The sequence below is a fragment of the Ochotona curzoniae genome, unplaced genomic scaffold (assembly GCF_017591425.1).
Source record: "Ochotona curzoniae isolate NIBS_2020 unplaced genomic scaffold, NIBS_Ocur_1.0 contig_3498, whole genome shotgun sequence".
In the NCBI taxonomy this organism is placed as follows: Eukaryota; Metazoa; Chordata; class Mammalia; order Lagomorpha; family Ochotonidae; genus Ochotona; species Ochotona curzoniae.
In genome coordinates, this window is record NW_024465885.1 from 29,059,277 (window position 1) to 29,203,455 (window position 144,179).

The window sequence follows — 144,179 nt, forward strand, 5'->3', positions numbered from 1 at the left end:
AAACAGATTGCTTGCTGTGGTTCATCTGTGAAAAAACACAGAGGAGTTTTTTAATACAATCATGGATAGATGATTATCCCTCCCTCTCCATGTCATTCTCTTTTTCTCCAGAAGCATTATCAATGAATATAAAATGTTCTGGAGAAGCTTCTAGGAAATCTAGGAAGTTTCAGAGAGAACGGAATGTGGAAATCTGAGCTGTACATTTGAGAGCAATATCTTGCTGTGGAAAGTATGGAAAGTATATGCCTGGTTCCAAGGGTCCTGCTGTTGGCTCCTGTAGATGAGCTTGAATAACCCAGTAGGGGACTGCAGCAAGTCTTGCTCCCTGCTTGCTGGGATGCTGACACAAAAGAGATGAGAATAAAAGGAGGGTGGACTTCCACGGAAAGTGGTTTCTCTTAGCAAGGAAAAGTTTCTCTGAATGCACTAGTAAAAGATTATGTAGTTGCCCTTTCTTGGCACTGCTCATCCATAAAGGATTTGTATAACACAGGTTGTGGTAAACTTTGGAGGAGAAAACTATCTATTCATCCTGAGAAATCAACGAATCGAAATGAACCGTACCAAAATTGTCTTCTGTGTTTAAGTTTGCTTGAGGATGTATTTAGGTTTCAATGGAATATTCCATTGTGGAAAGAGAAACAAAACCTTAATCATCTAAACAAACGAAAACAATGAAATCAATAAATGTATATGGCCATAAAATTATATGACATCTGAGTGCATATCCCTCTGTTGTTATACTGGAAACAAAGAACTCATGCTCATTCATTTCTAGTCCTATACTATTAAACTCAGTCACTCATTAGACTGAAACCCATCTTTCTTCCAGTAACCATATAGAGTTTATCTCACAACCTGAGACTTCAGTAAATATTGTTAAAGTCTGTGAGGCTAGTTAATTTCAGTCTATGGTCTGAAAAGAGAAAGCAAACAGCGAAATATAATCAAATTCACTGTAGTGATCAAAAGATTGTGGTTCTATGCCCCTGGTTGCTACAATTAGTTCATTCTTCATTGTCATAATGAAATATCGCAAGCATGGGGAATATACAGGAAGATTCATTTAACTCCCAATTTTGGAGGCTGAAAGTCCAGGACCAGGTGTCTCCACTGCTTCTGCCTCTGGTCTGGGTCTCAGCGCAAATGACATCAAGACAGGTGCAGGTGTGGGAGCAGAGGAGCACATCAGCTGACAGGCAGTCAGAGTGAGATTCAAAGATTCGACTCTGGTTCTGACAACAGCTTCTTTTAGGTCTCAGAGGATAACTCCCTCAATGAAAGGTGGATCTGCCATTAGGCCCCTGCTCTTCTGGGTCCTGCTGCCTTTCACATTACCACACGGGAGACCAAGTCTTCTTTCTCTGTGTTGATCAATGTTGGAATACACTGCAGCCACCAGAGAGCATGGTCATTTTCCTTGGTATTTCAGTCTTCTCCAAGATACAGGATCACATTCATTTCCCATTTTTGTGACTTTTAGAAAATCAGAACACTGTCTTGTAAAACAGAAAGCTTAGGTCCTATGAAAGTGGGTGCCCAATTCACCACTTGTTTATTCCTGGGCTATTGTAAAGGTAGATATTTCCAGATAGTGGAGTTCCTCCATTCTAAACCACAGACAGATGATGTGATGGAACAAATCCTTTGACAGCTCAAGATGGACAGCTGTCACAAACATCAAACAAAGCTTTCTTTCTTGGTCAGCGATGGTGTGAGTTGGTGCTTTTGCCTGTAAGGAAACACTTCAGGCAGCTGACTTACAAAGAGAAAGGGGATGATAACTCGCGGAGACTGGACATCCAAATGGTCTAGCACCGTCTTTGACACTGGCAAAGGGCTGGTGGAGACTTACGGGGTGCAGACCGAGGAAGGACCATCTGGTGAACCAAGAAGCAAAAAGTTGCTGGGCCTTGTCTCTGATTTTTAAAATAACCCTTTAATGAGTATTTCCTTTTGAGTTTATTTCCTCAACAGCCTAAAACCTCTCACTACATCCCACCTCCCAAAAGTTCCACTTTTCTACAATGCCACCTCCCAGGGGACCCAGTCTTCAAAACATTCAACAGCCAGACAACAGCATTGTGTGACATTGTAGCAGAGTCTAGCTGATGGTGACTGACTCATCCAATGAATCTGATGTATTTGGAATCAATTGTCAAGTGCCTCTGGAGTACAGAACAATGGGAATTTTAAGTTCCTAGCATGTAAGTCTCTGTTTTCTGAAGGTATATATCAAAACAAATGATAGGAGATGTAGAATCATGTGAAAAAAAAAAACATGAGCACTAATGTTTATAGCAGCTTTGTTCCCATTTGTAAAATCTTAGAAGCAAATGAAATGTCCTGCAATAGGTAAACAGATAAACTGTGGCACATCCTATGCAATGCAACATTATTCAGCGATTTAAAAAGTAAGCTATAAAGCCACAAAAGACAAAGGGAGAAACTTAAATGCCTTTTCTTAAGTGCGAGCAGCAACTCTGAAAAAAATAATCCTTTGTAATTCCAAACACAATATTATAAGGCATTCTGGAAAGTGCAAAAAGTATGATCATGGCTGAGGGTGATGGGTGACTGGCTAAGGCATAGGATACAGATGAGTACATGGGCATGAAAGCACAGGGCAATGTTAGGGAAAGGACAAAATTCTATACGATGCTATAAGAGTGGGGACATGTCATTACATTTTGGTTGAAACCCATGGAATGGACAGTATTAGTTGACTCCAAAGCAAACTATGAACTTCTGATGATAATAACAATGTATCAATATCTGCTTATCAATTGAAAATAGTGAACCATACCTATCAAGATGTTAATGTAAAGGAAATTGGAAGGAAATACATATGGGAAAGGTTTGTTCTTCCTATTCAGTTTTTCTGTAAATATTAAACTTCTAAAACTATTAAATAAAGAAACAACATTTTTCCTGAGCTAAAAAGCAAAGAACTAAATATCATCTACATTATTACAGTGTGAATATGTAAGTATGGCAGTATGCGGTATTGAGTTTTGCATGGTGGAATCAATTCTGGAATATTTGATAGCAACACAGTTATAAAGATGAACATTATTCAGAGGAAATTTTGAAAACAATGAATGAAATTCTTCCCCAAACATTGAAGATTCAAGTAAAATCATGATTATGCAAACGAAGTATAATGTTTCAAAGCAGCATGTCACTGAGTCGTCAACAGCAGAAAGAGACCATCCTAGGCTCAAATAAGCTGCACTCTGATGCCACTGACTCAGGTGACCCAGGAGGAATGCGGCTTTGAGTTACATTTTTTAGATGATTAGAGAAAAGATAAGTAGGAGAGATCTACTCTGTGCTGTCCATGTCAACAGCTCTAGAACTTGCTCTGAACAAAAACAAAACTGGTAAATATTTTGTTTAAATCCTTGGAAACACATATGAGGCAATACTTGAGAGTCTCTGTCGTTCAAGCTATGGCCTATCCCCTCCCTTTCCATACTCTAGGGGTGGAAGCTTCACTCCAATCAAGTGTGGCTGAGGTTCTTTTGCCCCAAACTCCAGCTATGTACCGTACGATCTCCTGGGATTGGCTGGCCTTCCAACTTTGGTATTTCAGACTTGATTTCAGCAGATCTCCATTTCAGGAGCTCTGTTCTTCTCCCCTGCCTGCATTCACGGGATAGTTCACCCTGAGTAGAACACTTGAGTCATGCTGAATTAACCACAGCTCACTCAGAGTCAAGAGTTTTCCTACTAGGAGAAACAAAGCCAGAAGATTAGAGACTATAGCCTATATCAAGCTGGTTTAGCAGGGGAGCCACTCTGATGCTGTCTCCTCCAGACATGCAGCATTGTTTCCAAAACCTTTCTTGGGAGAAGGGGCAGGTCATGCAATATGCATGATGTTTTGGTGGTATGACAGTCAGGTGTAGCTGGTAAGAATTCTTCCCTATTTGGTATATGGATTCACTTCCCAACTTCACAAGTCTACACCTTATCCAAGAGAGAAAATAAATATGCTGGGGAAGAAAAAAAAGCACAGAATGACAACCATATCACAAGTCTGAGAACGGTTGCCATCTATACAGTAGAAATTAAAAGCTTTCTTCGTTTGTACAGTTTGGAAAGGAACTTATAAGCACGGCTAGTCCACTCTTCCCGAGTGAAGCTCCAGATATTGTACTTCAAGCATATTTGCCCTTCTCCTACAAACAGCTAGGTATATTTGTGGACCCTCTGTGACATAAATAACAACTTGAAAATGTCCTCTTTATTTGGAAAAACACCTTTAAGGATAGGGGTTTCCATTGCCTTACAATTACACACATTTATCACTACTCTTTGGCTAGGGAAAGAGAGTTATTCCAATCCACTGTAAAACAATATTCTCATTCTGATAATGTTCTCTACTTAAAACTTTCAGATTCATTTATAAGTATCTTATAAAATCAAAATCTTTTCCACTTTGGGACTAGCAATAGGAAATGAGATTTCTCTGGGTAAGTAAAACACACTAGTTAAAAAGTAAAATGATGGGGCCATCATTATGGCACAGAAAAAGAAGAACCACTTACACCATCTTCATTTCATCTTAGAGTGCTAATGTGTCTGGGAAAACAGGAGAGGACCATTCAAGTATCTAGGTCCCTGACAGTTATGTGGGGCTTCTGGCTTTGACCTTGATCAACTCTAAAAGTTTCTGCGATTTGAAAGTATGAACTGGAATAAAGGATGGAAAGTCTCTCTCTTCCCACACGCCTTTCAAAGAAATAATTAATTAACAGTTTATTAGACTTAAGTTACATTGCCTACTGAATCAAAACGCATGGCTCATATTCATGAACCAACTGTCAGCAGTGACCAGGAATTCAGATTTCAGCTCCCTCCAAGCAGAGGTCTTGGAAGAGTTGATAGCTTCCTTGCAAAGGACCAAGTTTCTAAGACATTAATGCCATTGCTGGAAGTTCTGCAGATTTGAGAAGGCCAAAGGGAAAATGCTTCTACTGACCCAGTTCATCAAACCTCGATGAGAAGAGTCCAGGGAGGTGTGCGTTCGACTCAGGGAGCTGACTGCTTCCCTGCCTTAAAGCAAGTTTCCCTCTCAAAACAAGATGAATGAGGCAGCCTTTCTTTTTTCATTATTGAGAAGAAATTGCCTTTCCTTCATTCTCTAATTGTGCATATGTTTATGGACTAATTGCTAACATCAAGATACATGTTCATATCGAATGTAAGCACTTTTTGCTTCTAGAAAGAATGCAAAGCATGTTGATAATGCCTTCTATCTAACGAGTGTAGGGAGGTTTGCACAATGTATTATGACAGAGGGACTGCCCAGTATTCTGTCCTGCAGCAGTGGACTATGGAACAAGGTCTCCTTTGAGGGTAAGTAGTCACTGTTGTGAAGATCAATAAAAGTTCACAAGGCTGAGAGAGGAAATGGAGGGCAAAGGGGGGAAAGCGTTTTATCATACAAAATTGCATGACAAAAGGAAGCCAGAGAGAACAGTATACTCAGGAAACTGAGTTATATGTGAAGGTTTGAATATGAAATGGTTCATGACAGGCAGGATATTAGAAGCCAGGAGAATGTGTAGCAAACGTCCAAATGCAGGCCAAACCAGAAATCAAAAATTGCCCGGCCTAACCCTGGACACCAGGAATCATGTCAGTTTCATTTGGATTTTTTTGTTTGTTTTGAATTTCAATTAGAATATTGTAAGCCCTTCCAATTAAGGGAGATTCACCACTTCCCATGTTTTTCACCGGAAGCCTTGCATACCTCACTACTCCACAGACCACTTAAGACAGTGGAGTGTGCAATTCCATATGCAATAAGTTCACAGGAGAATTTTAGGCAGATTTTAGAATTTTAGGAAAATTAAATAGATTTTTCTGGCAACAGCGGATATGATGGTTTGGAAGGGGAGAGGTATGAGGAAGGCAACCCAAGTGGACACAGAGCAACAGCAGAGGCAAGGCAAGACAGAGCTCTGAGTTAAGGGGAAGGAGATGGGCTGGACTCTACAGATTAAGAAAATCTTCCCTGAACAATAGAGTTTACTGACAAACTCTGATTGTCAACAAAGAGAGAAGAAATTGAATATGTAATTGAATTCTTACTTGAGGCAAGTGAAATCAGATACTAGTAGGTTGATTTCAGTGGTAGCAAAAGGAAGACAGAATATTAGATAACTAAGAAATCGGGAATAAAGAATAGGCTGTTAAAACACAAGGGGTGACCACTGTTGCAAAAGATACATAAAGAGATTGAGTTGTGAAAGAGGAACATGAACAGTTATGGCTAAAACATCAAGAGTAGGCACAATCAGCATTAGGAAGACAATGGGCTGTGAAAATCAGCGACCATGTGTCAATGGCTTGCACCAGCCAGCACTGGAAATTTAACAGCTGTGCCTGAGTGTTTTCAAGGTAGGTGATCTGCTATCTGCAGACACAGCTGTATTCTTGTTATATACCCATCAACGTCACCCAATGCAAAATGGGTCAGAATTTCTGCCCTTAATGCATCACAGTCTCCACAACACAGGCATTTCCACAGAGGAACACAGCAGAAATTTGAGTTTTCTGTTCTTTGGCAGGTGGGCCTGACTTGGGAAGAAAGGTTATAATGTTTCCAGAATTGAAGTAATTTTAAAAGAATCGAAAAGGCTATTCATGTTTCTCATTTTGGAAAGACTATCAGAATTTTATTAGTACAGAATGAATGAGACAGTAGTACATTTGAAACTGATCATATAATGCATGGCCCCATTAAGCCCTAAATTACTCCAACCCCAGGTTAAATTGCCCCTAAAGGTCAGCATTGGAATGCCACTGAGGAGTTAAAAATCTGTGTGGTTGATGGTAAGGATCAGGAGTTTCTTTCCTATACTGCCACTGGCTTCCTTTATGAAGATAAACAAAATATAAGAGCACATGATCATACAGGTAAACACTGATTTTTATGAACACATGGAAAAGTCCCTGTCACTTTAAAGATGCGTCTTATATACTGAAGTGAAATGGGTGATGTTATAAAAGGGAAAATATTTTTTAGAACCAGGACAGCAATTAGGGGAAGGGAGGAGACCTTAGCGGAAATGGACAGCTCACTGATTGGTGGTGGTCCAGCACTGATTCCACTGGTATCACCCCTTTCAGTCTCTCCTATTCACTTTCCTCTTCTTTATCCACATTTAGATCAATCAGCACTCTACATTCACTTTCAACGGATGGGCCATGAATGGCAGAGGGAAATCACGGTTTAGGACTTAGTTAACATTGCAACTTTTAAAAAGGTTTTGTTTTGTTTGTTTTGTTGCGGTAATAGGAATTGTACACAAAATGAGAACTGACTTTGCCTCTTCATATTTATCCAAATTAAAGGTAACTCAAGATGATTTATCTAGAAGAGGAAAATGAAAGCTATATACATATGGATTGTACACCTCCTCATTGTCTACTTGAAAACTGGATTTTTTTACGAAGCTAAAGAGAGATTTCTCCTACTTATCTCTCAAGATTTACCCAAATGATTCAGTGTATTCAAAGGTATCACTGTGATAAAAATACAAACAGAAAAGATATAGGTAGAGAGGCGAAAGACCAGGGCACACTCGAAGACACGGCCAGGGTGTTTGGTATACCCAATTCAGTGCTGAGTTTCCCAGACATCCTCTTAGGACTGGTGCTCCGGGGCAGTGGGTATCCCATAAAGGGCACCAGTTTAAGCCCCAGCTGCTCCACTTTCAGTCTGACTCCCTACTATTGTACCTGAGAAAGTGGCTCTCTCCCTTGGGCGGCAGACACCCATATTGGAGACCTGGCTCTTTAGGCTCTCCCATCACTGCAGTCTTACAGGGAATGTACCAGTGGATGGAAGATTCTCGTGTCTATCTCTAGTTTTGACTTTCAAATAAATAATCTAAAAAAATTTAGAGAACTTTAGCTTGCTGATGCAAAGAATAGGTGCCAAAGTTTCCACATGTGATTAGATCTGTTTTGGACAAAAAATTATTTGTTTTAATATAAAGAAAACACTTTACTATCATTGGATCATCAAATCAATCAGCGACAAGAAAACATAATTTCAGTCAATGAATTTTATTATAGCTTGACCTTGATTGTGTAAAGGATAGGAGACTTTGTTATCAAAGTCTGGAGTACATCCTAAGGAAGTCTTGTAAAAGCGAATAGGGGAAAAATGGAACATTGTCTGGATCTGTGTGTCCATAAAATGGCTGCCGGGTTATCTGGGATGGTTCAAGATTATTTTAAAATTTAGCTAAGTTTTATATCTTTAATACTAATTACTCAGGGAGGGTATCAGAATTATAGTAGCACTTCTCTGAGACTGGAATGTGTAGCTAGGAACTTAGTAGAAATCTTTTAATTACCTAGTAAGGTAAAAAAGTGTCATAACTATTACAGTATCAACTACTTTAAGAAATGAAGTATTAAATCATACCAACAGATAAATCACTTTACCAACTCCCTCAAGGTTAAATATTTTAAATTTTATGAAACAAAACATAGTTGGGTAAGTGATGAACAAATCCTATTTTCAAGGGTCTATTTAGAGACCCAAATGGTAAAAAAAGAAACTTCAAATTTATTTGTTGATATTTCCATGAGTTTGAAATATAATCTTACATAGTGTCAGTGATTATAATCTGATGTTCAGCACTGTTCATATTAAAGTCACTGGTTCTACGTTGTAGTCAAGAATTGGTTCTCAAAATACGTATTACAAAATTCATGCTTTTACCATGCATCTTAACAAAATAATAAAACATGGTTGTATATCTTTGATGGTACCATCTAAATGACATTGTTGACTAAGGTCTCATTTTTCCACTTTTTCACAATGTAAACCTAGGATGTATTTCTAATAAAGGTATGTGATTTTAGATAATGTTCATATCTGCTAAGAGAGAAGTTTCTTGGATTATAACAGATCTATTTCAGTCCCCCGAGATGAAACTCTTCTTAGCAAAAAAAATACCTTCCTCCTAAATGGTAAATATAATTGTAATTTTTTTTTTCCAGGTAGAGAGACAGAACCTTCCATTCATTGGTTCACTCCTCAAATGGCCCAAAGCCAGAAGCTCCCTCTGGCTTGCTCATGTTGGTGCGGGGTTGAGGTACTTGCAGGACTTCCTTTCAATAAAAATCAATCTTAAAAAATACAAACAAACACTTATCTTAAAAAGTGTGTACAGGGCTGGGGTTTTGGCAGTGGTTTAATCCTTACAGAAGCAATATTTTTGCACAGTTAAAATGATTACCATGGAAATTAAACTATTAACACCAAAGTACCATGGTAATTATTGTGCAGGTTAGATTGCTGCCAGCCCTGTCAGTATCCCATGTGGAACAGCCAGTTTGAGTGCCAGCAGTTATACTTCCAATGCAGCCCCCAGCTAAGGCATGAGGAAAGCAGTGGATGTTGGCTTTCAAAGGGTGTGCGTGTGCACATACACTCAACTTTGTTTTCAAACACTGCACTAATCCAGTAAAACAATCAGCAATGATTAGTTACACACTGAGTAACAGGATAAAGGCTAAAACCCAACTTACTTCGTCTTATTTGCCATTTCCAGATGCACCAACTAGCTGTTTATCTTCTTCCATTTTCCACAAAGAGAGCAAAACATTTTGGGGGAGCCTATTTTTATTTTTATGACCTGGGTTGTCTGTTTACAGAAAGCTTAATAATAAGGAAAAGCTTACAAAATAAGTCACTTCAAAACAATGCATTTTTTTTCTCATTTATTCAAATTCACTGCAGGAAGTAAACACTAAAAGATTAAAAAACAAAACAAAAAAATCCACACTGTAGTATGTACAGTTTCATGACATCACATGAAGAAATTAAATTTCTAATAAAAATGACAAATTATATTACTGAGCACAGAGGATCAAAATCGGTTATGTAAACCCCAGAATTCTTACCATGAATGGTAATGTGCCTGTATTCCAGTATTTTTTAATACTGGAATATTCCTGTATGTTTTCAATGGGATTGAAACATTCATGAAAGTAGCTGTGTGACTCCTTTATGTTAAACAGTAGTTGAATTAATTTATTAAAAAAAAAAAAGTAAGACCATTGGATTCAAAGCACATCCTTTCACAAAGTTTAAACCACAGAAGTCACATCCAGAAATGGAATACTGTCACACTGGGATGAACATCTGATCTGACTTGTTAAGACATTTTGCCAAATGCACAGATGCACAGGGTCCCCCATGCACTTTTCATGCAGCAGATAATCACAACTTAAATAAAATGTTTATTCTATACATTTTGTCCAGACTTGCAACTGTATACATACATGCACAATTTTTTAACCTGTCTGATTCTATTTACACTTATACATGGAATATACAGGAACCAAGGAGATTAAAAGGCTTTTCTCGTTGCATTAGAACAATACAAAATATGTATTTTTCATTAAGGAAATCACTATTTACATCACCTTTAAAAACTGATTTTAACATCTTCATGTAACAAGTCAATATATATATATACAATTTATATATATATATATAAAATATATACTCTCACCAGTTTACTCTTCTGTAAGATGCAGCACTGAATAAACAGGTAATGCTACCTTACTGATGTCAATGAGAGCTGTAGTACCCTTTCACAAATGACTTAATTAGGAAGAAATTATCTAGATATCTAAAATAGTCTTGGAAAATGTGTAGCATATGTGCATCCTTGTAAATATATGTGCATAAACACAGTGAATTCGTGGATGTATGCCCTTTCTCACTGCTCTCCTAAAAAAAAAAAAAGTCAAATTGGGGACACTGTCTAATAAATCAGAACCGCATTCTTTGTGGTCACATTTATTTATGCATTAGATATTCTCAATCCTTTTCCTGTTACTAAAAAAAAAATCAACCAAATAAACAAAAACAGCAATGCTGGCCTTGATACTCTTCTCTTTGACCCACATTTCATTCACTTGTCAAAAGCCCAGGTTCTCCTAACCTAGGGAGAATAGCTGTATTTTTTTTTCCTGACATACCTGGAAGGTTCTATACCTTCCACAATGATGAAAAAAAAAACAAAAAAGATTTAAAAGCTTACTTATACAGTGTAGACAATAAGATTATCACAGTATAAACATGGGGTAGAATATATTCACTGGCCAGTGGAATTCTCATGTCAGAATAAGCGTATGCTTTCAGTAAAATTCAGTCTTGACTATTATTATACAATATATCCAGTAACTTTGTACAAACCATCCTGAGAAAAAATAATCATTTTCAAATTTTAGATCATTAGGAAATAACACCCATTTTAATACAAAATTCTTAGAAACAGCTTCAAGTAGAACTTCAAATTAATTTGATAATTAATGGTTGATAATTTGTTACTAACCTGTTTTTACCATTAAAAGCCAAAACTAGTGAATGAAGTGTGCACTGTAAAAGCTGAACTTAAAAAGACTTATCTCAAAATCAAAACACAAGTGGCTCAGAATTAAGCTTTTAAAATTCTCATCACAATGGAGTGGCTGTTATACAATTCTGTCTGATACATGTGACCTCTGTACAAGTTTGCTTAGATCTGAGATTAGTGCCTTTCTTGGGTTTGAACTAAATGTTTTAACCTTTGTCAGCATTGTTCTTAGGACAATGGTCTTAATAGAAGTTAAGGATGTAGTCAGAAGTTTCCAAATCATCCTGGAATCACCTGAGTTTGGTAAGTGGCCCTGTTATTCCATCCCTAAGGCTAATTAAGTAGATGTTACTCATTAAAATACATGAATAATCAGATTTTCCTGAGATGTTGAGCCAGATAAGAAAGTTGTCCCCTCTACCCAATTTTTTTTTTGTCATAAAAAGTATTTTGAACCCGATTTCCAAAGACATAACAGTAATACAGGAATGACAGTACTGCAAATTTTGAGTTGACGTGAGATTGCAGTGGGGAATATAGGCATCATAGTTTTTTTTTTCTTTTTACAGTCCATATACTGAGAAGTCATAAGTAATGGTCCTCAAACGTCAGTGTGCAGAAGAAACGCCAAGGGAGCGAGTTCAGGTGCAGATGGAAGAGTCCCAGATCCACTGAGCAATCAGAGACCCTTGCCATGCAGATCTGACTTGATTTGCCTACAATTCTGCATTTTAGCACAAGTGCTCCAGAGGGTTTTTTTTTTCAGGTGTCTAAGTCCAGCTTTCAGAAATCCTGGCCCTGGGACTCCCAGGGACCACGGAATGGTGAGGATTAACTTTTACAAGAGATGGTGAAAGTTGTCCAAAGAAAAGCCATTTTATTTGTTATAAACAATTTCTTAAGTTTCCAACAATTCAGGAAACCACCTGAAGGTAAATGTTAGCTTCCCTAATTCTGTAAAAGGAGGTGTATTAATTTAATAAAGTAGTTAAAATACAAAAATGGAAATCTGTCTTTTTAATAAGGATCTATCAAACTTCCCTCAAATGTAATCAATTTTTACTAAGTACTATAAGGTTTAAAGAAACATGTATTGAAAAGGGCAGACACATTGGGAATCACAAAACCCCTTCCAAGAGTTAAAAATAAATATGTATTGTAGCAAAAAGTGAAAAATGTAAGTCTATGTTTTGTCTCCTTTATTTTTGAATTTGATCATGAGAAGTGAATCAGCACTAGGTGTTTAATTTGATATTATTCCCTAAAAGGTTACTTCAGGGTTTGGGCTTTTAAAAAATGTGTAAGCCGACTTCTGAAGAGCAAAATGAAATATCCTAATAAAGGCAGAAAATGCTGTAATCCACTATGGATGGAGTTTTACATTTTAATTTATGCCTCTTATTTATGATTACAAAATAATTTCATTCGTAGGCTACTCACAGTTGTTATCTGATGCATACAGAAGTGTTAACCAATTGCTAGTTCAGTAGTTTCCTCATAACATCTAATGTTAAGCAAAAATTAGTATGCATAAACATCACCAGTAACCAATACTTCTCAAAATAGAAAAAAAAAAGTTTCGATTATACCATGCTTTTCTCAAATCATGCTCTTATTTATACAGATCTCAAGTTCATACTAATTAGTTTTAAAGTGATACAAAGCTTGAAAGGTACATTTCATTCTGACTCTTTTTTTATTGTTAGCACGTTTCCCAGCAGTCCATAAACGTCTCCATTTGCACTGTGTGGGCGAGAAGCAGTATTTCCCATATGGCTATTGTACGGGCTTCTTGAATTGACGAAAGCAGCTTTACTTTCTGCAGCAGGCAGTAACTCTTCCTTGACTGTGACCTGTGAGACACTTTCAGCAGAGGCAGGTTCCCTCCACAGGTCCTTTTCCTGTGGCTCTCGGCTGGTAACAGAACTGCCTCCTTTCTGGAGCATGTAATACAAGATGGGGTTAGTTTTGGTCAGTCTTGGACAGTCTTTTTCATACTCATTCTTATCCACATCTGTGATAACCCATTTAATGGGTCCCTTCTCACTGGGCACAGAACACCCACTCAGAAGGCCAGGATCTGGCCTAGACCCTGCACAGCTCGTGTGCTCAGGGTAAGATGGACTCACAGGAGTTTTTACCACTCCTGGGTATGAAAATGTCCTGTTATTGATGCAACTACTGGGTTGAGTGGAACCGTACATCAATCCATTTAATGAAGAAATGCTGAAATCAGGTTTGCTATTCATCATACTAGTTTTGTGTCCTTTCCTTTTACTCTCAAAAACAGAGTTACTCCTGTGGGGGGACAAATCTCGCACACAGTTTTCTGAGAGAAGCAGTTGTTTCAACACATTGAAACTTTTGCTCTCCCTGGCCCAACTCCTGTGTTCATTTTCACTGGCTGAAGCGTGACCTGCAGGATATTTAAACTCGAGGTCATTTCTGTTAAATTTCAGCTCTTCCTGGTTCATCAAGGATCCATATAGTAATTCTGGAGTACTGTGACTGTTTGCAGCATCAAGGACATTATTTTTCACCTTTTTAAAGGGATTTTCTGATGGCTCAGCATAGAGCTTCCTTTTCTTAGGGACCATGCAAAGATTCTTGGACTCCAGAAGCGTCAGTTCACTGTTTCTGTAACTCTTGTCTGGGTCATCTGCCAGGTAACTTTCTTGGTTTTGTCTCAGCAATCGACTTAACAGACCATTCTTTGAAAAAGAAAAGTCCTGAGGTGAACTAAGCTCCGATTTAAAGTCCTCGCATTCTGATAAGGCGGCTGCTCCTCTCTGCACGGCAGGAGCCACACCTAACATCGGGCCATTCTTAGCATCATGGTTCAAGTGCACATTTGTATTATGAATATGTAAGTCATCGCATGGCTCAGATTTTATTTTCACCATCAGTATCTGTTCGCTTAAAGCTTTATCTGTATGTTCCTGAGTACTTTCGTCTCTTGCAGGAGTCTTTTCCTTCTTTTCACTCTTGCTTTTGTTGGTATTCCCCAGGAGCAGCTGGAGAACAGTGCGTCTTTCAAGCAGATTTTCTATTTCAGAACCAGAAAGTCCTGGTTCAGGAGCTGTCAACTGACTAGTGAATGCCTTATTTTCTTCAGCTGCATTTGCTTTATTTGAAAGCAGAGGGCTATTTAATCTCTCAATCATACCTATAGGTTTATCTGGATTTACACTTAGCAGCTGTTTGCTGGGTCGCTGCTCTTCGAGTGACATGGAAGACTGCATTCCACACTGCGCTAGATTTTGTAACAGCTTACTGGCACTGAAAGTAGCAGAGTTTTGCACACCTTCGTTTTGGGCTGGTTTATCTCCTTGAGATTCTTTGCTTTTTGTGAGGTCCATCAGGTGGTTAGATGCAGTACTTGCTAGCTTTTCAGACTGAGTATTGCGGGAGTAGGGTGTGGAATTCCACTTGATGACCAGAGAGTGCTGAGAAAGATTGATGGGAGACTCTGCTTGGGTGGATGCTAGTAATGGCGGAGTGCTCAACGGAGTAGTCCTGTTTGTGCTGGGGCTTTCGATTACGGAAGTCCTTGCATAATTTTGGGTACTGAACTTTGTCACATCATTGTGTACTCCCTGAGAGCTGGTGTTTTTTTCTGTATTTTCATCATTCTTATGGCCAAGTAGCAATTGGAGAAGTGTTACTTTCTGGTGTGAATTTAGCTTTGAATTCTTTGAGGTATCTTGATCTTCTTTGATATCTACATCTGGGACTTTTGGATCCCAGGTGTTAAGCAACGACTGAGTTAAGTTATCTAGAGAAACTGGTTGGTCAGATTCTTTTTCGATTCGGTGTTTGCAAGACAAGTCTATGGGAACACAGTTGGAGTAAGAACTTTCATCACCACTACTATCATCTGTAAAACTAGGATTATTGTCTGAATAGTCATCAATAGTTGTAGGGGTACTACTATTCTCAAAAATGCTTCCTTTCTCATTAAGACAATGTCCATTCATAGGCTTAGGTATGGTCTGGCTTTTCAGAAGATGTAAAAGCAAACTATTATTAGCAGCTTGTTTTACATTGTTTCTTTCTAGTGAGTTCTTATAGCCTGCACTTTTGGGAGAAGAAGGAACAATGCCCACTGGATTTGGAAATGTTGCAGCATTACTTTTGCTAGTCATTAGCTTGCTTGATGATGTTCTTGCCTGACCATTAAGATGGCTTGGCATTCCTTTTGAAAGCTGGAAGCTGCCAACATCCTTCTGGCCATTTTCTTGCAATCGGGCCATAGCAGCAAGTCTTTCACTTGCCACTTGATTTGCATTTTGTGTTTTTAAAGCATGTTCCCGAGAATACTGCTGCAAATGAGCTTCACTTGAAAGCAGTAATGCCAACTGGCTACAAGCAACACTAGGTTTAGGTGAGGTGGCAGGACTAGCCCTTTTTTCCACCATGCTTGCAACAGCCTGCAATCTTGCAGCACATGACAAGGGTTCACTCATGACCTTTGCTGCACTCTGTCCAACATGATGAGGTGACTCTACAAAACTATCTCTGATGAGGTTTTTAGTTATGTCAGGAAGATTGGTATCAGGTGTTTGATCTTTAGCTTTACTTTTCTTCAACAAAGTCTTCAGGTGACTTGATGCAACACCATAGCACCTCAAATCCTTTTCTACTTTTAGAGAATCATGACTAAGGGCATATCCCTGCTCCTTGAGGCTCTGCCTAATTTGTTGTGACAGAGCAACAGTCTGCAGCCTAGAGCTGAATGACTGAAGCAAAGAAGCCAGTAATGTGCTATCCTGTTTGCCTTTAGGCACATTGTCAACCACGCCAGCCAGCAAAGCTTCCTTCTTTACGTTTAAGTTTACGATGGAATCAGACAACCGCTTCCGCTTTGCTGCATTCCAGTCCTCAGAAGACTGCAACAGCCTGGCCTTTTTGAGATGCAGCATGCCAGATCCCTGGTAAGTCTGTGTATTGAGAACTGGACCATTGCTTTGACAGGTGGGAAATGCACTGCCAGAAATGTTAAAGTTCTGATCGTCTTCATTGTGGCCAGCAGACTTGTTGTCGATGGCAGTGCCTGATCCCCCTGCTGCTTGATGCATTAGTAATCCTTCTAGGTAAGTTAAAACAATAGAATCCTGGTGCACATCAGAGCCAAGCTCTTCTCCATGAGTCATGTTCAATACAAGTGTTCACAAGGGCTTGGTTCCGATTCACTTTAAAAATGGTTTTCTCTGCGTGATTGAGATTAACTTCAATAAGGATGCATGTGTTTATCACCTTCCATAGCAATTAGATAGAACTGCACTGTTACATTCCAACCAGGGTTTTTTTTTTTTTGTTTGTTTTGTTGTTGTTGTTTTTTCTAGCAAAATATAAAAGGCAGGCAAACTCCAATGCAGTCTGGTCACACAGTTGGTCAACTTTTAAGGAAGAAGTGGAATTCCTGAACACTCGGGTCTGCAGCAGCAGCAAGCAGATATAATCCTTAGTGAATATACTGTTTTTCCATCTTCATCTTTTGCTCCCCATTAAATGCAAATATCAGTACTCTAAAAAAAATAAATAAAAACAGTTAAGGAGGTGCAGGACTAGGACTGTGCTATGATCCCTATAAGCAAAAGAATACAGCATTTGTAAGTTTAGACTTATCTATTCTACACAAGAAAACATATACCTATGTATTATACGTTATTATTAGAAAATATTTAATAAACACATACATTGTATCACTTTGTTAGTACTTCATTTTACTGTCATCCGTATTACATTAAATTCTACCAGAAATCCTATGGGTGAACCCATCTTGTTAAAATGATCAAATCGTTTAGGGGAAACAATTTATGGTGTATAGCTAGCTTTCAAACACTGCTGAGCACATTTCTGTAATTTCTGCTTTCAGTGTTATTGGTCTACAAGGGAGCCGGAATTAGCTTCCTTATGTTTCTGGACATTTAGAAAAAAACAAAGTAGACAGAGATGGTCATAAGTGTGATGTGGGGCTGAGGCCAACAGAAGTGATTTACTTAACACTCCTGTTTTCAAAGAAATGGAAGAAGTAATAAGCTTAAAGTTATTTGGTAGGCTCTGGCAAAGTAGGAAAATCTTAATCACATTTATAAACATTAAAATATGTATAATGACAAGCTTATCTATGAATAGTCTTTACCATGACTTAATAAAGACAGAAGAGAGTGACACTTCTCAGAAGTTCATGTAGGTTTATCTAAAGGCTTAATATGTCTGTTTTAAAAATCCTTATTCATATGTTCCATATAGGACTTTTGATTTGAAATCCGTTTCTTTGTAAACTAAAAAAGTAGACTATGAAGTATGAGAAACATCTTTTATTAGAATCAGCAAAATATTCCACTGATACTTACTATCAAAGATAACACCAAACAAGTTTACATCACCACCATACTGGCAACTGATGAACCCACTGCATTTCTAATTAGATACACTTTTGTTAAGACAGATTTTTGATAGAGGGCCATTACACCATTAGAAGAGCAGCTGGAATAAATTACATGAAGTTTGCTAGTGAAGCTGGCAGAATATATTGTTTAAAAAAGATCATCTTATTCAAGACTAAGTGGTAGCTTTCCAGATGAAATGATTAACCAGAAGTTAACTTTTTGGAAAGCACTACAATGATTACTGGACAAATCACTGGACTTCCTGATTAAAATTCTAAATAATTAAGGCCATGAAAAAGAACACAGAAAAGAAACAGGGACAATGAAGATATATATGATATGTAAGATGTAAGTTGAGAAGATTCTTCTTTGAAATTTCAAGCCTATCAACTTACTATGATCTCTGGGTAGACATTTGTAATAGCAGTCCAGATGCTGCTAGGGATGCCTGCATCTTCTATCATAGTAACTACATTTGTCTCACTGAAACTCTCCCAATCCGATCTTCCTGCTAATGGCTACCCTGAGAGGCAGCAGCCTACTCACTCAGATGGGAGACCGCCATTGAGTTTGCAGCTCCTGAGTTTTCAGCCCAGCCCTGACTGCTGAAAGTTTAAGACATGAACCAGTAGATGGAAAATCTTTACCTATGTCTGTCTAGTTTTCAAATAAATATTTTAAAACCAAAAGTAGGTGCACATTTTTATAGAGGATAATAACATGGAATTAAAGAAATAAGGTTTGATAATCATACTAACTTTACGCTTAAACATTTAACATGTAGTGTAAATCTACTGTATGAGTATTTCTATCTCTACCACAGGGATCCTTTCGATCCTCGACTGGACTGAGTAAAAATCAGTCAAATTCATATCAGTGACTTGATATTTGATTTTTAAGTAGCCTTATTCCACTGAAACAGAAGAATGCAATAAGACAATTGGTGCACTTTTTGTTATTATTCGTGTTATTTCTATTCCACATTTTATTACGCATAACACATCCTTCAAAGTAGCATTCAACACTATAGAAAGACTGAATTAATATGTTTTTGAAGTTACATATTTCTGAATTTACAAATCAGATCTTCAAGTTTATTTAAAAATTTTTTTTAAATTTTTATTGGAAAGGCAGATTTACAGAGAGAAGAAACAAAGATTTCCATCCACTCGTTCACTCCCCAGGATGGCCTCAATGGCCAGAACTAGGGTAATCCAAAGCTGGCAGCCAGCAGCCTCATGCCTGCTCCAGGTCTCTCAGTGTTACAGAGGTCCAAACCCCAGAGCTAGTCTCTGCTGCCTTACCAGCAGAAGCGGAGGTGGACCAGAAGTGAAGCAGCTGGGACACGAACCAGCACTCTTGTGAGATGCCAGTGCAAAGAGGTAGAGGATTAGCCTGTATGCCACCCTGCTAGCTCCTCAAGTTTATTTTAAAGGGAACAGCCATATTATTTTGCAAACGGGCTTCACTTCTGCACTTAACTACTTATCGAGCTCTCTGACCATTTATTTCTTGTCCTAACAAATACTTAATGACAGAGAATAATAATCATCATTTCTGTTTTAACATAGTAATATAAGCACATTACATTTGTTAATACCAAGAACACATAACAACATAAACAACAATTTTAATTCTTGGGTCAGAGACTTGTGCTAATTAGAATTAGTCAAGAGCAATACAATGTGACTCAACATTATAATACATGGAATTATTGAATGAACAAACTGGGACTAAGAAGAACCTTCCTTAAGATTCTGAAGTAATATTATTATAATTTTAAAAAAATATTTGAAAAAGACAGTTACAGAGAGAGAGACACTAAGCAATGTGAGTCTGTGCCTTCAGGTTTCTAGAATATTGCTGATATAATTTTTTTTCTACCCATGCCTTTACCTATGACTTTGTTAAACAGAAAGTATAAATAAATTAAAAAGCTAAATGTTTTGAAAAACCCTTTGGGATTATTTTAAGTTTTCTAAAAGAAAAATTTAGTTGAAGGAAACATGAACAAGTACTTCCAAGATCAAGACAATTATTTTTCATCCATTACTCCCAAAGAAGTCCTTTACAAAGCACCGGTTACAAGAAGCAGCAAGAGCTTCTTCTGAAACCTGCTGTCTGAGACAGGCCTCTCCTGTCAAGCCTGTGTCTCCTGGGGGGCCTGCTTCAGGTGACACACCTACCACCTGCACCCTATCAGAAAGCCAGGTGTTACACAAGCAGGAGTTTCAGTTACTCCTATCATTGAAAACACTTTAAGGAGCACAGAGAACCAACTTTGTTCAAGTAACTTTCTTTCCCACCTTTAAACAACTAAAGGAGGAAAATAAGCAGAGCACCGGCTTTCAAAGTCTTGCCTTCTCACAAGTTTGAAAACTAAGCAAGGAAAGGAGACATGATATCTGGATATAGCATACCTCAAACTTTAAAAGTACCTGATATACAGATTTCTGAAGGTTAAAAATGTCATTTCAAATTATTCTGCATGAGCCTAATATTTTTGCAAAAAATACATAAATAAATAAAGACTAGCACATCATTTTCGAGACATTCAAGCACAGTTCTCCTGCCTGCTTTTACCGACATATTTCTGAAGAATGTTGCCAGGCTGACACTGGAGTGCATTCAATTACAAATACCTCAGGGTCAACATACACTTAAGATTAGGTTTCTTAAGGGATTTTTGAACAACGTATTTAAAAACTGGAATAATTTATAAAATGCTGCAATTAGAGATTTTGCATCACTCTATTTGAAAGTGCTCAATATCTTCTTCAAAGACTACTTACATTTACTTACTACTTTACTTTCTACATTTACTTACTACTTTACTTTCTATAAAATTTTAGAATAACTTTAAAAGGTGTAAGATGCAATACCAAGATATGACTAGATCAAAATTTGCTCTTTATAATTTTAAAGAGCTCATGTTAATCCTCAGCCTATCAAGAAAAGTCATTAAAAACATGTCTGGATCTAACAAGATATACCAGATTCTTTAAATGATATAAAATGTATTTGAAGTTTTCCTTGAGTGGGGAAGAGAGGACCAGCTCTCACCTACTGGCTTGCTCCCTACAGGCTAAGGCAAAAGCTGAGAGCTGAAAAGACAGTCCACAAGAGCCCAGATGGCACCTCCTGGGATCTGCATGGCAGCAGGCTGGAGTCTGCAGCCAGAGCCAGGAATCCAGGCTGGCTGCATTACGGGAGGTAGGCCTCTCAGTAGGTGTCCTAACCACTGCAACAAACCCACCAGACCATATCTTTTCTGGAATTTTCAAAGTCCCCTGCACTTGCCTAAATGATTCAATGACTTCCAGTTGCTTATATTACCTAATTCAAATTGTGTTACTTTCAAAAACTTCAAGAACTCATAATGAGGTTGAAAATACATAATCATCTTGGTTCCACTCAGGGAATTACTTCTGTATCATCTACTTCCTTCCAATCTCCCTTATCACACAGCTATCTTACCATTTAAAGAACAGTTTCACATAATTAGGGTAGCTTAACATTACAGAAGATATAAGAACATGGCCCATACATCCTCTAACACAGGGTTAGATACTCTTGCTACAAAACATCAAGTGATGGACACTAAAATAATCAAGTACGCCCTACTGTGTAACTAACTGGGATGAAGACAGCACATTCCATTTTGTTCTTAGAAGCATTACTCTTTAACTCTATTTTTTACTTGTTGATTGTTCAGCTGAGAAAATGCACCTAGGATGCTGTGGACTAAAGGCAGAGACAAGGCCTACACCGCGCATGCCTACAGTGCTAATCGTCTCGTGTTTACTTTCATTTTCTGATTTATTCAGAAGGATTATCATTCTCTTTGATGTTCTCGACAGAGAATAAAAACTACTAAGTTCCCAATTGTGTTTAATTAAGTTAAAATGTCTACAAATTTTTTTTGCATTCTTGAAATATGATCCAGTTTAATTGGATATGCGGTAAGGAAACGGAAGACGATATACTAGTAACGACATATTTGACTACCATATCATTCTACTAATCCTCCAAACCTTTTTCATTATTTTTTGTATTATTATTTTAGTTATTTTTTAAAGCATAGCTTGGAATAAATGATGAATTAATTTGCTAGATACTAAAATGGCAAAATGCTTAATACAAGAAAAACAAAATCATGAAAATAAAAAGGTGATTATCTATGAAATAATGTGATATGTATTTAAATTATGTCTATGAAACACTTGACTTTCAATTGTTTCCACGAAATCCTGTCCAATTTCTTCTGCATTATCAAGTAAAACCAACTTGAGTGCTACATTTAAAGGAAATTCTGCAATGTTCCTTAAATGAGGATTTGTATTGGTAACTGCAGTTCCTAAAAATGTAAATAATTCAAGAACACTTGTTGCCCTCTAAGATAAGATCCTAAAAGTTCAAAAGCTGAACAGGAAACAAAAAGTTAGGTACGATTTACCAACAGGGTGTAAAATCAAACAGGTATCCAAATGAAGGTAACTTTCCAAATCAAGGGTCATTGAAAAATTAGAACACATACAACTCAATATTTAATGTACAATTAGAGAATGCAGCTAACATTGCAGATAGAAATCTTGAAACTTTATTAAAAGCAAAAACTACAGTGAATCCTCTTGTATAAGCTAAAAGAAAGCTAAATGTCTATCACTGTTGCTTCAAATGTAGTTTTGTAAAACCTTACTTGTTAGCTTTGTCAAACCTAAGATTTAAAAAGTTCTATTATTGTTTTAATGATTTGTGATTACTTTAAAATCTACAACATATGAGTGAAATGGTCATTTTCCCATTCAACTACTAGTAGAAAATCTGTTGTCTGTATTCCTACTAAATTAGGGTTTTTTGGGTTTTGACTTGGTAAACTTATTCAGTGAAGTAGTGAGCCTTTTTACCATAATGTTAATCAAAAATGTTATCTCAAAAACTAAAAATGAAGACAGAAAGGGAGGAGGGAGGAAGCTGGGAAGTAGCTGGAGCAGAAGGGAATGTCATTATGTTCTTAGACCTGTTCCTACAAATCGCACTAAATGTCAGAAATAATTAAAATTTTGAAAAACTAGGGAAAAAAAGAATTAAACATTTGAGTGTCAGAATTTTCTACTAGAGAACAGTAAGGAAGTAGTGAAACAGCAACTTGGAAATTTCACTAAAATATACTTCTAATTTTTTACAGAAATGTATTATAACTGGAATACAATTCTTGAAGGAATTTGAATTTCAAGACAGTAACTTTTTGGGTAACGTAACAGTTATCACAGATGGGTGGTTGTACAAGTTAATGGGTGCACCCTGCCCCCTTCTTGAAATGAATTTGTTTCAAAGCATTCTGCTGAACAGAGGATCTCAACATTTGTGATTACAACCTAAGTGGTTCTCGGCCGTGTCTCAAGGGTCCTCACGTGAGAACACACTGCAGAGGTGGAGACCAGGGAAGAGGCTGAGCGCCGCCTAGACTGTTCTCTACAACCTGAGGGACCTAACAGATTTTTGCCCAAGACCAAATCTGCTCCTCACTTTCAGGTCCATCAGCTTTAACTGGCCTGTCAGCTGCTTCCTTCCAAGTAAAACAGTGTCACTCACACTCTAGGCTGGTCAGGGGACTCCACTGCCTGTCCAACTCAACCGTGCAGTACAAGGACATAGGTATCTGAGGGCCTCTTCAACTCAAACACTGTATTTCTGTGATCCCGAGTAATCTGTCAAATTTTAGTAGATAAAAACGACAAGTAGTTTAAGCAAAAAGATGATGTTCTGTCATAAGCTTGTATAAATAACAAGGACTAGTATGCGTTAGTCTTTTTCTGTGAATTCTAATAGAAGGAAGTGGTTTTGAAATAGCCATATACCCTATCCACTAAATATTTCCAAAAGTTATTTATCTTCACTATTTGTTTCGCAGTAAGAGCAACAGAATTGAAAAGATCAATTTATCTAAAAGCTAAATATGAACTTAAACTGAAACTGGAACTTCTGCTGATCTCAATATGGCTACATACTGAATAAATGTAGGAACACGGGAAGGATTTAAAATCTTTAACAATGCACAAGAATGCAACAATGTGTAAAATAACTGTCCTAGACACACAAACACCCCTGGTAATGGATAAATCAAAATAAAGGACTTCTTCTAAGGCTTGTGCATGTGAGCCAGACACAATAATCCTACTATTCTTTTATTTTTAATAAAATTCTAGATACAATTTTAAAAATACAGAATCAATTACATGACAAGGCAATATTCAATAGTGGTTAATAATTATTCAATGTTTTCTAGAATATCTTCTCTTAAAAAAAACACAAAACAATCACTAACACATTATTTTGATAGCATATAAGTATAAAACAACATTTAAACGTAAAAGTAACAAAAGGTAGAGCTTCTCCTAACCTCTGTATAGCAAACTAACTGGTGATACCAGTTTTCAGAAGCATAACGTTTTCCAATTTCCACCAAAGTAAGAAATATAATGGAAAATGGATCTTGTACTCCTAAAATTGTTTGAGTGTCTATAGCTTATAAATAGGGACACCCCTTGAGATGGGAGCATAAATCCTACCACACTACACTCAGCTATGGTTTCTCCATCCCTAAAATAGATTTGACATACAGACACAAGCACAAGGTCAAGGTCACAGATCAGCAAGAAAGATTACCAACACAACTGATGTAACAGCTGGCATTTAATCAAAGTTCCTAGGATTTTTAGTGCACGTTGCAGACACTCTCCATTTACTCACAGGGTGCCCTCTGTTTTAGACAATGTTCTTCACATTGGGAAACAATTACTTCATATACTTTTTTGCTACACAGGATATTCTGGTAAAAATCTTGTCATTGGATCATAGTGAAAGGGCACATAGCCTTCACAACTGAGAATTTCCATGTATATGCATGCTTGCTTGCACATTTATTTTGGCATGTTTGTTATAGCTGATATCTTCCACATAAAAAGTTTGAAACTACTTTACAGTTCCCTGAAGGACCATGCTCCCCAAAACTTAAGATTTTAATTTCACTTGAAGCTGAAATTCAATATCCATTCTGTAATATTCTCAGGTTACTTCTCCTCCAAATAAACAGATTTCACTGTTAAGTACTGGTTCAACCAGAGAAATTCTATAATGTATAGACAGTCTTCTGTGACAATTTGTAAAATATCACATATGAGAAGAAACTGAAGAGTACAATTATACAACAGAACTACAACTATTTCAGTTTGTCCAATTAGAACCTGGATTTATCTTACATTCTGTTTATAAAACATAATTCTATGATGGATGTTTGAACAGAAAAATTCAGATCAAGAGCTCATTTTTAAGAATGCCTATCTTTGTTCAGGCAAATTTACACTGTAAGAGCTTACTTTGCTAATCTAATATCACTTGCTACTGTTTATATGCTTGGCAAATTGCTTACAGTATATGATATAGCACCTTAATGTTCTCAATTGCTAGACTCTTGTTTTGCAAAATTATCTTTGACGGGAAGGTTTGAATCAAAATACCAGGATTGTCATGCCAAAATTTTTAACTAAGGTTTCTAGTTTTTCTATACCAAAACAAAGTAAAAAGAAAACAAAAATTATCAAATTATTATAAAAAGTTTTTTTTTTACTAGGAGGTTTATCAAAATTACTACTGATTGATGCTAAGGTTCCAGTACATCTGACTTTGATCACAAAATCTATTTGACAAATTCTTTTGAAAACAAATGGAATCTATTACTAAATGTACTAATGTAATCTTTAGAGAAATCCCTTATTAATTAATGAATATTTTCTGCTTAATTTGCTACCTGTGGGGGAAAAAAAGAAACAAAAATGATGACTGGCTGTGAGGGACCAGGAACTTTGATGTTCCAGAAGTAGTAAGCACTGCAAGAGGCAGAGTCCTGCGGGTACTGGCCCATAATGCAGACATCTGGACAGCAGGTCTGAGCTAGTCGTTGGAATACACATATTCCCACAAACACAATCCAGACACAGATATGGTTATGATATTTCCAAAGGGACGCTGTCAACCAGCCTGAAAGGGTCCCATTGCATTGCATTAATGAACACAAAATATAAACAGCATATGAACATTTAATGTCTTTAAATATTAGCAGATAATTCTAGAATTTCCTTCAACTAGAAAGATGAAACCACTAAGTTTAATTTTCACTCCAGATATGGCTGTGCACATTTTCCCCTAATGTCTCTTTTGCTCATCTCTGCACATAACCATGTGCTTTAAGTAATGGTCCCAGATAATGCTATCCAAGACCTGGTTTTGCCAAAGCCCAGATCTGAGGCTTAGTCCGTTTATGCATCAGGAATAGACCAAACACGGTCCTTGCTAAAGCACCATTCCAAGGCAGCCTTCTCAGGAAGCAACAGTTATCGGTTGGGGACCGATTTTTATTTCTGTAACTTCACAACCCTCAGATTTTTTTAATCATCTTACTAAAAAAAATGTATTTTGATTTGCTAATTCTGGGCTCCTACAAGAGTGTATACTCCTTACAGGTGAGAATTCTAACCGTCTAATCCTTACAGTCCAGCATCTGGTGAGGGTAGCATGCCAGGAGAACATACAGGCAGTCAACCTCTTAGATGCTCGGTCTGTAAAATGCAGTTGGGCTGTCATTATTCTAAGGTACCATAAAATTTCAAGTGAAAACTGCAATATTTTTATAATGTTTGCTTTACAACTTAACAAATCATTGTCCCTGAATATAACATATATATATATAGTAACAGAAAGAAAGAATAAAAAAATAGTCTATTCCACAAAATGAATTTTTGTTAGTCCATAAAATACCTACTAGTTTTTGTGGAAAACATGAAATATAAACATTTAAACATTTTTATATTTTCAAAAGGTGTTAAAGTTTCTGTGAAATTATCTTTATCTTAACACTCAATTACAAAGATTTGATCATGTTCATTTAGTTGCCTTCAATTGCTGTATCCCCAGTTAAAGTTAGTAAATTCTGGTTTGCAATAATAACAAGCACAGGTGTATAGGGGATGGCATTACAGCACAATGAGGTAAGCCTGAGATGCTGGCATCCCATTTGAGCACCAGTTCAGTATCAACCTGCTCTTCTTCCAACCTAGTCCCCCATTAGTGTGCTGGAGAGGGCAGCAGAAGATATTCCGAGTGACTGAGCCCCTGCCAACCACACAGCAGAAACCACATGGAGTTTCTGGCTACTGGCTTGGGCGTAGACCAGCTTCAGCCACCGTGGTAATTTGCGGGGGTGGGGTGGGGGGTGGGGGGGGTGTTAACCAAGATGGAAGATCTCTTTCTCTGTCTCTCTCAAGTAATTAAGTTTTTAAATGAATATGTATTCAAACATACTACCATGGTTTTTTTTAAATCAAATTTCCCTTAAAATTTTCTCCCCTCCAAAGAAGAGTAATTAAAACTTATCTAAACTAACACATACTTAAAACATCTTAGATGGAGATGTTAAGAAACGAAGTTTCACAAGGAAAGATGACCTAAAACCAGACAAATCAAACTCATTCTAAGAAATAGTTACTAAAGAAACAACAAAATTAAGTCTTTTTGAACTAAATGCATTTTTTCCATGAATTGTTTCAACAATTGAGAAAGTGTTTCTCTGTGCCCATTTTAAAAATTAATTCTTCAAGTAGATACTTATGAACTGCCAAATCACTTGTGTTATAAGGATTCTGTGAAATTGGTCAAAGCTATTCTTACAAAGATCGTTTTCATTTGAAGCTCTATTAGTTGAAGAACATCAAATATGAACTTTCACCGAGTTTGGCAAAATAAAAACAGTATCTTAGAAAATATGGTTCGATTAAAACATGTAAGAGCAGCCTGGCTGAATCTGAAAGACTAAATCTGGGGGAAAAAAAAGGTCAATTCAACAACAAAAAATACTATTGAAGTTGGGCTTTGTTCAATATCGACACACAAGTCAATATGCCATTACTGAGCCTTCTCTACTTTGTAATATAGTTGCCATTAGTAGAAATATAAAACCAAGGAAAATCATTTCTTTGACCCATATTGAAGAGCTAAATCTCAAGTCTACTTGTGCTTCATATCAAGGTGTTAAACCTTGATCATGTTTCTTGTTCTGAGGATGTTAACAAGTTGCAGGAGTTCAAAAAAGATCCAACTTTGTCCTAGATGGATAAGGCTGTAAAAACCCAGCTTGCTAAAATGTAAAGTAAGACACTTTTCAACACATGAAAACAAAGTAAATTGTGCTTCAAAAGATAAACACATATATGAAGCTATTCACTATGAAGTATCAAATTTCCTTATCAACTACTATAAATTGATTTTTGGGGGAAGGCTGATGTTAGCAACTAAAACTAATGACTTCTTTTCAAAGTTAAACAGACAAACACACCGTCTTCCATTACTCTAGACACATAGATTTTTAAACATTAAATAATACTGAAAGAGCAGCTAGTTTCTATAAGCCAAAATCTGTTTTCTCTGGTGACTGTACTATCAGCTATCAATTTCTTAACATCATGGCTTATAAAATGACTTGCCACATAAGACAGAATCAGATAATCTAAAAATTACAAGAGTTGAAGGATCAACTGCCTAACCTATCATCCCGTGTGTTTAATCCCTTTATAACCTTCCTACATGCTACTGTTTATTTCTGACAACCTCCAGTTACCATGGGCTATCTATTGAACTGATATCTTTCGTAACTCTCTAGGTCTGGGCTCAATTTCTGGCTCTTTCATTTGGCAGCTGTTGCACTTTGGGTAAGCTTTATCATTCACAAAAACTAATAATACTTCACAAAAACATTATGAATAAACATGATAATGCTTAGGTTAGCCACATAACAGGTAAGTAAGATTATCCCTTATTTTGAGAACTTTTTCCATAAGTACAGAATATTTTCCTTTTAGTAGGCCACAGTTAATCTCTTTTCAGTCTGACCACTGGTTCTTCTAGGGTTAAAGAACTTGTTAATTCTTCATTTGTCTTTTAAATCAGAAATGCAGTCATTTTCTACTGACTGGCTCTTTCCTGTTGTGGAGATTCAGGTACAAAAGCTAAAATCCATTGCTGATAGGAGTCTAACAAAAGCACGTAAGTGTTTCTGGGATTCATTCTTTGATGGACGCTGCAAAGCTATCATTTTATTATTTTTACAAATTCACTGATCAAACCAGAGTATAAAATCTTCTTAGGAGATGGCATTTGGCCTAGTTGAGAATATGCCAATTAGGCCGTGGTGCTCACTTGGGGAGTGAATCATCGGACGGAAGATCTTCCTCTCTGTCTCTCCTCTCTGTATATCCGCCTTTCCAATAAAAAATAATAAAAATAAATGTTTTTAAAAAAATAAATAAAAATGTAAACAGGCTTATTTTTCATTTTTTTGAAAAACAGACAGATATTTGGAGAAATGATTCACTTCCCACATGTCTACAACAGCTGGGTTGGTCCAGATTGAAGCCTAGAACTCAATCTGGGTATTCCATGGGGGGTGCGGGGGCGGAGGCAGGGACCAAACTATGGCAACCATTACCAGCTACCTCCTAGGCTGCACATCAGCAGGAGGCCGGAAGAGGATGCAGGGAGGACACTCCAAGACAGGCACGCTCATACGAAATGCAGGTGTTCCAAGAGGTGTCTGAAACTACACATCACTCACTCCACTCTCCTGGAAAACTGTTTCTCTCACTCTCTGCTCTGCCTCCCAAATAATTTTTGAAACCTCTATTCTAGTTGGAAAAGTAGAAGAAAAAGAAGGGTTTTTTTTTTTTTTTGCATGAAAAACCCTTAAAAAAGAAAAAAGAAAAGAGAAGAGAAACAAGAATTTTGCAGAGCTAAAGACCAAGTGCCTGAGAAGGGAGCTTGCTAAAGTGATGTTTGCAGAGGCAGGGATGAAACTTTCCTAAGACTAAGGATTATCACAAAGGGAACACAGGCAGTTACACCTAATATAAGTTGAATGGAAAAGATGGCAAAAAAAAAAAAAACCCAGTAACTTCATCAGGAAAGAGGCATCAATGGCATGAGTTCCAGAATTCAAAAAGTGCTGCAGCTTTTTTGCCTTCACTGTATCTCCAATAGCACTTTCTTTAAGCTCAGTAAGCTCTACTGAATATGCCAAAGACTGTGGATCCACATAATAAAAGGAAATACTGCAATCTAACTAATGTATATGTGTGGCTATTACAAAATCTGAAAGACGTGAATGCCTTAATAACATCCTGCATGGCATCATTTGCAAGGAGGATATGATTCAGAAGTCCTGGGTAACCATTCCTTTTCCTTCAAGGAAGCAAATAACTTCCTGCGATCCTTCAAATTAACCAAAGGGATGTGTAAAGAACGGGGCCACCAGGTGTGATGAGGTCAGGGACTCCATGGTGTAAGATAAAGAAAATGTCCACCCATTCTATAGAAGGTGGTGACAACAAGAAGGGTCAGGCCAGCCGTTGTTTTTGTTTTGCTAAATCTTTCTCTTTTCTAAAGACTCTCTTCCTTACTACAAGCATCAGGAGAATGGATCAATATTTGGAAGCTAACCAAACTGGACCAGTTAGCTCCTTTCCTGAGATCTGGGATTCAGAGACAGACAAAAAACTTCATTTCTGGATAAGATCACATTTCACAGTTCAGTATAGGAGAGACAGGATGCCGAGAGGAGAGCATGTAGTACCACACATACAGAGAAGCCAGCCCAGATGAAGGCAAAGCAGAGAAGACAGGAGATGGCGAGGAGCTGCCTGAGAGCTTTTCCGTTTCTAGGAGTACACAGCATTCCTCCCCTGTGTTCCTCGAGAACCTGCTGCTCATCTATTAGGTCCCCTAGTACCTGAACCTCCTCGAGGGAGCTTCCTTTCCATGGACTCTTATCATTCCAAACACTGCAGCCACAATATGTACGACAAACTGCACTTTTAATCCACGATCTTTAAACTCACGGAATTTTGCAAATACCAATACTGCTCGTTCCCTGCCCCATCCCCTTAATATATTTACCTCACGTATGGTTCAAGAGAACCACGTTTCACTGGTTTTTAAGTGGAAAAAGCTAATGACCCCAAAGAGGTAAGTAAGATGTCCGGGGTCATATGTAAAGTTTACAGCAGTAGAGCTGATAATAATATTTCAGATTTCTTATTTCCAGGGGTCTGCACTAACCAGCTGCCTCCCTTGATGGAACTAAAGTATGCCAATTACCCAAACTGTGTAGGAAACATTGACCAAAACAGGGGTTAATTGGACATTGGTTGTTTTAATTCCATAATCAGCTCTTTCCCTGAGCTACCCTGGGAGTGAATAACATATCTTTTGCAGGAATGGGAAGGAGGCCAGCACAGGCCATCTGGATGAGCATGTCCTTCTGTCAAGTTATCCCTGCAGCTGTGTGAAACTTACTGCTGTTGAAGAACTTTATAGTTTAAACTGCCTTTTATCATTTCCCCTCGCTGTTCAATTTATAATTAGATAAGTCTTTCTTTTCTATTAGTTAGGCAGCTTCAGTGACTCTGAAGTTACTGAATACATATGAACATAAATATTCTGTGTGTGTAGCGAGGGGTAGAGCTTGAGAATTTTGGCATTAAAAATATTTCTTACATTCAAAAAGGGCAATTCTGACTTTCAAGATTATGAAAAAATATGATGCACTATTCTTTTCACATAGAAACTATTGTTCCTCCTATTAGCCAAGGGGAAAAAAGGAAGCTATGAAAGAAAATAACAGTCAAACTAGCTCCTTGGTCATCTTCTCTCACTCCGCAAACTGCTAAGGTGACAGCAAATCTGGATAATTAAATCTAAGAATATTTTCTAAAATCTTAGAATCAGGTACATTACAATCACAATTCTAGTAGCACCCGCCTTAGAGCAGCTCCTGATCATATATGTGCTTTGCATGTAATTTTTTATCTTCTTTCATCCTTACTCTGATACCTTACTCTTTTTTTCCATTTTTTTTTAATTCAAATTTTACTCTTTAAAGATTTGTTTTATGTCTTTGATAGGCAGAATTAGAGAAGACAGGCAAAAGAGTTACAAAGAGACGGGAGGAAACAGACCTTGCATCCACTGGTTCACTCCCCAAACAGCCACAACAGCCAGGGGAGGGTGAGACTGAAGTCAGGACCTATGAGCTTCCTACAGATCTACCACGTGGTGCAGGGGCCCAAGCACTTGTGCCATCTGGGCTGCTTTCCCAGCTGTATTAGCAGGGAGCTAGTTTGGAAGTGCAACAGTTAGGGCCTGCACCAACATCACATGGCATTCTGGGTGGTACCGTAACCCATTAATCACAAGACCAGCCCCCTTTTTTCCATTCTTTTTATTTTTCAAGTGTTAAATTACTCTACTTGCCCTATTCACGAACACTTGTCATTCAGAACTACAAGATTCCTAATATTGACATAAATGCTGTACCCCACATTTAAAAAAAAGAAAACAGGGATGGGCTAGGGTAACGGTTACTTTTTTTGGCAATGTAAGAGCAGGTACTGATACCACTTTGGAGTTGGTCAAACACTAGATGATTAGCCTAGAGCAAGGTCAACCAAACCCTTGTAAAGAATGAGACAAGCTTGGAAGAAATTTCTTTACCCAACATATGATCAAGATGCTGTATATTGTAATTAGAAGGTAAGAAGCTAAACCATAGAGCAATGGCAATAATCAGACAAGAGGCGGTAAAATCTTAACATACTGATTTTAAAGCTATATGAGTAGATGCAGAAAATAAATTGCCAGTGTGAAATGTAGCAGAAAGCATGGGTGATTGGTTATATTGAAGTTGGATAGCAACCAAAACCAGATTGTTGCTTCTGAGAGGGCTGGATGGCACAATATTAAATAAAGGGATCATGATTCAGCTGACTTCTACTATCCCCAGCAAAATATTCCCATTTTGTAATGGGAAATGGGCACAGCATTTAACAACAAGCAGGCATCAAACAGTACCTTCAGTCAAAACCCATTAGTGAAACTGCGTGGTCATCCAGGATCAGGCCAAACCAGCTGTAACGAGGCATTTTATGAGCATCTGACTTTTTTCTTTTTTAAACTGCTCTGAACTACTGGGTTTCCACATCTCAAATTCCCAGACTTGGATTGCTCCTGGTCCTAGATTACAAATGTGTCACAAAACACCTCTACAACTGTCAAAGTGAAAGTGTCAAAAATAACAATTACATCATGATGGAATAATTGAGAAAAAGAGGCAGAAGATTTCATTGCTGTAGTTTCCCAACTACTTCTCAGTTCTTTCCCACATAATAAAAAAACCAGTTATTACATTAAAAGAACCTGGGCAGGTACAACAAAGGAAAGATTAAATCTGGCTGGATGGACCAACTCCAATCCAGAACTCTGGAACTACGAGAGTGGCTAAGCCAAGAAAAACGTGATTATGTCTTCTCTCTTGGGGCCTGACTTTGCTCATTTAAAAGCAGATGGCTCAGATCCTTTTCAAGATTTCACTGCATTTCTGTGGGGTTTGGTTATTTCACCTTTTATTTTAAAGCTTTCTTGACAATATTCTTAGTATACCTAAATCTAAACATTCCACTTTCCTTTCTCAGCTTCACCTTCTAGAATATCGATTCTTCGGGGATTTAAGTATAAACTCTCTCTCTAGATGAGATATAATTTATTTCATTTTCCTTCTTTCCCAATAAGGGAGAACTTTAAAAGTATCTCTTCATTTTCTGTAGTTGAGCTTTAGAGAGTAATACCACGCACCAAAGGCAAAACATTAGAGAAAGTGATACCATGTTTTCAAAAGGAGAATAAGGGGTCCAGCATAGTGGCCTAACAGCTAAAGTCCTCACCTGGAAGGCGCTGGGATCCCACAGGGGCATCGATTCCAATCCCAGAAGCCCTGCTTCCCATCCAGCTCCCTGCTTGTAGCCTGGGAAAGCAGTCAAGGACAGCTGAAAGCCTTGGGACCCTGCACTCCCATGGGAGACCCAGAAGAAGCTCCTTGTTTCAGATTGGCTCAGCTCCAGCGTTGTGTCCACTTGGGGAGTGAACGACTGAACAGATGGTCTTCCTCTTGGTCTTCCCTCCTCTACGTATATCTGACTTTGCAATAAAAATAAATAAATCTTTTTAAAACATAAATGAATTAAACAAATTAATCTCCAACAGGAAAGAATATGTAAGGAAATACCATTTTCTTTCTGCATGACATTTGCAGAGCCTACGCATGTGACAAAGATATGCTACATTTTCCCTGCTTTAAATGGAGGTAACCGAGTTGTCCATTTACATCTGAGATGGCAAGAAACTGCATTCAGGATTACAAAGTCCCTTTTCCTTCCAAAATTGTTTCTTTCTCTTGTTTCCTCTGTTCTGAATATCTAGAACCTAACGGAACTCAGTCTACTTCTGAAATAAGCCACTAAGACATGGATATCAGTTCGGCAATGTAAACCTAATCTTGGAGTGAGTCTGATTAAAATAGTTGATAGGTTTCAACATGGCACTTACCTAAGAGGAAATGATTCAAACTTTTAAGTTACTATTTACCAAAACAGTTTCAACTATAAATCTGTGATACAAGGCGTCACACTTCCCTCTCACCAAACACATACATTGTAGCAATATTTTTGGGGGGGGGGCACTCCTTCTACATGCTAAGAACATATGCAGGGTACTAAAATGAGTCCCTACATTTAATATTTTAATTTTCAAATATTTTAATATAATTGTTATGAAACAAAAGTAGCTAGAATGTGTACTAAGAAATAAAGGTTCAGTGGAGTTGCTGGACACAAAACAACACCAATATGAGACACCAGTGTATGAAGGTGGAAGATTAGCCTGTTGGGCCACCATGTTGGCCCCAAAAACATGGTTTTTAGGAGAAGCAGTACTGGGGCTCATTCACTTGTTATGAACTATCCTCATAACTGTCTTCCTGCACCTCTATTTAATTTGTGTAAAACCAACTTACCTAGTTGGCAAGTTAAAAGATTAAAAAAAAAAAGCATTGTAAACATCGTGCAACAAGAGGTCTTCATGAAATGTTGATTCAGTTTTTCCCTTGTTGATAGTGACTACCAGGTATGAGTCATGATCCATGTAGCTGTTTTAATATGGTTTTATTCTACTTAGCATCTTTCCTGTCCCAAATCAAACAATATTGTGGGAACTAAAGTATGTTTTATTACTTGATAAATATGTTTTATTTTCTATTTAATAATATCATATGAAGTATTTACCATTTCTATCTCTTCACAGAAACCAAAATGTAAAGTACAGCCATATGTGACACACATTTTATGATCACTTGGTACTTTTATAATAAGATACTGGTTAGTTTTCACAAGTCTACTGATTCCTCTCTCCTTCATGTTATGAATGTAAGAATTAAAAATAAATTGTCAGTGACCTGGCGTAGCGGTCAGTGCTGCTTGCCCCCTCTGATGGTAGCATACCATATGGACAGCAGTTTGAGACCCAGCTAATCCACTTCCGATCCAGCACTCTGATACTATGCCTGGGAAAGTATCAGACCATTACCCACATCCGTGGGCCCCTGAACCCACATGAGACCCAGATAATCTTGACAACCAGTGTTGGCCTGGCCCTGCCCTGAATGTTCAGGTCATTTGGGGAGTGAACAAGCAGACAAAAGACCCCTCTCTCTAACTCTTTCAAATAAGCAAATATTACTTTAAAAAATGTTTAAAGACTTTAAAAAAAAACTTGCCAGACTTTAATCCTACCCACTGAGTCTCCTTGAATACTCCTTAATATTTCATTTTAATCTAACGAGAAGAAATAAAACTGTTTACTGAAAATAGTCAGCCTTGTTAAGTAACTAGGCAAGAATAAATGTTGATTTCAGTAAAGAAATGACTTTTTTTAAGTTGAGATTTTAATTAGAATTCTAAATGGTCTCTGTTTTCTATAGTGAAAAATATTAACAAGTGTGCATACCGAACAGTAGAGATAATGAAACTAAAGGTCCCAAGCCTGAAATCAGGCAGTTGTGACTTTGAATCTTAGATCAGATACACTCAACTTTTCCTACACTCTGAGGCAAGAAATAACTTTTTAACAGGGCTACCAAAAAAAAAAATTTAATTAAACAAAACGTTCAAAGGACTTATATTACATCTGGCATCCTCTAAATACTCCTAAGCGAAATATTTCTAAAGCAAATAGTTTCTTTTCTTGTCCCCCCCCCCAAAAAACAACTGAAACAATTTAAGAAACTATACCATATTAACATGTCTTGAATTTTCTCTTTACTATACAAAATATAGAAGCCCCTCCTTATCCACAGGAGACATGTCCCTAGACACGCAGTGGATGCCAAAACCATGGATCATAAGTGATTCCTGTATATAATTTCTCCCATACATACACATCTATGCTAAACTTTAGTTTTTATAAATTAGGCACAGTAAGAGAGTAACAATTTATCGTAAGTTTTACCAATGACAACATTAAGATTTATTTCAGTTTCCTAATTAAGTACAGAACTTTCACCTTTTCACTTAAAGAAAGCAGTTTACAACTTCTGAAATTGCTAGCACTGCTATTTTGCTCTTTGGGTGCAAAATTAAGTAAAATAAGAGTTACCTGAATATAAGCACTATAATCCAGGATAATTATCTGCTAACCGGGATTGCTACAGAGTAATAACCAGACAGCACACAGCCTGGCTGTAAGGGACAAGGGATAACCCAAGCTGCAGGCAGGATAGAACAGGAGAGCACAGGGTGGCGTGGAATTTAGAATGCTGCATACTTTGAGTAGATTGTTTATTTCTGGGATTTTCCATTTATTATTTTTGGAGCACAGCTGAAACACAAAACTGTACCATAGTGTAGTAGTATAAATAACAATAAAAAGCCATATTAATATTATTCTAATTTCATGCAAATTAAATGGCAGTTCTATACAGTGTCTGAGCTAAATAAAAACTTTAATTTGCATATATATGTAAGCAGACATACACAATTCATAAAAATGCAATGACATAAACAGAAGTTCAAATATATACCACAAAGAGCTGAACTTTGGCCTACAGTCTGCCACTGAATATCAGTGTTAACCTTGGCAACACTGGTTAAATACTCAATCTCAGACTCTTAATTAAAATAGGGAGAACAAGTCCTAATGCAGCATAGTTGGAAGATCAAAGGTTGGACTACATGACAAAGTTTTTTAAATTTGCAATGGAAGTGTCCTATGAAATGTATGTTTAGTTCTGTGTGATTCATAATGTCAACAGCTTCCAATAAATCATCAAATCATAACTGGAAACCCAAAGTTTTAAGAAATGTTGGAGCTTTGTCAAAAGCCCTCCAAACCTTTAAAGCTATAAATGATTTTGAAATTATTACTAGTTCTATGAATTACAGCATTCTGGTGTGATGGCAGAGATTTAATTTTGTATAAATTTTAATATTCCACAAATGTGGAGAAAAGAGTGATACACATAAACCTAGACCAAAACCTACACCCACAGCTAAAGAACTTGAAACTCCAAGCAACTCACTGAGGATTAGACCTAATGCTTTTATACAACTACCTGACAACTGTTTTGATAACTGATTTAGTTCTATGTGTGTATCATTTTAGCAATTTCCTTATTGGCTCCCATCCACAACATTCTCAAAATTTTATCCAATGCTCTTTGTCCAAGATAAATCTCACGGTTAAAAATGCACAATGGTTTCCCAGTACATTTAGGATAAAGCTGAATTCCTCTCTACATTACAGAAGCTGAGCACTAACTGGCTCAGTCACTGACTAACCTTACTTCCCATCCTATCAACTTTGCTCACTACACTCTAGCGTGCAGATGTCCAGCAGAAAAAGGAGAGCCATGAATATAATTTTAAGCTTGTCAGCACACTGTCATACTTCTTAAGGTCTTAAAAATACATAAAATGAATTTGACGTATTTTATGTAACCCAACTTATCCAAAATAGCAAGGTATTAACATGAAATCACTATGAAATTCTTACAGATGTTTTGTACCTCTGATTCACATATTTTTTATACATGTGGTTCCTGGCTACAATAATGGACAGCACAGCACTAGCTACTAAGAATTCCTTCAGTTCTAGAACTTGCCTGCCGTTAGGCCTCTGGGTGTTCTCTCCTCTTTCTGACAATCTCCTCCTCTCATGCCTGCTCCCCAGGCTTCTTCCTCAACTCAGCTTAAACACCACTTCCTAAGAGCAACTTCTCCCAGCCGTTTTACACTCAAGTCTACCCAGTCCTCACATTTATTCCTCTGTAGAACACAGAGGAGGTGATAGGTACTGAGCCACATGTCACATTCTTTCATTTTCTTGCTTGCTTTCTTTACTTTTTTACACTTGTTTACAACTTGTCTTCAAGCAATACGCTGGAGTCACTGCTCCATGGACAAGAAATACTTTCATACTGTTATACCATGGGCATATCTGAAATACTGAATTCTTGCTGAAAACACACACACTCATATTTGGAACATCTTAATTATTTAAAAGAGGTCTTCAAAATATGATAATGTGCACTATAAAAAACTACTTTTTTGAAACAAAATGAACTTTTAATTTCTGTATGAACTTTCTGAAGTATCCTCATATTTATACAATAGTAGGAAACAACTGGCATTGTATCTTTACATACAGAGAAAAATACATATACATTTATTTAAACTGTCATGTAAGCTAAATAAACAAGTTTATAAGTTGTAACTGAAATAATAGTTTCAAGGAAAAAGTATATATCACCTAAAATTACAAACGCTATCCATAAAAGGTAAAACTTTAATCAGACCACCTCCGTTTCCCAAAGATCCTAAAAAAAAAAAAATCTGCCAAGAAATTTCTACAATGAAAGGGAGGGACAAAATGTATGAAAACTGTGAGGAGAGAGGATTACCTTATCCGTTGTACCTTATTATTTTCCAAACAACTTAATGTTTCAAAGAGAGAAGTGACAGAGGCTGAGACCAAGGTGAGTTAAGCTGCCACCTGAACACCACAGTCAAGGCAGTAAATGATGGCTCACGTCCTCCTGTGCCTGACATCAGGTGGGCAACAGTGCCTGAGGGCCAGGTTCCTGGCTTCAGCTCTTGCAGCCAACTGGGGCGTGAACCAACAGATAGAACCCTGAGACCTATTTTCAACTGCAGAAATTGGTTCAAAGAGATTCAGATTTTTGTTTTTTAAAAAAAAGACTTTCTTATTTGTTAATCAGAGTTTAAAAAGAAACACATAGGATACTTTTTAAAAATAATTATTTGTTTTTACTTGGAAGCAGATTTATAGAGACGACAGAGACATCTTCCATGTGCTAGTACGCTCTCCGTAAGGCTACAATGCCTAGAGCCGAAGTGATGAGAAGCCAGGAATCAGCTTTTTCCAGGTCTTCCATGTGGGGGAAATGGTCCAAGGACCTCTGCCATCCTCTGCTGCTTTCTCAGGTCATAAGCAAGATTCTGGATTGAAAAGCAGAACAGATAGGACTCTGACCAGTGCCCATATAGGATACTGGCACTTGCAGTTAGAAGATTAGGTTGCTATGCCACTGTGTTGGCCCCTAGTGATAAAACTCATCTATCGGTTTCACTCCCCAAATAGATGCAAAGGCATGGCAGGAGCTTCATCCTGGCTTCCCACATGACAGCAAGAATCCGAACACTTGGGCTGTCTTCTGCTGCTTTTCCCAGGCCTTTAGCAAGCAGACGAATCAGTAGTAGAAGAGCAGGGGTTTGAACTGTCAGCTATACGGGCAGCGGTTTTACCTGCTATGCCAACATAAAGTTCAGTACATCGCTTATAAATTTCACCCAATTGCTCAACTAAAAAGCTAGGTAAGATGATTTCTTTATGACCCGTAACAGGAAAGATTAGAAATAGCTTAATCTCCACCCCTATGACTTTTACACTTATCAGCATGAGACAGCCAAATCCCAAAATCTCCACAGTACCTTGGTTTCCCCACTGCTCTATGTTTTGTCAGTGTGGCTTTCTGACAAGTTTGTCCTGGTCTTTACTTTTTCTACGCTGGAAATCAAAACCCATCACAGGCCTCAGTTCAGGAATTTGAAAGCCTGCCCCACTAGGGTTTGGCAAGCTCCTTGAACAAGACATTTGACTTTTAGATGGACTTAAAGAGGCACACTCATCTGACCTCTGCTGTTAAAAATACATGCAAATGGAAACGTCACCTGGGGGCCTCTAATTTCTCCATGGACAAACTAAACTTAAAAACATGAACTGAATTTTGGATTCACACAGCATGTGTCTTTACTCCTGAATATTGCAGTATGCCCACTATCATCATAATTATTTTAAAGATTTGTTTACCTTTTACTGGAAAATCAGATTTACAGAGAGGAGGATAGACAGAGAGGAAGATCTCTCATCCACTGGTTCACTCCCCAAGTGGCCACAATGGCCAGAGCTGAGCTGAGCTGATTCAAAGGCCAGAGCCAGGAGCTTCTTCCGGGACTCCCATGCAGGTACAGGATATCAAGGCTTTGGGCAGTCCTCTACTGCTTTCCCACCACCTGCAGGCAGCTGGGAAGGAAGTACAGCAGCCGGGATATGAACTGGTGCTCATATGGGATCCCAGCACATGCAAGCAAGGATTTTAGTCATGAGGCTACCATACCACACAACCCACTATTATTCTTAGTTATATATTTACAGGAAAATTTTCTTCCTTCTTTACATTTGTCATGACACACTTACATCAAAAAGTTAGTGAAATGGTGAAATGAATGACTATGCCACTTTAACAGCTTGGGGACAAATAACAAGAGGAGGAAGAGGGAGGGCAAGAGATGACCTCATTGCATGTAAATCTGTATCGAGTGGAAAAAACTACAACTTTTTAAATACACATACATATATATAAATATACACTACTTGAATTTGACGATTCAGCATGTTATTACCCTTAAAGGAGGTGAGGCTACAAAGTTACTCATTTGTGACTGTACTATTCACAAATTTGTTCCCATACACATCCTGTAATTTTATAGTTTTCTTTTGAATTTTTTATATCCTTCTTGTTGATACCCAATATTGTGTCATCCATAATTGATAGTAAAGAGAAAAAACTACATACTGGGACTAGAGCTAATGAAGGCAGTGCAGGAAGCATATACGTATGTAACACCTCCATGTACAATGTCAGTTCAGTGTGATTTAAATTCTAATTTTGCTATAAATTAAACTTTACTGTTGTTATAAAACTTGGCTGAAATTGACAAAGCTATCTCACAAGTATAAAATTAAGTAGAGTTGCTACTATACACAAAAAAGAAAAAGATCACTTTTATAAAACCAAGTATTGTGGATTTATTACGACAAAGTAGCAAGTTGTCTAAAATCCAGTTCTTCTCAGTTAAATGAATTCTTCATATTAACTAATTTACATGTTTTTTTATTATTTAGGAACTTCAGTCCAAGCCTAACCAAAATTAGATACAAAACAATGAAAATGGTTTGCTTGTTAAGTGAGCAAAAAGTATCACTGAAATTAAGCTGCCCTCATGAACAATATTCACAACAGAAACTAACAGTTGTAATTACTTCAAGTTTTTTCTCTATAATTTAATACACTTAGATTTAGCTAAACTAAACACACTCAGTTTTCTTGGATTGTCAAAATAGTATTTACTGAGCAGCTATTACGTAACAGATACAATGTTAAACACTGTGGGTACTTTGGTAAACAATATAGCCCTGTCTATTACATACAATCTATTCCACTAAAAAGAGTTAAATGCACAAGAAATCATAAATATCAAATTTCTCTACTTGGTATCCTACAACCCACTTATTTTCCATCTTATTTGGCTATTAAGTTACGCTTGCCAAGAGTTTCTTTTGAAAGGATAACAGATTTTAGAATCTTTCAAAAACTGTAACATAATTATAAAATTAAAAACTAAAGTAGAGCTGAAGAAAGTTTTAAAGCGATTATTCTGTAAAATAAGATATTCTCATTTTTAGTTCAAAGGTTTATTTTTCTTACTTATTTTCTGATAATTTATAAAGAAGTCCCAAAACTGTGTACAAATGCAAACAAATCTGATTATATACATATATATGTCAAAAACATTTAACAGTACTGGTTCTATGACACAGCTCAAAAGTTCTTTCAAAACATCTCATTTCCTTTATAGATAAAATGAGCTCACACAGTTAATTTTAACCACTGTTTTTACGGTTTGGTATATTTGAATTTATCTGCAACACAAGCTTAAAAGTGCTTCTCTCAGTGCCCAGGTTCTGTATCAAGCTTCTGTGAGCCAAGTCTATACCAATGTAAAAAACATGCAAGAATCTGCATCAAAAATGTCTTTATGATACCAAACAAGTCTTTGAAGGCATTATAAAACACACATACCTAAATGGAAGTGAAAAAGTGAAATATAATTTTAAAATTTTTGAAAAACAGTATTTTACACGAATATGAAAGCGAATATTGGAACAGAAGTGTGACTCCGTTACTACCACTACTATCTGAATGAGCCATGCTGCCTTTTTTTTTGTTTTGTTAAAGTCAAGAGTTCTGACTGCTATGGAAGGATCCGGATTAGGATGGGTGGTAATGGGCACCTGCTGGGCACCTCCGGCAACAAGCCTGGACGAGAGGGATTTCCGGCTTTCCCTCAAAGGACAATTTTACATGCAACTTTAAAAGTACAGCTACACCCACATTTCAAGAATGCTTGAAAATTGCAAAGGGTCAAATGCAAATCACAAATATTTTAGTCATTTTGTAAAATGTGAAAACAATTACTCCATTCACACTAAGCAATCCTCATGCTGAATAATGTGTCCATTTGAAAACAATTCACAGAATTTAAGAAAAAAGAACTATCAAGAAAGCAAACACTACCATTTCTTTTCCTACAAGAGGCTCAAATAGTCTAATACTTACACAAATAAAACTAGTGAAGGGACAAAGTAAATAATACATTTCTTAATTCCCAGTTTAGAGAATATCCTTTTTTGAATGAAAACCCTTTTTCCTATCATATAGTACATATATCACATAGGACCTTTAAGAATGATGTGGTAAAATAACAATTTAGAAGAATTTCCAAAAGTAATCATGTCCATAACATCGAAGTGCTTCTCTCACTCTGGATACAAATGTAAAATATTAGCTTGAATTTCATGTTTGCCTGAAACACTCCAAGCAGGGGAACCAATTAGCGCCTCAGAACACCTTATAGGGCTTCGTTATCAATCAGGTCATGTTCCCAGTGACGCTTTCAGACAAATTGTCTTATTTGAATGAACTCATGAACTGAAGTAAACAAAGCTGTAGCCCACTGCTCTTGCATACTTTTCATTCATTTATTTCCCCTTTCTTTAGTCAGGACTTACAGCACGAGCCATAGAAAGAGTACACGTTAAATATTCCTGGAGTGTCACAATATGTAATACAATAAAACAGATTACAGCCCTACCTTTCTTTCACAGCAGTGGTGCCAAGCACAGGTACACCGGAGCAATCAATTTGTTCTGCAGACAGTAAGGCTTTCATAGAATACTAATGTAAAAATCTCTTTTCTTTCTCCTTTGCATTGACTCCCCAATGCCCTGGTCCCGACCAATACAAGGAGGAGGGCGGTATATCTTCTGCTGAGATAACCACAACTACTAATCAAGTATACGTGTACAAGGGCACAGGATTAAACCTCCACCAGGCTCGAGTTAGGGTTTGAGAGCAGCTAAACACATGCACAGCTTGGTCAAAATTAAACACACACAAGCAGGTGACATGAAAATATAGATGTGTCTACTTGGGTGAACTAATTCATCACACTTTACCCTACCCTTTCTTTTTCTTTTTTAATTTCAGGGGTATAAAATTGCCTCCTGTTGAACTGAGGGATTCAATCCAATAGCATCCAATAACAACTGTTTGTCCAGAAATGAGATTTATGATCAGTGTTCTCTGCATTAAACTGCTCACTGTTTTTAAAACAAGATATTTTTTCCTAAGCTCTAATAGCTGGTGGGGTTCATATGGGCTCACTTTTGAGTATTAACACGGGGCTAATAAACTCAACATGGATTCTTAAAATTTCACACTTAAAAATGCGACTAGCTTAAGTCTCCTTCCTCATAAAGAGCATACACAAATAATACTATGAAAATACATTCACAAGTTTTCCATTTATCTTTAAGTGTTAACATTATGTACTTTAAAAATATTTTCAGCTCTCAAAAATGTTTTAAAGAGCACTTCAACGCTTTATTATTATGGCGGTACAACACTATACTTTTTTATGTCCTTATCTAAAATTCTGAGGTTCCTTTCAATGAGATATTTTCAGTTGACTTATTTTTTTTACTCAAAACATTAAGAAGTATGTCCATCAATGACTACGGTAATATCAAAAGTTTTTATATTCTTAACATTACACATGATCTCATCTTAATTCACTTACCGTAACTGTCAAACAAGAGTTAGAATAGTCAGCAGGCTAAGAACTAAGCAACAATTAAAAAGAAAATAATGTAATTCAAGAAATATATGAGAAGACTTTCATTGTGGCTCTATTTTCATGTAAATAACTGCTTTAACACCATGAAAATACATGTGACTTATTCTGCACTCTGTCTTAAAAAAAATTAATAGGAATAATTAAGAAATACTGGTGATTCAATGAAGTATTGCAGTAATGTGGAATCAATACTGATGCATTTGTCCTTGACACAGTGACCATGTCATCAGGCTACTGTCATGTGATATCATGTCATTTCTCCACCTGGCTCGTGACCTTGTCCTCTAAATGACCTAAAGCTTCCCTCAAGTAGCAGGAGGCCCCTCCCCGCTGTCTCAGCAAGGTCGAATGGGTCAGCGTGTCCTCATCTATAATCCACCACCATTTGTCAGCAGGGAGGCTGGAGGAGGCAGGCTTGCTACAAGGGGAGAATGCCCAATTAGGCAGCTGTCACACAAAGCATAGGCTGCAAAATTATCCCCTGTCAAAAGAAAGAGCAGCTGCGGGTGCCAATTACAGCAACCTTTCAACCCTTTAGGTACTGGAAACTACACAGAAGTAAATGAAGAACAATTAGTGATAACAAATCGATGAATTAGGATAGTAAATTAGAAATTACTAGCAGGTGAGCTTGGGTCATACATAACATTTAGGGCATACCAGGCTCGAGGCAAGGGCAGGACGCAGTGAATCACACTAACTACTTCCTTGCATATAGATTTCCCCTCCCAGCTTTTCTTTTTGCAAAGCTGAAATGCTTTAAAATACCCATTCCTAAAGATATCTACCTTAATATTTACATATTTTTCTTTCATGGAGCCAAAGAAATTGCTTCTTGACAAGAGGAAAATCTCTTAGCACATTCAATTTAGGTATTCTCCCTCTTAAGTAATCTATTCTGTCAAACCCTCATAACTCAATCTTGTAAGTGCAACCCACAAAATTCAAAATTTTATTTCCAATAATCACTATTATAATACTATCCATTTTTATAAAATACTTGCCCTAATTTTACCATTTTCAGCTTTACAAGAAAAGGTATTTGAGGAAAACAACTGGGTATGAACTCCAAGAAAACTGCTTTGCTAACATTGTAACACAGAAGTTACAGTATGTGATTTCTTTGTACAAATAACTGCACAGTGCAGTACACGCATACGTATAAGGGAAACATCAATCACAAAATCATCCCTTAGACTATTCTGTTTCAGTCCTGCAGAGGGGGTGTGCATTATGTCCCAAGCACAGACAGACAACTCACTTGGTCTCCATCCAGCTGATGGATTTGGGACTTGTCACTCTGGCAACAAGGGAGGAACCACAACAGGGAAACAAGCCCCTCAAAGGAGAACAAATCCAGCATGGCAACCTTGCGTTTACTGGCACAGGCTCACTGTACCCTAAGGTGGCACTTATGTTCTGAAACAAATACTTTAATACAAAGACTATTTCAAAATAAACTTGTTTTTTTTTCTTAGAAAAATACATGTCCTCCTTTACTAATTTTTTTTTGAGCAACCTGAATAAGTGGGGGAGGGGGGGCAGGCGGGGAAATCACTTCACCAGATCTTTACATCATAAATGGGTAGAAGTGAGAACAAGATGGTGAGGCCTTAAAGCACCACTCACCCCTCTCCCACACATTATAAATAAATCATAGTTGCCAGAGGGAAACGTGTATGGGGCATCTAGTTCCTAAGTTAGGCCATTTTATAAAATTTCCAAGAAATTTTCTCATGAGAGAAAACTTGTCCATCAAAAGTTTAGGCAAAATTTGATTTATAAATTATATTTCATCCCTTGAGAAAAAAATGAGCATCTGCAAAAAAAATTTTTTTGAAGAGTTTAGAATCAACCTTCTAAAGTCAGACAAGGAATTTCAAACAAAAGCAGACAGGAATGAAGGAGTTAATGCCTTTAAAATTCAGCTTCTATCAAACATGGGTGACTATCTCTTTAAATAATTTAAATCCTCTCCATCAACTACAAAGCTGTTTTGAAGCCATTTAGCTTTGTTCTTTACATGTGTTCTAATTAAGAAATGACCTTGTCATCACACACACCAGAAATCCGGGATTATTTCCTACAGCAAAAATTCACACAGCCCCCAAAAAAAAGAGAAAAAAGAGGAGGGGGGAGGGCGACTTCTTCCTGAGTTCCTCATGAAGGAAGTTGTTGGTTGGCTGAATGCTGAAGCTGTTTCACCGCATAATTTTTTGTTGTTGTTGAATGTCACAGGGCGGGTTAGTGTGACCTTGAGCAGCATCAGCGGCACAGCAAGGGTCGAGATGCCTGCAGGCGCCCTTGTACTGGATTTGCAAGACAAAAACCTTCAAACTGGCTGAAGGACATCTTAAATCTCTTCAAAGGTTTTCTAAACTAATCTGGGCTGCTCTTAGCAGGATCTGTGCCAGTGTGAGAAGCAAAATTAAAAACAAGGTCTTTGACAGGATGTTGTCTTCTATTAACCCTTCCCAAGCAACACAGCACAAATGAGAAGCATTCTGGAGAGATGGCTTACCTTGAAGCATTCTTTCATAACAAATTATGTAAGCAAGAGATCACAAGGGCTGGGGCAACTATCAGTCCTCAAAAGTAAACAGCAGTTCCATTGTGCTTATGGAAGAATTCAGGCCAAATTATTTCATGACCATATTCTAGCGTAGGAAATGAAACATCTAAGTTCTGCCTGTATCTTTTAGATTTGCAGTAGTGACAGGTTAACATTAAGGATAGTCTTCTAGCAACATTAACCTCAAGAATTCTTTTTAAAAAAAAAATCTTACAAAACTTACATATTTACTAAGTTTCTCTTACCTAACGTGATGGACTATTAAGAAACAGGGGAAGATCATTAAAACAGTGAAAAACAAACAGAAGTAAACATAAAGTAAGGCAATCTCCATCTTGTTTCAAGAAATTAGCACGGCATTTTACGACTTTGCTTTACCCTTCCCAGTGCATGACCCAAGAGAAAGTACAGATGCCAGCAGAGTTTCTTTGGTTTGGAAATCCATGCAATTGGAAACTTAGTCTGGTGGTATTTGGAGATGGGGCCTCTGGATTCAATGTAGACTGGATGAAGCCATGAAGGTGGACAGGAGCCATGATCTGGCATATTTCCTCTGCCTGCCCCTACAGGAGGCAGCAAGCAGGTCCTCATCAGATGTCCAGCTGATACTGCATCATGCCCTGGGACTTCCAGGTTCCAGAACCACAAGGTAAATACATTTCCATTCTTGACTCACTGCTAGATCAAGTATTTTGTTAGAGCAGAAAATTGGTTAAGACACTTCCCTAGTTCTGCCCTCAAAAATTTTAATTTAGTAGCTATTGTAAGCAAGTTTTTAAATTATTCTTCCAGCACAAGAGCCGAAAAAAAAAAAAAAAACGGAACTAGTTCTCCGCAGTCTAGAATAACCAGCTATAGTGCTTAAAATGTAACGTCCTAAAAATCAGTGCCTCCACCTAAATGTTTGCTTGTCATTGTTATGTATAAGGTATGTCAGGATTCATTCTAAATTAAGTGTTTTTAGTGTATGATAAGGACTTAATTAAGGAACAATAGGCTGCAAATTATCTCCTTTCATAAAAAGATCAAGTACATTCAAGATATGCTGAGCAACAACCAAAGTAACTCTTGCGCTTGAATTCAGATATGTCGTCTTGAACACATCAAGAGTAGAATAAAAAGGGTAAAGAGTCGAGTCAGTTGTAAAAATAAGTGTATAGAGTACAAATGAATTTCTTCTTGAGTCACCATGGGAAAATAAAAAAAAAATGTTAAAAAAAAGTGTTAACTATGACAGAAACGTTTAAAGTGCTCTAATTTCTAATTCACATGTCTGTGTGTAGGAGCTGATTCCTGAAAGTTAAAGAAATCAGTAGATTCTTGAGACACAAGAGTACAGCAGTCAAACTGGGATACAGAATCAGCACTCAAAGACAGGGAGTGTGTTACAAGAAGAGAGATAGCTCCAGTGTGACAGAGATTAGGCTGGAAATGCAACCAGGACCAAGGACTTTGACCCAAGGCCATGCCAAGGAGATGGCCTTTTATCTGGCAGTGGAAGTGAAAGGCTGGCTGGCAACAGCATGATTAGACACACACCAGAACACAATGAAAGAAGCCATGGAGTTGATGATGACTTAGAAAAGAGAAGATCGTGTAGATCAATTACTACTGATGAAACTATGGTCAAAGTAAGGTGAGGGCAAAGGCACTGAAGGAAAAAGACATCTGAACACGTAAAGGTTGGCTTGAATATTCAGAATGCGATCTGTGAAGCATAAATACTTGTAGTACTATAAAAATGCATGCTATTTATTAGTAACCATCAAGTCAGAAGATGAGAATGATGAAAGCAATTCCTTTATCTCCAGACAAGGTTTGTAAAACACTGTTGAAACGATATGTAAAAACATTCAAGAATATCAGTAATTCTTATGGAGGTATATAACAGAGGCACAATCAGACCCAGTCTGAAATCTTAATTTTATACATTTTGAATATTAATCTTCATTAAGGATTAGATAAAGGTTGCATTTATGAAGACAGTATCTTCCACCGTTGCAGAATAGAATGATGGCTTATTTCTCCTGGCTATAAGGGAAAGCCTTCTGGTTTAAATCAAATTGTGGCTGCTGGAGCTAACAGCTTCATCTAACGCTAATGAGAAAAAAATTAACACAGCAAACATTTATTTAGTGCCAACTATGTTTAGGACATAGGACTAAAATATAAAAACTTCTCAGCGTTCTATCAGCTTTGTGCTCCAAGATTATCACCGATAACGATACTAGTGAGAGCTCATATCATGACATCATCACATAAAACAAATGAGTTAAACAAAATCAGTCAGCTCTTGGTCAACTGAGAGTCTCAACTAGCATCCATCTTGGTATACCTATCCTGTTGAAGGCACACAATAAATTCCCAGAACTCTCAGGGAAGACGCACAACCATGTAATTTGAAAAGAGTCGTCAAATACTCAGGAGACTGACTGTCCTGCTAAGACCTCAGAAAGAATTTAGCAGAGTATCAGCCAAAGTATGAGGGGAGGGAGTGAGAAAGAACAGGAGTGACTAGGGCCAAGTAAAGATGTGCCAGAGAGCAGCGGACTGTACTCTGAGCAAGGCGGTGCCAGCATCAGGGATCGGGCTGAGGCAAGCAAAGGGGAAGGTCGCACAAAGGAGAGGAGAAGGAAACTCTCAAGGAAAGCTAATTTGTTTCACCCAAAGACAAGATAAACTTCATTCAGTGAAAATGACCAAACCGCTACAACCTGCAGCAAGAATCCTTACTGGAGAAATATCAGGAGATTTACAGACTGTGAAGAGGGTGACTAGTTGAATGCCTGGGTTACTGACAGGGCACAACTAGGAATGACCTTACTGTGTATCCACAAATAAAATGACTTCTCCTTGAGTAAGCATCTCTGTCTTACATCTGCCAAGATAACACTAAGTTCCAGCACATTCTACGTCTAGACATTAATAGATGGGTGGGTAATATGATAAGTTTTGCAAATTATTTTAAAGTAACCTATAAACACAACATCTAGATTACAATATTATTGAAATAAAAGTACAGGATAGGATATCCTGTGGCCTTTAAACAAGTGAACTCCTATAAGTAGCAGTTTGTAAAATGTGGTGCAGAGACGCCGCAGGTTCCTATGGACCGGTCAGGAGACGCAAGGGGCTCAGACCACTTTTATAACACTAAATCATCATCTGCTTTTTTACCTTTTCTTTGGTGACCAGGCCGGGGGAATGCTGTTTAGCAGCAATACGTGAATATTTTAAAAGTTCATGGGAAATGGAAAGTGATAAAATTTATTTTGGTATAAAAACAATTGGAAATCCATGAATATGAGGGGGTCTTCAAAAAGTTCAAAACCTATGTATTATGAAAAAAAAAACTTCATGTTTTTCAAAATGGTTTGTAACAAAAATTTATTCTTTTGCTACTAACTTCATAAAGTACTGTTCTCAGTCAGTTTTGATGCAGAATGGAATACACTACTGCATATTCTTGTTTTTAATTTTCTCAGTGCCCACAACTATGCCAGATCAACAGCGTTCTGCATACAGACATGGCTCCGAGACAGAGGTGGGGAAGAACAGAACAGTATTATTTGAGTGGACTAGGGAGGATGTTACTCTGTTCCACCTTTGTACAGTCACTGTTACTCTGAACTTATCATACCAGAAGAGGCAAATTCATAAAAGTTCATAAAGAAGTTATACTTTATACTAAGAACTGCCGATAATTAAATGATAAAATAGTCCTTATCCGGCCTTATACTTTATACTAAGAACTGCCGATAATTAAATGATAAAATAGTCCTTATCCGGCTCTCAGGAAAAAAAAAATCGAAGCAACACTATAGATGCTATTAAAGACAAGGCATTAACAAAGTACAGAAAGCACTGAAAGCTAGAGTTTTGGGGATAAGATGAGGTGACAAGATGGGATTGTTTCTCCCCAATTCCCTCATTTTGACCTTTTCAATTTATTTTTCCCAGAACCACGTAGCAACTGATGCTTGGCCCATGGTCTATAACCATGACCAAAAACAAGTATCATGGTGTTCCACCACTGGAAAGAGAACCCACGTCACAGGCAGAACGTCACACCATGCTGCCCAACCCTAATCTACAGCGAAGGAAACTTTTTCCAAAAGTACACCAGTGGTCTCTCTTCTTCTGCCCACCAAATGTTGCTGGTCCATCCAACTATTCCTTAAAAAATAGTTTGAGAAAATTACAACTTCATTGGATTTTTTAAAATATTTTGGTTGTAACTTGACAAATCTAAAGGCATGTTTAGAAGGACATGAAATTAATATATGATACCATGAACTTGTGGTTCATTTAAACAACCAACTTCAAAATGGTGATTATTTCCTATTTTTGAGCCCACTCTAATTTGGTCCAGTTTTGAACTTGACCATTTTTCTGAAGGTAGACTGAAAAACCTCCCTTAGAAGGAAAAGTTACAAACTCCCAGAGTCAAAATAGAGGATGTTCAATTTTTCTAAGATTTATTTTATTTTTTATTGGAAAGGCAGATTTACAGGGAGGAGAGACAGAGAGAAAGATTTCTGATCCAACGGTTCACTCCAAGTGACCACAACAGCTGGAGCTGAGCTGTTGTGGCTAATCTGAAGCCAGGAGTCTAGAAGGTCCCAGGGCTTTGGATTGTCCTCTACTGATTTCCTAGGTCACGAGCAGGGAGCTGGAAGCGAAGCGGAATAGCCTGGATACAAACCAGCACCCATATGTGATCCCAGTATGTGCAAGGAGTGGACTTTAGCCACTCAGCTACTGCACCAGGCCCAAGAATGTTCTTATGAGATTAAGAAAAAGGGTCTTCCTAATCTGCATGCTGAATAGCTACAGATTCATTGGGGACTACTCTTAATGAAAGCCCTCTACGAGGTGGGGTAAGAATTAATTCTAGAAATAACCAAGACTTGGCCCGTTGGAAAAGCAGCTCTGGGAAATAGGAGGTGTATTAACTCAAGCAAGAAAACATACCAGCCACAGTTGCAGAAATGTTACTGCCAATAATTACAAACATTTATGGAATGTGACAGTCATGTGATGTCCAATGTACATAATTGATGAAAGTCTAGACTTAATATTTTGTGTAACTTTTTCTTAATTTCCAATTCATTGCACAAAGAAGCTTTGTTAAAAATAAGTTTCGGGCCCAACGCCACGGCCTGGCACCAGTTTTAATCCCCACAGCCCCACTTCCCATCCAGCTCCCTGCTTGTGGCCTAAGAAAGCCGTCGAAGACAGCCCAAGGTCTTGGGACCCTGCACCCACGTAGGAGACCTGGAAGAGGATCTGGGCTCCTGGCTTTGGATCAGCGCAGCACTGGCCATTGAGGCCACTTTGGGAGTGAACCATTGGACGGAAGATATTTCCCTCTCTCTCCTCTCTCTCTCTGTCTCTCCTCTCTCTCTCTCTCTGTCTCTCCTCTCTCTCTCTCTCTGTCTCTCCTCTCTCTCTCTCTCTGTCTCTCCTCTCTCTCTCTCTCTCTCTCTCTCTCTCTCAAACCCCCTAGGGTCAAAATAGAAAAATTTCTTACGAGATTAAGAAAAAGGGTGTTTTCAGTCTGCATGCTTTGCCTATAGATGTAAGTAACACTAGGGACCACAAGTCAGCACTTTAAAAGCGATCAAATTAAGAAGAAATATTACTTACAGTAATATTTCCATTGTAAATTGAGTTAACTAAGGAAGGCCTGTAGGTTTCGTATGGTCATTATGCTATCAGAAACACTGTATTAGTTTTGATCAAAGAAGTATCACAAACAAATGAGAGATGCAGGAAGACCTGGTGGGTGTGACAGACTGGAGTGAACACCTCCAGTAAAGAGGCTCAGCTGCACAAGAGGTCCAGACAGGAAATGGTAAGGCAGGACTGGTGTTGTGGCCTGCTGGGTAAAGCTGCTGACTGCAATAGCAACATCCCTAACAAGTGCTGGCAGGTGTCCAGGCTGCTCCTCATCCAATCAAGCTCACTGCTAATGGCCTGGGAGAGCAGCATAGGATAGGCCAGCTATCTCGTGGGCCCAGCCACACAGACGGGAAACCTGGAAGAAGCTCCTGACTTCACAAGCCACTGTAGACATTTGGGAGACAAACTAGCAGATGTTAGATCTCTATCTCTCTGTACCTCTGTCTTCCAAAATCAATAAATAAATCTTATAGAAAGAGCTCAGAGAACCACTTTAATGAGAGAGAGAGAGAAGTGATACAAGGCTTCCATGACTGGCTGTGAGAACAGGAATTTACGAATGGCTCAAATGCAAGCAATGATGAAAACTAACAATTTGGAGCCAAGCATTCAGATTTCCAAAGCTAAGCTGCCCCAGCCAGGGATATCCCAGGGAGAAAGCCAGGTTGGTATATGACAATTAATCTCTGTTTTACTAGTAGTATTATATTCTCACTGAAACTTAGTGCTAACAGTTTAAAACACTGCTTACAAAATATTATTTTTTAACCCAAAACACATTATAGTAGTCTTTTCTAACCATGGTTTCATTTTCTATGGCTTAATCATTCATAGTTAACCCTTGTTAGTACAACATGAGACATTAAGGTTTTAGAGAAAGCTCACATTCACATATTCATCTTTAGAAGATACCGTAATTTTCATGTTTTATTGTTAACAGCTTACCATGTATGTATGGATGGATAGAAATGAAACAGTATAAACAGTTGAATGCTATCCATGGTTTTCAGTAGTTCTGTTGAGGGTACTGGAGATATCCCCACACAAGAGAGGAAGCCGCACTTTAAGGAGAGTTTTGCAACATCTGGAGAAAGTAACCCATGAACAAAATTCGCCGGCTTTATTGGCCACTTTATTTCTTTATAGATACTTTGTCCAAGACAAATTTTTAACAAATTTCTCCACCAATTTTAACTTATCATTTGCATGTTTCATGGAATTTTTAAAAAGATGCTTATTTTCAGTACTCTGAAAGCAACAGAGTGAAACACATACACTCACGTAGAAAGAAGGGAAAAAGAGTAGTCTTCCATCTATTTGTTTACTCTCTAAGTGTGCATTAATAGTCAGGGCTAGGCAAGAATTTCTGCCTGAATCTCCCAGGGAGTCTCCCAGGTGGGTACTTAAGGGCTTAGGCACTTGGGCCATCATTTACAGCCTCCCAAATTCCATTAGCAGGAAACCGGATCAGAAACAGAGATGGGACCCAATGCAGCATTACAATGTACAAAACTGCAACACAACCAGTACCTTAACCTGACGGGTTTCAAAACACTCACTCCAAAACAGATTTAAAAATGCAAACTGGTTGCTAACACCCAATAGTAGTAAATAAAATAATTTTTAGTATTTTAAAAAGTCTAGTTTATTTTAAATCCCAACGTGAAAAAAAAACATTTAGCAACCAAAAAATTAAATAATTTTTCATACAACTTTTTAAAACATTAAGTTTCAGAGATTTTGCTTGCTGAAACTACAAGAAAAGATGATCATTTAGGTGGAGTAATTAAAACAATCCCATTATTAACTTTACTTGAGCTATTTCGGTTATATTCGAAGGTGACATGCAAAGTTGGCTCAGTTTCCAACTCTTTTGTGAAGCATTCTGGTAAATCAGAGTGCCAATCATTTCAGGATTCTGTACCTGCTCTCTAATCTGATCAGAATTTCAACTAACTATCTAAAATTAATTATGAGAGCAATAACCCGTCACTGTGCCTATTCCCTCTTCACTTGGATTGCTTCTGCTCAGAAACAAACAGCATAGTGTCCAAGAGCCTAAAACAGGACAAATTCACGTAGACTAGAAAAGAGGAGTGCTGATCCACAGAGAATTAAGCCGTCACTCAGCTCTATCCTTGTACTGCCCACCTACTGGTTCACTAAATCCAATTACTGTATCATTTCTCAGAAATGCTAATCAACCCTTGGCCTTGAAAGAGGTAATCATGTCACATAATTCCAGAAATAATCAGACCCATATCATAATAAACTCACAATGATCAAACATCCTTCTGTTTCTCTCAAAATATTATATAATTAATTTCTACCTGAAATTATGCTGCTATCTCATATTTTGCATTATCTATCCATTTCTCTGAATTCTAGTTAAAAGAAGTATCATCAATACAATTCTTTTAAGATTCCCAGTCTCGCCAAACAGAAGTAATTCACACACTGAACTCTAAAGAATGTTTGCTATTTTCTTCTCAGAGAATTTAAATCTTACTATTTGCATTTATTTACCTACATTTATTCTATGCAAGTTTTTTGAAATAGGCCTATTTTACTCATTTTTTAACCCAAAGTCTAATGAAATAATTCCCATAGATGAAAGTCCATAATGCAAGGATTGATGATTCCAAGCCAATTTATAATTAAGAATTTTCAGAAATGCATTAAAATCACAATTAAACCTGATGAAATCAAGGAGAGCATGCTCACCGAGGTGTAAGCCTCCGCCTCCTGTGAAAGGAAACGGAGAGGGCTGCGGAAAGGTAGCTGTGACGTCACTGGGGTCTTCAGATTCCCAGGGCCTGATTCAGTCAGTGTACATCTTCAAGAAAAGGAAAACAAGGTTTTGCCATCTATTCCAAAATAGATCCTAGAATCTTTTCTAAGCTCAGTAAACTCACCCAAGTGCCTTTACCTGTTCAATTTTAATGCAGAAGTAGTTATTTGCCAGAAATTTAAAAGAATTTATGAAAGTACTTGTTAAAGGGGCAGCAGATTCTTACGTTCCAGATAATACATACTTCACTGATTAAAGTAGATGCTCCAACAAAGCAAACTATGAAAAAGACATAGTTGCTATGATGTGCGTCTCAGCCTTCGTTAATTTCTCCTTTTAAGAGTGTTCTGTTAGATTATACTCCATTAAATTACAACCCAACAAGTCTAATCTCCCATAAAGTATAACAAAAACAAACAAACAAAAACCCTAAAGTTTCTCTTAAACTTCCTCAGTTTTGCAATACAGACATGGGCTTGCCAGCATAAAATCTGATAATACGAAATGCCTCATTCCCATAAAGTTATTTACATACCAATATCCAAAGATAATTTGCTTTTAGTAGCCAAAAAGTATGAGGCAGCACAACGATATAGCATGCTAAGCCTCTACCTTGTCGCAGGCATTCCATTATGGGTACTGCTTCGAGTCATGGCTATCACAATTCTAAGATTTTCCTGTGATGGTCTGGGAAAGCAACAGTCCTTGGGCCACTACACCCATATGGGATATCTGGAAGAACTCTTGGCTCCTGGCATCAAACTAGCCCAGTTCCAGCCATTACAATCATTTGGGCGAGTATACCAATGGGTAGAAGATATCTGTCTCTCTTCCTCTCTCTGTAACTCTGCCTTTCTAACAAAAATAATTCTTTTTTTTTTAAAGATTTATTTATTAGGGCATGGCTAGCTCAGTCGGTAGAGCATGAGACTCTTAAAGATTTATTTATTTTTATTGGAAAGGCAGATGTACAGAGAGGAAGATCTTCCATCCAATGGTTCACTCCCCAAGTGGCCGCAATGGCCTGTGCTGTGCCAATCCAAACCCAGGAACCAGGCACCTCTTCCAAGTCTCCCACGCGGGTGGAAGGGTCCCAAGGTTTTGGGCCACCCTTGACTGCTTTCCCAGGCCACAAGCAGGGAGTTGGATGGGAAGTGGAGTTGCTGGGATTAGAACTGGCGACTATACGACTATACAGGATCCTGTCGCATTCAAGGCGAGGACTTTAACCACTAGGCCACCGCACCGGGTCCAAAAATAAATCTTTGATGAAAAGAGGCAAAATCTAGTAAAAAGCTCAGTGCCCACCAAGAGGTAAAAGAATTATGGTATATCAATACAATATAATTTTGCTATTTGCTAATAAAGCAGAATATGCTATTGATACATGCAATAATAAACATGAATATATTTTGAAATTATCCTGAGTCCAAAAAAAAAAAAAAGATGAAGCATTTATTAGATTCCAACTGTGGTGATTCCATTTGCACTAACTGTAGTGATGGTTTCGCAGATACAGTTATATCAAACTATACTAAACTATACATCTTAAATATGAGCATCTATCAACTGTAACTCAATCAGGTTATAAAACAAAAACGCCTTCAAATGCCTGAGAATATTACATTTTCTTTAGTGTAACAGTTGGAAGCCTAGGATTTCCTTTACTCAAAGAAAAGCAATCATGAAGGTGAGGCTGCTTTCAGCAGTCCTCCTGGAAGATCCCAAGATGAGGCGATACAGGCCCAGCGAAGACCACCAGAGAAAGGAGACGACCAAGCCAATCGGATCTCCTTATTGAGGCTAACAGTGAAGCTCATTTAGGGCCACAGCACTAACAGCAACCTAATTGGTCCCTCCCACCTCCCATAGCCACCAATCAACCTAAAGGTCAGTTTCAGATACAATTTTTCCTCATGAGAGCAACCTGCCAGCCTGACCTGACCTCAGAGGTCCCTAACTGGTACCCTCATTTCCTCCACTGCAAGGTGAGGACCTTGCAAGGGGGAAAACAGGATATGTATGTCTAGTCCCTGACCACCTGTAGGCCATCAGGTCAAAGCGCAGTCTCAGGTTGCCAAGGCCCTGCAGGTTCCCGGGGGCAATGTGCTGTGCCCTTGTGACCTCCAGCATAAGCCTGGAAAGCCCAGATCCACAGACATCTACCCACATCTTCCCCCTCCGTATTAAACTGAAGGTCTGCAACTGAAACCTCTGTTACAAGGGCAGTCTTTTTTTCTGCCTGCGCAATGGAGGAAACGCTCAACCCAGCATAGCAGTCAGAAATCCACAGATGGCAATTACAACGGTGATAAGAGCGTAAGGGTGAAACCAGGACTTAAGTCCCCCTCGGCAATCAAACCAACCCGGGGTAAAAGGTGATGAATGTTAGTACACACACACAGGTGGAATCAAGGGTCAAAATCTGTTGGGCTAAACTGCTGACAGTTTCTGTAGTTTTAAAAGACTGGGTTAGGGCCACAGAAGCAATAGTGAAAATGATAGGGATCATCAGGAGGCCAAGAGCCCTGGGGTCCCACGGCCCGAGGCTTTCCACCAAACACCAGACCCGACACTGGGGGCAGGGGAATATCTCTGCAAATAGAGCAGGTGGCTACCTCCCTCTAGGTGCTGGGGGCTGAGGCTTCTAAAAAGCTTCAAAACTGGAGCGTAAATCTCCACCAATGCCAAGTCCGGCTTGGGGTATCAGCAGGAGGGAAGCTGAGGTGGGAAAGCCCGGGTGGAAAGGCCAGCCCATCAAAGACCAGCCATACGGTGGTGCCAGAGAATCCAGGGGTCAGGACCCCGGTGGCAGAGGTGCCGTGTCTGGTGTGGTATCGCTTTCGGAATCAGAAGAGTTGCCCGAGGATTCCCAGTGTCGGCTGCCACCATAAAACACCTCTAGGAAGGTTTCTGAGGTGACTGGGGGTGGGGAAAAGGCGGGAGGACACCCCCCAAAGTAGGGACCTAGACACTGTAGGACAATGGTGACATCTGGGAAAACTGTAGCGGGAGTGGCTTACCAGTATCAGTCTCCATGAGCGGTGCGGTGGCGGCAGCGGACTCCCACATAACGGGAGAAGACAGCGGCTTCCAGCCAGGAGCGAACCTCTGCTGCTGCCTGCCCAAAGCTCCACTTCCTCCTGCCGCAAGGCAAGGCAGCTGAGCAGCTGGAGGCGAGGCTCCCTAGACGCTTACTGCCCCATTACAGGACGGCCCTTCACAGGCCCACCAGAGCAGAGAGGAGAAAGAGCAGGGCGAATACCGCACCTAAGGTCCCAGGTGCCACAGCGCCTAGGCCTAATGAAAGGAGCAGAGCCACGAGAATTAGGAACCAAAGGGGAGAGGAAGCGGACAGAACACAGGAGCACAAGACAAGGGTGGAAACAGGAGGGCAAATTCCGCAGTCCCAAAGGGATAAGGTGGGCCAACCAGCGGGACTTCACCTGGCGAGCCAGGGGTCCCTGCCTAGGCACCAACTGAGGCTGCTCTCCGCAGTCCTCCTGGAAGATCCCAAGAGGAGGTGACAGAGGCCCAGCAAAGACCACCAGAGAAGGGAGACGACCAGGAGTCAGCCTCCGACTCGATCCCCTCGCTGAGGCGAACAGTGAGGCTTCCACAGACCCAGGTCACTATTAACAGCAACCTAACTGGTCCCTCCCACCCCTCACAACCACCAATCTACTTAAAGGTACAATCTTTCCTGATGAGAGTAACCTGCGAGCCTCACCGGACATTGATTACCTCATTTCCCCCGCTACAAGGTGAGGAGGACCTTGCAAGCAGAGGAAAACAGGATATAGACGCCCAGTCCTGTCAGCCATCAGGTCAATGCAAGGTCTCAGTTTGCCAAGTCCCCTCCAGTATCCCAGGAGGGCAGCGTACTGTGCCCTCATGACCTCCTGCACAGGCCAGGAAGGCCCAGGACTAAGGATGACTACCCACATGAAGGGTAAAAACTAATACTTGCCCCTAAGGATATTCACTCTTTACATGTTTCCAATAGCAAAACCTTAGAACTAATCATTTTATTGATCAAAATAAAATTATAACTAGTTAAGGACAGGTTATATCATCTAGCCATTTAAATATTATGGAAATTAAGTATATGGAATGATAAACTGTATTATAAGTGACAAAAACAAGAAACATTATGCTAAACATGACTGAATTCTTACTTTAAAATTACGCAAAATATCGTTTTGCATTTAGACAGCCAAGTTTTCTTTACGTTGACTTATATTGTCTAACCTCTCTACAATGAATGTGCATTACTTTTTTTTAAAAAAAGAATGAAAAAAGCAACAAGGCAAAACTATCCAGTCCCTAAAGCAAGTATAAAACAAATACTTAATCCTAACAGGCAGCACACATTACAGAGGTAATTCCGCCTGTCATGCTACCCTCACCAGCAGCCTAACAAACAGAAAGAGGCACGTCTGACAGATGAATGGGAACAAGCATTATGTAAGCTCCATGCTTTATCAGTTTATAAAGCGCTTTCACGGAGGTGACCTCATTTGATCTTCATTACTCAGTGAAATGAGCAGAAGGCATTCTCCCATTTTACAGAGGAGAATCAGACACGAAGCAGGGCTGGCTAAGTGATAGGCCTCAAATTACACATCCTGGACTCCACTCAAGCTTTGCCTATAAATTCTCACAGCAATTCTAAAAGGGATAAGGTGTGTGTGTGCGTTTGTGTAAACTTTTTTTGATTATTATAACTAGAAGAAAGTAATTAATACCCGCTTAAAATATTTTTGCAGTTACATTAGAATGTTCTAGGTAAACTGATAATTTCCTAAAATATATTTTTCAACCTCACAAGCTATAACCAAACAAGCCCATCTTGCCCTACCATTATTAACTAAACCAGTAACAATTTAGCTAACTTGTTTCCAGTTTCATTTCTTTCTTAATAAAGTAACCAAATTTTTCACATGGGAACATTGCAAACGATGACCTACAAACTGAGGTCAAAGGATCTGCATCATGGGAACTTATGACACTACCTTTTGAAATCTCTTTGGAATCTCACAAACAAGAAACAGTGATCCCCAAACAGAAACATTCTATGAGCAACAACAACAACAAAAAACCAAACTTGAGGCAAGACAAAAGGTAAATGTGTTTTAGATGAGCTGGTCCCTTTCCGTTTCAAGGAGCCCTTGAGTCACAGGGAACCCTCGGGGCTAGCTACCGCTCTCACCCTCTCATCAGCGCTCCCCAGACAGCAAGACAGAAGGTTATTAGAACCTGGCTTAACAAAGAGTGACTATGTGTTAAATACAAAGCTGAATGAATCTGAGAGGAGGGGAAGGCCAAGGCATCGATTTTACACATCAAGAAAACGACTCGATGCCATCCCAAATCATAAAGTTATATGGACATCGAATTCAAACCCAGATACATTCTACTTGAAAAAATAAGGGGTCTTGCAAGTTTCCTAAAACACAAATACTTTTTTCCAGTACTATCCTTCTACCAGTGTTCTCAATTCAGGTAGCACAAAATACTTGTTAGGAATATTATGAAGCTCTTGAGTCTACATTTCCCATGTAAAGAGTTAAAACTATTTCATGTTACAATGTTTGTCTTGATATTTTTCCACATCTTAGAATTGTTTAATGGTTGATGCATTATACTCCTTTTACACTACATCTACAATCAGAATGCAAAATGGATATTTAAAACTACAAAACATTGTTGAGCAAAATTAGAAAAGATCTAAATATATTCCTGGTTCTTCATTTACTGGAACAAAGATTCAACTAATAAAAATGTCCAGTATCATTAATACATCCATTACTCCATTTTGAGTTTTTATGAAAATTCTTTCTAAAATGTACATAAAAGTATAACTGATTGAGACTACCGTGGACAATTCCGAAGATTAGAGTTACAGGAAACTGTTTAATTTCAACTCTTACTGTAAAACTACATATAACCAACACAGTATGGGACTGACACATAGCTACGGACACAGGCTAGAGGACAGAATAAACTTTGACATACATTTCAGTTGATTTTTAACTAATGTACCACAGCAATTTGAATAAAAAACAGTGTTTTTATTTTAAGTAAATGTTGTTGGCATAAGTTTTATATCTATATATAAATTTATATAAATATATATTTATTTAAATATATATAAAACTTATGCCAACTCCATAGGTAATGGAGTTATATATATAATATATATGCAATATATATAATATATATATATTTTTTTCCCATATATATGGAAAAAAAACCCAAAAGACCACAGTCTGAACTGTGAAAACTAAAGCAAAATTTCCACAAATGGCAAGTAAAAATATTATGAACTAAAGATTCAAAATGCAATCCATTAAAAACAAACAAACAAAAAAGACCTGAAAACTGAACTTGGTCAAATCCATGCAGTTACATTAATGAATGAGATAAAAGACAAGCCCCAGAACGGGAGAAATTATTTACAAATCATAGATATAAGTTAAAGAAATGATATACCCTTAATGTCCAAAAGTAGGAAGATGGAGAGAGGGCATTTGGCCCAACTGTTGGCATGCCTGCAACCCACATCAGAGTGCCAAAATTTGATTCCTGTCTCCAGCGGTTTATCTGAGTTTCCCACCAACACCATGGGAGGCAGTATTGATGGTTCAAGTGGCTGGGTTGCTGCCACTATGTAGGAAAACTGGACTGTGGTCTTGTGTCCTACCCTAGGCCAGTCTTTGCAGTCTTTAGTCTTTACGGACCAAACCAAGAGCAGCACCCACACCTCCCAAATCCAAGAGCCGTGTGGTGTACCGTGTAAACCGTCACACCTGACACTAATATCCCTCATGGATAGCAGTCTAAGACCCAGCTGCTTCATCTTCTAATCCAGATCTCTGCTAATGGCCTGCAAAAACTGCGGAAGATGGCCCAAGGACCTGGGTTGCTACCACCCACGTGGGACACCTGGACAAAGCTCCTGGCTCCTGGCTCCTGGCTTCGGCTGATGTGGCCATCTGGGGTATGAATGAATCAGATCAGTGAATGGACAATCTCTCTGTCTTTCTGCCTCTCTGTAACTCTAACTTTCAAAATAAATACAGAAATCTCTAAAAAAAAAAAAGAAGAAAAGAAAAGAAAATAAACTAATACATGTTTAAAAGGAGGGTAAAGATTCGACAGTGCTTCATCAAGGACTAATGCATGTTTAATAAACTCATAAAAAGACGCTTATCACAATTAATCATTAGAGAAATGCAAATAAAGATGCAAGGAGTTCCCATTACACATTCCAAAATATCTGTAATTTTTTTAAAGGATTAAAAAAAAAAAGATTTTGAAGGACCAAGGAATCAAATCCCACACTGGGCATTAGGCTAGTGATTGGACACTGGTAAAGTGCCATGTCCAATAGTGGACCGCCGGGGTTCAACAGCTGTCTGCAGCTCTTGTAGAGCCTGGGAGTGGCAGTGACAGGTCAAGTAACACGATTCCTTTGGCCAGCATGGGAGACCTGAACCGAGTTCCTGGCTGGAGCTGGCCCGGTAACAGTGCTTGCTCACTCTGTCTCTGTGTCCCTCTCATAAACAAACAAAAATTAAAAGAGGGAAGAAAAAAAGGAGCAAGGAAGGAAAATACAGTTTTTCAATTAAAGAATGAGTCTAACTGATATCTACCATCATTCCGTTCTCAAATCTAACAAAATGCCTGCCTATTTAATCACTGAAATGTCATAACTGTCTCATGGGAGATGGTCATCTGACATTTTTCTTAGTGTAAGAATAAAATGGAGTACTGCAATATATTTTAGGTTCTAAATTAACGAGCAGCATTCCCCCTGTGAACCAAACAGGCTTTCCTCCCTAGTTGTTCATACTGTCCAGCAAAAATATATTCACCATGAATGACCAAAAAATATGATGAGAAATGCCTGTTCCATCTCAAACAAAGTTTCCTTTACCATTAAACATTTCATTATTTTTATATTATTTGCACACTACTTTTAACTGAAAAAAAAAGTTCATTCTTCTCAAAGCCTTGCATTATAGATAGGACACATATTGAATAATAACTGCTGTATATAGCATATTATCTTATAAAATTTTAGATAAATCAGAAATGTTAATAATTGCATCAAATCTTCTATCTAAACATTTCTAGAGTATGCAGCATGTGTAAGGCACCTGAAAATGTATGTCAGTATTTTAAGTAATAATATACACGGACTGAACACCTTAGCTGTGTCCTGCATCCTTGGTGAAATGCAAACACATGCATTAATTTTGCCAAAGTACATCTTCTGCTTTTATCTCTTCAAAAGGAAGAGCAAAGTCACTCAAGATACATTATACCTTCTCTTGACTGGAGTTTGTTTAGTTACACCTTTGAATATCAATTATGATCTGTGCCATATTGAAGAACCCTCATCAAGCAAGATGGCCTATTTCTCCTTTAGTTCAGCATGTTTCAGAAGAAACAGATATACAATTCAATCCATACCACTAGTCCTTGTGGTATATTCCTTTTTCCCAACGTATATTTTTAGAAAGACTGGGGCTTTAATAAAACTAATTCAAAGAACAAATATATTTGATATTCAACTTCCAAGTCAGCACTAGATATGTCTTCAGTGTTTACATGTATCTCAGTATTTTAAAATCATGTATTAGTGTTTCACTGAGGTGTGCAATGGAACATAATCCCCATTCAACACATCACCATTTCTTGTACTTTATTATTTTTGAATTTATATCCTGTTACAAAACATTTCCTGGGTCTTGTGTGGCAACAAAGCACTTTAAGCCTACAATATCGGCATCCCAAATGAGTTCTTGTCGGCCCTCTGACTACTCCACATCCAGCTCCTTACTGAAGCAGAAGATGGCAGCGGGCTCGGAACCCCGCCACCCATCTGGCAGGCTCAAACGCCGTGCTAAGTTCCTGGCTCCAGTCGTGTCAGTCCTAGCTCTGGTCCTAATAGTGGATAGATCTATCTTTCACTCTCTCTTTTTTTCTTTTCTCTGTCTTTCCTTCTCTGTGTAACTCTACCTTTAAAAGAAACAATTTTTTTTCTTTTGAAATATTTTTTAAAGGCATTTCCTATTATAAACGACCATGACATTCTTTGAAAAATATGTATATTGGCCCATCTTCAAATATTTACATAACAACTGTCTGACATTCATTTGCATGTTTACTAACTGCTTAAACATGTCAATAACTCATTTCCTTTTCTTCCAAATCTCCAATAAATGCTATTCTTCTACTTACACAGGCAAATAATCTGGCTGCCATCCGAGGTGCCTCTCTTCTCACACCTACATCCAATTTGTCAGCAAATTCAGTCACGCATCCAGATAAACTCAGCCAAGACATACTGTGCCATTCCTTTCTCGGCTAGGATATTGATATAATGATATGGTACAATATCAACTACAACCTGCACAGTCCCCACCTTCTCTTACTGACACTGCTCAAGTTATCTTCTACTCTTTTAGATTGTTACAACATCTTCCCAACTCCCTGGTTTCTACATTAAAAGATCTCACTGTATTTGACACAATAATCTGGTTCAGGGGAAGCCTTATCTCAGTGACTTCACCTCACCCATTTCACTCCAGCCAAAACTGTCTTTGATTGGAACACTATTCTCATGACAGCTGCATCACCTGTTCCAGTGCTGATTCCAATATTCAGCCAACGTCTTCTAGGTGAGGTCTGCTCTGGATATGATCTATAATTTCATGCTCCCCAACGCAGAACTTCTGCACTCCCTTCTGGGCTTCAATTTTTAATCAGCACTTATTAGAAAGACACCATGAAATTGAAATGCTTTATCTCATTTGTTTATCAAAAAATGAGGGCAGCAATATTTATTTCTTCTGCTCAGTATTCTATCCCACTAGAACACAACGGACATTGACTAAGCATGATCATTTTTCTATGATCCTATAAGAGAAGATAAAGGAACTAAGAAACTGGCATCCTCACTTGCCATGGCAACGTCTCCTCAACAACACACTGCTCCCTTCCTTGTTTGATGGCAGGCTCAGGTGCTAAATCCTGACCATGAAAATGTACTTTGAACAAGCAGTGTTTCCTCTGACAGTAGCAGGCTTCGGCATAAGTATACAAATACAACTATGGTCAGTTTGGAAGGCGATGGGGAACTATTTTCCTCACTCTATCACTTCACAGTGCTGAAGAGTAACATCCAAAGACACTCAAGATGGTGGAGGAAAAAGACAGGAAATCCAAATGGGTCTTTAGTAACCTCTTTGTGACAATTAGTCACTCATATTCCATACTTTGTGACTAGTGAGATGATAAACCCGTAATCATTTTAGTAAAGTCTTCCACTGCATATATTTTAATAAACACAGATTATGTTTTCAAATATTCACATAATTTCCTGCAAACTAAAATAAAGCTGAGTAGAACTCAGATGTCCTTCCCTCTTTTTCATGCTATATGCTTCCAGACTGTCATATGAAAATACATGAGGATATTTCATTGTAAGACATGTTTCTGATGGGAATGTTACCAACAATGTATATACTATTAATTAAAAATTACAAATAAGCACATTACCAAACTAAGATAGTTCAAATAATGAGCTTTAAAATAATTAGAATGGTAAAATCAGCTAAAATTTTAAACGCTATATGTTCAAAATGTTCTTGAGAATGGTGAGTGCTCTTCTACTGGAAGGAAAAAAAAGAGAAAATGGAAGCAGATTCTGGGAGTTAAACAGAAAGAAAAAGAGATTCCAAGAGCAAATAATTTTAGGAGATTTATAAAGTCAAACGAGGGACTGTGTTCCCTTTGTATGTGTACAGATTCTTCAAGCTCTCCGTGTGACATCCTAATAACTTATGCCTTCTCATAAGTCTTATAAACTCTGAGAACTCTTTTAAACTTTTAAAGTCCTCAGACAACAAAATTACGTACTGTACACATAAGAACAAAAAGATAAAACTAATCTTAGTGTAAACAACTTTATATTATATTTAATACAATACAATATTAGAAAATAACTATTTAATTATCCATAGTTCCATTCTTTGTCATTTTTAGAAAACTGTATGGATGAAGTTTAGCATTGCAAAATAACATTATTTGAAGTCATTGAGCAAAGTAGAGGTCTTATTCCAAATCTTCCCACCATATTCTCCATTAGTAAACAAAAACAACTAAAGTTATTTTGTTTGTAAGATTTCACAAAGCAACCGTTGGATCAATTTAATTGAGGACTTTTATTCACCAGTGATGGGTAATAATCCAAAACCGATGATAACCTGATTTCAAATTCAACCCTCACTGCCTCCTGGTCTCCCTTGCTTCTCTGGGCACTCTACACTGGAAATAAAGCCGGAGGGACAGCAGATGCAGGAATTAAGAACAGACCAAAAAGTGTACCCAATTAAAAACAATCTGTTGCTAAAAATATAAATATGTTGGCAATAAGAAAACCAGAATTTGAATGAATTTTAACTAATGAGTCATGCAAAGAGCTAAAAAATAATGATTTTGTCAAATACATGATCATTATGTAAAATTTTAAAAATATTTAAACATTGTGACACTGTGACATCAAAAAATACAGAAATATAAGCCCCAGAAGTAATCAAGTTCATGTCCAAAGGCTATTTATGGAATAATGAAACTCACTGAAATACAGCACACACTATGTGCCAGACCTGCATTAAATGCCAGAGTTAATTCCTGAGGGCAGCTCCGACTGACAGATGAAAACACTGAGCAACAGCGGCAACAGAAAGCACTTGGTTCAAAATCAATAATCATCAGGTAACAGCAGTTAGGATTCACTGCTGGATCTATCACATCGCAGTGTCTCAGCCCTCATCAACCATAACACATTCCCTCGTGAACAGTGCCTTGACTCCAATATCCAGAAATTTTAGTAGAGTTAAGTACATTTCTGTAAGCTTGAAGACAGTCATTTAGAAGTTAGATCCAGCTGTTACCTTTTTATTAATTAAAGGGAAGTAAATAGCAATTATTGACAACAACTCTAAGTCACATGTCCTCTCCCTTAATTGTGTCTTGCGAAGTACTTATTATCCAATTTTACAAACAAGGGTAAGAAAATGCCTCCTGATCTTTCACAAGAGATTAAATGGTTTGCCCATAAATCACTGGCTATGTCTTCTGTGCCTAGCATTATGGTAGACACAAATATAATTACGACACTATTGAACTTATTATTATTAGACTCTAGCCAAAAATATTTTATGGGAAATATGTAAGCCACTACTTGAGATACTTGCATCTCATACCAGCCTACATATGTGAACCCCCAGACCAGCTCGCTGCTAATTCATCTTGAAAGCAATTGGTGAGGATTCAAGTAATTTGAGTCCTTCCCATCCAGAAGGGAGACCCAGATGGAGGTTGCCCAAAGGGAGGTCACTGTGGGCACCTGGGGAGGGATGAGAAGAGTTAAGATTTCTGTTATTCTGCCATTTCAAATATTTAAGTAAATATACCTATTTGTAGAGGCTTACTTTATTTTTTTATTTATTTTACAGAGAGAAGCGGAGGAAAAGACAGTGGTCTACCATCTGCTGGTTCACTCCTCGATGGCTGCAACAGGTGGAGCTGAGCCAATTCCAAGTAGGAGCCAGAAATTTCTTCAATGTGTCCTACATGGGTCCATGTTGAGCTATTCTCCACTGCTTTACCAAGACATAAACTAGGAGCTGGATTGGAGGTGGAACAGCTAGCACACAAAAACTGGAGCCCATATGGGAAGACAACAGCAGAGGCAGAGGCTTAGCCTACTATGCCATAGCACCAGCCACAATAAATATTTTGTAAATTCCTACTTTGTGTTTTTATGTGCATGTATGTATATTAATGAAGCAGCCTAACTTCGGGCAACTTCTACTGGCAAATGAACCAAATATACTACTTTTTATCACTAACACAGCATAAAGACTGAATTTTCCTTACTGGAATAAAGCCTAATAAAACTTTTTTTGCAGCAATATCTTTAGGATTTTATCAAAAAGTTGAGGAACTGTTGATACTTTAAAAATAAGTCTTGACCTAGTAAAAACTGGCATCTAGCCTTTTATTTTGCTTCCAGTCAGCAAAACTTTAAACCTATAAAAATTCAAATAATAGTTAAGGCCATGCATTTTGAAGTAGTTCCATTTATGGTGAGTCACTTCTAAACCCAGAATTTATACAGAAACTTATTTTTAACCTGGGTATGCAGGCAGAAGTCACTTTAAAAACCTGTAACTGCCATATGATGAAGCAAAAAGCAAGTCCAGGTGGGTTTTGCAAATTGTTTTATCTGAAAAGTGTCTTCCCTAGGGAAGAAATAAACATTATTACTGATTAGAATGCACTGCCTTATTTTTAAGTTCAAACAAATTCAGAAACTGCTATTCCTAACCCTGTACCAACCTAGATCTCTGCAAAAAATGGAACGAAGGCCAGATAATGCACCAAAGCAATCCACTAAACAAGTGTACATTGGGAGAGGAGAACTGGAAGCAAGTCTGTACTGGGAAACTGACAGCTCTCTCAGGAGGTGGCAGATGCTAACAGGTTCAAAATTCTAAAGAATTCTAAAGCATGGATCAGGGTTGGTGAAACCTCTTGAACGTGGATGCTAGCAAAGAAAAACACAACACATCAGGAGAAAAATGTCCTAATTTAGAAGAGTGTGCTTCTGAGTCAAATGGCAATCATCTACAGCCCTATTTTATTTCTTTTAGAAAACTACATTGGAATTAACAACAGTGCCAACAGCATGTGATCGTGCCATCAGGTCCTACTGATGAAATAACAGTACACATTCCCTCATTTATTCTCTGCAATATTCCTGGAATGGAGATTGTGTTCTCATGTTATAAATCAACACATTGAAAGGGTAAATGAGTGGCTACAATCTACCTGGAGACCTAGGGCTCAACTGTGAACTTGTGAATTTTAAGGCCATAATCTTCCATTCTACCACAGTTAAAAAAAAAAAAAAGTGGCCATGAGGGTGGCAGTTTATAATGCCTACATATGGAGGTAAAAGAAAAATACTACTGACCCTCCAAATGCACAGGTTTCACATCTGTGAATTCCAATCATACACTTGCATGCGATGAGGAGACACGTAGTATCACATCTATTAGTGAACATGTACAGACATTCTGTCCTTGTCATTATTTTCCAGCATATCTATTTACATAGTGTTTACATTACACTGGATGTCCTAGGTAATCTAGAGATGATTCAAAGTAGAGGGAAAGATTATGAAAGTTAAATGTAAATTATAATATAGCATTTATTCTAGAACCAATTACCCATAAATATCTAGGAATAACTCCACATGTACCCCTGTACCCATGATTTTACTTTCTAGAATCAGTTAAATTACTTGAGTTCCAAAAATATTAAATGGAAATAAGCAATTCCTGAGTTTTCCACTGACCCATTCAAACTGGCATTACAAAATCTCACACCACCATGTGCCATGCCTAGGGATGAAACTTCCCCTTGTCCAGTATCTCTGCACTATATATTCTATCCACCTGTGAGACACTTAGTGGTCCTCCTAGTTATCAGACCAAGTACCACTGGGTAGCAGTGATTGTGTTCAAGTAGCCCGTATTTCACTTAATAGTTGCCCGAAAAAGCAAGAAGAGTGATGCTGCCAATTTGGTTATCACAAAGTGGCTATACAGTACTTCATTTAAGTGAAAAGACGACAGCTTTCAACTTAAGCAAAGAAAAAAGAAGCACATATTGAGGCTTCTAAGAAGTATCTATAGTGAGATTACATCATGCATCCATGTAACCGTAAAGATGGAAAAACAAACCATGCTAGTTTTGCATCACAGTATGTGATCGGTACTTAGTTAAGATGGAAAAGAAGATAAACATGTAAGTACAGGAAAGGGAAATATGTATATTAATCTGGATGAGTCTACTAGTGTCTCAGACTGGTACTTCCTATAGCAACAGACATCACTAAATTCATTTCATATAGTTTTTTTGTTTGTTTGTTTTTCAAAAAGAAAACTGGGAAACCAATTCCCATTTTTACATTATGGGGAGAAGTTACCAAAGAAAACGGTATTGTAGTTGACAGACTGCTAAAATCATATGTGACTTTCTAACAAAAGCTGAAATGATGCTTTTCATTCTCAACAAAAACTCCTGGGAATGTTTTTTAAAAATCAAAATGTCATCAACTTTTCATTTCCTGAAATTTTTGTAAAAATGGCAAATTAGCATTAATTTACTAAAGCATCACTACTAAATGGTTGTATGCACCTGCTTTTTAATACACTAATCAAAATAATTATACTAATATTTACTGTCTGTTTCCACCCAATTCTATGCAAGTAAATAGGCTTTCAGATTTTTTGTCTGTAACATAAAATAAAACCAAAGAATCAACATTTTGGCTAACGTTAAAGAGAAGGCTCAAAATTTTCTGAATTTTATGGCCTAGTATACAACAAAGGTTCTCTCTCACCTCCCAAAGAAGTATAGAGTAGCTTATAAAGTTAACCTTACAAACTTAATTTATTTGCCCAGAAATGATTAATCCAAATTAGACACTGTATTCTAATATGTGTAAGAAAAATTCAGAATTCACAACTACTGCCTTCCCAAATTCACTATCTACTACTTCTTCAAGACCCCGACATCTGAACATTCAAATACATATGATAGTCAGTCCAAGTTAACAGCAGCCACTACATGTGTGAAGACAGTATTCATCCTGGTTCAAATTTCTAGTTTCACAAAACTCATTCCTCCCAAAACCTCACTCTATTCCTTTCTGTAATTATCAACCACCATGCACTTGCAAATGACCATCAGATTGTGTTTTAACTTTTGAGAGGGGAAAAAGAATCTCTGAAAGCCAGAAACTCAACTCAATGCTAGTTAGAATTATTAACAACAAAATCATGCCCCAATCAAAGATATTTGTTTAAACTATTTGTTCATTTTTATTGGAAGGGCAGACTTTACACAGAGGAGATACAGAGAGAAAGATCTTCCATCCACTGATTCACTCCCCAAGTGGCCAGAACGGCTGAAGCCAAAAATAATTTTACCATCCCAAATCGGCCCCATTTAGAACCTCAACTGGCAAGTAAGCTATTTAGTTTTTAAACACTTTTAGGACATTAGAATGGATTGGATTGGGATCACCTACTGGTAACACTAAAAATCTGGAAATGATGTCCTTTAAAAAAACATTTTTGACCAATGTGAATTAAATATGAAAAACTAAGGATCAATGCTGGAAAGTTAGTCAAACCTCTAAATGTATTCATCCTTGAAACCACTGCATTCCACAAAGGTAATTTATTACTTTCACCAAAGACATCTGTATTTTCTTTCTTGATGAATAGTAAAGGGACTCACTAAAGTAAACATTTAGTTAACATATGAAATCAATCCTTATTGCTCAGACAAGGCATGTTTAAAAAGCATTCTGTATATCAATTGTTCTGTATAACAATTTTGTGTATTCAATAAAATAGGTATGTGTGCTATCACATATCCTCACATCAGAATTTCAAACCTGCATATTTCTAACACACATTATCATCTCCTCCTCTAGCAAACTCGATGGAGAACTGTTACAGAAGAGTAAAGAACTTTCATAAGACATGGTGAGTCTTTATCCTTTATAAAAATGATTTCTAGTTTTTGAAATAGCATCATAGGGTGGGCTTTACAACACAGAATGTTAATTCACTGCAAGGGACGTGGCATCACAAGGTGAACTGCTGTCTCCATGTCCTGTTTACTCCACTTCCGGATCCCTGCTCCTGTACCCTACAAGGCAGCAGATGATGGCCCAGTGTTCAGGCCCCTGCCGCTTCCACGGGACAGCCCAACAGATCCCAGGCTCCTCACTTCAGCCTGTCCCTCCTCACCTTCTCTATGAGGCCCAAAGTAAAGTGCTTTAAAAATCACAAATTTATAAAAGATATGATCCCTTCCCTTTAGAAGTGTATAAAGCTTGCTGAAGAAATGAATGAAAACCTGTGACAATAAATTTAATATGGATGGTACCGATTAATTACTGTGGGAGAGAAGAAGGCATATGCGCCCTTTAGTCAGAAAGATTTCACATGTCACAGGATAGAAAATAAAAAGATATCTGAGATGAAAAGGCAAAAACAATGAGGCATTGTTATTAACTGGGAAATTAGTATATTTTTTCAATGAAGTAAAATCAAATGTTGGATATCGTGGTGAACAAGAGCAAGATGGAAACTGGACTTGGCCTTTACTTTGGGAGCAAAAGTTTTTCAGGATAATGACACTTTTATTGGAAGAATTTGTTCTATAACTTTGTAGTACATATTGGGTAATAAATACTAAAAGGCAATACGCCAGCTAGAAAGTCATTCCACTAACTAGCAGACAAAACTAAAGCCTGAATTTGGGAGATGTGGTAGAAAGACAAACTAAAACTTCTAATTAATTCTTCCTGTCCTAATTAAAATGCTTTTGGCTATAATCAAGCGCAGGAGGATCCTACGTGCTCCACGCATAAAGGTATAAAACAAAAAATGCAAACAGCCCTTCTGTTGGGACTTTTTAAAAATCATCTTATAAAGCTTTCTACAAGAATATTTTAATGTATTTTAAATGTATCTTGCAGCAGCAGCAGCATATACTCATTCCTAATATATGTTTAGATTATATTTTCTGCTCTATTTTGACAACTTACTGTAGGCAACATAAAAACACAATCTTCAAAAAGTACAATTAGAAACTACCTATAGAAAATAAAAAGCAATCTATCCTTCACAAAATAGCAAAGCTTCAAAAAGCCCTCAAGTTCTACCCAATCTACAGTAATTATTAAGATAGCAAAATACAATGTATGTCTCCTGGAACTCACTGAAATCTCAGAAATCTTTGACAAATCTATTTCATATCTCAAATGGAAAACCACACATATACCTAAGAAAAACACTAAATACATTTAAAATATGTTTCCTTGTGTTTGTAAAGGTTTTATGTAAGAGCAAAACAAACAAAGACAACATAACAGAGCATAAAGAGGATTAAATTTTGATGCATCCAAATGAGTCCAGGCTGGTCCTCAGTCTGAGAAACTACCATGTGTCCATCAGTCAATGCCATGAAATCAAATTTATACCAGCTGAGAGGAAGATTTTCTACATAGAGGAATGATTTGCTCTTTTTTGATTTTATAGTGCATAAGATACTAACGCTAAGTGGTTTTGTCAAAAGTATAGTTAGTATACTTGACCCCACAAAACAGCCCTCTGAATATGACTGTTTTCACAAGTCAGTCAACCTGTATCTACAGTCTCTACTATGAATGCCACAAAACTTTAAAAACCATTTTGGTGGCAAAATCTGATGCATAACATGAAATGGATTCTACTCTCTAGCATCCCTCTTAGCAAATAAGCACAAAGAAATATAACTCTCAAATTCTAGTAGCCTTTAAACATCCTGATTAATGGAAAATCATAGATGCATCTACAGGAATACACATTATTTTTAAGCTGTTGTATTGTATTCAGAATACATGGAGTTATAACAAATCACAATATTTCTGACTCAAAATCAAACAGCCATGTTTAGGAGAAATGAGGAATAGCAAAATCTCCCCTGAAAGTAGAATTCTACCAGGCACACATAGTTACATGGGTTAAAATTAAAGAGGTGAGCCTACACATTACAGAATTCTAGTGTTTTGTTAATGGCAGACAATTGCCTTTAAAAGTTGCCACTGAGATTTGGCCCATTACTTTATATGAAATCAAACCAAAGAAAATGGTATTTATTCCAACCAAGAGGCCAACATCTTTCTGTTGGATTCTTAACGGCAATTTGCACTAGATATGAATTCAACCAAAGAATTTTATTTTAACAAACTCCAACATGCAACTTTGCAGTTGTGCTGTGCAACATGAAAACCAACAGACATGTGGCTGCTGAGCACTAAAAGGGGCCTATCTAAAACTGAGACAGGGTACAGCAAGTGAAAGTATGAATGAGATTCAGAAGCTTGGGGAAAAAGAGTAAAAAATATCTTACAACCTTACATTTTTATCAAGGGATAGAGTAATACTTTTTAAAACTGAATTACATAAAACAAATCTGAACTTCATCCCAGTTTCTAACTCTGGATACGAAAAAATTTAAAATTACATAATACAACTGGTATTATAGTTCTGAGTAACACTGTCCTAATGATCTAAAAAATTAACATAAAAATGTTTAAAAACTTTTCTAGCAAGAATTTCCACTAAACTGCTAGACAGATTTCTGCAAACACAGAGCTGCAAGAAACACTCAGCACAAATACCGAGAAAAGATTATTATATCTCAAGAGCATCTGCTGCATTAAATATTCAGAGGTGTCCAAATATGCAATAAATAAAGAAGTCTTTGCTATACATTTTATCTGATTTTGTCTAAAAATTAATTTTCAAGATTTCCATAATCATAAATATGTACAGGAAGTTTTCAAGTCCATTATTCTTCACTAAGATTAGAAGAGATATGGACATATTTATTATAATTGGATCAGGAAATCAGATACTCAAGTTTTAATGGGTAAGAAATTGTAAGTAACTCCTGAAAAAGAAACTGTTTATATTTAAATCTGAAGAAAAGTCTAGCTTATAATAATGTCAACCATTAGTAAAAGAACTGATCGACATTTTTGAAATATTAAAAGGATTTCAGGTACTGTTCGTGAAGTATATCCTTGAGTTCAGTAATATACATTCTATTCAGTAGTTCCACTCTGATAGACACACTCATCAGAAACAAATGTTTATAGCTATCAAAAATCACAAAGGAACTTATAGTTGCCTAACAAGTAGCCACAAACTAGAAAAACATTCAACATTCATGTACAATAGAATGGATACACAGTTATTCAGCCATACAATGGAGTAGCAATGATTGGCAGAAGACAAATGATAAACAAAATATGACTCAAACATAAACTGTTCACACCTTTCCCCTGAAAATCAGACAAAAAGCAATCCATAGATGTGATTTCCTGTTATATTTGATATATTTATCTGCCTCCCACCTATTCCTATTTCAAGAAAAACAACTAGCGAAAGTTTTAAAAAGAAAAATATAAGATACGGGGTGGCTGTATAAAGTTGGATTCTAAGAAGAAACTTTTGCAATGAGACTGACTTTGGCCAATTTATCCGCATTTCCACATGCACTTTGGGAATACATTATGACTTAAGTGTTTGTGTCCCTATCATTCTTACGATCTATCCACTGTGTGAGGGTGGTATCTACAGGGAGAGCCTCTGAGAAATGATTAGGTCATGAAGACAGCGTTGTTACAAATGGGATTAATATTCTTATAAGGAAAAAGAAAAGGTTGTACAAGTTCCGGGGCTCCTTCCACCTTGTGAAATTCTAGCTAGAGCTGTGAGAAGTGGATCCCCTCCAGACACTGAATCTGTTGGTGTCTTCATCTTAGACTTCTCAGCCTCTAGCACTGCTTCTCTTATAAGCCTCACACACATGGTATTTTGTTATAGCAACACGGAACAGACTAAGGCAGGTCGCAAAAGACAAACCTCTAAGGTATCTTCTGAACATCCGACCCTCCTGGTAATATGGCACATATTACTGGGTCTGCAGCCAGATGAACGATTACTGTTCTGCACCAACCTAACCGCACATGACTGTGCAGAGGGGCCTTGGGGGGTAGATGGTCAGAGGCAGAGCCATGTGGATCCTGATGAGACTCATGTAATACAGGGGGCAGATGATCGCTAGAGGATGGAACTGTCCTAGGCGGGAAGGACGATCAGCCTCCCCGGATGTTTAATGTACATTTCACACTGCCTTAAACAAGAACTTCATACATTCCATTTTTGAAGACATTCTTAAAATGAATCTAAACTGAAAAATTAAAATATAAATGCAATTTGTTCCTGTGTCAATGAGTTCTGTATTCATAGATTCAACAACCAAATTTTGGAAAATTCTTTCAAACAAAATGAAAGAAAAAACTGATTCTGTATTGAACATTCTGTTTTCTTGTCACTATCCTTACCTAACACGGTATATTAGCTAATTACAAAGCATTTACATTATGTTGGGCATGTAAGTAATCCAGAGATGATGAACTTTATGGAAGGATATAGATCGGTAATATGCACTCATCCATTTTATTTGATTTGAGCATCTGGGTTCCCGGCCCCAAAGATAACAAGAGAAATTCAGATATTTTTAATATAAAAAAACTTATTTGATCTCAATTAACTGTTCTTCACTCACACAGAATTCAGGTTTATCACGTCTAAAACACACTCCTCTTTCCTTTGATGTGAATATGAAAGCCAAAGGAAAGTAAACAACAAAAAATGGCCTAAGAGTCTTAACTTCCTATTACCAAAAAAAGCTTGACTAGGTTAAAATAAATAGAACCATGAGACAAAAAAAAAAAAAAGAACAATACCTTTGGGATGTGTTTCTCCTGAATGTTACAATATGGATTTCCTGAGGACAGAGGTCTCCAATAACTCACAATCCAAATTCTAACAAAAGAGAAGAGAAATGAGTGTTACTAGGTGTCTCTTATCTCCACAAATTTCAATAACATATTTTACAAATGAAGCCTTGACTGGTGATTAAATAAGCCATCTCAAAAAATTATAAAAAGATGTACTACCAGGTAAAACATTTTTAATTACACATGCTTTCTTTAGGCATGGTTCTTGACCCCATATGATAAAACAACTTGCATTACAAAATTATTTGCCAAAATATACTACGTGTCTGTCTTTACTCAACTGTAAAGATTGCTGCCTCTTTTTGAGGACATGAGAAGCTAATTGTCAAGGATGAACAGGGATTTCAATCAAGGACTCTGGGAGAGAGTATTACAATATTTTATAATCTTCAGAGTTTTTAAAAAATCTAATTTCTTTCCAAGACCAACAGGAACAGAAAATGTTAAAATAAACCAGAATAAAAACCAGTCTAGAATGACACCAACATGTGAGAAAACTTTTACTCTAGGAAATAAGAGTAGATGAAGTCCTTAGCCATCTAAAGATATAACCTTTTTTAATACTGTGATGGGTGAAGAAACTTTTTACTGACTTATATTTATATTTATTAATGGAAAATGAAGTTAGATGGTGATGGGATAATTTCATAATCCCATTTCTAGAACATTCTTTTTTGTATCAGCCACTGCACTTACATCTAGCTAACACTCCAAAAAGTCTCAATTTCTAGTCCATAATCTATTATCAGTTCTCAAGAACAGCTCTAAAAAAAAGTCCCCAAGCCTGAATCCTAACATTCCCCTCAAACAGCTATTTTTCTTTATCATTTCATTATATGGGGTTCAGCACCTATAAGATACCCAACACCTCAGAGCAAAGTCTCCCCAACATCTTAGCCAAGGAGGCTCTTCAACCCTTACACCTCCGGGTCACCTTCTCAGGATCAGGCTTATTATTATTCTCCTTGTGACCGTGAGCCCTTCATTCATCATTAAATCTCCTCATACCTAGCAAGTATAAAGCATACAGCTAATGCTCAGTAAATGTCTGCTCAATGAATCAATGCATCTTAAGCGTTGATCAATTAATACAACATGCTTTAGTAAAAGACCACCATAAAAGGAAAGAAGGTAATTATATGGACCAACAATAATGAAAAATACCTGCCTGTCTTTTAATTACTTCACAGTCACAAACACAGAATCACTGATTCTCAGTTCTTCAATAGTAAAGCTCCTCTTGTATCTGCATGAATGCTCTCCAAGCCCTCACAGATACTCGGTCTGGCTGGGTGGCATGTCCACGTGAGGAGAGATTTTCATCTTACTTTCTGAGATACTGTGCCAATTAGTAATTTAGACATTAACAAATATATTAACATATTTATCAACAACCCCGAAGCTACATCAGGAAATATAACCTATATGAAGGTACTTCAAAAGGTAATGAAGGGCCCAGCAAGACAGCGTAATGGTTAAGGTCCTTGCCTTGAATGCATCAGGATCCCATATGGGCGCCGGTTCTTAATCCGACAGCTCCATTTCCCATCCAGCTCCCTGCTTGTGGCCTGGGAAAAGCAGTTGAGGACAGCCCAAAGCTTTGGGACCCTGCACCCAAGTGGGAGACCCAGAAAGAAGTTCCTGGCTCCTGGCTTCAAATCAGCAAAGCACCGGCCATTGCAGCCACTTGGGAAGTGAATCATTGGACAGAAGATCTTCCTCTCTGTCTCTCCTCCTCTCCGTACATCTGCCCTTCCAATAAAATAAATAAATCTTTCAAAAAAAAAAAAAAAAACCGGTAATGGAAGGAACTGAGCACTTGACTAGTGCTTAAAACACTACAACCAATATTAACTGTTCAGGTTCAGGCCTTAGCTCCAGCTCCCTGCTAAGGCAGACCCAGAGAGGTCTCAAGCGATGGCTCAGGTATCTGGATCTCTACCACTGATGTGAGCAATCCACACGAATTCCCAGCTCCCAGATTCAGGCAATTCTGACAAATGTTCCAGACATCTGGGGAGTGAACCTGTGGAAATTCCTCCCCCCACCTGCCTTCGCTGGCCTGATTCTCAAAAAAATAAATTTTAAATCATCCTTAAAAAAAAATGTTCATGGAAAACAAAATTGAAATGTTTACTTTGCTACATTTTTTGTTCAATTCCATGCATGTGAGTGCGTGTCATCAATGATACCTAAAGTCCTGCCTAAGGGAAGGATGCTCTTGGGAGCAGGAGAGAAGGCATCTCTAACAAGGTTTTATAAAAAGATGAAAACAAAGAAACAAAACCCTGAAGAGATCACTGGGTAACTAAGAAAAAGCATTATCATTTCTGATTAGGGCATGACTTTTTCAGCAGCTAAATAAAACCATTACCAAATCATTTTATGTAATAAAATTTAACCTCATTTTGACCTTCCTCATAAAGCAGGCAAATCTCCCCATCCAATAAGGTTCTACATGAACTCTGTAAGATGATAAGCAATACCTTAATTGCTTTCATTTACATGACTTTGAGACTATTCTGGACCTAAGTCACTGACTGCAAGGTCACAAAATACAAGAAAAAAAAAGGAGAATGGATGCAATCTGCTGAGGATTGGTCTGCTTAGACAGTGTGGCAGCACCTTTTCCATCTCTCATTAGGAGACACCAGATAACGCACTGTCAACAGGTGCAGACTAGTCTTTCTGAAGTATACCACAAACATCAATATACACGTATGTATCTGAGTATATTCCTTGTATATCATGGCATTCGTTGGACTCAATCTGCCAAGAATAATTCTGTACCTTAACAAAATTTAAACAGAAAACAGGACTGTTACTTTTATTATGACACAAAAATTTCTAACAACAAAAACTGAAGTTACAACCCTACAATTTTACGGTAAGATAGGAAAATATATGACACTAAATACACAAGTAGTTTTTGAATTGCTATTTTACTATCTAAACAAGCATGAGTTTCAACTAATTTGCTCTGAGGAGCACACTTCACACTTCTCAAATCTAGTTACCACCGTATCACAAAAAGGAAGCAAGCACAATAGATCGGCAGAAGTTGACCACCATGGATCATGAGGGACAGCGTGTATTCTTTAAACCTCCAAATAGATCAAACTTTCCAAAATATTTCTCTTTAGTAAAATGCCATTCCAACAAAACTGACAATAAAATGCACCAAATAAAATTAAAAGAAACTAACGGACAGGAGCTAGGATCCTTTTAAAAATGTTTTTAGTATTAGTAGAAATGTAGAGCATCAAATATTTGCTCAGTGTGAAGTTTCTGTCCATGAAACTGTGCAACTCTCCTAGAGTTAACTTACAACTCGAGCATTTTTATGCTACTCTACTTGATATATTCCACTTAAAAATGACTTAGTAACAAAAGTAATGTTATTTTAAAATGTATGCTTCTTCACTTTCTCTCCCTATAGAGAGGAACACGGGTTTATTATTGCCAGTCTGTAGCGATCTCAGTCATTTTGATTGGTGATGCTGCAAAAAGAACACAGGATGGGCGACATACATATGTACAGATACGTGCACATCAATGTAATTTTAAGTACTGTATTCCTAAATAAGTTCCAATAGGTTAATTTCACTTTCTCTTCCTAAATTAAAAAAAAAAAAATACACACACACACTCACGGTGAACAACTTCCATGTAATTCACACTACAGATTTAGGAGCAGTGATACCTGCACCTTAGGATACCCCAAGCCCCCAGGGCACTGGGGTGAGGCAATCAGCTCAGCAGTTAAGAACCTGGCTGGGACACCTGCATCCCATATCTCTTCCCTCTCTCCAGCAAGGACCCTCCTGATTAGAGTACCTACAACTGGGTAATCCAGGACACTCTGCCCCCAATCTGTCACACAATCTCATCTGCTAAATCCCATTTGCCACACACACACACACACACACACACACACACACACACACACAAGACATTCACAGGCTCTAGGCATTAAGGCATAAATATCCTTAAAAAGAAAATTACTCTGTCAAATGGATACTCTTAGAGGACCAGCAAGAGGGGTTGGTGCAATGGCATAGTCAGCTAATCCTATCCCTGAAGCACCAAGTATGTTTTTATTGCTCCACTTTTTTTTAAATTATTTATTTTTATTGGAAAGTCAAATTTACGGAGAAGGAGAGACAGAGAAAGATCTTCCATATGCCGGCTCACTCCCCAAGTGATCATAATGACTGCAGCTGAGTCATTCTGAAACCAGGATCCAGGAGCTTCCTCCAGGTCTCCCATGTGTGGGAAGGGTTCCAAAGTTTTGGGCCATCCTCTGTTGCTTTCCCAGGCCACAAGCAGGGAGCTGGATCGGAAACGGAGCAGCCAGGACACAAACTAGCACCCTTATAGAATCCCTGCTCGTACAAGGTGAGGATGTAGCCACCATACTATCATGCGAGCCCAGCTGCTCCACTTCTGACACAGCTCTCTATTTACGGTCTAGGAAGCAGCAGTGGGTGGCTCATATCATTGGGACCCTGTTTCCACACAGAAAATTGGGAAGACAATCTCTTGGTTCCCAGCTTCAGATCAGCTCAGCTCCAGCTGTTGCAGCCATTTGGGGAGTGAACCAGCAGATGAAAGACATCTCTCTCTCTCTCTCTCTCTCTCTCTCTCTCTCTCTCTCTCTCTCCCTCCCTCCCCCCTTCTCTGACTTAAAAAAAAAAAGTCTGCCTTTCAAATAAAACAGTAATAATAAATTCTCTAAAAATAACAGATATTGTGCCAGAAGGAGTTGATTGCTATTTGAGATGTCTGCATTCCATCCCAAAGTGCCAGACATCAAACGCTGTTTCCGCTCCTGATTCAGCTTCCTGGCAATGCACTCAGAAGGCAGCAGCTCATGACTCAAGGACTTGGATCTCTGCCACCTCATGCGAGGCCCAGGCTCAGGTCCTGGCTCTCGCCTTCCACCTGGCCCAGCTCAGACAGCTTAGAATATCGTGGTGAGTAAATCAGTGGATGGCAGATCTTTGTGTCTGTTTTTCTCTTTACCTGCCTTTCAAATAAATATCTTAACTGTTTTAAAAATTGAGAAAACTCCATTTCTAGCTTTACTTTGAACCAGCCTAGTTTAAAAAACAAATGCATAGACACCTACAATAAAATATCAATTGCTATTAGTACTTTAAATGACTACATCTCTTATAAATATTTTAATTTTCTTTCTATACTAAGCAATACAGGGTCACACACAAAACTGACGGTGTGTGTAGCTATGTAACAGGCAATTCTTGGTCAAATCCTTTGTCTAGGTTAGAGCACTTGTGGCCAATGAGAAACCTAACAATGCTGTTTTCGGCTGATTTCAGACCTCAACTGTTGAAGATCATCTGATAAAGATAATTTTATTTCTGTCAAATACTTCTTGCTCATTCCAAAAGACTGAATGAAAGCTGTGTATTCCTAAGTTCATTAATGATTATACCAGAAGTTCTATTTCATACACATAAAATTAGGACTCCTCTTCCTGTGGATATTAGAGCAGTCTAAAGCCAGTTTTAATAACCACAACCTATAGTGTATGTCACCAAATGGGCTACAATCTTAATCAGAAAGTGAACTATGTGAACGCCAACACTCTTGCAGTATTCAGTGATGACAGTCAGTCCCAGTAGGGCTCTGATACAACTCCATCCTAAGGGACCACTGTAAATCTTACCCACAAAAGAAGAAAGCATCCATGTACCTGGTATATGTTCTGCACATTATGTTTAGATAGCATAATAGTCTTTCTGGGGAGGAAGAGGCTGTCCCCGAGGAGTTAAATTCTTAACAGATTGAGAAGGGTTAACACCACCCAATCCTTTGATATGCAAACTAACCAATCCAGACTATAACTCTGACCCATACATCATAACAAGGCAATATTCCTGTGTGCCTTCATCATCCACAGGAAAATTGGGGACCATCCTACCACTTAGAACATATATACAATAGCTCAACCTAAATTATTGTTATAACATCATTATTCTATATCTAAGCTTATTATTAACCAATACTTTGTTACCCAGCCCTGCCTTGCCTGTCCTGCAGAAACTCCAATAAAATTTGCAACCAGCTCCTGCCTTGTTGGCTAACTAACCCTTGCTGATGCTTTGCCTTGTAGTCCTGCAGGGCATGCTATGCCTCCTAGGACCATTATTATAATTTTGCTTTCCTGAACCTGTCCAGTGTCTCTTCTTGTGGCTATACCCGAGTGACCACAGGAAAGAACACAGAACTTTGTATGTCTGTGTTCATGTGCACGCCCACACATGTGTGTCTCTTTATTTCCCCCTTTGTTCTCTCTCTCCTTCCCAAGCAATGAACAAAATATACTTTTAAAATGTATAATGACATGCAGATAAACTGTCCAGCTGCCTGGAATAGAGGAGCCTATAGAAAGACACCTACTAACTCTATTCAAAACTGAATCCTGGACTGACAGCGTTGCTCAGATAACACAGAACAATGTGACTCAAACTGCAAAGGAAAGGTCAAAAACACTCCATAAAATGTGGAACACCTGCTACAGGATATGTTAATTCCAGTTCCATCTAGGAAATGTTTTTCTTCCTCACTCACCTGTTCCCCCACCCATCTTGTGTTCAACTCCATAAACAGCAGTTATCCCCCATTATAAAAGAGTTGACGGTTAAAACAAGAAAGTACAATATTCTATAACTGACATTTACTGCACTGGCCTTGGACTTCTAATCTTTACCAGACGGGCACACAAATCAATCCATCAGCTCATAAAGGTGTGCTTTTTTAACCTCTAAAACAGATGGGATTGGCCAGAAGTGTCTGGCATGTCAAACTGCTAATCACTGCTGCCCTTTGCACAAAATAACCCACTTAAGTTGAGGCATGGTTGCACTGTAACCGACATTAGTCTGTGGGAAACCCATTTAACTGTCACACACTCCTGCCACTCCTGCTCTCCCTTAATTAAGCCTAATGCCTTACGCTTTGACCTTTTGTTCTAGCCTATTAACCCTATCTAGTACAAGTTCAATTATGTTAAACTAAAAACTTTGCTGTAAAATATTAAATGCCATGATCAAAATATTGTATGAGACAGTCTCCCAGCCCTAAGTTCTATGCACCCTGATACTCAGGTGTCCAAAGTGAAACCTCACTTTTCAAGTAATGCTGGTTTCTCACAGAGCTAACAACCAAATTATGATTCTAGTCCCACCAAATTACTTTACAAAGGAAACTGGGGCTAGGAAACATTAAATGACCCAACCATTTTGTAGTTTTTTTCATAGAAAACCTACACTAACATCTGTCCAATCCCTGGTTCTAACTCTTCTCTTCCAAATTCCTCTGATTAACACGTTAAGCAGCAACAGTGTGTTAAGGAGACTAAGATTTTCACTAGAAGTCACCTCTTAATATCTTCTAGAACTGCCATGCAGACAGACCTGAACCAAAATACACGGTTTCTTCAACACAATTTGGAAGTTTTCCTTTTTCTATTCACAAAACAGAACTTCCCACTCCCTCTTGACTGTTTTTTTTTCTTCCTAATTAAACAGTCCTTGGGAACTGTTCAATCCTGCAACATTCACAAAGCAATCCATACAAATGCAAGTTTTTTTCTTTCCTGATGTCATTTTAGAGACAATGTCTTAAGACACAGAAACCATTGAAAAATGACACTTATCCCTACTCGACATTCACAAATGTACAACTTTTAAAATGTCTTTTTAGTATTTATTTATCTATGTGGGAGAGAGGGGAGAGAATAAGAGAGTAAGCAAGTACATACGCATCCACAAGCTCACTCTGTACAAGCCAGCTGTGGCCAGGGTGAAACTCAACCCCAGCCTCCCACACAGGTGGCAGGGACCCAGCTCCCTGAGCCATCCATTACCTGCAGACTCCCAGAGTGCCTACCCATAAGAAGCTGGAGTTGGGAATGAAGCTAGGACTCGACCCATGTCCTACGACATAGGACATGGACATGCAAACTGGCATCTAAAGAACAAGGCCAAAATCTCCCCCAAAAAGTCTTTTTTTTTAAAAAAAAAAATCTATTTTATTCATGTGGATTGCTGTCCACATTTGCAGAATTCCAAAAACAAAAGCAAAACTTTAAAATTCCCTATAAAACAATTTCAAATGCAGTAACATGCTATCACAGACATTTTAGTCTTGTCATACTATTATTTCTCCTTCCATTCATTTTAGGGGGAAAAAAATACTATGACACATGAAACAAATTACAAATTAGTAACAAAACATTTGGATTTATAAGACTGGTGTGAGAATCTGCATATTCAGTTTAGATTTTCAGAAGACTTTAAGTAAGATTTTATTTCTTCTGTTGATCACTCAAAGGTCTATTTTTATCTACTGTCCGTATTAACCAATATTTTATCTTTTACTTTGGTTAGCCTTGAGTCCTACAGGTTTAAGGTAACAGGTTATTACACCTTTAACAGAATAATTTTGCAAAAAGGAGACAATTTAAAGTTGTGCTAAAACAATGAATAATCCCAATAGGAGAATTCATTACCTATAAAGGGAGAAACAAGAGTGTGAGACAAGAATTTAAAATTCAAGGTGAATGTGTTCATGCCATTAGAATGATACATTCAAAGGAAAACCTTCTTTGGCATCATCAGGATGAATATTCAAAGATATGTAAATGTGAAATACATGCATAGATGACTGATTAAAGCTAAACACACATGTGTAGCAGGGCAACTACCAGCAAATTCAGTCACTCATTTTCTTCCCTGAAAGATAATAATACTAACTTAAAGGAGATACCACATGTTAGTTCTAAGTTTTACTTCACGGATAGAAATCAAGCTTGAGCGTTTGCTGAGAAACCCAAAAATAGCAAATTGACACTAACATATAGAAATGCATGCACTTTCTAATGTAAAGACTGAAACTGCTGGGCAATGAAGGAGAAAGAAGTTCAGGTATTCAGGACACACACAGAAGCACAACTGGGAATGCAACATAGATGGCAAACAGGCTTCCTTTTCTCTTTCTTTACATTGCACATTAGTCTACCAGCTTCTTCTTTTACTATAATTTACAAGCATTTTAACACAGAGAAAACTATGTGAGCCATGAGAGATGTCTTCCCTACCTATAAGAGACAAGGACTATCAAAGCATAAATTTACCTTTGATAAAAAAAAGCAAGAACCTAAGTTAAACGTTTTTAAAAGGTACTTGTTTAGAAGCAATTCTCTAGATATCCAGATATTTTATACATTTTCTTTAGCACTGAAAATAAATTTATGATCTAGAAATTTCTAAGCTCCAATTTCAACACACTTTATTTTCTGCCTCCCTCCAGCCAATTATTAATGGAGTTCAACATGGGGAGTATTTTCAGTCAGGAAAATCACCTCTGGTGAAGTGTATATCCTAGTTTTTATAATATAACAAAAGGGTTTCAGGTTCTACTTAACCCCTATCATTTACCAGGTTTTGAACCATCAACTGTTCTTGATATCCTCTAACTTTTAAGGTTCTTGGACATGAAAATGAAGTACATACATGAAATGTTAAAATGCCTCCACATCCCGGCAGTCAAAGCCGAGGCAATGAGGTGTGCTGAGCAGGTGCATCCTTGTTCATTACTGGAAGTAAAGCTCAGGAAACTGTCCACGGAGTTCTGCAAATAGGAGGCTCCATGTCCCTTGCCCCTAAACCCTTAAATGTTAGTCCCAATAATTTTGCTAAACATGTTTCTTAATATAATTTGTGTATTTCTGAAGAAACCTGGTCTTACAAAACAAACTATTTCAAGTGGCAATTAATTATAATGTCACCAACAGTTGCATTTTTTCCTTCATAATTAATATGCCTATAAAAAGATGATACATTTTATGAGGAAATATTCCTCTTAGAATTCCAAATTTAAATAAAAAATCCATCTATTATTCATGAGTTAACACATAATTAACAGCTGTTACGTATAAAGAGGGGCCATCTTGGCCCCAAAGAGCCAGATTTTATCAACCATTAGACTGGTACAGTTCAACAAATGTCTACAGACATCCTTCTCTGGGCCAGGCACTGACAGCGCCACCAGACACAATGAATATGCTTCTGTTAGTAGGATTTACAGGCTCTGAGGAGCACAAGTGTGACTGCTATAATCAGGGTTTACATAAAATAGAAAAATTCTATTTTATTAGAGACTGAGGACTGTAAAAGCCTCTAAATTATTTTACCCACTATCGTATGAGTATAAAAAAATCCCATTCCAATTTGCCTTTTCAATGCAAGAAAAGTGATCAGCTTGTGGTCCATGTCAAGGACCAGTCAGGTGTCCTCTCTCAGGCCTTCTACCTAAAAATATGGAGCTAAGTACATGGCATATGGCTTATGGCACACGATTGTCACAGTGCCCAGTTTGCCATTCAATTTATTTTACTTTTTCACAATGGAATATAGAAAGAGAGTCTGTACCCTCGAATTATGTTCCCAATTGAAACAACAGACCCAAACACCTCCATGGGTGGGTTCAGTTCATCACTAGATAGTAACAAGTAAAATCATCTTGTGAATGCCCTGGTCAATTTAAGGTACTTATCTGGTTATTAATCTACAAACAGGAAGTTCCCTTATTCTTTTTAAATAGGATCCAAAAATGTACACAATGCAACAAACAAAACAAGTCTAGGAATCCACGCAAAATTCACCACTTTAAATTCGCAATCTACAAATTTTAAGTGCTTGAACAACAACTAAATCCTAAAAGAGTTCTCAACATCATGAGCAAAATTGTACCAGAACTTGGGTGAAGTTAGTAGCTCCTCCTCATTCAGTTTCTCAAACTGGGTTTACATTACTGTTCCTCCCCAGGTGGTACCTGCACTTTACAGCTGGGTTCCTTGCCAAATCGTATTAACCATTTCCTAGCACTTGGAATGCAAACTTTGCTTTCTGTTATTGCTTTATACAAGGAAACAAACACAAAAGTGTCAAATAAATCAATACTTGACGCCTCATCTTGGACCCACTCAACTGCTAGCAACTATGTGACACTCAAAGTTTATGTAAATTCTTAGGGACTTAATTTTGTCTCCTATAAAATATAGATAATAAGTGCTCTGAAAATTTTCAAATAATAAAACAGAAACTGCTGGATGACAGGTAATCATTTACCGTACTGAATTACATGGAATCCTCCTAGTAGTAATAATAACACTAATAAACAGGAGAGACGTTGAGGAACAAATGAGATAGATAACAGGCTAACAGGCAAAAATAGGGAAAAATTAAGAAATCAGACAATGCATAAATGGCATAAATGATAAATGATAATATTTTAATCACTATTTGACTTACAATCTAAACTAGCTGTATGTTCTTCTATATGTAAGATATCTCTAAACTGAGCTGTTCGTTGAGGGGAATAAATAAAAGATGCCCATGAGACAACTGTGCTTAAGTCTACAGTATGCACAGCTTTTATCAGATAATTCTTTTACCCTGAAAAGAATTTGATGAGATTACTTCAATTTTTGAAAGTTGCGGCAGAAAAAAACCTCAAAATTTAAAAAGGAACAATAACAACAGGAAAAAAAACAAAAGAAGAAACTTGATTCAGAGCACTCAAGCATTATACAACAGGTATGACTAATATTTTAGCAATGGCGTTAGCAATGCATTGCCTTGGGCTCTGCCTCAAAAACACCAACCATCTAGACACCAGGGGAAGAAACAGATGGTAAATTTAAAAACTGCCATCTTCAATTCTTACATGAATTCTTCAACTCACGTAGATTCAGTCTATTAACTCTTTTTAAAAGGTAAAGATAGGCTAGAGCAATAATGTGAGTACATATCTGAAAGTAAAGGTGCTTTTCCCTGTTCAGTGTCACTGTTTTACTTTTTTTATTTGGCCAAAATACAAGATGCTCTCCTAGCACAATAAAAGAAAGAAGCAAAACATTCCTTTCAGCTTTTACACAAATCCTTTGTTTTTCCAACATTTACTGGGCAATTCAAAGCCCTAAGCACAGTAAAGTACTGTGAATATGAGTCTCATTACTTATCCACTCCAGTACAACTGGTTTTGGGTTCAAAATTCCATAAATTTTAAATGAGGTAAGTAAAATGAGGTGGAGAGGTTTATAACTCCATTTTTCATGGCCTTAACAATAAAAGAACATGCCTGGTGTGTACTTAAAAATGCACTATGTGCCATAGCCCTCAAAAATCTCTTTTCTAACCATGCTCTATCCCCAAAATGAAGTTAACTGCTCCTCATTTCTTTTTTCACTGTTTTCCAATACTTCAGAGATGCACCGTCAATTTCCTCTTTGTATTACCGAGACTTGTTTATTACCAGACCATAGTGTTTAACAAAATTATTATGGATGAAAATAGGGTAATAAAAAAAACTGTATTCAGGACAGTAATAGTCAAGAGTTGTAACTTTTCCCTTTCTTTCTTTTTTTAAGAGTTGTAACTTTTCAACCAGGAAGAACTCCCACACCAAATTTGCTACAACTGCTCCTTGAAGTAGACAAACATAATTAGCCTTGGGAACATCCGGATTAAGGCCATGACAAGCTATTTTAATGAATTATATCAAGAAACATTGTTGCTTTCACTGCTGTAATTTTGTGGGATACTTCTCCACAGCAAGCACTGCTAAGGCACCTGTTTAGCCACTCTGGGTAGTTGTCTGGGTTTCTCTCCAGTGAAACGCAGGCAGCAGGACATCTGCTCTCTCCCAGCATTAACAAACTGCTACAGAATCATCAACCAGCAGCAGCATGTCTGCTGGGTGAGACCAGGAGCTTGGCTGGAAGGCTTGGGCTCCGTCAGCCAGAGTTGTGGCTATCAGGAGGAAAGGAACAGGTTTTTCAACGACTTCCTCAAAATCAGATGGCCTCTTGTTTAAAAAAAAAAAAAAAAGTCCGGTCTCACAGAAAATCAAATATCAACATCAATGATCTTAGCCATGTGGCCTCCAATTTCACTGTTGCACCTGGAAGACTAGATCAGTCTAAACTCAGAAAGTCAGGTCACTGGAAGTATAAGCCAAATGCGTGCAAAGTGGCCAACACCATGCCTGGCACCAAGCAGCAGCTACCAAAACGCCAGCTATCTTCCTTTCCATGCTCCTCCTCCCAACAGAAAAAGGACAAGGCAAACAACTCAACACTACTTTTGTTTTTGTGGGTTCCTCTGTTGGCTTCTTGTGTATATTTCACATTTTTTTACCTGTTCATGTCTACTGCTCTGAAAAAAATCACAGGCTTGAAATCTTAAGTGTCAACAACAACATAAACTAACGTGTACGCTCAGAATTTCACAATTTCAAAAACCAAATATAACTCTCACATTCTACAGATGCTGCTAAGGAAATAAAAGTACTTTCCTTTCATCCCTGTTGTTGGAGAATATTTAGTTGGAGAATATAAACCTCAATAACAAATAAGAATAGCAAACACAAACTTTCTTTTAGCCTGTTTTTCAAAAATCAAACCAGAGTCTACCCTGCACATTGTGCAAATAGTCCCTTCAGGGGAAAAACTGCAAGTGTGATTAATTCATCCGGAGGCCATTCCTTCCTTCCCATCGGCAGTGTTCCACATGTTTCCAACTCCTCTTTTCTTGATATCCTCCATCTTTTTCTGCTCTCCTTCCTCTCCTTAATTTTTCCTCTCCTTCTGCACATATGCCCCATCAACAATTACTTTACTCCTAATTATCGGGATTTGGGAATTTAAGAAGCTTAAAAACATACTGCTCGCAAACCTTTCTGAATCTCTTACACAGTTCATCTCCTGATTTCCAGAATGATCCTTCAAGATAGACATCCCTTTTTCATTCTGAACTCTAAATCCAAAACTGTGATTGTGTCCTATTGCATATACATAGTGCTCTGTAACTTCAAGCTATCATAAAACATCAGATACTATTTTAAATTTAAGGTTGTATATAATTTCTTTTCTTATTATTCACTGATAATTTATCATTTAAAGTTTTTGACAGTAGCATATTGAATATTTTTGCATTATTTAGAGTACAGGCAAATTCAACTATTAAAATAGGCATATGAGAGAATTAATCGCTAGGTAATCATTCACAGCTAAGCTTTTCTCTTAACTATCCAAAACTAATCACCGGATTTTTACCTAGTCCTCTCAACTGCTAACAAAGAATGTAAATGTAAAATAATTCAAAAGACTACTAATAATACAAGTTTCAACCTCAGCTCCAGAGCTGTTCTCAATCACTTAGCAACTCTAGGTTTGAAAACAAGGAGTAGCCATGACTATCACTTCACAGGTGCTTGAGAAATTACTCTCCTAAGTAACATCCAAGGGGAGAGACTGTTTTCCACCAAAGCTCTGAGTAAACATCAACATCAGGCCCATCCGTTATCCTGCCCCAGCGGCTTCTTAAGCTGATGACTCAAATTCTCAGCAGCCTTCCAGTTTAACATTTCTTGAAACTCCAGGCTTACTCACAGTGACCTGAAATTTAAGGCAAATAAGGGTCTCTTACATTCTTGAAGACAGTTTCACAAACTGACAAAGAGGCAAGATGAGTTGTAATTCTGAACTTTTATTCCTTCAAGTTTGTGGGGGAGAATTAACTGTTCAACCATTCCAGTACTGAGTTTCAAGCACTACTACTACTCCAACAAAGAAGCAATTCCATTTACATGTTTCTTTACTTTTTTAACCTAGTCCTACCTACAGAAAAGGAAGATAAAGGAAGGAAGAAGGACGGAAGGAGAAATGAACAAATGGATTAATGAATGAATATACACAAACACCTTTCTAGCCAAACTTTTAACACATATTGGGAATTCTTTTTGAAATCACATCAAGCAAAATACAAATCAAATCAATCATAATTTCTTTAAATGTCGTTATCCATAACATAATCTTCAAGATTTTTAAATCCTATTGCTCTTTTTTTAAGATTCATTCATTTATACAAAAGGTAGAGTCACAGAGAAGAGAGGGCAGAAGAGGAGTTCCTCCAACTGCCGGTGTCCTCTTCAAACTGTGGTGACAGCCAGGACTGCATGAGGCGCTGCTGTCAGGCCTCCCACGCGGGCTGCAGGGGCCTCAGCACTCGGAACATCTCCATTGCTTTCCCAGGCACATTAGCACGCAGGTAGATGGATCAGAAGTGGAGCAGCCAGAACACAAGCCAGCACCCACATGAAATATCAGCATCACAGGTAGGGGATGAACCATTATGACACAATCCAGGCCCAAAGAACAACCAAAAGCTTGTTTAATTATCATGATACTGCTAAGTTTATATAATATAGTGGGAATGTTTTTTTCATAACCTCAGTAATCTCCATTACGGCATTCTGGGTCCTTACAATCATTAAATCTGCTCTTCATGTTACTGTTGAAATTCTTTAAAAAAAACCAACAACAACAAGACATTCACTTACAGGAAAAGAACAGTCAATCTCAATTTTCCACCCATCTTAAATCATCAAATAGAGAAAACATTTGAGATTGGAGTTTGGCACAAAGATTGAAACCTGGCTCATGACTCCCACATCCCATCTCTCAGTGCCCTATGTTCACAGGCTCTCTTCCAACTCCAGCTCTCTGCTATTGCACAGCCACAGAGGGCCACAGTGAGGGCCCTAACACTCAGGTCCTTGTCACCCACGTGGTGACCTGGATTAAGGTGCTATCTCCCATGCAATGAATGAACCACTTATTTTGCCTTCCAAAGAAATCCATATAAAATAAATAAGAAAGCTTTGTTTTTTCTAAATAAAGCATTCCTTTTGCAATTATATGTTACCTTTACCAAAGACACACTATCAAAGAGTTCTCCAGGTCACCATCCACATTTTAGCTCTCAGTTTTGCATGTTGACTAGGACCAAAGCTACAGCTCTCACAAACCTAAACAATTACACTTTCCTTTGGTTTAGAATCAAGTCATTTTCCCTCAAACAAACTGTAACTTCTGGTTCCACTTTGGATCACCCAAATGAATCTGACACACTAGTAACAATGTACACACACAAATGCAGAATTCATCATTTCTCTGCCTCAACCAACCACTACTTAAATATACTGCTGGCCTCATAAAACAGAATCCATTACCATCAGCAAGGCAAGTCCCTGTTTCAGCATCAGATGCAAACTGGATACAGAAACAAGCTCTCTCTCCTCCACTGACTTTTTGTCCATTCCAAATTCTGGACATAATCCTCAGCTCCATTCCACTGCCTACTTTGTCATTTGACATTCCGTATTTTTATCTTTGAACTCTTAATGACTATCCTGGTATATATTTCTGATTGTTGTGCTATCACAATTAGCTTGCTCATTTATCCCCTAGCAGCACCCCTCACACCCTGCCAGCAAAGTAACAAAATAAAGTCTGCAACCTAATGGCATGTACCTTGTACATTCACAGCTTCAAAGTCACAACCAGAAAGTTCCACCACCACATTCCACTGAAAACGTTTCTGACTTCTCTTACAGCATTCAAGGTTCAAAAATATTTATCCAATGAAAGACATGAGCATACAGAGCCTTGTCAGTATAGCGAATGCCTCTTCCCCAAGCTTAATCCAGTTAACAGAAAATCATTAGTAAAACAAAAGAAACCCACTCATTACTGGTCAACCACCTGACGGGGCAGATGGCCTTAAGTTTGAGAGTAAACAACTTTGACCTCATCATATGACCAGAAAGGCAATATTCACAGAAGAAGACATGAAGAGATGCAGAAATTTTATGTTTAGAAAAGGGGAGGAAAAGAGATAGGAATGGAGGAAGGGAGGGAAGCAGGAAGAGGGAGGGGAAAAGGAAGAGAGGGAAGGAGGGCAGGAGGCAGAGAGAGATGAGGGAAGGGATTAGGAGGGAGATGTAGGAAGGAAAGGAAAGGGAAAGAGGAAAAAAACCCAGATTCCTTCTTTTTCTCATTATTCTACACCTTAAAAAGGAATGCTATCTCCACTCCAGAACAAAAAGAACTTCCAATGAAACTGCTGCACACACCTTGACAACAGGATACTAGACTATCTACCAGTGTCTGTACCTGCAATGCCATCGTGTGCTAAAATAGCACAATATTGGACTTGTGACTTGTTGAAAGACTACACGATTGTAATAATATGGGGAAAAACGGTGTGGGGGCGGGGAGAAACAGAGGATGCCGGGGGAGTCCCTGTGCCTATGGAACCATATCATGAAAAATAATAAAAAGTAATGATACCTGATAATCCAAAGTTTAAAAAGCAAAACATGAGATCACAATTTAGGGTGACCACATGCCTTTCCAGGATAACAACTGCACTTTCAATTTATGTTGAGAGTTATTCTTTAACCTGACATACAAAATCCTTCCTGCTTTTACAGAGAAATACTGAAAACATGAAATTTCAAGGTTCTTCGAATTTTCAGATTTTAAAATTCCAAACTAAATTCCTTTAACCTCATGCACTCCCAAAATTACTTCTCTATTATCATCCCACAGGACTGGCTTTCAATGGAACCTCCGAAATTAATAAGAACCTTCTTCCTTTTCATTTTCCTAGGGAGCCAAGGATCGCACAGCTCTTTATCTTCCTATTTGTTCCAGCAGATTGACATATTTTGCCTCATCTGTCACCTTCCATAAAACTCTGCTTTCAGATATAAGTTAATTCATTTTTAGTTGTCCTCAATGTTCTAAAATAGTGACGTTTGACAGAATTAATACATTGCTCTAGTTCTCTGCATATTCAATTAAAGATCTTGGAAGCCACCTTTCTCTTTGGCTATACCACACGAAGGAGGGGCATGACTTCCTCCATAAACAATGATAAGCCTCACAACAACAAGCCCCAAGGCTCCCTTCTAGGGTCTCCCACTGAAGACTGCTTTCCCACATAAAACCACCACCAGCAACAACAACAACAAAAGATCACTACATCAACTCACCCCCTCTTCTCACATCTGAACTACAGCCTGCTCCCAGTTAATCTGCAAGATTTCTGGACTCTCTGACAACAGCGCATAGAGGCTTTTAAGCAATCACTTTAAGCTACCTGAGAGAACACGCTGGAAATTGTTTTAAATTCTTCTGAATGAATATCTTTTGGAACAGAGCCCACTCAAATTGATATAATTTTTGATTCTAAAGGTGGCATGGATAATTTAAATTGGCACTTGCTATTTATTACTTTAAGAAAAAAAGTTTTCTTGGAAGGCCCTGCAGAAGATGGCACTTCTTAATCATTTTTTTTCTTAAACTGTATCAGAACTGCAAGAGAAATGACAATATAAGCCAACTTCAGCAGCAACAAACTAACAACAAACTCTAGGTGGTGGTATAGGTTATTTTTTATCAGGATGTTTTGCTTTTGAAACTGCAAGAGTCAAAGAGCATTGGGCTTCCTTGACATACATCGCTTTTCCCAAACTTAGTATTTTAAGCTTTTTAATCAAGCAAAAGTTCCACAGAGTTGGCAGATGAGGTTAAGCCGTGGTTCTAACTCTAATCTTACCATAAGCTTTAAACGTGGTTTTTAACTCTCAGAGGTGTTGGAGGGGACTCATCTGAGTAAAAGCAACAAAGATCAATGTCCTTTTTTGAAATATATAGGGAGATGTGTGTCATTTCCACTCCTAGGGTACTTTCAAGGGTAAGTTTGGTAAGAGCTCTTTCTCCACTAGAGTAACCAACACCACCACAGCCTGGTTCTCCTCCTTTGTCTCTGAAGCACTGGGTGCAGGCGAAGACCTAAGGCATGATCAGGACTCTGCTGCCTGAACCAGCTAAGCCTTACGAATGTTACTATGTCACTTCACGTCAGCTAAGCAGAGCAGCTTATGTGAAAGACGGAAAACATTTCAACATATTCCAGGCAGGAACCCACACTTAAGAGAGGAGGCACTGTTTGTTTAAAAAGTCTATTTATTTCACTGTCTCTTCCACAAAAGGTGGTAAACTGATGATTAAACATTGAATAATTGCCTCTGGAAGATGCCACCCACTTGCTGAACCTATGATTCACTAATAAGCAGGTTTGATACAATTCACAACTTTAAAGAACGAAGTCCCAGGTCCCCTGGTCTTACAAATCCCAAGAAATACAGAGCCAGCACTCATCACACGCAACCCAACAACCACCTCTTATCGCGGACACCTACACATGGCTTCTCCTTCCTCGGCAGCCACTACGCTTCGCCACAACCTCCAATTTAATCACTTACGTTCTAGTACACAAACTCCAACTCAGCTCCACCAGTTAGGGGTCGGGTCGTGAGACCCAGGGCACGTCTTGATACTCTTTTTCCCCACAAGATAAAACGTCCCATTGGTGGGAAGAAAGAAAGAAAAAAAAAGGTTTTAAACACTCCAAAGAGAATAATAATTTTAAAAGAAAAAAAAACAACTTTTTCTGCATTGAGTTTTGCTACCTTCAGAAGCTCATCAGATTTCTAAGGTGCCAGAAAGAAACTCCTGGAATGCCTCGGAGATCAACATGTGTCACAGACTCCCAGCCTGTCCGCCTCTAAGACACAGTTGATTCCTTTGTTCCTTCACTCACCATCAACTCCTGCTTAAAATTCGGAAACTACTTTGGAAAGGACTGGAGGCTCTGGAGCCTATTTCCAGGGAAACCTTTCCTGAAAACAATATTCCACAGTAGGAAAGGGAAAGCCGATCAAAGAAGACAGAAAAAAAAAAAAAAAGAAGCACACTTCCAAAGGTTCCCAGGGACTTTCACTGAGCTTACCCTAAAGGAGAGCTCGCTTAGCAAAAAAAAAAAAAAAAGGTTAAAGCCCCTGGGCTGAGGCCTCGGGGTCCAGGGAGCCTCGCCCTCCTAAAGCCTAGGCTAAGTGCCGCCGGGCTGGGCCCGGGGCTGGGCAAGCTGGTCCCTTTTTCCTACTCACTTTTCCTGGCTGGGAATCGGGCGAGCAAAGCGCCAGGGAGCTAGCCGGGCGAAAGGCAGGGAACTGTGCCCGTCGCCACCCAGGACGCCGCTGGGCAGCAGGAGCGATCGCGGCGCGGCAAGCAGCGCCCGGGACGCCGGGCCAAAGGGGGCAAGCCGAGCGGGGGCGCGACCACCCGTGCCCGTCCCCCTACGACGCGGGGGACCACAACCCGGCAGGCCGCCCCGCTTGGCCCAGGACTGGCACGCACGGGCGAGCGAACCCGGGGCTAACTCCACAACTTGCCGGGCCCGTCGCCCGGGCCGCCCCCACCCCCGAGTTCCCGGGGAAGGGTTGGGGGGGGAGGACGCGGGAGAGGGAGGCCGGGGGTCCCCCCACACCCCACGGACCCGTCCGCCCCGACGCCCCCCTCGGCCCTGCCCGCCAACGCCAACGCCAGCGGCGGCGGGCCGCGCTCCGGGGCCGTTTCCGGCGGCGCGCGGGCGGCTTGCTGCCCCGGAGAGCTCCCGTCAGCGGCGGCCGCCACTCACCCGAGGCCGCCGCGGCTCCGAGCCTCCGGCTCCGTCAGGCTGACTCCGCCACGGGGGCCTTCCCCCCCGGCGCCCCCCGTCCTTGGCCGGAGCCCGGCCGCGAGCTCTTCCCTCAGAGCAGCAAGCGCTGCCCGGCGAGGCGGCGGACGCGAGGCCACGGGCGGGCGGTCGGGCGGGCGGACGCGCGCGGGCGGGCGGGCGTGGGGGCCGGCTCGTCCCTCCGCCTCGGCCGCCGCCTCCTCCTCCTCCTCGTCGTCGTCCTCCTCCTCGGCCGCCGCCGCTGCCGCCTCCTCCCGAGTTCGGGGCTCTGCTGCAATGTCTGCGAGACTGACTTGGAGCGCCTCGCTCGCCGCCCGCCCGCAGCCGCGCTCCTCCCTCCGCCGCCGAGTCCGCCGCGGCCCAGTCCCTCCCCTCGCCGCTCCACGCCATTCAGCTCTTCAGCCAAGTTTCTTAACCCTTTTTCTTCCCCCCGCCCTCCTATTGTCACAGGGCCAGGAGGCAGGCACTCGGTCCTTGGCAGCCCGCGGGAGCTGGGGACCCCTTAGTTTTTTGTTCTCTTCCTCTTCGCCTGCCCTCCAGATGGCCGGGCTGGGCTGCAGGGCTGGGAGGACCTCCCGGGCCGGGAAAGGTGGGCGCTCGGGGTGTCCCCCCCCACACACACCCCTCAGTGCCCGGTTCTGTCCAGCCGCCCCCGGCCGTCGCACGCGCCTGGACAGCTCCTCTCTGGGGCTGTGGGCGATCCTGCTCTTTTCCCCGGGCCCAAGGGCTCGCACTTGGGGTACAGCCCGTGATCCCTGGACGCCCCTTGTGTCCCCGCCTGGGTACTGGCGCCTTAAGTGTTGCCCTCCTGCCATTTTAGCCCACCACACTGCGCGCGTTCCTTTTCCCCACCACCAGCCTCCCCTCTGGCGCCCCAACTTCCACCTCCTTGTAATAATCCCTGCGTCCTGATTTCATCGTGGGGGCCACGGGCACTTTAACTCGAGGTCACTTTGACCCGGTGCCCAGCACGTAGCAGGCAGCCGGTAATAACGTGGCGTGACTCTCGGAGCGAAACTGGGAAGGAGACCTGAGGAGTGCCCCGCTCAGCTCCCTGGACGGACGCAGGACCCAGGAGCGCGGCTGGTCTCCAGCTGCTTTGTCACCGGGAAGTCAGCCGCGGAGCCGGTCAGCCCCGGGTACATCCTCCCGGGAAGGACCTGACCCCAGAGGACCAGCCCGAAGGAGCAAGGGCTGCCACTTCTTGGGGGGCCCTCCTGCGCTCGGTCCCCGAATAAGAAATAACAATGACATCACGGGGAGCCTCTGGGTTTCCTGCAACGGAATCTGCCTGGAGCCGCCTGGAACTAAGGGGGGCCGGGGAGGTGGGGGAGCTCAGACTGAGTGAGGCCCCAAAGTGGAGGGAGAGCACAGAGTCCTGCGAAACCATCATTTCCCTCATCTCTTTGTATCCAGTGCTTTTAAAAAATCACAAGTTCCCCGCTCCCCCATACACCTAAGTAGACTGATTAACGCCCCCTCAACACCTCCCCAGATGTCAGAATTCTTTCTGATTGAAGCAGCTAGCATTTTAGTAAGTCGCCAAAAAGGAGAGAAAAAAAAATCACCAGGGGAAATGAGTGCTGTTTCTGAAATTGTTTTTGCTTGACACAAAACCGCTCAAGTATACCTTAGCCCTACCCAAAAACTCTGAAATGGCAAGCCCACGTAATAACACTTACTGGGTGAGAGAATCTTTGCAGGAGACCTCTGATCTAACATGTAGGTCTCCATAAGAATTTCCTAGTATTTGGAAGTAAGAGTTGCAACTATACTTAAAAATTATCCAAGTCACAAAACTGTACTTGTATGCCTGTTACATAAGGGCTACACTGTACATGTAAGTTTTCACTTTACCTTTGAAAATGTGAATGAATGGTTTGGAAACCTCCGGAATCTTGAACAGGAAAACGGTTTTCCGGATGACTTCTTGGTAAATCCGGCCCTTAGCACGCTACTGGGCACAGGGTGGGAATGCTTTGCTTAATGATTATGGTGCATTTTAAAACAATTATTTTACATCCCTATAGTGATCAGCTCCACCGTCTGGATTCAGTTCCGCAATCTGTCGTCATTGATACAGTTTAAGCCGTGTATAATCGCTTATGATTTGTGTATTGCACAGTTCAAACTCTCTGCTGCCGGCAAATTAGGAAAGGCTGCTGTTTGATAGTACTTAATTTATCAGGATTGGTACAAAGCAAACTTCCAATTAAAGAATGATCAGCTTAATTGGAGCTTTCTTTACCCTTTGGGGAGGGCGGAATAAGATTTTATCACATAGATTTTTTTTAAGATTTATTTATTTTTTATTGCAAAGTCAGATATACAGAGGAGGCGAGACAGAGAGGAAATCTTTTGTCTGATTATTCACTCCCCAAGCAGCCACAAGGGTCAGAGCTTAGCCAATTGAAAATCAGGATCCAGGAACTTCCTCCAGGTCTCCCACAGGGGTGCAGGGTCCCGAGGCTTTGGGCCGTCCTCAACTGCTTTCCCAGGTCACAGACAGGGATCTGGATGGGAAGCGGGACTGCCAGGATATGAACAGGCGCCCTTATGGAAACCCTGCGCGTCCAAAGCAAGGACTTTAGACGCTAGACCACTGTGCTGGGCCCCATATAGATTTCTAAAGTGTGTTCTAGATATTTGTTTTCCTGAGAAGTTTGTTAGACTGACATTTTCATGAAAATTCAATGTCAGTTTTATTAGAAGTATGAAGTAGGCTGTAGGAAATTCAAGAAATACATCAAAGTCCTTTTCTACATCCGGCATCTTTGGGTAGGCGTGTTCTCCGGAGGCCTGTAAACCATCCATCCCTGGACTGAAGAACTCCAGGCTTTCTCTTCTCAGCCACTGACAATCTGTTATCCTTTCTTTTCCCCCTGCTACATATAACACTCCCTTGGTTCTCTGATTGGAAGATCCTAGTCTGTGCAAACTGGGAATGAAGATAGCCTAATTCGTTACAAGTCGGTCTAAAGTAAAAAGCAAACAGGTTCCATATAAGATAATGACTTGGGCCCCGTGGTGTGGCCTAGTGGCTAAAGTCCTCACCTTGAACGCGTTGGGATCCCATATGGGCGCAGGTTCTAATCCTGGCAGCGCCACTTCCCCTCCAGCTCCCTGTTTGTGGCCTGGGAAAGCAATCGACGACAGCCCAAAGCCTTGGGATCCTGCACCCGCATGGGAGATCTGGAAGAGGTTCCTGGTTCCCGGTTTCGGATTGGCACAGCACCGGCCATTGTGGTCACTTGGGGAGTGAATCATCGGATGGAAGATCTTCCTCGCTGTCTCTCTTCCTCTTTGTATATCTGACTTTGTAATAAAAATAAATACATCTTAAAAAAAAAAGGTAATGACGTCTGTGCTCACCGGGAAGTATACAGATTTTGCCATAAATATTTGGACCACTCACATGTTACACTTCCCTCCCCACTTCCTTTCTTCCATTCATATTGAAACATTCACTACTTCCTATTATTTCTTCTAAACATTTATTTACTTTTATTTGAAAATAGAACTCAGTACAGGTGTTCCACATGAGTCGCAGGAACACACATGCTGGAGCCATTAGCAAGAAGCACAACTTGGCACTGTACCCAGCACTGTACCCGGCACCCAGGAGGGTGTCTCAACAGCTGTTCCAAGTGCCTACCCCTTGTCAACCAGTTTCTGCATCATTTCTGCATAGCCTAAGAAGCCAAGTGATGGTCCTGTCCTCTAATACTAGCATTCAAAAGCCCACTGCCAAGGCTACTCACGTATTTATTTTCTCAACCCTGACAAATACTGTCACTGAAACTCTGAACTCTTTTATAAGAGTGCATCAGTGTTAAATAATTGCATATAAATGAATTCTTGTGGAATTCATTTTTACTTAATGATGCCAGTGGTATGGGGAACATTTTCTTGTTGCTTTTTTTTTTTTTTAATCAATACATAAATTTCCTGGCTAAGAGACTCATTGCAAGGATACTGGGGCTTCTATGTAATAAAAGAATGCTTATTAAGAAAATTTGTATTTTGCAGGCAACTCTCACTTGAAACATTTCTGATATGAAGAAGAAGCCCTTCAGTCTACATGGTTGAATACTTAAGGATTATGGTAAGTCCCAGCTTCTAAGGGACCCGATGCTTAGTGTTCAGCTCAGTAGGCCTACCCACCACAAAGACACAGTCTGGGAAAATATGCATTTGGGAAAAACCCACATTTGATGTGCTCCCTAAATCCCTTCTGCTTAGCGCTTTTCCAACTATTTTGTGATTTGCATCTATCACGGTCTCGACTATCAGCAAGCACAAACTCCTTGCGTATCATTTACATGAAATTGTCCAACCACCTATCCCTATGATCCATACGCATAGGCATTCGGTAGATACTGGCTAAGATATAGTCATAGTCCAGCCAACAGTGTCTATTTGAAGTCTAAGTATGTAGAGATAATTGCAGAGAATATTCTACAGAGACTGTGATGTTTTAGCTGTTTATGATGAGGTAGGAAGAATATGACAATAGACAAAGTCGGAAAGCGATTCAGAGAAAAATAGGCCATTTAACCATACAGAGGTATGAGAAAACAAAAATATAGAATGATAGTGAACCCAGATGACGAGCAGCTAGGTGAACTCTGGCATCTGAGGGAGGAAACGTAAGAGATGAGATGCACGTGGAACCCCAGTGGAGTTGCACCATTCGTAGTGGTCCCTTGCCGATAGCTGTGTTGTCCACTCAAAATGTATGCCAAAAATAGAAACTACATATGTAATATCAAATCTTCATATTTGAAAAGTTAAAGACAAGTAAAAAAAGTAATCATGCTCTTTGGGAGCTGGTGTTATAACGCAGTAGGTTATGCCTTTGCCTCGTGGTGGCACTGACTCATGTCCCAAATGGGCACTGGTTCGAGTTCTGGCTGCTCCACTTCCGATCCAGCTCCCTGCTAATGGCAGAGGAAAGCAGAAAATGTCCCAAGTCCTTAGGCTCTTATATCCACATGGAAGACCTGGAAGAAGCTCCTGGTCCCTGGCTTCCGAGCAGCCCAGTTATAGTAGTTGTGGCCATTTCGGGGATGAACCAGCAGGGGGAAGATTTCTCTCTCTTTGTCCCTCCTTCTTTCTCTGTAACTCTGCCTATCAAAATAATAATAATAATAATAATAATAATAATAATAATAATAATAATAATGCAGTAGCCTAGAGGCTAGAGTCCTCGCCTTGCTTGCACCTGGATCCCATATGAGCATCTGTAGCCCAGTGACCCCACTTTCCATTCAGCTCCCTGCTTGTGGCCTGGGAAAGTGGTGGAGGACAGCCCAAAGCCTTGGGACCCTGCACCTGTGTGGAAGACATGGAGAGGATCCGGGCTCCTGGCTTTGGATTGGCCAAGCTCTGGTGATTTTGGCCGCTTGGGGAGTGAATCAATGAATGGAACGAAAATCTTCCTCTCTGTCTCTCCTCCTCTCTGTACATCTGACCTAACAAAAATAAAAGTTAATTTGGAAAATTTGGATTAAAAAAAATAGCGTACTTTATTAATTCCAGTATTTCCAATAATCCCCCAAATAGGTATAACAAGAATTATGAATTAGATATTTTCACATTGTTTTATTTATTCTGCATCTTCAAAGTTGGCACTTACAGAACATCATAATGTGGACTAGTTATATTAAAGTACCCAACAGCCATGTGTAGCTAATGACTTATAGTGGAAAACATCCTCTACCGAATGGAGAGAATATGTATCATCTTTAAAAGTATCATTAAAGGAAAATCTCAAGGTGAAAGTCTACATCTTATTAAATCTAAAAGTTTATTTTCATCTATTACTGATGTTTATAACATGTTTTGAAGACCCCTTTGTTATGTCGAAGCTTTCATATCAATTAGAGAAATCAGCAAAGTTCATATTTTATGTACTGTGTCTGCATTAACCATGCTGTAGTTTAAGCTCCTCCTACCTCTATTAACTCTGATGGTGGACTGTAAATGTGAACGGTCTTTATAGCAGAAATTAAATGTTGTAAATTTGGTTTGAATAAGCATCACAAAAATGTCCTTCTTAGAAGAGGGAACTGCCTCTCTGCTAGTTAGTGTGGCAGGTCTTTTGCTAGCCGTGTCAGCCCAAGGATTTGCTCTCTACTGCTTCCATGCCTAATGAATGGTTTATAGTCCACAAAATCCCCGCCCCCAGCCTTGGTTTGAGGTAGATTCCTACCTGAAGCTACAGTGCACAGATGATTGTACTGTTCTGAGTATGGAGAAGTCTAAAGAGTTACCATGAAGCTCTTAAATCACCCTGCCTGCGGGCCACTGTGTGTGCAGCTTTCCCCAGAGTGACTGGGACCCTTTTCTTTCAATGGGGCTGATTGCCAAGGGCTGGAGAAGCCAGGGTCTACACACGCACAACCTGAAATCCAAATATGCTTAAAAAAAAAGTTGGAAAATGGTATGCGTAGCAACCAAAATCATCCTTGTAATGGCAGATATTTTAAAAAAAAATGCCAATGTGGATGATGTCTCTCATTCTTTCTCGAAACAATAAAATGTCTTGTATAGTAAAAGGATCCCAAAAGCCATGAAATCCCAATGAAGCAAGGAAAATCTGTTGTTTCTAGTCAAGTGTCAGTTTAATATAGCTCAACAATTGAAACTAAGTATTACACAAATCCTTATCTTTTATGTAAAAAGGAAGTGTGGAGAGGCCTCCATCTGAAAGGTTTGTATCCAGTATAAGTGCCAGGTTGAGTCCCAGCCTCCCTACTTCTGATGTAGCTGCCTACTAGTGCATCTGAGAAAACTGCAGAAGATGGGCCCTGCACCCACATCTGAGACCTGGAAGAAGTTCCAGGCTCCTGACTCTGATCTGCTCCAGGCCTGGCCATTGCGGCTTTCCCAAGCAGGTGGGAGATTCCCTCTCTGTCTCTTCCTCTGTCTTTAACACTGCCTTTCAAATAAATAAAAAATAATAAATCTTTTTTTTAAAAAAAAATCTAAATCTCATTCATTAAGCAGTTTTGTCTTGAAAATTTCTTTTTTTAGGACTTCATAAACATGCATCAGCTGGTGGTAAAAGGTGACCTGATAATCGTACCTAAGTATTCAGGTAGCCTTCAATTAGAGCAATGTATACTTCTACTTTTCCCATCTGTAGTGAATGGTTCTGCAGAGGGAAAGCTAAAACCAAAATGAGCTGTATGTTTAGGACTAGTGCAATTGTTTGACTCAAAGAAATACAAATTTTTAATTTCTTCAGTTTAAGATCTACAAAATTATTTTAAAAGTTAACCTTATACATTTGAAATAACATCCTTTTCCATTTGCATTATAGTCATGCTTATCTCCGCTAAGTAATGAGTTCAACAACAAGCAGGAGGACAATAATCAGCAGGGGAAATAAGCAAAGGTTAGAAACCCTAATCAAATGAAAAGATGTTCAGTTGACACAAACAAAGTCAACAGCCACAAAACTATTAAAAATAGAGGATCTAGGCCCAGCATGGTAGCTTAGTGGCTAACGTCCTCATCTTGCATGCATTAGGATCCCATATGATTGCTGGTTCTCATCCCAGCCACCCCACTTCCTATCTGGCTCCCTACTTGTGGCTTGGAAAAGCAGCCAAGGATGGACCAAAGCCTTGGGATCACACACCTGCATACAAGAACCGGAAAAAGTTCCTGGTTCCTGGCTTCAGATCGGCTCAGCTCCGGCCGTTGTGGCTGCTTGAGGAGTCAATCAGCAGATGGAAGATCTTCCTGTCTCTCCTTCTCTCTGTATGTCTGACTTTCCAATAAAAATAAATAATTTTTTTTTAAATGGAGGAGCGTAAACTTCTTGACAATCTGCCTGACAAACATTTAAAACATTTGCCAATGCCCAGAATTTGAGGAAAAATATAAACATGGGCACCTTCTTTTCTTTTCTTTTTTTTTTTTTAATTTTTAGCTATTAAATAACAGAGAACACATGGCATTTACTTTCTGTGTTCAGCTTATACATTCATCAGGATGTCCTCCAGGGGCTGGAACATAGCCTCGTGGCTAAAGTCCTTGTCATGCACCTGCCGGAATCCCATATGGGTGCCGGTTCGTGTTCCAGTGGCATCGTTTCTTTACTGTGGAAGAATTTTATTTCATTTTCAAAGACATAGGAAAACTTTGCTGTGTACATTATCCTAGGCAAAATTTTTTTTTGTTTTAATTTTAGAATCTGGAATATGTCATTCTATTCTCTTCTGGCCTGCATAGTTTCCTGTGAGAGGTCTCTTGTGAATATAATTACCATTCCTCTATATATCAATTGATTTCTTTTTTCATGGGCACATTTAAGGATCTTTTCCTTATGTTCAATTGAAGAGAGCTTGATTATCAGGTGTCATGGTGAAGATCACTTTTGCTCAACCGTGTTGGGTGTTCTGTGCCCTTCCTGGATGTTGTTTCCCAATTCTTTTTCCAGAATAGGGGAATTTTCCTTTATTGTTGTACTAAACACATTTTTAAATACAGCTTCTCTTTCTGCACCTTCTGGAACTACATAACTTATATTTGGCCTTATTTGGTCACTTAATTCTAATTTTAGCTTGACCCAGCTCTGCTTCCACCTTTTTGATTGATTCCCCCTTGTGGCAAGAAATATCCCAATCCTGAGATTTCTTCTGCCTCCTTCAATCTATTATTGAGACTTTCCACTGAAGTTTGAATTTACCCTATTGCATTCTTCATTTCCAATAATTTGACTTGATTTTGTTTCAGTGTTGCTATTTCCTGTGTGACAAATTCTTAAATCCTTAAATTCCTGCCTGTGTTTCTTGTTGATAAGAAGCTTTGTAACACATGTTTTCAGTTCTGTATCCCTGATTTTCTATATGCATTCTTCAGGTAACTTTGAGACTAGCAAAGACTTTCACTCCTTTGCAGAGGAATCTTCAGTAATATTCATTGTGCCTTTGTCTCTTCTTTTGTTCTTGGTCATTGTACTTCTGGTTAGCAGAATCTCCTTAGGGCAGGTTTCTTTCTTTCTTTCTTTCTTTCTTTCTTTCTTTCTTTCTTTCTTTCTTTCTTTCTTTCTTTCAAAGATTTATTTATTTTTATTGGAAAGGCAGATACACAGAAAGAAGGAGAAAGAGAGAGGAAGATCTTCTGTCACATGATTCACTCCCCCAAGTGATTGCAATGGCTGGTGCTGCGCTGATCCAAAGCCAGGAAACAGGAACCTCTTCCAGGTCTTCCACGAGGGAGAAACCCACCCAAGGGCAGGTTTCTAAGCTGTGTCACTCACAGGTGTGCAATTTGATTTTACTTATTTGTTTGGTACACAATTCTTTGCTTGCAGTCACTTGTGCCACTCCCTCCAGAGAGTTTCAGATCTGGGCTCTTATGTTAGACTTCCACCATGGTCTCAACTCTCTCTACCTCCTGTGACCCTGTGCTGTTGCTGCATTGTTTTCTGTACAACCTTTTTCTCACTTCAAGTTCAAGCAGTTCCCAGGATTAGGGAAATATCAGGTGTCCTAAATAGCTAGGTTATTGGTGGTGCTGGTCTTACTGGAACCTTTTGACTGTTAGGTCTGAGGGCTCCCCCAGACCTATTTTGAGTCGTAATATGCCAAAGCCGGTATTATCTTCCCTGTGGGACCATCGCAATTCACTGAACTCAGTGAGTTTGCTCCCAGCTTGAGGCATACACAGCTCACTGTTACCCAAGTAGTTTCAAAGCTTTCGCCACATTGTACAAAATGGCACCTGATGTGCCACTGTTGGAGTTCTTGATGTGATGGCTGTTAGGTCTGGGGATCACCCAGACCCACTTTGGGTGGAACCTCTAGGATGCCATATGCTGTTGCAATTCAGTGATCCAGATTGAGTTTGTTCTCAGCTTTGTGCAAGCTCAGTCCTGTTCCATAGCCTTTGCCTCTGTATATAATATGATACCCAATTCGGCTCTACTGGGGGTTTGAGTTGTGGAATCCACCCTTTTTCCACACTGCCTGTTTGGGACCTGCTGCTCTATCTCTGCTACTGGTCAAATCAAACAAATCTGGTTACTGGTGGAGTTCCAGCTGCTGGTGCAGTTCAGATTGCCGCTGGCTGAAAGCTGTCTAGATGTTTGGTCACTGCAACACCTCACCATTGTTTCTGCTGCTTTCCTGTGTCTGTCAGTCTCCAGGTGTCCATCTTCTGTTGCTCTGTCTCCTATTTCCTGGAATTTTCCTTCTTGGCTTCACCCTGGCTAATGTTTTTTCGTCTGTTTAAATGTGTCCTCATCCTATTCCACCATCTTGATTCTAGTCTCTCTGCATACTTGCTAGCATTTATATCTGTCATTTATTTGAATAGCTGCCATTCTGTCAGGAATGATTTGATTTTTTCTCATTGTGGTCATGATGCGGTACTTCCCTGATAGCTAATGATACTGAGCATTTTTTCATGTTTTTGCTATTCTTATTTCTTCTTTTTAAAACTGTTTATTTGGGCCTTTTGGTCATTTCTGGACTGAATTGTTTGCTTTTTTTCTTGAGCTTTTTGAGTTCTTGATGTCTTAAGCCTTTTTTGGATAAGTATTTCACAAGTATTTTTCCCATTCTGTGAAATGTCTTTTCATTCTATTGATTATTTCCTTTTCTGTGTCAAAGCTACTTAGTTTTACATAATCCTATTTGTCTACTTTTACTTTGCTGCCTCTGCTTTGGGGATCTTATCCAAAAAATCATCACTTACACCAATGTCTTGAAGTGAAGAATATAAATCTTACATAATTTGTTTCTACCAAGTCAAAGGAAGATTATCGTCATCCTTAAATAGGCGTATACGTCTTTGTGTGTGCATAATTGTACACACACATACACTCTTATAGTTAGTCCCTTGGTGGGGTAGGTGCTAAAAGTTTGGTTCCCTCAAGAGATGTGCTGAGGTGGGGCCTAGTGGAAGGTAATTAGATTGTGACTGCTCCATCTTGGGAATAGATTAGGGTTGTCTTGAACAAGTGGATAAAGTAAAGTAGTAGAAGCGGACAAGTTCCTAGGAAATCTAAGAGACTGCTTTAAGACAGCCAGGACCCTCGCTGATTTCCGCTTGCTTTCGGACCTCGTGACCCCATCTACACTCAGCTCATTCCCTTTCTGCCTATCTTCCCTGTTCTGGTGCCACAGCCAAGATGATCTCATCAGGGTATTTGTACCTTACTGTTGGGATCTATGAGCCACCAGAGGCATGAGTCAAATAAAACCTCTTTTCTTTCAAAGCTCTCAGCCCAGGATATGTCCTTAGAGCAACACAAAATAGAGTAAGACTCATAGTCTAAGCTTTCACTCGATTCAATGGGGGAAGTAGTAGTCTTTTCAACAAATCATGCTAGGACAACTGAATATCCATCTTTAAATTAAAAAAATAGACCTCTTCATATTATACACAAAAATAGCCTGACTCATAGACTTAATTATGAGAACAAAATTATAAAACACTTAAAAAATATGTAAATAAATATCACAATTTTTAAAAATCTTCTTGTGTAGGGTATAAAAAGCACAAGTAACAAAAATCATAGTTTGGTTTATTGACCTGAAATTAAAATGTTTTGTGCATCAGTGGATACCATGCAAAAAATGAAAACAACTCACAGATTGGGAAGAGGAACTATTTGAAAGCAATATATGTGATATGGGACTTGTATCTAGAATATTTAAAGAACTTTAACAATTTAATTATAAAACAAATTCAGTTGTTAAAATTAGGAACACACACAAAATGCAAAACAAAAGACAAAAAAAGAAAATAAATAAAATAAAATTAAGACATATCTGAATAGACATTTCTTCAAAGAAAATGCCAGTAAGGACATGAGAGGATTCCTCATATGATTAGCCCCCATTGTGCTACCACTTCACACTCAGAAGTAATGACCACAACTGAACAAACAGATGAAAATAAGAACTGTTGAGTATGTAATCAATTGTTGTTCTCTATTGTCCCAGGCAAATCATCTCAAATCTTAGTGATTTAAAATAAGAAATTTATATTATCTCATAATAGTTTCTGGGGGCTAAACAATTCAAGAAGAGCCCAACTGGATTTGAGGGGCTCTCTGGGTCTGGAAGAATAAATTTCAAGAAGGCTCTCTCATAAGAAATTGGTAGAAGGCCTCGTTATTTGGGTCTTGTCTTAGTTAGTTTGAACAACCTTTATAATGTTGCACTAGAACAAGCTATCCAAGGGAGAGCCATGATGAAGTCACAATGTCCTATATCACCTGGACTCCTGATTCACACATGGTTCCTTCCATTTCACTCTTGTCATTGTAGTTGAGTCATTATCATTGCACACTCAAGAGGAAGGCTGTTTTGGGCCTGGCAGTGGTGTGGCCTAGTGGCTAAAGTCCTCGCCTTGAACACGCCAGAATCCCATATGGGCGCAGGTTCTAATCCCGGCAGCTCTACTTCCCATCCAGCTCCCTGCTGGTGGCCTGGGATAGCTGCACCAGCTTGGGATACCCGGAAGAGGTTCCTGGTTCCTGGCTTCAGATCGGCACAGCACCTGCCATTGCGCTCACTTGGGGAGTGAATCATCGGATGGGAGATCTTCCTCTCTGTCTCTCCTGCTCTCTGTGTATCCAACTTTGTAATAAAATAAATTTAAAAAAAAATCTTAAAAGAAAAAAAAGGAAGGCTGTTTTGAAGGGAGGATTATCAAATGACTGGTGAACATATTTTAAAACCACTATAGTAAGTTGTTAGCATTTTTCCTCCATGGCCTGCCTTTTCGGTTTCCCAAACATGCATCTTTTGTTTTCACACATGGAACAGATTCTTTACATTTCTCAAGAGCATAATAGAAACCTAAGTCTTTTCCAACTACTGCATTAACTCTACTAATGAAAATGTCTGGGTTGTATGGTGTACTCTGCAACAGGCACCAACTGGCTAACCAATAAGCTGAAGATAGATTCAGCCACCAGCACATTTAAATTTCAGTAGTTAAGAGCAGGATCATTGCAATAACTCTTTCCATATGTATGAAACAGAATAAGATACAAATATTAAATACCATTTCATGATAATTACCACAACCTGCTGGATGGGAGTAACCAGGACCCCCTGTTCAAGCACTGAAGGATATTGGCTGGTTGGCCACCTTGCTAGCCTGTGATTCTCTCTGTGGAATGTTCTTGTTTGTGGTTGCCCTTCATTGTTCCTAAATATGCCCTGGACAGGTGTATACTTGACATTTTTTCTTGACAAATGTATCAGGGAAGCACTGGACAGGATAGTCTTCTTAGTGATTGAAAGGATTTCGAAACACTGTAACGTGGAGACTTTCAGAGACTATTGCTGACAGGCCCGATGTTTCTTCAGGAAGGTAGTTCCGTGGAATACTCAGCACCCTTGATTTGTTTCCGTTCCATTCCATGTAAGCAAAAGTCTTTGCCCAGACAGGACTTTGCAGCCTGCAGAGTCTCAGTTTTTATGCACTAGTCTCTGTTCTCTGCATCTACCTTTGGTCCTTAAATTAATAGGAGTTACCTTGAGATCATTTGAAATAATAGCCTTAGGAGGAGAGGCTATATAATTTGTCACCTTTTGCCCAGAGTATCACTGCTGCTTTATGACAAGGCAAGTGTCTTACCTCCTGCAATGCCTGCAATCTCATGGTCACAGTTTAAAATTTCTTCGGTTTCAAGTACAGAGTAGATGACTTTTTCAACATTGTAAGGCCCAAATCCTTGGACTCTTCACCAGAGTGGTTAACAAATACAGGCAGAAAATGCTAGCGTTAGCAAGTCTTTGCTTCCTTCCACCTGATTCTAGAAGGTTTGATTCTAGCAAGGGTTTATTTAACGTGTGAGATTTTGCTGAAAATAGCAAAAATAAACCACCAACCACCAACATCTATTTTCCTTAACATAATAACTTCAGTCAGCAAACAGCATACTCTTTAAGGCAAGCAAGAGACAGCATAACCAAATATTTTGCTACCATATTAAAGCACCTCACATTGCCCAGTACCAGTGGTATTTTTACCACTTCTGCTTGCAAATATTAAATTGGCCTAGGCCACTGGTTGCAGAAAACACAATTCCAATTGCTTTTTAAAGACGAGACAACTTTATTACAGCATCAGAAATGGCTTACATAACTTCTGTTGTGACCCAGAAACTAAGTTTGGGTGACCCATAGGAGAAATGCCCCAAGCACAAAGGGACAGCCATGTCGAAACTTAATTCTCGCCCATCGCTTTGAAGTAATGAAGACACAGGCTGAACACTAGAACTTCCATCACCAAACAATAGAAAAACCAAACACTTTCACCTTTTTCCCTGCTAAACTGCCTGTGTGTCATAGTGTTCTCTGTCTTCCACATCTTTGTGGGAATCTGTGTGACTGCTGAAAACCAGGATACATGTAAAATCTTAATTCCACCTGTAAGTAGCATTTAGCTTTCTCTTAGAAGCCAGGAAAACACACCAAAATTTTAAATTGCTTTAATTAATATGCTAAACGTTGAGGACAATTATGATGATATATAGGAAAAACTAATAAATAGCAAGGATTGAGTTAGCATTCCAGGTTTCGTTTTATCTATGGTTCCTTTTATTTATTGGCTTGTTGTGGTAGTTTGGCCCACTTTTTTCTTTTGAAGCTCCTGATAACATTCCAACAATGTTTGTCCCTCATAGTAGTCACAGGTGAGTATAACTTGATATGAAGTCACAGTGGAAACACTATGTTTGCCTGAGAGCCAGAGCTGTCTGAGAGTAAGGAAAAAAGAGCTCACATGGAGCTAAACATGGGTTCAAATCAAGACAGACAGCTGTTGTGGGCTTTTGCCTTTCAAATAAATAAACGATTAAGGGAGAATTCAAAGTCAAGTATCTGGGAGAGAGCAAGATCCAAAGTTTTTGAAAAAAAGGAAATATTTTAGATTGTGAATGAACAATACTCATCTAAGGAGCATTAAATTGGGGTAAATTTTGCATTGATTATTTTTCATTGTATTCTAGCTCTTGAAAAGGCAGCTAACATATTTCTGTTAATGAATTTGCTGCATGATCTAACTGGGATGAAAAATAATGTACTTACTCTCAGATAGGGCACTTTGGTGATGACGAAGATCAATGTTGAGTAACTTGAACAAAAAAAAAAACTAAAAAAGGAATTTCTAAGATATAGAACTCACAGAATCGAAAGAGGTGGTATCCCACCAGTTATTAGGAAGTCTAGTCCTGTGTTCTGGTGCTCAAGCAAGGAAAAGCCTGCTTCTTCATTTACTCAGACGCTATTGGTCAAGTTTGGCAAAGAGAACATTTGATTGACTGTGGACAAGTCAATGGATTTCTTTTATTGATGATAAACACCCCTGGGCTAATTATTCATGCCCAGTAGAAATGAGGGAGGGTTCACCAGGTGCAAAGGATTGACATTCCCAAGGGTGAGAATAGGGCTAGTAAAACTTGAAGGGTAAGATCGGTGTGCTAGATGAACAAACTAGTGTCTCTAGTATAGTCATCATGCTTTATATTACAAAAGTAAGACTTAGGATACCATAACGCCACACCACTGATCTTATTTACATTCTTTCAAATTAATGTTTATAAATTTTATTTGTAAAATATCTTAACTTTTTTTTTTTTTTTACTGATATTTACTATTTGCCTTCTAAGTACCCTAAGGCAACACTATATCAAGTTCTCTTGATAACTAAGGAACACAATTACTTCCTTCATGACACCCACAGGAGGAGACAGCCAATGGTTATTTTGACATGTTTTTTAATGAAGATGTAATTAAAATGAGTGTGTTAGGGGAAGGAGACATTGGTGAATATTTTGGAGATGCAAAGAAAGTTTCTGCCCTCAAGAAATGAGTTTTGAACAAGATTATAAATGATGAATTTACCTGCCGACTTGTCTTTGTTTTACTCTTCAGTGATAAACTTTTATATTACTCTAGCATTTGATCATTAAATCACAATTATAGATGTTCTGACCTTGTAGGGAGCTTGATTGATCTCATTGTGTCCAATAGATAGGGCTAAAGCGGTGTTTAATGAATTGGAAGCAAATTCTCAGTTCTTCTAAGGAATAAAATCTGTTTATCTAATTGCCCTGTGACTTGATTCACACTAGTGCTTCTCGGTGCTCTTTCCCATTGGTTATCATGTTCATGACTTCTTTTTGGGTATCAAATTTAAACTTAAAATTATGAAATGCACCTGGGGGCAATGACCCCTGGGTCTCTGCCTGCTGACTGGTGGGCATGGCTTAGAGCTTACCTGCCCTGGCCTGAGACACTGCTTCCAGCCCTTAGCATAGAACATGACCTCTGACATGACAGGAAGGTCAATGGAAACAGGCATGCCTTTTAGCCACTCACAGTGTCATTATTGGGTGGGGGTACAGCCTGAAAAAGCCCTTGTGCTCTCCCTTAGCTTAATCTTTGAAACCCTGGAATTTGTGCTGAATAAACAGACATTCCTCATCAACTTCTCTCCAGTGGTTCCTTGACTGAGGAACACTTGCGCCTCCCCCTAGGAGCCAGCTAGCAGGCTTAAATCTTGAGAAGCGCCAATCTTTAGTGTAATCACAGGCTCTTTTTCTAACTTGTTTTCAGTGCTCTACTCTTTTTTATATCTAGTAACTTCATAAATAACTTTTTATTGGGCCCGGCACAATAGCGTAGTGGCTAAGGTCCTCACCTTGCACACGCCACGATCCCATATGGGCACCGGTTCTAATCTTGGTGGCCCTGTTTCCCATCCAGCTCCCTGCTTGTGGCCTGGGAGATCAGTCGAGGATGGCCCAAAGCCTTGGGACCCTGCACCCGCATGGGAGACCTGGAGGAGGTTCCTGGCTCTTGGCTTCAGATAGGCGCAGCACCGGCCTTTGTGGTCACTTGGGGAGTGAATCATTGGACGGAAGTTATTCCTCTCTGTCTCTCCTCCTCTCTGTATATCTGACTTTCCAATAAAAATAAATCAATCTTTTTAAAAAAATAGCATATTATTTATGTATCAAACATATTGACCCTACTACACCATCAATTGTCTTACATACTCTAAGAAAGAAGTCTGTAACCAATTAAGTTATCATATGGGATTTTGATTTTGTGCTTATAATGGCTCTTGTAAGTTTATTAGATAGGTAGATAGATTTCTTCCATCTAAAATCAATTTATTGTAAATATAGTAACAGTAAGAGTGAAATATATTCTTTAAGGTATTCCTAAAGTGTTTTAACACTGAGTCTGTCTCCCAAAGAACACTTTTCGTCTTAGTCAACAGTATCTATTTTTTAAAACATATTTTAACTGTAATATCCACAAGATTGGTGTTAATAGAATATTTCTTCGGTATATTCTGCTACTATCTCTATGAACTTTTTCCCAAACCACTATTTCCATTGGGAATGCTTATATGTGGATGATGCATAAATGACACAGAGTGTGTAAGCAAGTAATATCCCCATTGTATCCCCATTGCAGAGGTCTTAAAATATCAGTGCAATAACACAGAAAATCAAAGACACATAATAATATTTGATGACTTCAGAAACATTAGTATAAATACCATTTTCCTTCAAACTAATGATAATAATAAGCCAAGTAGACACTTGCTTTTACATCTCAAAAATTAAGTAACTTATGCTAATGTTACAAAATTGATGAATAGAGTTGATATGATACTTGATAATACTGAGACATTTTATTCACAGATCAAGCATCTTTTCTACTGACACATGTTCGTTTTCACCAGATTTCTAAGATTTTCATGAGTTAATCATGCAATCTACTACTTACCATGGAACATCGAAAATCTTCATGCAATGGTAAAACTGTGCTCCAAAAAATTATTGAAGTATTAAGAATTTCATGCCTTGTAATATCAGATAGTGGCTTTTAAAAAAATGTATAGCAAAAAAAAAAGTGAGCTTTTTGGGTTATTTTCAAAATAAATTTTTTCTCAAATTTTCTTCCTTTAGTTCCTGACACTATTTACTAGGTTATTCTTTAATGTAATTTTGAATTTACATAAAAGTAGTCATGTTTAGTTTAGTACAGCAACATTTCAGAGTATTCTAGGAAAATCTTTGCCAAGAGATTTTCATTTCTGGAATAAATGTGAAAACTTTTTGTTTCATTTTTCCTTCCAGAAATCAGCTCTTTTTCAGGACCACAGAATTACTAATGGCTCAGATACACTAGTCCATGTTAACATGTTAGCAAGTCACTGTGTCCTATTCCTTATTAAGAGTCTTTGAAAATTCTCAAGGGGAGAATTGAAAAGTGAGAATTTGAGACATTCCGTAAGACAGTGTAATAGTTGCCTTTTGCCTGCCAGGCTTTTTCAAATTCCTTCAATTAAATAAAGTGAACAAGACATTTTAATTTCAAGATAGGCTACTTTTGATCAATGCCTTTTCCAGGTCGTTTGGGGAGGAGGTGCTCAATCCCGCATCTAAGAACCAAATTTACGGCCTATTTCTACCTGGGAAAGAACTGATTCACTTAATTAACTATTCCAGAAAGCCAGGCTGACTTGTTCTTGAACGCATTGTATGTTTAAAGTATGTATAATTTAATCCTGTTTGAACGATATGTGAAAGAGAATTGACAAAAAATCGCAAAAAAAAAGCTCTGAAGTGAACTGAACTATATAATTTGGACATAAGCATTCTTAGATTAGCTCTAAAGGAACTTGAAATTTATTTGATGGTAGATGATGTTTTAGTATAGATTTGAAAACTATTGAATAGCATCTGTTGCCTTCTCCATTTTGATGAAAACATCTTCACAGAGAAAATAGTGGTTTTCCTGTTAAATCTAAAGCTAATGACACATTTGTTAAAATAATCTCTTTAATTTTGACAACATTTGGCAATGAAATGCACTCACTGGATCATTTGTCTGGGTTTTCAACCTTCAAAATTAGCAGAGCTCAGCTAAGTCTAATACAGGAATGGACACTTTGTGAAAACCTGGCCGTATCTATTTCTCATGCTCTATCGTGTTCTATTCCATGAAAAGAGCTAAGAAGCATTCCTGTGATGGCATTCAATGTTATGCATTGATATCACTAAATATCACAAGTCTGAACTTTCTCATTTGGTCATGTCCTGTTTCTATACATCTTTTGAATCAAAGGCACTTTAACCATAAGGCTCAAGTGAACAATGAAGTTTAGCCATATTAATAAAGTCATGAAAAAGTGAGCAATTAATGTTTAAATGCTGGGCAAATACTTTTTAAATTATCATGATTATTCATAAGAAAACACAGTATTTCTACCATGTGAAATAAAACAAATCAAATAATTGATGTGATTAATTATAGAATATAATTAATTATTCATCCTATATAATATGAAAATGTAAGTACAAATAGCTCCTATTATTAAAACAACACTGCTGTTTTCTGGAAATTAGATTGGTTTAGAATTCAGATTAGTTTCTCTTTCCAAATTACCGCTTAACATTTTATGATGTGCAAATGTATGTTTCAGTGTATAAACACTCTCTAAGCCATCACTTCCCCATGCACACATTATAATGTGTTTTCTATCAACATTCACCATTCATAGGTGGCAAATTAGGCTAGTAACTGGTAGACACAATTAACATTTTTAAGAGTTCATACCTTTAGCTTCTTATGGAACTCTGCAAAATGAAAGCTTACTTTAAGGACTGACCTATAAATGCCCTTGCAGGAGACATTGGTCATACTGAAACCTCTCATTGGTTTGATGTTTTTGCACTATTAAAAAAACACGAAAGAAATAACTTTTGAGTAGCATATGCCATTCTTGTAGGGTCACCTGCTCTTTCTTTATTCTTTGTTTATGAGAATCATCATGTTTTCAGAGAAGAAGCTCAAAGACCACTGTGTAAATAAATTTTGCTTTCACGTACAATGTTTCGGACACTGTTTTATTAGCATTTATTTTATCCAGGCTTGAGTAGGATCACATTTCCAAATAACCTTTATCCCTCAGACGCTGAACTTCTGGAGTCATGAGCTTCATCAAATCTGGGGGCAGCAAGGGATTTAGTCAGTGGCAGCAGTATGTGCTGGTGCAACCAAGAAGATGTGAGACATGGCAAACGCCAGGGCAGAGGAAACTTTCCCAGCATCCATGACGGTGGCACGGATGATGAATGAACAATGTACGCACAGAGGAGTCAGTGGGACCAGCCCAGGTGCCTTCATCAGAATACACTCATGCTAGAACTCATTCTCAGGCTTCCTCCCACAGCATTGCTACCACATGGAATCAATTTTTTACACTATTACGAAAATTATATGCTTTTAGAATACTTTTTTTTTCATAGAGGTATTATTAAACTGTACTGTGTAGTGTTATCTCTAGGGATAAATCTTTCCATTTTAAAGAATCTTCTTATAGTTACTGAGTCAGAAACTCTGGTAAACTGTTATTAAATCATTAAAATATCAACACCAGTTAATTGTTAAAAGATTGTTTCTCATCTTTTGGCCAGGTATTCCAAAGGATTAGAATACTGTCCAGCACAAATAGAGACTTCAATAAATATTGCTAAATAATTGACCACTAATAAACAATATTTATTTTGTGTTTATATTTGTAAGCCAGACCCCGAAATATTTTATAAATACTGTGTCATTATATAGTAGTTAGTATTATTCCTGTGTTAAAGGTGCATAAAATGAATTTCCCCAAAATCACATAGCTGGTGGGTTTGAACTTGGGATATAAACCAGAGACCTACACACATAGCCAGAAGTCTTAACTCCTATTTAACATTATCTGCTCATATTGAAAGAAAGTGAACAAGAACAAATGATAACATGCTGAACCTCTAGGTTAATTGCACTTCAAGAGAACAAACCAGTTAGTACCGTGTAAAAGTTCAGGGCACTGCCCATCCCCAGAAACAATTTGTTTAAGAACCTAAGTTTTCCTTAGTTTTAGTTGAAATTGGTTGGAATGCTCTATCAGAATTTTTCAACAGTATTTTAAATTTTAATCCATCTGTGTGATAAAAAGAAACTTCAGATGATGACTGCTTCAGCAAAGAATAAGTGAAACACCAGATGCTACATATTTTCAACTGCAAATATATCACGGGAAGCCAGCTGTAGCTTCTAAAATTTCATGATGTCATCATACGGCTTCAGGATCTATTTAGTTGGTTCATAATCTTATTAGCTTATCTCTGCTTCCAGTCATGCAGTAGACTTTAATTGCATGGGTTTGCTTGTAATATTGTTAGAATTAGAGATCTGGTCTCATATTTCATGCAAGAAACGTCTTATAGGATAGTGCACAAAAACTTGCCACCCTGAGTAATACCTTGTGACCTACTGCAAACTGATGTCACTGTCCCATTTTTCTGTAGGGGTCATCATTTCCTGACATTGAGCTATCATATTAGTGACTCAGAATTTTTGATCTTGTACAACTTTTCCCAAGAGTTTAAATCTGGAATGATGATTTCAAAGTATGATGGAAGCAAAGTGTTTCAGTTCAGCAAGTTTCAATGTCACAGTGAAATTTACCATGTTTTCCAGGCCATCAGTTACACTGCCTGGCTCAGAGATTTCAGTCATGTTAGAGGTGGAAATAACTTTGCATTTCCTCCATTTCCACTCTGAATTTCACTGTTCTATCTTTTTGGTCCTTAATTTTACCCATCTTTTTATTCCATTAGAAGTTTCCATTAACCAGTGTCACATATTTTCTGAGAGTTCACAGAAAAAATTAAGGTCAATTACTTTCAAAATTTTGAAGGTGAAACAATTGATATTCAATTGCCCAACAGGACAGGTTGCCCCTTATGGCCCTACTATAGATAGACTGAATCATCACAGGAAATGGGTGGCAAATTCTTTTTCTAAGATGCTATCACTATCTGTACATATTGATAAGTGAGGCAAAATGAGATCATCTTTTTTTCCCCTCAAAGTCTCTGTGAGTAAAATCTATTAATTAGGACTCTTCTCTGTCCAGTGAAAACTCAACCCAATTGAAATAATTTTCTTACATAGTCAAGAATTCCAGGAATAGAGTTAGAGTAGGAGGAGCTGCTTTGGGAAGGAGCTCAGGGAGCATCCTGCTACAGGTCTTGGACATTTTAGTCATTTTGATTGAATCCATCTCCCCATCTTTGCCATACTGGCTCCTTTCTCGGCTTTCTTTTCCAGAGACAAGATGGCATCAATGCCTTCCAGCTTTAAATCTTCAAACTCCACGTTCAACAGACAAAAACAAATTTCATGCCTCAAAAGGGCAGTATAAATTCTCCCGAATGAGAGTCAATGAGTTTTGATTGGCCTGATTGGGTAATGGACTCACTGACACTCAATTACTATTGGCAGCAAAATGTGGTGTTCTGATTGACTGGTGCTGGATCATACATACCTCTTTTGTCAGAGGAATGCTTTTGTGTTTGTTTTTCCCATTGCTATAATAGGGATTGAGACTGGGGGATGTACTAATCCCCAAATAATTTTTAAAATTAGAAACAGTAATCAGAACAGAATGAATGGATTTGGGGCAACTATTATACAATAGAGGTCTACTATTATACCACTTCAGAGATGTTCTTATTCCCATTTTGGGTACTTTCTATATTTTAATTCTAGTTTTTTTCAACAAGCTCATTAAGCAAATGGCCACAGTGGGTTGGTGTTTGGGCCAACAGTTAACGTGCCAAAAAACAAACAAACAAAGAACAGCAACAACAACAAGGACAACAACAACAACAAGGACAACAACAACAACAAAAGCAGTTAAGGTGCTAGATGGAACATTCTTATCTCAAACCAGAATACTCAGATTTGAGTCCTAACTTTGATCTAGATTCCAGCTTTCTATTCTCCCTGCTAATACCCGATTGGAAAGACAGGAGAAGATGGCATGTAGTTGGGTCTCACGTAGGAGACCAGGGTTGAGTTCTTGGTTCTTGACTTCACCCTGGTTCATCCCTCTGAGGTGTGAACAGAAGATGGGAGTGTTCTCTCTCTCTTCTCTCTCTACTTCTAAATCAATCAATCAATCAATCAATAACAGTTGCATTAAAAATTGCAGTTTTTCTTTGAGACTATTTGTTCTGAAAAGTCATTCTTTATATGGCATTATTCATACGGTTCTCTTATATGCAAAACTCATGTGCAATTCCCATATCACTTTACTTTTTTTTGTATTTTGTTAAAATTTTGGTTTTTGTCTTCTTTTGTTTGAATCCCCAAATATTCCATTTCAGCTCTTTCTACTGTATTTCCTCTTTATTTCATTCGCATTTCACATATTTGGGGATAAGTGTTAGAAATATTGAATCGGAATATTGACCCAGAATCATCTAAGCACTATCCTGCCTACAGATAATATTTTTGTTACCAAAAGAGACATGCCACTGCTTTGCAATAAAAAGGTGTATAGATGTGAAAGAATTGGGAATGAAAAAATAAATTAAAGGTGTTGAAACATCTCATTTCAATCACTATACACCCCTTTTTAATAGAGCCTTTTTATATGTACAATTAACAATAACAAATAAATTTATTTGAGTTTCTCTACCCTTTATGACCATGCCCAGTGGACCTGTTAATGAGTAGAAAATGATTAAGAGGTAAGTGACTGAGAAGCTGGGACATGAATCAAAGAGTCTAGATAATGCACAAGTTCAATAGGGAGTGCTAAATAATTGAAACATGGGTGTGTGCAATACACAAACAGAGGGCACTGAAACACAGAGTGAAACACTTTTGTTATGGCTGCTCTCAGATTACCAGCTACCATCCCCCCAAAAATGACATTCTCTATTTCTGAGCATAAGACAATGCATGATTTTGACTGGAATATTCCAAATAAGTTCTGCAGAAACCATTAAAATGCATTTTCATTTGGTTAACATAGCCATTAGATAACAATAGAATAGATATAAGAGTCTGTCATATCTTTCAATAAAATCGTCATGCAATTAGTAGCATATATTTTTTAAAAAAAACATAATGCCTGCACATATTATTAAATTCAAATGATAGATCAGATATGCAGCAAAAGCAAGCCTCCCTCTGTAAGTCAGCTATCCAGTTGTCTTTTCCAGGGGAAAAGATTCAAACATTGTTTCCTATTTTTTTCTGTATCCCAGTAAGACAACCTAATTATTTGAAAAAATATGTACATTGACAAAATTGTACTATCATGTATGTATCTATAAGCACATTATTTTGCACTTTATTTTTTATGTATTAGCATGAGGAGTTTTTAGAAATTCAAGAAAATGTGTATTATTAAAAAGCAATTCATAGATTGAAAAAAATTGTGCCAATATAAGCATACCTTTTAATTCTAGTTGCCCAGGAATTTTTTTGGTATGCTTGTATATGCTGACATAGTCTAGTGGTTAAATTAATAGGAATGTTCATGACAAAGCTTCTAATATAAATTCTAGCAACTGAAAAAACATAAGCTCTATGATAGTAGGTATAAAGTTATTAAAAAAAAAACCCTTTGGCCAATGATACATAAAAGATGCAAATTAAATATCAGACAAACAAATCATTTCTACCTACCAAATACGCAAATAATAACTACAACAAAATGGTAACATAAAATCTACACTGCCTAAATACACTAAAACCAGCAACCTGGCACTCCTGATTCCTTTCTTACTTAGTCCACATTTACCTTAAACTACAGCCTGACCTACTAGCCTCAAAGTCATGTATATATATATTTAATCCTTCCAAAGGGCAAATCTAATGACATTAATATTCTTGACCTGTGGAAACTGTCACAACAGTACTTCTGATTTTAAGCTACTATCTTTTGGGAGAGTTTGTTACATAGTGATATATAATCAATACACCTGTAACAGGATTTAGCTTTTTAAAAATTATTTTTATTGTCACGGTGCTTTGTAAACTCTGCCATTGATCAATCTGATGCTAATGTAATGGCTATTTTCTTTCTTTTAAAAATGTGTATCCAGAGACAAAGACCGTTATTTTTTTGGTTCCATAAATACCGACTTTCCTGAGATTCATTTGTGTAATGTAAGAATAAATAAATAGATTGCCAGAGTCCAGCTCCAGCTGAGTTCGGAACTCGCGAAGGGTGCGTGGATGAGGTGCAAAGAAAGAAAGAGACGGATCACTTGGACTTCATCATCATAATGGACGATGCACAAAAGCTGTCCGCTTTATTTATACAAAATCAGTCAAACTCTGGCTCAGGCTTTTTACGTCAGGGTCAAGTGGGGGTTTCTAAAGATAACTCTGCCATTTGTTTCACCTAAGGCTAGGTTGTTATTCACCTGGCACCAGGCACCTGGCGCCTGGCTAGGAAAAGGTTTTCATTAGATGGTGCATATCAGTCAGTAACACATTCCTACCATGATTACCCTACAGCTTTGTCTTGAGACAGTCAAGGAAGGAAGAACTTCACAGGAGGCACCTAAAAGATCAAAGAAAGAGGGAAAGAATAGGTTCCCACTACACCTGAAGACAGAATACCCTTGATTAGCATAGGATCAAAAGGGGGTTAGCACCCTTGATTAGCATATTGCCACAGGATGCAGCAATAACAGCAATAACAGCTTTTTGGCTAAAATCGGTAACAGCAACATCAGCTTCTAAGCTCCTATTGATATTTAACAGAGGCAGACAATGCCTACAGAGATTACAGAAATCTCAATGGGGTTGTCCGGTGTCCATGCAAAGGGAGGCAGAGCTGCATTCAGGTGTTGTAGAGACATCCGCCGGGCCTTGCCACACAGCGGGAAGTTCCTTGCAGCCTTGCCTGCAAAGGAACTATACTCTTCACACCTTCCTGTCTTCCACATCCATCACACGGACTCCAGCAATAGCTTGATACTCTGGATGTGTTATTGATGGGAAAAATGCAAACTGGCAAAAGCTTATCATCTATAACAAGTTTATCACTTTTATATTAATAGACTAAATGTGTGGATTCATTGATTCAGAGAGTTTGTTAAAAATTAGAAATTTATCCTAGAGTAATAAACTTCAATCGGAATTCTTTTTGTCTCTGAGTTTATTATAGCAAATTAGTTTAAAGGATGTATGTCCAACATAAAGTATTAAATTATCGGGCCTATAAAATATCCATCAGAAAATCATGGTTTAGAAATTAACAGAGTTAATGGTTTAGAATTAACAGAGTATTTACACTGTGCCAGAATGTATGTACACAAAGAAGTGTGTGTCTATATGTGCACTATTAGACATAGAATAACTTATCACCAACATGCTTGCTTACCCACATATTCTTATTTTTTGCATGTTTCTTCCCTCAATGGGAAGGAACTTAAGGTCCAAAAATGTCAAAAGGAAAATTGCCAAATGATTAAGAGTCACAGATTACCAAATCTGGAAAAGGTTGCCAGAGGGACAAAGAGCTGAGCGACAGATCTAGGGCTGGGCAGGAATCCAGGACATGTCTAGAATAAGGAGTTACTGTTAATGGTTCTGCTAGGAGATGCTGCCGCCACTTTTCTAAGATAATAAGAATCCTAAAAAATGATGTGGGAAAGGCCCTGGGCAGTCAGTTAGTTAGGCACTGACATTATCAGGCATTTATAAAGTTGGTCAGTTGCAGGATGGTGTCATTGACTATGAGGATCTCAAGTGAGAGGGAGCTTTAAACGGTAGGTGGTCTACAGAACTCTGCTGGTTTTTGTGTCCTGGTGTCTGTGTGGTGCTGATTGCTGAGGATTTACTTCTACTCTAACGGGGTGTAAACAGCACACCCATTTTCTTATGCATTCTAGGTTGTCTGGGCTTTACTAGGACCCAGTGTATTCCTTTTCCACTGGCCAACACTTGGCATCAGGTTCCATAATTCCATATTCCATAAGCAGTGTTTATGTTTCCAGATTTGTGGGTAGGAAGACTTCTTTGTAGGTGTGACGGATCTTGCAGGTGTCAGATTCGGTGGTAGTCGATGCCTAAGGAGCATCACTAGATTTAGAATTTCCAACTGGTTAGTGCCGAAGTTTCATGCACAGACCAGATTACCCATTTTAGTTCCCAGGGAGGTCTTGACCAGAGTGGTCAGTGTGAAAAGACGAGCATGTAATTTTGAACACATGAAAAGTGGATACACTTGGGATGTGGAAAAGCAGACAGTGGTCCTCATTTCCAGCTTGGAGCACCTTGGCAGTGATAAACCATGTAGGACAGTTCTGTTTTGGAAGTGTCGTCTCTGGGTCCACTTGATCAATGTTTGGCAAAAGCCATCATCTGGGGGTTTGACTCTGTCAGCATCTGAATTAGTTGCGTCTCTGCTCTAACTTTCATTCCTTGGAAATCAGAACATTTGCTTTTACTCTATCTGCAGTGTGATGACCATGTGAAATGAGGCTGGTCCCTTCCTCAGCAAGTTGCCTTGCTCTGGGATTGGCAAGTTGTGTGCAAAGTAACCCCTCCAGCTAACGTTGTCACTTCCATTCCAGGCAGTAAGTGCATCCAGCATCCTTTAACCACATCTAGTGCCTCACTCCACAGGTACGAGGCATAATCACTGCTACAACCGCAGGTCTCTTGCTTGGAGATGCATAAGGAAATGTTTGCAAGTTTCACTGAATTGTAAACTAAGTGGGTGATGATGTTTAGGAAAAAAGTGGAAACAATGCTTAATCAGAATTTAATTGAAATATTGTTTATGCCAATAAGCAGTTATTATTGTTTAGGCTATTGAGTTACAAATCCTTTGATCCTTTTCAGATTACATACATGTATTAAAAAACAAGCTAACATACTCTTTGAATTGCTAATTTTAATATTAGCAGAAAATGAAAATAAGTATTTTGATGAAATATATTCTTTTAATGATGCAAATTTATTACCTAAAAGCTAACATTGTACTTGTAAAACAATTGAAGGTTTAAGGAGGGGTCTGGCATGGTAGTCTAGCAGCTGAAATCCTCACCTTGCCTGTACCGGGGTCCCATATGAGCATTTGTTCATACCCCAATGGTCCTGCTTTCCATCCAGTGCCCTACCTGTGGCCTGGGGAAACAGTGGAGGACAGCCCAAGGTCTTGGAATCCTGCACCTGCATGGGAGACCTACAAGAAGCACCTGGCTCCTGGCTTTGCATTGGCTCAGCTCCAGCCATCATGGCCACTTGAGGAATGAACCAGTGGTTGGAAGATCTTCTCCGTCTCTCCTCCTGTCTCTGCATTTCTGCTTTTCCAATAAAAAATTAACTTTTTTTTTAAAGAAAAGAAAGTTAAAGGACTTTTGTTCCACAGAAAATTAGTATATCACAATTAGATCTAATGCTAAACCCTCAAATATACAACATTGTGTCTTTTACCTGGCTATATTATTTGTCATCATACAGTGAAAATTTATCCTATTGATTGAAATAAGATTAAAAGAGATAAAATTTCCTGGGAAAAAAGCTAGATATTTCCTTAGTATCAATATTTTCATTTGATATATGTCAAGTCAAAATTACCTTTATTTTTAGTAATTCTACATTGTAATTCTACATTAAAAACTGTTAGATTAAGCTATCATCTTGCAATACAAAACCATTGATATTTCTGGAAAAATTACAATAAAGCCTGTTTGATCACTTTTTTTCCCCTATGAGCCAGCACTATCCATATGGGGGAAATAAACTTCTATAGAAAAGATCTAGGTCATTATCAAGAAAAGTGGTTCTTCAAAGCTCTATTGATTGCCAAAAAACTATTACTGTGAAAAGAGAAAGCCTCAGATACTCCTAAAATAATTGACTGGACATATGTTATGTGTGACCCAAATGGCACTAAAAGAATTTCATTTAATCAACAAAGTAGATCTTTGACAAAAAAAAAAAAATTGGCCTTCTATAATGACATATAATAATCACCAATTTTATAGTGGAATTCAATATTAAAGAAACGCTCTGAAAGTGATTGGCTGTTAAGTGAATCACCTGTGTCAAGATGTGATTGTGTCTTGGTAAGTTCACTGTGGACGGTCCCCAGGTTAGAAAAGCTTTCAGAGAGGCATTTGTTTTGGTAAGCCCTGCTGGTTTATTTAATACTGTATCTGTGTGGTGCGGATCACCCAGAGTTTAGTAACCAAATAAACAAAAAAAGATGACCACACACAAGATTGTCCTTCTCCTCCTCCTCTTCCTTCTGCTTGAATGTGGGCAAGAAAGAGCAGATTGTGATGGAGGAATCTTTGTCCACAGCTGAGCAGATATCTTTTCTGGTTTTGATTTCTCATCTAAAAATTGAAGAAGTAATTGGATTGGATAATACCCAATTCCTTTCTCACCTCTATGGCTTTGTTAGTCTTTGACAATATCTGTTAGCATATTAATATGATAATGTGTTTATGTGTGATCATCTGCTGCGGTATTTGCTTTCTCACCCAACATGACACCACTTTTTAACAAGTGATTTTCAGCTCTGTGTTTCATTTTGTAAATAATTCTTTTCACTCAATTTTAGTTAATTTAGCCTTTTATTGAGGTTCTTAGAAATTGAATTTTTTTTCCAACAAAAATGATTTGAAAATCAAGAAATACAAAAGGGTGTGGTATAATAACTTACCCTTTGTTCACAGTAAATTATTGGAGAGCATGGAATTCCTAATTTAGCTGAGAATTCCAGTGGATTGTGTGTGTGAGAAGGTAGGATGGGAGGACTGCTATGTTCCCAAATGATTACCAGTCTGCATAAAGATGTCATAAATGAAAATCACAAAATATGTCAAATGAGAACTATAAAAACACATTATCTGAAACCAAGTATCATCAACAAGCAGTTTAAAGCAGAGTAATTGCTGTATGGAAAAATCAGGATTATCGATTGTTGTTTCCAGGCTTGCTTGACTAAGTTTTACAAAACATGTATTTATCTTGATTTTCTTATTTCTTTGCCCTTGAAATTGATTCTGTGTCTCCATGTGGCTTCTGGATCAATTATTTTTGGTCTAATATCTCTTCTTTTGCCATCTTGATCACTTGGTTATATCCGGTTGAGCACCTTGGTAACCTCTTCAATGTGTATCAAGGAAGAGGCCATTGAAGTCTTGAAATCAGCTATTTTTCACTTGAAAAGTTTTTTACAGAGACTCACGACAAAGATCTACTCTGCATCCATCAATTTAAACTTGCCCATATTTCTCTGCTTTTGTTATAGACCACGAAGTGCAATCCCAAGGAATCTGCTTTCTTATCAAACTGCCTAACAAATGTAAAACTGCCATTACTGTTGAATTACACTTAATCATTCAAGCTATCTTTGATTTCCTTTATTTCTTGCATCACACATGTGCACACATCCATATTCACATTTAAAATTACTTAAAGTGATAGCAGCACAATGTTACAAACATTTGGGAGAAATCAAATGAATAAAAATTCACTTGTAATACTACTGTTCAATCCTTAATGTTTGTTTATTTTGTATCCAAACTTTTTCAAAAATATGAACATAACATATATACAGATACAAAGAAAATGGCAGTATCTACAAATCCTATTTCTCTATTTGTGTCTGTTTGCATATGTGAATGTATGCATTTGTGCTTCATATAATAAGTATAGTTCATTCTTTTTTCTTCTAAAATTCTATTATATCACAGTCATGTCTTTTTAGGTTGTTTAAACACACACTTTTATAATTTATACAGTGACATATTCAATTATTTTTACATGAATACTGCCATTCAGAACTTATTTTTGAAGACTACTCCACATTTTCATTTTTGATAATTCTACAGATACAAATATTTATATCCTGATTTTTTGTGTATTATATTGAATAGCTCTATTTTCTCCATGACCATTGAAGTGAGTAGACATACTTCATCTTGACAACTCTACCCATCAATAAGGACAATTCTTTTTTTCTAAATAGCAAGCTATTTTTTCCTTCAGTGCCTGATTCAGTCTTCATCCTTGTATTTATAACATGAATGGGAAGTAACTGGATTGCTCCTTTAAATGAGGAATTAGTTGTTTTCTTTGACTGTTACCTAGTCTTATAAAAATTAAGACATTTGCCAAAAAGATTTTGCTTATTTCAATATGAAAATGGCACATATATATATCCATAAATATGCATACACATATATGCATACAGCTTTTGTGGTTTTTTCTGTATTGTAAAAATTGAATATGGGTGTTTCCACGTCCCCTCCAGCTTGCCAGCAGCACTGTGGAAGGCTAATCCCACCTTTCCTTCAAAGGAAGGAAGATTAAATTTTCCATTTCTTATAATCTGAGCTCTGAATTTAATGGCATATCAGGTTAGATGTACTATGGAAGAGTTGAGGCATATATGGGAAGATGAGAATTGTATATTACCAAAAGAATAAAAATTACTACAATGCTTGGAGAGAAATTAGGTATCTATTCAAGTTAAGGATATAAATCTACAGACAGCTGTTTCATTCTCAATTAGCTACAAAAGGGAACAAATGTACTCAATGGAATTCATGAGAGCATAGCTTGTAATAAGAAAATACAAAAACACCTGAATGTCCACCAGTATGAAACAGACATATTGGGGTACAGTCATTGAATAGAGTTCCATATAACAGTAGTGAGGGATTAACTAAATTACTGTGCATAATAAATGTGTATGCATGTGTATTTGCATAAATTTAAAGCCACATAAATAAAATATTTTTTTTTTTTTTTTTATAGATTTCTGCCATGCTTTCAGGACTGTGGTAATCTCTTAGGACAAAGGTGGGGAAAGAGGGAACACATGCAAATAGAATAAGAAATGGCATAAAACCGATTTAATAGCTTTTCTAATATACAGATTCTTTGGGAAAAAAAAAGAATCTCTGAGGAGCTGGTGTTGTGGAGCAAAGGGTAGAGCTGCTGCTTGTGATGCTGGTATCCCATATCGGTAATGTTCTGAGTCCTAGCTTCCTGCTAATGCACCTAGGAAAGTAGTGGAGCATGGCTCACGTCCTTGGGCCCCTGCTACCTGCTCGGGAGACAGATACAGTTCCTGGCTTCTGGCTTTGGACTAGCCCAGCACCGGGCATCAGGCCATCTGGGGAGTGGGCCCGCAGATGGAAGATATCCCTTCTCTTTCTCTCTCTCTCTACTACCCCCTTCTTATCTCTACAGTGCCACCTTTCTAATCAAATAATAAATATTTCAAGTAGAAATACACCAGAAACACAATTAGCAAAGTAGTAGCATTTGTTTATGTGGGTGGTGTTTAGAAGAGTATTTCTTACAATAATCCTATTTTCTATATGCTTAAAACATTTTATAATTTCATAATGTTTTGAGTTTTTCTTTAAAAGTTCTACCATAAAATATCAGAGAGGCGAGGTGACTAGCATGTTTGTGGGAGGGACCACTACAGAAGTGGGAAGCAGATTTTGCAGATGATGGGGGGACGTGCCCTGGGGTGTGGGGACAAAGTTTGACAGAAGATTGCCACCAAAGGACCAGGCTATTTTCTCAAGACTGGAGAGAACTTGTGCTCTGTTACCTGTAGGAAGCTAGGCATGAATGACACGCTCTACTTGGTCACTGTAGTTAATGCTACATTGGTTTCTCCCATGTGCCCCAGAATGGCCACTTACAGAAAGGTCCCAATTGGCTAGCATCAGTGTGTTGGAAGAGTACGTTCCTCTGAATTCTGATGCATTTATTATGACCTGGGACACATGCTCTGCCTTCCCTCCTCCCCTTGCCCCCCAGAAAAGTGAACAAAGAATAAATATAGAATGACTTGTTGTTGGCATGAAACGTTACTTTACATGCAGTATCAGCGATGGTGGTAGAACGGTTCCTCCACTCACCAGTAGTGGGAATGCAAATTGGGGCAACATGTTGATAAGTATCATGAGTCTTAAAAGCACTATATTTTCTGACCTAGTGATTTTTTATCCTAAAGAGAGAATTGTAAAAGTGATAACATTTTTCACAACTTTACAATTCATAACAGTATATACTACTAAAACAGTTTAAATGTCCAATAATAAGGAAATGGACAAGATATTGTCATTATCTCCTAAGAATGAGCTATCCCAAAATTGTTAAAAAGGATTGACTATTTTACTACCTTTAAAAATTGTAATACGAAAGCAGGCATTGTTGAACTGCGGGCTGAGCCACTACCTGGGATACCCACATGGGTACCACAGCACTTGGGTTCAACTTCCTCCTCCATTTCCAATTCAGATTTCTGTTAATTTCTGTTAATACAACATCTGTATTAGCAGATAATGGCTCAAGCACTTGAGTCTATGTCACTCATGTCAGAAAATCAGATGTAGTCCCTAGTTGCTGGCTTTGTCTTGTGCCCAGATCCTTTTGTTGTGGGCATCTGGGAAATGAACCAGTAGATGGAAGATCTCTCTCTCTCTTATTTTCTCTGTTTTGTGCCTTGCTTTTCAAATAAATATAAAAAAAGAAACTCCAGAAAAAATCATGGAAATGCATAATAAAAATACATATAATGATGGTAGGCAAGTTCATACAATTAAAACAATAGCATGTAGGTATATTTATATGCACAAGGAAGATATTCACACTATGTTCAGTAATAAGAGCACGATACAATGTGGTATATACGTAATAGTGCTAACTTTATAAAGTACATATGCAAATGACAGGAAGTGTTTTAAAACATTATCCCCTTATCTTTTATTTCTGTTTCACAGATCTCCTACAATGAATATGCTTTAATTTGCATAATAAGAAGTAGATTGAAATGGGCAGGTGGTTAGCCTAGTGGTTAAGCCAGTTGACATCAGAGTACCTGAATTACATTCTTGACACTGGTTTCTGATTCCAGTTTCCTGGGAAACAGCAGTGCTTGTTCAAATAACTGATTGGAGACATGGACTGAGCTCTTTCTTCCCAGATTTGATCATGACCCAGGCCTAATCCTTGTAGGGAAGAAGCAATAGACCAGTAGATAAAATCACTCTCTCTCTTTTCCTCTGTTTCTCAGCCTCTAAAATGAACCAAACAAAAAGTAAACTTGAGAAAAACATGAAAATTATTGTCATAAATCTATATAATCCTCTATTCATTTTTAAAAAGTATTTACATGTTTGATAGGCTGAGTGACACCACACACACACACGCACACACACACACACACACAGATCTTCCATCCACTGTTTCACTCTTGAAAAGGCTGCAGCAGCAGCGTCTGGACCAGGCCAAAGTTAGGAGCTGGGAACTCTGTTTACATGTCCTGTGTGGGTGGCAGGGACCCAAGCACTTGAGCCATCATCTGCTGCCTCCTAGGTGGCAGCTGAAGCCGCTGAATCACAATGCTGGTCCCTTTGCTCATGTCTATAACAGACATTTCTGGCATTTGCTTTTTTGTGTTGCTCTGAGTTCCAGATTTGTCACACCATACTTACGGAGATAGAATGGCACTTCAACACTGGGTATATGAGAGTCTTCCAATTCTGTGTCCATTGCTTAAAAATGTGTTTCCTTCCATTCTCCCCATTGGCCCACCTCATCTGTGAACCTCACTCAGCTGCTCCTACTCCTACATGCTCTCCTTCTAACCCATATTCAGAGCACTGCCTCCTCTTTCATAGAGCTTGGCCTGTGGCCTCTGCTCCAAGCCAGCCTCTTCAGATTGCTTACAATGTTGGATTCTCCTTTAGCAGAAGAATGCTTGTCACAGTTCCCAACACCTTGTCAGTAAGCACTTGCTGAGTGAATGAATAGAGGAGAATATGTGCTATGGAGACAATCCCTAAATTTATATATGCAACAATGTCAACATTAAGCATGATTAGCAAAATAATTCAGTAGGTAGAAATTGAGGAATATATTCCAGATTATAATGACCATTTTGCAAATACTTGAGACTTTAAAATCTACAGGAAATTTTCTTAGCATAAATTATACAGAAACATCAAAACAGGCTTTGTATCTTCGGGACACATTTAAAAGAGAAACTCACAGTAACCCAGCAGGAACAACTCAGAATGTGAGGTACTTCTAAAAACAATGAGCAATAGCAGTTCTTAGTGGGAAATGCTTGGCTGGCGTCACCATTATAATCCGTGATTGTTAAGCACTTTTCCAACACAGGAATGCAAAATTCTAGTAAGTCACAGAGTGGGGTCATCACTGCCAATCTATTGGTAAGAAAATGAAGATAATGGGAATGCACTGGCATTTGCTGCTACGCATAGAATCCTGCTATGCCCAGCAAACTCACCAAACCTCAGACGAAGCCAGGCTCGCAGTCTGTTTCCCATTTGGGACTCTATTTTTTAAAGTGATTTGGAAAGTTGGAAATGAACCAAGGGAGAGCAACACAAATAATTAGTGCTGGCAAAGGGACCTATGGGGGACAAAAATGAAAATAAGTTGGAATTATTTTAGCAGGAGAAGAAATTGCTACAGGGTGACTTCATAATCATTTTCAACTGATAAAGGGGTATCATAAGGATAATAGAGTCCTGGAGATTGGGACAGCCAATTAATTGCTTTCTTTCTTGCTTCTGGTTTTCAAATTACGCAAATCAAGTTGGGAACAAATCCAAGTAATCAAGTGAGAATAAAAGGATAGAATCAGCTGGAATATTCAGAGTGGCTAGTGGGCATACCCTGGGTCAGACATTCATGTAACATTTTTTTTTATTTTATTCATATATCTAAGGTAAAGGAAATATTGAGGGATAAGCCCCACCCAGTCTCCCACCCATCCCACGACCCCAATGTGGGGCATGCTCTGAGATCCTTGCTCAAGTGGTTTTGATAGTTCACCAGTTATGAATCGCTGCCATTCTCGCTGCTCCAGGCACGATGAGGTTGTAAAAGAATCCACTGATTGACATAGTCCATTATAGAGTCTCCATTTGTCCAGCATTTCGCTGCCAACATATAGCTGAGGTGGTAGATTGACCTGTTCTGTCCAGTTGATGGTTGCAATTGCTGGGCTGGTTTTGTTTCCAGCCCTGGCTTCCACTGGAACCAATGGGTGTTGCAGTCCAGCCCAGCTCCACCCAGCACACACTTGGTCATCACACAAACCAGTGGGAGCTGCAACCCCATCAGAGCGACCCACAATAATCCCCACCAGGCTCGCCCCTAACCTGGTTTGCCAGTATGTGTAGCAGACCAGTCCAATCTGCCCCATATCCCATTTGGCTTTCGTACATGTCAAAGGGTATTGACATCTAGCCAGCTCAACTATCCAGCCCTCACAGATGCTGCTGAGTGCCTCTCTGTCCAGCCACCCCAGTCCCTGTCCTAGTTTTTCCTTTCCCATGAGAGTGGTAACCCAGAAGAAAGGAGCCCACTATTTCCCTCCCAGGTCTCTCTCACTCCCAGATTGAGCACTCTCCATGTGGTTCTGTGGTTAGACTTGACAGTATCAGCCCCCAGTGCCAGCTTCTGCTGTGGCTAAGCCCCAACAAACCTCACCCACTCTAATCATGTTTTAATATTTTATTTTTAAATTATTTTTAATACTTTGCTTATCTTCTTTTCTGTACTTAAACTCTATGTCAAAAGTTTAAACTAGACTGCATCTATAAGGCTACACATTTTTTTTCTATTTTACTTTGAATTTTCTGATGCAATTCCATAGGCTCTTGGATTTTCCTTACCACTGCCACAAATTCCCACTGTCCCCACTGATTCCCTTCATGTTATTACAGTGCTGTAGTCTTTCATAAGCAGCCATAAATTCATCATTCCGTCATGTAAGTGTAGCCTGACATTGCCGGTACAGACAATGGCAGACAGTCCAACATCCCATTATCAAGATATATTTAACAGTTTCATTGGGAGTCCATCTTTGATTTGGAAGTACAGGTACATACTAAATTGCATGTTCACATCTGGATATAATAGTGTCTATTACAGTTACTATACATTCCTTTAGATGAAAAAGACATAAAACAAAATTGATAACAAAAGTAAAATTAAAAAAAAAAAACTTAAAATACCATGGAGTTAAGTAACATGCTACTGAATGATCAATGTGTTGATGAAGAAATGAAAAAGAAAAAAAACATTGGAGAAAATGCTACTGTGTGATTTATGAGTCAGTGAAGAATTTAATAAGAGAAAATAAACTATTTTGAAGAAATGAAAATCAAAGCAAAAATATCAAAACATAGGTTGTAGCAAAGACAGTATTGAAAGGGTTATTGATCTTTTAATTTGCAAGAAGGTTGCCTTATGCCAGAGAGAACATATGACATTTGCCCTTTTTTTGGGATTGACTTATTTCACTGAGAACAATGGTCTCTTTTTTGGGGCCATTTGGTTGTAAATATTAGAATTTTATTTTTTTTTAATGTCTGACTATCCATGGAGTAAATGTACCACCGTTTATTTAACCACTCCTTTTTGGACAGGCATCTGGATTGCTTTCACGTCTTTGCTATTGCAGAATACTGCTAGAAATATAGGTTTACAGATCCCTTTTTCATATGCAGTTTGCATTTGCCAGGAGCATGAAATCGGGGTCATATGGCATGGTATTTGGAGTTCTCTAAGCACTCTAAGCACTGATTAATGCTTATCATCTTCATATACATGTGAATCAAAAGAGCAAGAGCTCAATCCAGTGGAGAACAGTGCTTTTGCCTCAAGTGCAGTAATATGAAAAATAATGAGAGACAGAAGGGAAGAGAGAGAGAGAACGAATCAGAGCTTTTTCCTTAGAAGAAGAACATACATAAACCAGCTTGCCAAAAGAAAGACTACAATGGAAACCAAGAATAATATTTACTCAAACTTAGAAAAACTATATATAATTGTAATCATTTCATCAACATTCTTCAAAATATGTGTCTCTGAAGCAGAATACACATACAATGGAATATTGTTCAGCTTTTGAAAAATATTGAAATTCTATGATTTGCAGCAAAATGGACTCAATTGGAGAATATTATATTGTGAAATACAAATATCATACAGAAATACAAATACTGCATGTTCTCCCTATGTGTAGCTAAGAGAGAGAGAGAGAGACAGAGAGATAGAGAGATGTCAGTGTATATCAGTATTGTTTTGTATCAAAATAGTTTTGTAAAGCATTGTTTTATTCTTTCCCATACCGATGGTTAAAGATTTTCTGCTGCTATAGATTTAATGAAATGTGATTACTTTATAATTTCTGGTACAAGGGTGAAATGATAATTTTTCTATTAAATTATGTTTCATTACTATTTCCTCTGTTTTAACTAAACTCAGGTCTTTTTGCTTTTAACTTGTTGAGCTTTTTATTCAGTGAAGTATTAAGCCTTTTATTTTTCATAGTATGTTATCTTAAAAATTAAAAAAAAGAAAGATGTGGAAGGAGGATGGAGAAGGGGAATGTCGTGTTCTTGGAATCGTGTCTAATCTGTTAACTATTAATTTAAAAAGCTACATCATTTTCCCTACTAAACATCATAATCAAGTTTCTAATGTGTTGTGACTCTGCAATTTGCAAAATTTTTATCCTTTCCCTCCTGTTCCTTCTCCTTCATCATCTTCCCTTTTGGCCAGGGTGCATCACTTGGTCTGTGTTTCCTGAAATATTCTCCAGAAAATGTAGCCTTGGATGATATCTTCATCTTAACATGAAGAGAGACAGAAAACGAGAATGTGGTCTGCAAGCCTCTTCAGGTCTACTACCGAGTGGTTAACTTTCGGGCAGTGACTCATCTTCAGCTCTACTACTGAATGGTTAACTTTTGGGCAGTGACTCATCTTACTGCAAACTGTAGTCACAGTTTGCCCTTCAGAGACTTGAACTGCATGCACTTGGTGCAACTTTTTAAATGGAAATGAGACTTGGACCCAGCTGACCATATACATTGGAATGAAATATGGCTATGTATTGTTTTAGCAGCATGTCTTGACAAAGCATAGAAAAACACCTGTTCCAAATTCATTTACAAATATTTTCTTCTTTTCCCCTGTATTTAGCAGCAACAAGATTTTTATTCACATGGTTAGAGCAGGGTGCAATGAACTTAGGTGTAATAATGGACAGCATAATTTTATTCCATTGCCATTGATAACTGTCTTATGTCTTTATTTAGGGACACATACCAACAGTGCGGATAAAACAGGAAAAATTCATGGCTGCTTCTGCAAAGCAACTTGCATTATGGTTTCCCGTATGATAGTGCTACATCACACTAAAGAAGAACAGAAAAAGTAAGTTCCTCTTGCAAGAAAAGAATATTATTAAAAGTGTGCACTATGCTTTGTTTTCTCCCAGCAAAGAGCTCTATGACAAGTTTCAGATTCTGAAAATGTGCACCCTCAAGTTTTCTCTTCTTCCAGATGATGAAGTGGCATTGTAAACAACACACTCCATTCAGTTTGGTACTTTGGCAGGAAGTGGCAGCTAGGAAATTGCTTCCATAGGCAGGCAAACCTGCTGAGGCTGCAGCGCGGTCATGGAAGGAGGGCTGTCTGAGCTGCTTTCAGGATTTTGCAGCTTGGTCGGTTAGACTAGAGGGTGGCAATTAAAAAATCCCTTCAAGGGAAAGAATTGCTTCAAGAAAAAGCAAGATGTTTGAGCATATTAGGAGTGCTGCACTCTTTGATTGCCATGTGCTGCAAGGAGCTGGAAGTGCAGACTCCTTCATGACTTAGAAGCATACCTTGAGTGCTGGGAGAAAGCCCAGAGTCTCATCTTATTACCCATGCAAAGCTTCAAGTTTCATAAAAGTTTCTGTGCTGTCAGCATGCATGTGTGTGTGTATACTCCCTTTTACAAGACAACACTGAGAGTGAGAGCCCATATTATGTTTCCAGCTCTGACGTACTTATTTTGGCTATATTGTTTGGAATCTGTCACTTAGCCTGGAGATTCATCAGCCTCCCTTCTGCCACTTCTGTCAGTAACAAACCGAGTATGAGGCCCAGCTTGAATGCAGTGATGAGAATGAGGCATCGGATGGGTATGTGAAAAGTTAACTAGAATCAAGGGCAGAGGCAAAACCTTAGACACAATGCTAGGAGCTGAACTAGGTTTGTGTTCTGAAGTGTGCCAGAACAGAGCTAAATTTACAGATTTTTCTCTTGCCTGTATAGCCCTCAAGCCTTTACTTAATTCACTGAGAAAAATCATGCTTTCAAAAGAAAAGACAGACCTGAAGCATAACCTAAGCCTGCACAAATACTAAACCTTTTCTTCAGCTAGAATTTATCTGGTTACCAATGACCTGGAATAAACGAAAGGAAATGGGTCATGCAATATTGTCTCCACAGCCTACTTGCAACGAGCAGATACAACTGAAGAGCACCAACCCCTGTTTAGAATGGGTCGAGGAAATATCCACCACTTATTTTAGCACTTGAGGGAGAGATTATTTCCCATATGCTACTACAAATAAGTAGTGGATAAATAAGACATAAAGCATTTAAAACAACAAACAAGCCACTTCCCTGCCAAAGACTTCTAATGTATTTATGATAAATGCTACTTACTAATATTCTTCAAAGCCAAGGAGACTGTCAACTGCTTCCTCCCAAGCAGCCCTCTCAGAAGGGCCTACAGGACTCTCACTAACAGGCTAAATATGGCTACAGACCTAGCAGCTGACCAATGGTGCTGTGGATGAGGAGAGAAGAAAACACACAAATTTAGGAATCGTGATGTTCCTCCGGTTCCTCTCATAGGAACTTTTGTGGGTTAGAACACCCCAACAGCCAATAAATGTAAGCAAATGATTCATCAACCTAACTGGTTGGAAAGGTAACTGGAAACAAAGTTATTATAAGATATCGGAAGATATCACTGGTCAAAATATAAAAGAAATGATTTATGTCCAGCTACCAGTTGGGTTATGGAGAAAAGGATACTCGTAGAAGTTTATTTAAACATGTATACTGTTCAGATAATCATGGAATGAGCAATGGTCACATTAATTGACATCAAAGATGTGTGTGTTTATATATACATATTCGCAGTTCTGTTCAATAATCCTACTTTAAAACACTTTTCCACATAAATAAGATTACCCACACATAATGGTGTTTATTGCACTTGGAAACAGACTGAATGTTAATAATTAAGGGAATAGTTGAGCCTTAGTATGTTGAACTGAGGTTCATTTCACAATAGTTCAAAAAACTGTTAACTTTGCTGTTTAAAGGACTTTCAAAATTGTGTGCTTGAGAAGAGTAAGAAATAGGGAAATATATGACAATTGCTTGCATTTTGGGATAAGGTTGCAAACTATATAAATAAATATATTGACATATGTATGATTAGAACAAAGGTGCAGGTGACAGCAAGAAAGAAAAGGAAGCAGAAATTCAAATGTATAAAAAATGATTGTTTATGGTACCAAGTGTTACTATGACCATTTAAAAATAACATTGAATGGCAAAGAATACTTAAACAGAGGTAGTTAGCAACAGGCACTGAAAAGTTCATTTGTTATTGAAAAGTGAAATTTCAGGTCCGTTTTAGTCTTCTCCTACTTATTTAACAAAAAGAATGCTCCTTTTAATCAGATAAATAAATATAAAGATTTATTGTAAAAGATTTATATATTTACTTGAAAGGCAGAGTTGCAGGGGCGGGGAGACAGAGAAAGAGAGAAAGAGAGAGAGGGAGAGGAGAAAGTGGCCTTCCATCAACTGGCTTGTTCCCCAAATGGCTGAGGTTGGGCTGAACCAAAATCGAGAGTCAGGTGCTCCATTTGCATCTCTCTTGTGGATGCAGAGGGGCAAGTGCTGGGGCCCTCTTCCAGTACTTTCCCTGTACAATAGAGGGTAGCTGGGTCAGGAGTGGAACAAAACCAGTACTAATGTAAGATAGTGGCCTTGTGGCTTAACCTACTGCATCAACTATGAAAAACAATAGGACTCAATGCTGTAGCCTAGCAGCTAAGTCCTTGCCTTGCATGTGCTAGAATCCCATGTGAGCATTGGTTTGTATCCCGGTGGCCCTGTTTCTCATCCGGTTCCCTGCTTGTGGCCTGGGAAAGCAGTCAATGGCAGCCCAGGGCCTTGGGACCCTGCACCCACATGGAAGACTCAGAGGAAGCTCCTGGATGTGCTTTCAATTAGTTTCAAATCTTCACATAATACCCCACTATCATTTCCATGCAATAGTTCGCATAGATTTGTATGAATTGTGTAAATTCCCAATGAATAAGTTGGGGATGAGCATGGAGGGAAGCATGCTTTAGCTCAAGTGTGCACTCTTTTTATTTGCTGCACTGTGGATCTATTCAAATCTCATCTCCTACCCAGAGATTCAGTGCAGAACTAAAATATGATGACTTACTTGGCAACAGCAAAAAAAGAGCATTTACTCAAATGCAATAAAGATAAGCAATAAGTTTCAGTGATGCATATAGTATGTTCTCTGCTTGCCTGCTTGCTCTTTCTTCTCTCAGCAGAAGTTCAACTGAAAATAAGCTCAAGCAGCAATTCACCAAATTAGCTAGTCACCTCACTTGTGACCAAATCACATCCCACAGAGATGCTGAACCCCAGGCTTTCACTTCCTGGAATATGTGTAATTTGAATAGTTTTTTTACTTAACAAGTGAAAGGGTAAAATGGCAAGTTTCACTTATCTGGAAATCGGATGCAAGAATAGTGTCCATGGGTGGCATTCACAGGTAATTCTCAAGTTACCTCTCTGCAAAGTAGGGGTTTCCCCAACATGATCATGCCAAAAATACACATTTTTTCCTTCCCTTTCCTTCCCAACTCCAAAGAAGATAACAAAATTTGGGAGGGGATAGTGGTGGATTTTCTTAATCATATTATATTTTGTGAAGTAACAAATTAGCATAATCTTCAGTTTCAAACTTTATTCACTTATTTTTTTAAAGTTTTTTTTTCTATTTTTGCACTTACTTAAAAAGCAGAGAGAACAAGACTAAGAGCTAGATTGAGACAAAATTTTCTTTTAAAAAAAGTTAAATTTCTTTTCTAAGATTTACTTATTTTCATTGGGAAATCAGATATACACAGAGGAAGAGAGACAGAAAGATCTTCTGTCCTATGATTCACTCCCCACGTGGCCGCAATGGCCAGAGCTGATCTGATCCGAACCAGGGTCCAGGAGCTTCCTCTGGGTCTTCCATGTGGGTGCAGGGTCCCAAGGCCCTGGGCTGCCATTGACTGCTTTCCCAGGCCACAAGCAGGGAACTGGATGAGAAACAGGGCCACCGGGATACAAACCAATGCTCACATGGGATTCTAGCACATGCAAGGCAAGGGCTTAGCTGCTAGGCTCAGCATTGAGTCCTATTGTTTTTCATAATAGTGTTTTGTAGAAATAGAGGCTCTTCCATCCACCTCTTTTTCCTCCCCCTCCATTTTCCCCCTTTCCTTATTTATCACCATGTTATCACATAGTAAAGTCTGTTAGTAAAAATCACAAGTTTAACTTTCCGATATTTAAATACATCATGACCAGGCAGTATATGGCAAAGATAGAAAACTAAGTTTCATAATGTGAAGGTGTTTTTGCAAGTTTTATTGAGAGTCCTACTTTTATTCAAAAGTACGGGCTCATAGTTTGCAATATGCTAGTCTCCCTTGTACAGTTCATAGATGTATATCCTTTGCATATTGGCTGTCTTACATTAGAGAGAATGCATGATATTTACCTGTTTGGGACTAGCATACTTCACTAAGCAAAATGGTTTCCAGCTGGGACCATTTTGTTATAATTCGTTAGATTTCATTCTATTGTTTTATGTCTGAGTAGTATTACATAAGGTAGATGTACCACATTTTATTCATTTCCCTGTTGACCAGCATCTGGATTGTTTCCATGTCTTCACTATTGTGATTTGTGTTACTATAAATACAGTTATTATAAATAGAGTTGTAGGTCACTCTTTCAACTGCAGATTTCATTTCATTTGGATATATTCCTAGGAGTGGGATGGCTGGGTCATATGGCAGATCAATTCCTAGTTGTCTGAGAATTCTCCATACTGAATTCCAAAGTGGTTGTACTAGTTTACATTTCCACCTACAGTAGATCAGAAGACCTTTTCCCACATCCTCACCAATTGTTGTTTGCTAATTTATGTAGGTCATTCTCACTGCAGTTAGGTGAAACCTCATTGTGGTTTTATTTGCATTTCCCTAATAGCTACAGAATTGGAACATTATTTCATGTGTCTGTCAGCCTTTTGAATTCCATCTTTTGAAAAATATCTGTCCATTGCTGAAAGTAATCTACAGATTCAATGCAATTCCAATAAAAAGTCTAATGATATTCTTCTCAGAGATTGAAAAAAAATGATGCTAAAATCCATATAGAAATATGAAACACTGAATAGCTAAAGCAATGTTAAACAATAAAAACTATGTCTATGATATCACAATACTAGACTTCAAGATCATACACTACAGGGCAGCGGTAATCAAAACAGCCTGCTATTGGCACAAAACCCCACACATCTATAACCAACTAATTTTTATGAACCTAATCAACTCAGAGAGAAAGGACACTCTCTTTAATAAGTGGGGTTGGGAAAATTGGATATATGCTTACAGAAGTAAGAAACTCTTCCACTCACCTTATACAAAAATCAACTCTAAAATGGATCAAGTATCTAAATATATGACCTGACACCATCCTTTTGCTAGAGGAAAAATTGGGAACACTGTGCAAAATAGAGGCATAGACAAATGCTTTTTAGAGAAGACTCAAAAGCAATTAAAGCAAAAATAATGAGATTATATCAAGCTAAGAAACTTCCATACTTCAAGGGAAACAGTCAGTAGGTGAAGAGGCAACCAACAGAATGAAAGAAAACACTTGTAAATTACACAGCAAATAGATGACTAATATCCAACATTTACAAGAAACTGCAGAAATTTAACAACAGAAAAATGAGAAACCCAGTCAAGAAATGGGCAAAGGATGAGACATAATCTTGCTCTCAGGTGATTCAATCTTCTAAAACCTGCAATAGCCAGGACTGGGTCAGGATAAACCACGAGCCAGTAACACTATCTGGGTCTCTGACATGTTTGGGATGGTTTCAAGCTCTGCAGTTGTTATTTACTGCCTCACAGGATGCATTAGCAGGAAGCTGGGTCAGGAGCAGCCAGCACTTGAACTAGTGTTCCAATAAGGCATGTAGGCATCCCCAGCTGTGGCTTAAGCAACTGCACTATAATGCCAGCTTCATTTACTTTTCTTTTTATTTCTCCGTAAGTATTTTATGTATTTAGAGAGAGAGAGAGAGAGAGAGAGAGAGAGAGAGAGAGAGAGACAGAAAATGAGAACAAAATACTACAGAAGCCCAGGTATCGAACTGAGAGTTGGAAATTCAATCCAAAAAGAAATGGAACTACTTAGCCATCACTTTTGCCTATAAATGTGCAAATTAGCAAGCAGGATGTCAGGAATCAGAGCAAGGCATTGGACTCAGATACTTCAACATGGAGAGAGGCATTTTAACTGGTGTCTTCACCACCAAGCCCTCCTCCCCCTGCCCCAGTATAACTGACATCTCTCAGTGGTCCAGGTGCACTCACTTTCTCTGCTTGTAGTCTCAACACTGAAATCAAGATCTTTGACTCGCGTAACTTTTATATGGAACTGATGGCCAAGAAACAACTGCTAAGTTCTTTCAAGCTGTTGAATAATGGGGTTCCATCTAGTTGTAAGACCAATGTGTGCATTACTTTGTTGACTGTCAGATGGCAGCTGCTAGTTCCTTGAGATCATCTCACATTCTATCTCACATGGTTCTCAGAGGCAGCAACCCTGCAATAAGTCCTACTTGTGCTTTGAATGTCACGTACCTTTTAAGCCACCCCTTGGAGGATGCTCCCTGCATGTAAGGGCTCAAGGCTTAACGGCAGGAACACCCGTATGTCTTCCATTTCTCACTGCCAGGTGTGCCATACAGTGTGGCACATTATGGGAGTGATATCTCACAGTCTTCCTACTATTAAGTCAGGACATCTCTGGAACCATTTTAAAATTTCTGCCTCTCACCTGCCTACTATCATCACCCAGTATTTATTCAGTGCTTATTACACACCTGCCAGATGTTTTGCTAGGTGTTTTATATGGATTACTTATTTAACATTTACAATATCTCTATGAAGTAGGTACTATTGTTAGCTCCATTTTTGATAAGGAAATGGATATGCGGAAACTCAATTCCTTGTCCAAGGTCACAAGCCAGCAACTGGTGGAGCCATGGTGTGAGCCCAGACCTGAATTAATTATAAGCTTATTGTAAAATTTTCAAACCACATTGTTGCAACTTTCATGCAAAATATAAGATCAATAACCCTTTTGATTTTTTTTTACTGTAACCAATGGGTTTTGATATTTTTGTTTTCATTTTCAATTCTTCACAACAGTTTCTTTTCTCTTATTAATTGTTTCACTGACTCATAGCTCACACAGTAGCCTCATTTTCTCCAAGAAAGTTTTTTGTTTTTTCATTTCTTCAGCACATTGATCATTCAGTAGCATGTTATTTAACTCCATGGTGCTATAAATTTTTTGTTTTGACTTTATTCCTGTTGTTGACTTTGTTTCATGGCTTCTCATGTAAGGGAATGTATAGTGACGGTGTAATAGAGACTATCATATCTTGATGTGAAGATACGATGCTGTATGCACCTGTACTTCCAAATCAAAGATTGACTGCCAATGAAACTGTTAAACATATCTTGACAACAGGATGCCGGACTGGCTGCCATTTTCTGTGCTAGCAATGTGAGACTATGCTTAAATAGTGGGATGATGGACTTATAAGTGCTTATAAAGGACAAATGTACTGTAATAGTTTGGGGAGAATCAATGGGAACAGAGGGAATTTGTGGAGGGGATAAGGGAATTCCCAAAGCCTTGGGTTTGTCTCATAAAATTGTATTGTTTACATTTAGCATGCTATTAATATTGGTCATATCATTTCATATGAACAATATATTACAAATTCTTAAATATGTTG

The 144,179-nt window shown here is 38.4% G+C and overlaps 1 protein-coding gene across 2 annotated transcripts; it reads right to left on the reverse strand.

Annotated features, from left to right (window-relative positions):
* Positions 1-10,077: 10,077 nt before the first annotated feature.
* NRIP1 (nuclear receptor interacting protein 1) lies at positions 10,078-97,459 on the reverse strand. Of its 2 annotated transcripts, XM_040980644.1 has the most exons (4): positions 97,275-97,459; positions 76,801-76,879; positions 55,268-55,379; positions 10,078-16,930 (listed from the first exon to the last, which is right to left on the reverse strand). In XM_040980644.1, exon 4 carries the CDS (start codon positions 16,553-16,555, stop codon positions 13,082-13,084), a length of 3,474 nt encoding a protein of 1,157 aa, XP_040836578.1. In that variant the 5' UTR covers positions 16,556-16,930; positions 55,268-55,379; positions 76,801-76,879; positions 97,275-97,459; the 3' UTR covers positions 10,078-13,081. The 2 variants fall into 2 exon arrangements, with proteins under 2 accessions (XP_040836578.1, XP_040836579.1); XM_040980645.1 differs by lacking the exon at positions 55,268-55,379.
* Positions 97,460-144,179: the final 46,720 nt, after the last annotated feature.

Excerpts from the sequence above, each read along its gene's own strand:
- NRIP1 (XM_040980645.1), bottom strand. The coding sequence starts at position 16,555 with ATGACTCATGGAGAAGAGCTTGGCTCTGATGTGCACCAGGATTCTATT.